Source organism: Phalangium opilio, unplaced genomic scaffold, assembly GCF_054372755.1.
Source record: "Phalangium opilio isolate 3A_F unplaced genomic scaffold, DU_Popi_V2 ptg000040l_1, whole genome shotgun sequence".
NCBI classification, from domain to species: domain Eukaryota; kingdom Metazoa; phylum Arthropoda; class Arachnida; order Opiliones; family Phalangiidae; genus Phalangium; species Phalangium opilio.
In genome coordinates, this window is record NW_028324164.1 from 1,594,518 (window position 1) to 1,738,696 (window position 144,179).

Here is a 144,179-nt window from a genome sequence, read left to right on the forward strand (position 1 = left end):
AATAAAGATATATTTAGAGGTTAGCGAAAAATCGTTAGAACAACTCGGCACCGAACCTGATCTATCGTGGCATTGCTTAATTTGCATCAAAGCATACGCGATACTCACACTGTTAACCACAAATCTCATGTTCTCCTTCATGGCGTGCTCCTAAGTTCGCAGACTGACACAGACGTAGTGAAAACGAAATTGGATTTTGAGTTATTTTGAAGGAAAAAACTTTCAATTTTGCATTAGTGTTTTATACGATTACATTCATATAGGGGTGGGTGTGTCTTTATCTGGGAAGCCCTCAAATAAGCCGTTTCCGTATGAGCGGATCCCATAATAGCGGTACTCATAATCGCGGTCCCCAAATAGCGGTTTTCCGAAAACGGAGTTTACTCGTTACGGCAGTTCCGTAAACAGCGGTTCTCGTAAAAATGGAGTACCGTTACAGCAGTTCCCCAAAGAGCAGTACAATCGAGAAGTGAAAAACGATAGGCGTTTAAGATGGAATTGGTTGCGTTTTGTTATGTTATTTGAACCGCAGTAGTATTACTGTCAATTTAGGTATTGTAATTCCAACCCGAATAGTATTAGGTCAGTTTAGCGTATACGATGATACGACTTGCTCTACTTAATAGGTAATGTAATGTGTAGGTTTAAGAATTGTACAAAACTCCAGCTAAAAGATGATATTTCCCAAAACAGTAGTTTTGAACAACGCCACTACTTTTATGGAAGCGCGGTTGCTATTTCGGGAACTGCTCATACAAGGTACACATACCCATTTCTCTTACTTTATTCCAAAGGCGGAATTGTTTTTCAGCACTCCGTACTCATAATTTACCCCGTCCCTCTCGGAAAGCAACTTAAAAGTACTGTCGTCAGTATGAGGAATCCAACGAGAAAACTGATTAATTTAATACACCGTTCCATTAATGGGGTTAGAAAAACCGTAATAGTCGACAAAGACCAAATAAAAATATTTAAATGGACTAGTCGAGCTTTCACAATTTTGTGGATTTTACATTTAGCTAGTCCGGCAGCCCGATAACGTGCACCACGTTTCGGCTATCGGCTATGCCTTGGCTTCCTCTTCTGAAGCCGGATATCACTCGTAGCTGTGCATTAGCCATAGACCACTCGATAACGCGCATCACGATGCAATCTGCTTGCGCTATAGAAGCCCGGTCAAAGAATTCAGTTTACATGTATAAGCGCGACTTTTGAAAAGTCACCGAAAAATTAACATAAAGTTCTATGTGGCGAGGTAGGGTTTTTCGCCAGATCCTCCGTCCTATTGATCGAAATGACCTTAAATTGTAGTGAAACGTGCGTTTCGAAGTGTTTTATTATTCTAAGAACGATTCAAGCTTCTAGAGAGGATAGTTTTTTCTTATAAAAATTATTTTCAAAATCAAAATGATGGGTTCAGTGCTAAGACTGAATATATTTTCGGATCTACTGGTCCAAATGTCCTGAATATTAATGAGAGGTGTGTTGCAATCTATTATATTATATTAAAAATGATTCAAGCTTTTAGAGCGCATAATTAGTTTAATTAAAATTAATTTCCAATGTCATAATTGTAAGTTAAGTAATTAATGCTTAATATCTTTGTATCTAATGGCCCAAATGCCCTGGAAATTTAATGAGAGGTGTGTTACAATCTATTATATTATACTAAAATGGATTCAAGCATTTAGAGTTGATATATTTTTTAATTAAATTTCCTGTGTCTCAATTGTGAATTCAGTACTTAAAACCGTTTTCCACGATAAAAAAACCCAACCCAATTTTACTTGTTCAAAACTTTCCTTTTAAGGAGTAATAAATTATAAAACCTAGACCTCTTGAACCTAATTTTCTAAGATTTGTAAACGTGCAGAGGAGCAGATGTCGCGAAAAACCTTGGGGTTATGCCCAAAAAATCGATTAAAATATAGTCTATCGTAAATATAAGAAATGGTAGGATCTTCAAGAAAGTTGACAAATGCTAAAACAAAGCTTCGAAACTAAGATCAAGCACCACGCAAGAAAGTCATTGAACAAGAAGAGGATCGCTGTGAGGAAGCTTTTTTCTTCTTCGACCTCCTTGACAATTAATTATTAATAAAAACTCTCATTGTAGACAAAGACCGGAAAGTGTAAAAGATAAGTGTATAAAATTAACTGCCTGAAATACAGATATTCAGATTTTCACTTTTGAAGACATGACTTTTTTTCACCAAAATTACTTCAGTACAATATATTAACACGAAGCATGCGCATCATTTTAAAAAATGTACGCGTTTACATTTTATTTTCTATCAAAAATTTTCAATTAGGTAGAGAATTCGGTGCTATAAAGAGAATAAAATGGACAGAAATTCTTAGAGAGCTGATATAATAAAAACCGTATGAAAACTTAACAAAACGTATTCTTCAATTGTAATGTTTTTGAAGTATTAAATATTAACGTGCTGTATAGCTCTCATAGGTCACGATCAATCTACAGATATTTTCGACACTAATAACTAAATCACAGTGAAAAGGCTTATGTTATTTTCCGCTTCGCGATATTTCCAATTTTAAAATATAAAAATTTAAACTCTTCAAGAGAAATATTTTCAGATATCCAAGTATATGAATATCGTAATAGCAAATGTTAGTCGAAAATAAAACCTAGTATCAAGCTTGTATCCCTTAAATTCTTCTAGGAGAACAAAATATTTGGGTAAGTATTGTTGAAAATATTTTGAGAAAATGAAATTTTGGTGAAAAAAACTAAGATAAGTATTTTTTAAAATAAGTGATGGTTTATAATCATGTCTTCTAAAGTGAAAATTTGAATATCTGTTACTTCAGGCAGTTAATTTTGTTTACTTATCTTTTACAATTTCTGGTCTTTGTCTACAATGACGGTTTTATTAATATCTGTCAGTTCAGTCTTAATATTAATTAAAATTGTTTAGAAAACATAGAAGAGAAAAAGTCTTAGGGCGCTGCGCGTCCATCAGTAATCTGGCTTAACTAACAGCCGTCGGTAATCAAGCTTAATTACCAGCCGTCGGTAATCTAGCTCCATTAGTACTCGTCGGTAATCAAGCTTAATTACCAGTCGTCGGTAATCTGGCTTAACTAACAGCCGTCGTTAATCAAGCTTAATTACCAGCCGTCGGTAATCTAGCTCAATTAGTAGTCGTCGGTAATCTAGCTTAATTACCAGCCGTCGATAATCTAGCTCAATTAGTAGTCGTCGGTAATCAAGCTTAATTACCAGTCGTCGGTAATCTGGCTTAACTAACAGCCGTCGGTAATCAAGCTTAATTACCAGCCGTCGGTAATCTAGCTCCATTAATAGTCGTCGGTAATCTAGATAAATTACCTGTCGTCGGTAATCTAGCTTAATTACCAGTCGTCGTTAATGGAACTTAATTATCAATCGTCGGTAATGGAACTTAATTATCAATCGTCGGTAATCAAACTTAATTACCAGTCGTCGGTAATCTGTCTTAATTTCCAGTCGTCAGTAATCCGGCTTAATTACCAGTCGTCGGTAATCCGGCTTAATTACCAGTCGTCGGTAATCCGGCTTAATTACCAGTCGTCGGTAATCCGGCTTAATTACCAGTCGACGGTAATCAGGCTTAATTACCAGTCGACGGTAATCAGGCTTAATTACCATTCGTCGGTAATCAGGCTTAATTACCAGTCGTCGGTAATCCGGCTTAATTACCAGTCGTCGGTATTCCGGCTTAATGACCAGCCGTCGGAAAACCGGCTCAATTACCAGCCGTCGATAATCTGGCTCAATTTCCGGCCGTCAGAGATCCGGCTAAATTACCAGTTTTCGGTAATCCAGCTAAATTACCAGCCGTCAGTAATCTAGCTTAATTACCAGTCGTCGGTAATCCAGCTAAATTACCAGCCGTCAGTAATCTAGCTTAATTACCAGTCGTCGGTATTCAAGCTTATTTACCAATCGTCGGTAATTTAGCTTAAATACCAGCCGTCGCTTATCCGGCTAAATTACCAGTCGTCGGTATTCAAGCTTAATTACCAATCGTCGGTTATCTATTGCCAGTCGTCGGTTATCTTACTGAATTGAGAGTCGTCGGTAGTCTAGCATAATTACCTTTAATTGATTATCTAGATTATTTATCCTTAATTGGTAATCTAGACTAATTTCCCTTAATTGGTATTCTAGATTTATTACCATTAATTGGTATGCTAGATTAATTACCCTTAATTGGTATTCTAGTAAATTATCTGTAATTGGTAATCTAGTTTAATAACTTATAATTGGTAGTCTAATTTAATTACCTCTAATTGATAATTTATTTTAATTACCTTAAATTCGTAGTCTTGTTTATTTATCTCTAATTGGGAATCTATTCGAAATCTAGTTTATTTTTCTTTAATTGGGAAGCTAGTTTAATTATCTTAAACTTATAATCAAGTTTAATGATCTTTAAAAGGTAATAAAATTTAATCATCCTTAAAAGGTAATCACGAATAAAAAGGAGTTGCAACGATTTCTTGGACTAACCAATTATGTCAGCAAATTCATATCGCACCACTCAGTAAAAGCGGCACCGCTCAGGAACCTACTGAAGACGTCCGAATTTATATGGGACGCTATCGCTCAACGGGCATTTGAGCAACTACAACACGAAATCATGCAAGCTCCAGTCCTCGCCTTCTTCGACCCTGCGAAGCAAACTGTGTTATCTGTCGATGCCAGTCAACATGGTATCGGTGCCGTCCTTCTACAGGAGAATCGACCAGTCCAGTATGCCTCAACCACGCTTACCATCACCCAGCAAAACTACGCTCAAATAGAGAAGGAACTTTTGGCCATCGTCTACGCATTGGAGCATTTCCACTACCACGTGGTGGGCACGGACGTTATAGTACAAACAGATCACAAACCACTTCTGGCCATTGTGAAAAAACCATTGAACATGCTATCGCCACGTCTCCAAAGATTGGTCCTCCGCCTCTCTCGATATAACCCTTCACTAAACTTCGTTCCCGGCGCCCAGCTGTATATAGCTGATACCTTATCACGATCACCAGCAAAAACAACAGATGTTAATACTGAATACTTGGAAGGGCCAACCACCGCTCTCCACGCCATGACAGTAATGTCAGACGACAAGACCATAACTTACCATCAAAGCGTAGCTGAGGATTAAGAGATGCAAGCCCTAATAAACTACTCAACGAAAGGTTGGCCCAGGCGCAGAGAGAAAATCCACCCTAGCCTGCAGCCCTACTGGATAATAAAGGAAGAATTGCACACTGACGAGGGTTTAATCTATCGAGGACAAAGACTAATAATTCCTAAGAAGATGCGTTCCACGATAATAGGCCAACTTCACTCAGCCCACCAAGGTATCAATGAGTGTCTCCGGAAGGCTCGTCTCCATGTTTACTGGCCTGGAATGACAACCGATATCACGAACGCTATACAATCTTGCGACACTTGCCGTAGCCGCGACAAACAGCAAACTCACAGAATATCACAACCTCATGAAGTACCGGCTCTCCCGTGGCATACCATCGGCATAGATCTATTCCATTTTAACAACCTTCCGATGCTAATCTGTGTCGATTACCATTCCAAGTTTGTCGAAGTAGATGAGCTACGGAAATGTGATGCCAAGGCACTTATTAAGGCCATAGCACCACATTTCGCACGCCATGGGGTTCCCCAGAAGATAATTACTGACATTGGGCCTCCTTTCAATTCAATCGAATTCTCCACTTTCCTGAAACAATGGAACGTTCTTCACCACGAAACTTCAAGCCCACGTTTCCCACAGTCAAATGGAATGGTAGAACGTCACATCCAAACGATAAAAAATCTAATGGCGAAAGCAGCAGCAACTGGTCATGACATACACAAAGTACTCTTGGAATACCGAGCGACGCCATTACAAGGTCTAACAGCTCCGACCGAAATGTTTTTGGGGCGATTAATCAGAACCCCCAACACTACTTCAGACATGGCGCTCAGACCACGATTTCCAATAAAAAACACGATCGAAGCGCTTCAAGCCCGACGATCGATCATGATGTCACCTACACCAACATTACCACCAAAGGAATTCAAAATTGGAGAGATGGTCAGACACTACGTAGCCCCGCGCACATGGAAACTCGCCAGAGTCATTGCTCAAGCCAGGCAACCACAATCTTACATCATAGCGACAGAAAATGGCGCGACATATCGACGAAACATTATCCATCTACGATCGGCGCAACCAGTAATACCATCAGGGACATCAACACAATATCCCCCACATCACAAAGACCACCACAAGGAACCGACTTATGGGGTACAGGTACAGGTCCATGGAAGATTGCAGCAGCCAGTTCCCTCAGACAACCGGAGACCGTTGCACCTCCTTCCAGACATGCAGGAAAGGAAGTTCCAGAACCTGAACGGCCGGGTCAATCAAGCCAGGCGGCACCCAGTAACAGAAAACCAGAGTATCCAGAACAACACCGTATTCACTCAGAAATCCTCCAAATGACGAGAAGCGGACGCCTCAGCAAATCCTCACAACGCTTCGATCATTTTCTCAATCAAATGTTTAATTAAAATTGTAAAAAAAAAGAAAACATGTTACATAGTCTAATAGACATAAGACTGATAAGGATTATGTATCTATAGATAAAGAACACATTCCTCTAAAAAACTAAGATAAGCTAAAATACGAGTTGTAAATTGTAACAAACTGATAGTAGATACTCATTATGAATAAAGTTCTCACTAAATAAACTCACGACTTAACAGTTAGCTTCCACCTTTTCCAAAATATTCTCTTATTAATTAGCTACCACCTTTTCCAAAATATTCTCCTATTAATTAGCTGCCACCTTTTCCAAAATATTCTACTATTAATTAGCTACCACCTTTTCCAAACTATTCTCCTACTAATTAGCTGAAACCTTCTCCAAAATAGTCTCCTATTAATTAGCTGCCACCTTTTTCAAAATATTCTCCTATTAATTAGCTGCCACCTTTTAAAAAGTATTCTCCTATTAATTAGCTGCCACCTTTTACAACATATTCTCCTATTAATTAGCTACCGCCTTTTCCAAAATATTCTCCTATTAATTAGCTGCCACCTTTTCTAAAATACTCTCCTATTAATTAGCTGCCACCTTTTAAAACATATTCTCCTATTAATTAGCTGCCCACTTTTGCAAAATATTCTCCTATTAATCAGCTGCCACCTTTTCCAAAATATTCTCCTATACATCCTCATTTGTTATAACACTGAATTTGATACAAACATTTATGCAATTTTCTAATAGTCCCGCAAAGCTGTTTTATATACTTGAAGAGACACTGTGTGGCAATTTGTGTTTTTCTCGCAATTGTAAGATCATTAGAGCGGCGTCTCTCTTCAAATTAGCTAACGTGTATTCGTATTCAACATTTTTGACTTCATAGTTCGTTAGAAACATTTTATTTCTCCCGATACAGATTTCGGAGTCTGAAGCACGCTGTAGAACGCGATATAAAGTATTTTTATGCGAAGAAATATCTACATCAGCGATGAGAAAGTCGTCTGTAGATATATGAACTTGCAGGAACTCATCGACTGGTTATAAACGTCTTAAAGTTTGTTGGCGAACTTCCGAGACAGTAACCAACCCGTTAGGATACCGAAGGTATCTATAACGTCCATAGGGTGTCGCAAATGTACATAACCTCGAACTGGCTTCCGTTAATTCAATGTGCCAAAAAGCACTTTTTAAGTCTAAAACAGTAAAAATTGTTTAACCTTGTAGTGACGCAAACATTTCTTGGGTGGTAGGTACTGGAAATTGTTGACGCTTTATCGAGTTATTTAACTTTTGCGGATCCATATAGATACGGACTGAAAGTGGAGCATCCGGTGGCGCATGAGGAGGTGGTGGCTTCGGTGTTACAACAATAGGGTGTACCCATTCTGAAGTGCCAGTAACTGGGGTGATAATACCAAGCTGAAGCATGCGATCCAATTCTAGTCTAATAGGTTCGCGAAGCGCGTGCGGAATTTGGTGTGCCGCGCTAATGGAGGGTATTGGATGGGTTTCCAATTCTATATGGTGTTGCCCCGGCAATTTACCAATTTTGTCGAAAACACCGTGGAACTGCGCGACGATTTCTTCCGGTGTTTGTGGTATCTGTTTAGTTGTAGGTACTGATGTGATTGTATATAATTCTTTCGTTTGAAGGGGCGGTAGTGGGTAACAGTTATGTTGGATTATTGCCAGTTGAACGGAAGCTGTGGCTCCTATGATAGGGATACGTTTCTAAGTTGTTAAATAGAAAGGGAATGTGCCTCTGGCTGCGTAAGATGAACAGACAACGTCAATAACCCCTGCGATCGGGACTGGATGGCCGGAATAGGCCATTACTTTATACTTAGGAGCTTGCAATTCTGGACGTCAGGGTAGGTTTAGATACATAGTTAACGGGATAATATTGACTTGGCTACCCGTATCTATTTTGAACTGAACCTTTGTATCAAAGAGGTACAGCTGATCAAAAATTTCATCTTCCCTGTATTGGTGTGTTATTGTCTCTTGTGTGGAGGGGTCTGTTTGTAACTAATTTAATTCTTGATAAAGTATTATACTATACGAAGCAAGTGAGTTCATATTGGCCTTCGTATTGGTCTTGTTCTTGGTAATCATAATTGTGTTGGAAATTTGTTACCCCTGATTGAATTTCTATAGCATTGGTTGAGCGGCAAACTGTGGCCCAGTGACCCTTACGCCCACATTTTAAGCAAATGGACATACGGGCAGGACATAAACCTGAGTTGTGGGTTGAGTGACCTCAGTTTAGGCATTTATTAAGGTGCTGAATTGGTAGCGAGCGATGTTGTTGTGATTGCATTGGACGCGGTTGGATTTGTTGATACTGTAGTGTTCTATTGGGACGGTATGATTCGTTGGTCCTTGAGTTATACTTATTTGTATTAGCCTGTGGATGCGAAACTGAAACGGGGTATCGCGATTGTTTAAAATTGGGTCCTTTACGGTTTAAAGCATCAATAGTGATGGCATTATCGTCAGTCTTTGCAGTCCCGTTAGCCATAGCACCTGCATGGAACGTAGAAATCTCTTCTGCCTGGCAGAGTTGGATCGCTTTTTCTAATGTTAAATCGGGGATTGCTAAGAGAGTTTTACGCGTCACGTCATTACGAAGACCACAGACTATTTGGGTTGCAAACTTGAGAGTCCGTCAACGTGAGAAATTCACACACTCGGGCCTTGGTTTTAAGTTCGGTAAGGAACTGGTCAAATGTTAGTTGTAATTGTTTCCTTTGAAAAATGAGTACCGTAGATAGGTTAGATTCTTATACGGTTGATAAAAAGTGTCAAAAGCCGTAAGAATAACCTGAAGGGTACGAGCATCGCCGACCTAATAGATTGGGAGAGTTTTGTATATACGCCGCCCCGCTGGGCCTAAAATATGCAGAAATGTTGCGCGTTGCGTAGGTATAGTTTCAGTACTTAACTTGGCTGCGTCGGCGTAAATTTAAATCCTTCCTTATACTCAGCCCATGTTGAAGCTGAAGGGCTTTTGAATGACGTCATGTCCAAGGCCCGAACGAACGAAGTTGTAAAAACTGTTTTAATCTAGACAGCCGTTGGTTTGATTTAAAAGCGTAAAGTTCGAGAACACCTCTATCACCATGTTGTGTTTATTAAACTGCCATATTAAGAGTACTTAATTTATCCTTTATTAAAAGTGACTACTCATTTCAAGCGCGTTACAACAACTGCCGTTCTCCTGTCAAGCTCACACCACGCTTCAGAACCCCTAGCGGGAGAACATCCTATCAGAACTATCAATACCCCTAGCGGGAGATATTTATAACATGACATAGGTCATGGACCAGCAAAATGTTTTCAACATTTGCTGTCGATTGCGATTCCTTTCCAGTCATACACGTTAGTAAGGCTGATCCTCTTCCCGTAGCGTCTATAGTTACGCCTTGCGCCGTAAATACTTTCTCATTGAAAGTGTCATCCAAGTCAGTGAAAAAGTGTCCAGATCCTATTCGTCGTTTATACTCATCAACTATTTTACCCTTTACTAATTCCAGTGTTAAATCAGTTTTGTCTCTTGACTCCAATGGCATTATCAGGATTTCATAGCTCTCTGGAAGGCTACAAAGCAATAATGCTACAACAAGACCCTCGCAAACGGTCAACAATGTTTAACAATTGATCCAAGTGTTCTTCCGCATAACTGGCTTCTGCATAGCTGTTTCAATAGAAATACCTTGCTGCACAATGTGCTTTTCTGATGATAATCTTTTATAGACTGCCACGCCTCTTTAGCTGTTGTCTTATCTCTGACGAGTAACAGCTGATTATCCTCCATGAGTAATGCCATCGAAGCTCTTGCCTTTCCATCCCCTTTCTTCCACGCCGCTGCCACTGGTTCAGGAGCGGTATTCTAGGAGAGCGGTAGCTCTCTTAGATAAGACTTCATACTGCCTCTAATGTATATGGAAGATTATTTGATTGGCTCTAACTTTTTTTGTGTTGTGTTAACTGTTTTGAAAACATTCCACAGAACTACAATCCGGGTCCTTAATATGTTTTTAGAAGTTCAAAGAGATTCATCTAATAGTTTATTTTATAAAAAATAAAGTTGCTAAGGGTGGTTTTCATTTACATAAAATTAATCAGCCTTTTGGGCAAAAAACTGGAAAATTCCCATAGAAATAACATGGGATTTTTCATAAAAAAGGCTAAATTGTGGAACGTATACAACAAAAACTATACATTTCTTAGGATTGAAAACGCTTTTAAATGAACATATGATCTTTATATTAGGTCCTTTTCTACTTTTTATTCACAAAAATTATAGTTAAGTATGTTTAGTTTAAATTTTTCAAAAATACCTAGATTAGCGATTTTTTCAATGATACACTGTTTTATTAGAAATTGACAACACATTCGAAACTCACCTTTATTAGCGTTTAGTGGTTGAATAACATTTGGTGTGATTCTATTTCAAGTTTAATGGATGAAATGCTCTATTGAAGTTAAAATATTTTGAATAGTTAGCGAGTCCATAAGCTCGGTTCAAACCTAATTTAATTACTTATAGAAGAAACAGCATTGCCCAAGTCTATGACATGTATGAATTCTGTTAGTGCACAAGTTTATGACTAATTAAGCTAGATTAGCGATTGCAGCCAATTAAGCTAGATTAGCGATTGCAGCCAATTAAGCTAGATTAGCGATTGTGGGTACTTGTAGGTACTTGTGGGTACTTGTAGGTACTTGTGGGTTCTTGTGGGTACTTGTGGGCGCTTGTGGGTACTTGTGGGTGCTTGTGAGTACTTGTTAGTGCTTGTGAGTGCTTGTAGGTACTTGTGAGTGCTTGTAGGTACTTGTGAGTACTTGTAGGTGCTTATACTTGTGGGTTTTTGTAGGTACTTGTGGGTGCTTGTATGTACTTGTGGGTGCCTGTTAGTACTTGTGGGTGGTTGTAGATACTTGTGGGTACTTGCCCCGGGTACTTGTGGGTGCTTGTAGGTACTTGCCCCGGGTACTTCTGGGTGCTTGCCCCGGGTACTTGTGGGTGTTTGTAGGTACTTGTAGTTGCTTTTGGGTATTTGCCCCGGGTGCTTCTGGGTGCTTGTGGGTACTTGCCCCGAGTGCTTGTGGGTACTTGCCCCGGAGGCTTGTGGGTACTTGCCCCGGAGGCTTGTGGGTACTTGCCCCGGTTGCTTGTTGGTTCTTGCCCCGGAGGCTTGTGGGTACTTGCCCCGGGGGCTTGTGGGTACTTGCCCCGGTTGCTTGTTGGTACTTGCCCCGGTTGCTTGTTGGTACTTGCCCCGGTTGCTTGTTGGTACTTGCCCCGGTTGCTTGTTGGTACTTGCCCCGGTTGCTTGTTGGTACTTGCCCCGGTTGCTTGTTGGTACTTGCCCCGGGTGCTTGTTGGTACTTGCCCCGTGTGCTTGTTGGTACTTGCCCCGGGTTTTTGTAGGTACTTGCCCCGGATTTTTTAGGTACTTGCTCCGGTTGCTTGTAGGTACTTGGCCCGGGTGCTTGTAGGTACTTGGCCCGGGTGCTTGTAGGTACTTGCCCCGGGTACTTGTAGGTACTTGCCCCGGGTACTTGTAGGTACTTGCCCCGGGTACTTGTAGGTATTTTGCCTCCTCCATAGTATTAACATTACACTAAATTTTGGAAGCTCGTAACTCTGGTTATATTAGAGATAAGGTGATATCCTTTGATTATGTAATAGACCTATTTGCCCCTTCCCTCCTTCGTTAACATTTTCTCCATAGGATACTCCATATACGGGAAAAACCTGGAAAACTCAGGGAGGTATATGGGGAAAAACCCGGAAATCTCAGGGAAATTTGTTTTACGAAAGTTGTATGAACCTTGTTATGGAACATATCTTATAAACTTATAGATTTAGTTATATAAAGTTTTACCAAGAAGCGATATCTAGTTTACGAGGGGGAAGGTATAAGATGCCTAAGGATTCGCGCGCCATAGTCCCAGTTCCACTTTCAAAATAAAAGGGGGGACGGGCTATTTCGCCTCTCCTCAGTCGGAAAATACGTAGTTTTCGTCATTCGCGTCGCGTTAATGTTAGTTTTCTGGTCCGTGACCAAATGAGGATTTTTTAAACTGGACATTAGGCCCGCGACTTCCCTGACTTGAAATAAATAAACTGGTCCGTGACCATTGACCAGAGCACGTCGTCTGCTAAGATAAAGAAGTGGATAATTAAAATATTAGAATTTTAATGTGTGGATTCTGGTTACCCTTGAACTTTCTTAGTAGTCCACTGACTCCCCTCCGATTTAATTTTTGAACTGGACCAGGCAATTTTTAAACTGGTCAGTTGCCCTGTGTCACCGCCTTATTTCCCACGCTGGCGCGAGTTGCTTTGCGTTGTCGAGTGCGTGATGGAGTCGGCTTTGCCTGGAGTCCCAACCTTGAAGGAGAGAGGAATGGAGTGGAAAGCCCCATACCTATAGCGTTGCCTGTGTACCCCCACCTACGGCACCATAGTCCTCCCAGCATCCTCAGCGGTTAGGTAGGGTCGTACTGGACGAAATTGTAAAGGGCGCTCCCTCTATCTTAAAAATAGAAGCTAGTTCTCATACAAATAAAATGGCGCTTCGCGGCAGCACTTAGCAATCGCCTACTGAAGGGTAGGGGCGTGCGCGAGGTACATTGGGAGAGATACGGTGCCTTAGGTCGCCCATCATCATTCCCAATCCATCTCAACTCCCTTATCCCTGTCCCAACCCCCGTGACTTCCAACCACTAGCATAGCCCACTCGATCACGTTCTCTTTTCCCCGGCTACATATTTTGAAGATGGAACTTTTTAGGCGTATTAACAACCTTGGATCATCTTTGTGAACTTTTAGGGTAGCCCTGACTATATTTTGTTTAAGGTTTTAAGCTTAAAATCAAACAGACGTTAGTTTATGCTACAAAAAAGTTTGAAATTGACAATCTCGGATCGTCTGTGTGAAGTATTAAGGATATCCGAATTTCATATTGGCTTATGACAATTTTGAGCTAAATGTAAAACGGACATAAATCAGCATTTTTAAAAATTTTGTAAAATTGTCAATTTGGTCCTATTTCTGGAATTTTTAGGGGGCGCCTCGCGTTTCAATAAATGATTGTAAAAAATTGTATTATGTTAATTACAATAAGAATACAAACTTTTAATGATTTACGTTTTTTTTAAGTATCATTATAAATAAATGTCTGATTGAGCTAAAGTTATGGTTCCCTTTATGTATGTTTCTGCTTAGTGCAGATTTTGAAAATGTAAAACAGTTTCTTAACACTCTTAATTAAAATGAAGACTGAAGGAACAGATATTAATCAAAAATGTCTTGATTAGAATCAAGACCTAAAAAGTATCGATAAGACTGAGGTTATCACTTGTCTGAAGGATCAGATATTAATTTTTCTTTTTAATTGAAACTTAAATGCATGCTTAAGAAAAAACAACGTTCCATTACCGTTTTCCGTTGAAATAAATTATTTTACTGGTAATCAATTTCAAAAATTTACTTATCTCGGCTTTTCGACCACAATTCCATTCTCCGAAAACATTTTATCATTACATTAATTACTTTTGGGAGATACCGTGTCAAACTAACCTATAAAAGAATAAAAAACTGTAATAGCGGTCTGTTTAGCCATGACAACAACCTTTTAAAAGTTACAAGCACTTTATAACCCTTTTGAGACTAACCGGACCTGAGCAAACTATAGCTTAACCTGCTACTAGCACGACCAGGGAGAATAGATGTAAACTGGAGTTGAAATTGCATCATGTGCGACCTGCGGCCCTGAAACTCTCCCATAGTCCCAATGTGTGTAGAACATAATTTTTAAAATTAATGTAACTTGTTACAATCGTCAAAAACTAATGAGACTAAAAACTGGTTGCTTAGCAACGAGAGACTCGGAGTTTCAAAAACAGTCGACAAGTCATCGATCCCGAAATATGTTTCTCCTCCGAAGAAAAACAGAGCCATTATTCCTGCTCTAATTCCTTCGTTGCGTAGGAAAACCACTTAAGGACTTTCATGGTTTCAACGGGGTACAATATTCACTCAAGCGGCAAATTAAAACTAACATACCTAAGCGAAAGCTCGGAAAACGAGTTGAAACGCGCAAAGGATTTTATGAAGATTTCCTTCAAATTATTTTCGTGGTTGCTCACGTTGTACGAGGCGCAATCTTTAAATTCTACACGCAATATGAATACTGTGCGGTTTTGTATGTTAAAATACGGCGCAACTTGAGAAGAAATAAAATTACCTGAATACGTTCATTCTTCTGCAATTGTCCCTGTACGATACTGCGTCGACTACAATGGGAAATTAAAAATTAATAATGATGAACGACGAAACAGCAAATAATATAGAACACACTTTGGTAAAGTATAAGTAAAACATTTCAAAATTCACTGTTGTTCAAAGATATTGTTACTAGTCAAATAGCATGGACTTCTTTGATCTAAGATAATTCACTAGATTAGTTTCAACCTTTGCCTTTCATACACTTCAGCAAAGTACATTAACATTTTCCCAGTTTCCACCATATTTGATTTTAAATGACCATGGAGAGAAATCTGGTTACATGATCAAATTTCTGCATGTTTTGCAAATGTTTCACAATATTAAGTAATTAGTTGTCAGCTTTTATGATAATCATAATAACCAGCATCATGCAAATGTTTTTTAGCGTTACTTTTATCCCGAATGTTGATAAGTTTGCGGAATCGAAAGTTAATAATTCGTGGAACGGGCTACTAGGAATGCTCCAGAGAAATTGTATAATTCCAAATATATTCTGAACATAAAATTCATTGTCAATAATAAGAATATGTTCACAAGGTTTTATCTTCTTTGTAGCGAAATTATAAGGTTATGTGTTAAGGCTGATATAGTGTAAATAGCACATTGTGTCATTTTATGGTTTAGTTGTTGTGAGTAAAATTAAGGCGTGCTGATTAGAAAATAATTTGGCTTTGAGTCTTATACCGAGGTTAAATGCCACATAAATGGAAGGATTCGTTTAGAATCCAAGTCTTGCCATATTTTTATAGTAATACAAGTTCGTTCTTGATCAATTTTATTCAATAATAATTGCGTAAATATTTCCAATAAACTGGAAGGAGATTTTTCACTTATAATGTTGGTTTTAACCACAGATCGTTTCAATTGGGAATCAGTAAAGGTATTATGTCAAGAGGGGGGGTGGTATAAGAGATGCTTTAAAGAAGCAGCGTACATAAGAGATAGGGGTAGCTTAAATTTAGACGAAGGAACAGTAAAAATAAACGCATGGGGGGCGTTTAAATTTAAAAAAATGGGGTAATATTGTTTTTTGTTGTTGATATGGAAATGTAATACATTCATTTTAAGTTTGTACGGCTGAGGAAGAACCACGGTTCGAAAGCTCCCGAAAATAATTTTTAAATTTTAGTTTTAAATAAACTATTTTCCATGAAGTAGCAGCACTTATTTCAAAAATAATTCGTATATCGTTTCAATTCCTATGCTACTTCGCACCCCTTTCTGAGTTCGAGAACCCAAATATTATTCGGAACAAACCAATCAAATGAAAACAATATTTTCTCTGTTGTCAATTACGCGTAACTTTGTTACTTTCTTTCCTAATTTCCATAATAAAATTTTAACCAATTACGTAAAGCTTCACTTTCATGAAGTTTACAAGTTTTTGAGCGTTGATATAAATTCAATTTAGATTAATCAAAAATGTCTTGATTAGAATCAAGACTTAAAAATGTATCGATAAGACTGAGGTTATCACTTGACTTAAGGTTCAGATATTAAGTTTTCTTTTTAATTGAAACTTAATGGCATGCTTAAGAAAAAACGACGTTCCACTACCGTTTTCCGTTGAAATAACTTATTTTACAGGTAATCAATTGCAAAAATTTACTTATCTTGGGTTTTCGGGCACAGTTCCATTCCCCCAAAACATTTTATCATTACATTACGTGTATGACATTGAGTTATAAAAGGTTCCCCCATTTGTGCCGGGCATGCTTCGCAGTGGAACAGTTGAAAACAATGGCGGAAAATTAAGTAGGGACAGTAAGATTTTTATTCGTGGTTATGCAAAATGATGTAATGTCTAGTGTACTTCAGTCAACAGTCGTACTGTTCATTCTCATAGCTCAGGACATGATTAATGCTACTCACCTATTTCTCTCTCTAGTTTCAAACAATGGTTAGAGACTATTCAGTGCCGCTGGTCGCACATGATGATATTTCAAATACAGTTTACATCAATTCTCCGTGAGTAGTAAGGACTATACTAATATGCAAGGATCCAAGATGGCCGCCATGACGTCATCCACCCCAGATATGTTGACACCCTATATAAAATATCTTACCTTATTCTACCTTACAGCATGCAATTAAGGGGGAATGACCCATTTTTTATACCTTCGGACAGTTATCATGCCTGGTATTCCCCTTGTATTAATAATAAGCAAGTCTATATAATAAAAACCTAGGAGCGGGCGCCCACGCCGTTTTCAATCAGCCACGTAGATGTTCCAAGGTCGTCTTTCAGCGTGCTAGCTTCAACCTTGGCGGCTATGACGTAATTTCCCCAGACGTAAACTAAAACTAGGTTATTGGCGCCAAGTTTAAAAACCTACCTCGAGCCCTGACTGGCAGCTGCCCTCTTTGAGTGTACCAATATCGGAGAGTAATCCATTTAATTGGCCCAAACAGGCCCAAACAAGCCCGCGCCAGCCTAGGCTCCCCGTGTTTTCCCCATTGCTAAGATGGGGAAAAAACCTTCTTCGAGATAAGTCAAACCCGCCCTCCAGCAACGTAAGCCAAAGTTAAATAAAAGCATAAATTTAAAACATGTCTTGCAAAGGCTTACCAAGAGTATTTCGCTGTCTTGATGAAAATAAACGGAGTGTTTCTTAAGATTGTCAATGATTCGATGGCTTTGCAAGCATTCGAACTCGTCACCTTTTGGTTACAAGCCCGGACCAGCCTGGGTTCGTTGATGTATAAGGGGTCGTTTACGAACAGCCCTAAACAAGTTGGATACCTGCCTTCCAGCGTGGTATTTTGCCACCTTTCACTATTAATCGGCGTTACCCATTTAAGGGTCGTATAGACCCAAACAAGTTCAATCCCTGCTTTCCAGTGTGCTATTGTCCGCCCTTGACTCTACTCTTAATTGGCGTCACCCATTTAATAGGCCCAAACAAGCCAAAACAAACCCGGGCCAGCCGAGGCGCGCCCGTCTTCAGAATGGTACTGTTTAAATTTTCCCGCCAATTTTTATTGTGCTTCGTATTCGCCGCTAGAAACCAGTGTTCGGAGAAGGTTTCTTTCCCCGTGACGGGGAGAAAACCTTCTTCGAGTTAAGTTAAACCCGCCCTCCTAAAATTTAGAAAGTTAAATAAAAAATAAAAATTCAAAAAAATATATATTTTTAGTCCTAAGGTGTATTTAAGTAACAAATAAATACAAAAAATTTATTACAAAATAATCAATTTCTTGAGGCGTTAATAATAGCCCAGAGGAGGTGGGCTCAAATTCTGCCGAAGCAATTGAAACATCAACAACCCTTTAATGTATAAAATAGCTTTGGGGCTAACAAATACCTAGCCGTATTTTCCAGAGTGCTATTCCCCCTTTGACCGTGCCAATAATGAAAAGTAGTCCATTTAATTGGGCCAAATAGGCCAGGGGCTGCCTAGGCTCGCCCGTCTCTAGAATGTTTCAGTTTTCCCGCTATTTTGGTTGTGCTTCGTATTGGCCGCTAAAAATCAGTGTTCGGAGAAGAAGGTTTCTTTGCCCGTCACTAAGACGGGAAAAAACCTTCTTCGAGATAAGTTAAACCGCCCTGCTAAAGTGTAAGCCAAAAGTTAGCCAAAAAACCGAAAAAGGCGCCCAACTGCAAGGGGACGGAATAATCGTTTTGTCAGCTTTAAAGAGTGAAAAACGAAAAATTTAAATAGAAAATATTAACTGTTTGGGTTGTACAAGTTTGTGTAAACGGAAAACTAGCCCGAGTGTGTCGTCCACGCGGAGAGTGTAATTTTTAATCAGAGATGTAGATGTTCCAAGGCCGTCTTTTTTTAAATACGGGTATATCAACCTTTTCGGGTGTCTTTATTAAAATAAACAGAGGCTCTCTTAAGATTGTCAATGGGTCCTTGGTTAACGGCAGGGTTTTCTTTGCGATAACCGAGGTGTTTTAAGGTTGACCGGACCTACCTTTCAGCGTGCTATTTCCTCCATTTGACTGTATCCTTCGAAGACGGGAATTTTACATTGCGGTTTAGGATTTCTATAAAAATAGTAAGTCTACAACACTAGTTAAAAACCAAGACATTTAATATTTAAAATAAAATAAAAAATGAAATACATGTTTTTAAGCAATTCAAGTAAATATATAGATAGTACCCGAGTTTTATCCTAATGTTACCGCAATCCAAAAAACCACTAAAAAAAGCGCGGTTAGTGTTCGACGTTTTTCTTCGTGGCGGCAAAGAAAGAGAGAAAAGAATTTGACGATGCGCTATAATTTCCGCTGTCTCGTAGCTCCAGATAAAGAGAGAGAAGAATTTAGAGATGCGCTTCCTAGTGGCTGCAAAGAAGAGGAGAAAAGATTTGGCGATGCGGTTAGTTAAATTGCGGGTCTAAACATATAAACTAGCTACATAGTAAAGTAGTTTAAAATTACTTCGATTCGGGAGCCGCTACAGCGGTCGCTTCATTTGGGATACTCCGACTTTCGCGTTATAATTCAGGTATAATAAACGGTTTTATTGCGATTGAACCGGGGGTTCCTGCTCTGCAGGGCTGTCGAGAGACTTTACGGGCCCCGGGAATGGTAATAGGTCGGGCCCCTAGAAAAATATACTGCTGTGGGTCCGCCAAATTAAGAACTCCGTGCACTAGCCAAATCACTTAAAAAAACTTTTCTTAGCAACTTAGAAACTTTTAAGCCCTGGTATCTTCGTTTTTTAAAAGATAAATTCGGTAATTTCGTTAGCTAATAGAACTTACTGGGCCTACCTCTAAAGCTGAATTAACAAGTTTGTAGGTGATATAGTTTACGAAATATTTTAAGACAAATTTTCTTTATTTTCACTGACCGATCATGAAAATCCTAAGGTACCTCTAGAAGTGGTAGAAACCTAAAATTTGAGATTTATTTAGTATTTAATTTGTAAAGTAAGGAAAATTTTTAAAAATACTCCAATTTCTTTAAATATTTTTCTAGTTCCCACTACCTATGAAAAGAAGTCAGATCCTAAGAAAAACACTAACATTCAAAAATATTCAAAGCTTCATTTTGGACCTGCAACACCGTATAAGTGCTGATATCCCATGTACAGACTGTTAAAAAAGTCTTTGGGCGTTGCAGTTTTCGCACGTATTTTACTATATTTCAAAAACTATTCAAGCTAGCGCTCTGGAATAAAGTGCGTTATAAAAGTTTTGCATTCCTCTTTCATATTTTGCCCGTTTCACAGTTGTCCTTTATATACTTTACCGGAAACGGGAAATGTCAAAATTATCAACTTTGAAAATATTGGATTCTCGAGGATATAAATGCGATTTTCGGATTTCTTGTGGTCGATTCATATTTGTAGAGCTTTCACCAGATTCAATTTGGATAAATAGATCACGAGTAATCAGCCTTTATTCAAAATGTGGCAACCTTCGTTAGAGTGGCGATAATTCAACATCGAGTATCGAATCTTTGTCGTAATAATGCTTGGTAGATGTTATGGCAATTCATGAATATGATTGGTCTTGTGGCGCAATCCTTTGAAACAATTCAGACGCTCATAAAATATTTTTCTAGTTCTTACTTAAAAAACTACCTATGAAAAGAAGTGAGATACGAAGAAAAACAGAACTGCACCACCGTATAAGTTCTGATATCCCATGTACAGCCAAGATTCGTATAAATATTTTTTAATTTTAAACACATTATATAAAAGTTATTGTCTCTTAGCTATAGCACAGCAAATATAAGATAATAATACCAATAATACCAATATTATAAACAAGTGAAGATATGCATTATGTAAAGGAACTGTGCAAAATGTTATTTAAAACTTGGTTGAAAATGGGGTCCCAGAACATTTTACGTGTAGCAGGTCCAAAGCGAAGCTTGTCATATTTTTACAAGTTATTAATTTTTACGGATAATTAGTTTAGAAGTTCATATATGATACTCTTTTGGCTTCTTTAATTTGAACTCACAAAATATCAAGTTACAATTAAGCAACCTATTTATGAGTAAACTGCGAGACGCTATCTGTACCATTTGTTTTGTTTTTTAAGTATTAGACTACATTGCCTAAACCCACAACCATCTGATTTGAAGTTAGAAAGAAAGAATTTTTAAGCTTTATAGCATTTTGGCGCATTTGTACATATTGTCAAAGCCATGCGGAGTGATATTCCATATTAAGCTTAGTAGGATAAAATAGGCCAGATAAATATGACTGTAAAAAATGGGATGCGGGAAATGAGTGAAATTTTAAAATGGAAGTGGAAAAATCCAATTTCTAACATTGGCAACACTAATTTGAAAGTTTTGGTCATGGCTAAACAGACCGCTCATTCAGTTTTTTATTTTTTTAAAGCTTATTTTGACACGTTATCTCTCAAAAGTAATTAATGTAATGATAAAATGTTTTGGGGGAATGGAACTGTGCCCGAAAACCCGAGATAAGTAAATTTTTGAAATTGATTACCTGTAAAATAAGTTATTTGAACGGAAGACGGTAATGGAACGTTGTTTTTCTTAAAGTAATGGATCACCCATAAACGTTTTTTGCTGTAATCCCTTTAATTTTACATAAAGTGCATTTTAAATTAAGAACCTTAATCACAAATCATACAAAATATTGTAATTTTCCAGCTCGATGAAGTCTCATAACTCTATATTAAATAGTTGGGGGTTTAACATTACGACCAAGTTGGCAGGTGTATCTTATTATTTCGTGCCAGATCTTTCAGTCTTTACAGAAAATTGATGAGATTAAGATTGCTTTTGCAGAAAAATCATGCTCAAATCCTTTTGTTCAGTTATTCTCACAAAGTCTTTAATCTTTTCAGTGAGGTTAACAGGTGTATTCAATTAGGGGTTAAAAATAAACGTTAGAAGACGAAACGTTGTGTGCCGTTTTTATAATCGAACGATAAGAGTTATTATTTTAAAATAGTCCTGGTCCATATTGAAGTAACGCCGCCGATACGGCCGTCGCTCATTTTCGGCGGCGAAACCTAGCGCCATTTTCGGAGGTGCAATGCTGCCAGACACATTTCCTTAGTATTTTTTGGTCTGTTTGTCGTCGGCTGCTATTCATTCCGTATTTGGACACAGAACATCCCTTAAGGTTAATTTTTGTTTACGGAAACTTTAATTGACCTCATTTCAATACTATATAATTAAAATGGAAACCTCAATTTCTAAACGTGGAACAAAACATAGTAAAAAAGTAAAGAATAAGGCTAGGACGCTGCCATTTTATAATTGTGCCCTACAGACAGTACTCTCAATTATGAAGCAGACGATAATCAGTTACCAAAACCACGGCCCACCCGCTCACGGACGTGATCGAGTTAGGTATTCGAAAAAAATTCCTCTCACCGTAAATGGCGGCCGATCACGTGATTTTGTTTTTCCCGCGTAAAACGCCGCGAGATTCTTGAGAACTATGCGGCGCTCAAATGGACCAATACTTTTCGATGCTTCAGAGTCTTAAGCCCTTTTCAGACAGATCCATATTTTTATTTTTCAGCACTAGAATTCTTTGTCCATATAGGACCAAATTGCTCTAAGTTTAGCTTTCTTTATTTAGAAGCTTTTCACAATCAATTGGGTTCTTTTATAAAGGTATTACAGTTCTATCACTGTACTATCATTGTACTCTGAAATTAACCCAATCAATCTCATTTCGGTATTATACACATTTACGCCTTTTGTTTTATGCAGTATATACACATCGGTGGAGAAAGGATTTAATCTTCTATTCCTGCGAAAGACGCATGTTTGGACTTGTTTTGAGAATTATATTACGTTGACAAACCTTTTCATAACGAATACCAGCTCAGTTGGCACTGTCTCTTTTTCAAAAGTTTAGAAATCTAGCCTCTTAAGGAATTAAGACTTATGTTATATTTAAATGCCTAATTGCTGCCGGGCTGATGAAATATTTTATTTACCGTTAACACGTTCAGGCAATGGCTTTTAGGGGGGGGGGGCTCGAACCATTTGTTATCATTGGAATTTACTATTCGAGTGATTCATTGAAAAAACGTTGTTCTGTGCTGTTTTGATTACAGAATGATAAACGGCATTATAACCCTTGACTATATATGATACGAGTTAATATGCGCTAATATTTTTAAAATTCGATATGATTTTCTATACCTCAAAACTAGCTTTAGTCTTATCGTTACAATACTAGTTTTCATTCCGATTTTCATACAGAATGGATACGAAGTACATTACGAAATGGTGATAGACTAATCTGCTGAACTGCTGAAAATAGTATAATTCCTTCTAAATGATTCTCCCATCCTTCCAAACCTTAAGTGTCTGAGCCTTTTAGACTATTTTGCTGAAATACCGAATTCTGAACAGTGAACATTGAAATTAATGTAAGAGACTTTCTGAACCTTTTGACTATTTTGCTGAAATGCTGAATTCTGAACCGTGAACATTGAAATTAATGTAGGATAGCGACCGTCTGAACTTTTTTGAATATTTTGCTGAATTCTGAACCGTGAACTTTGAAATAGATATAAAATAGAGAGAGCCTGAACTTTCTGACTCTTTTGCTGAAATGCTGAATTCTGAATTGTGAACTTTGAAATTAATATAAAATAGAGACAGTCTGAACTTTTTTGACTATTTTGCTGAAATGCTGAATTTTGAACCGGAATTAATGTAAGTTAGAGACCGTCTGAACTTTTTTCACTCTTTTGCTGAAATGCTGTATTCTGAACCGTAAAAATTGAAATTAATGTAAGAGACTGTCTGAACTTTTTGACTATTTTGCTGAAATGCTGAATTCTCAACCGTGAACATTGAATAGTCAAAAAAGTTCAGACGGTCTCTATCTTACATTAATATCAATGATCACGGTTCAGAATTCAGAATTTCCGCAAAATAGTCAGAAAAGCTCAGATGGTCTCTTTTTTATATTAATTTCAAAATTCACGGTTCAGAATTAGCATTCTAGCAAAATAGTGAAAAAGGTTCAGACGGTCTCTATCTTACATTAATTCCGGTTCAGAATTAAGCATTTCAGCAAAATAGTCAAAAACGTTCAGACGGTCTCTATCTTACATTAATTCCGGTTCAGAATTCAGCATTTCAGCAAAATAGTCAAAAACGTTCAGACGGTCTCTATCTTACATTAATTCCGGTTCAGAATTCATTATTTCAGCAAAATAGTCAAAAACCTTCAGACGGTCTCTATCTTACATTAATTTCAATGTTCACGGTTCAGAATTCAGCATTTCAGCCAAATTGTCAAAAAGTTCAGACGTCTCTATTTTATATTAATTTCAAAGTTCACGGTTCAGAATTCAGCATTTCAGCAAAATAGTCAAAAACGTTCAGACTGTCTCTATCTTTCATTAATTTCAAAGTTCACGGTTCAGAATTCCGAATTTCAGCAAAATAGTCAAAAAAGCTCAGACAGTTTAGGGTTTGGTAGGACGGGAGAATTTTATAGTAGGATTTAAACCATTTTCAGCAGATCAGACGTTCAGACATTCAGCAGATTAGTCGATCCCAGATTAAGACATACGCGGCGATCGGCTAGGGTTACGAGAAACGTCTAGCCTCCCAATGGCGGGGATTCCACCAAAGGTTCACGCAATTGCGTTGTTCCTCCCTATAGCTGCGATTCAAAACCTTCATATACTACCTAGTTCAGTAAGGCGAAGTAACAGGCGTATGCTTCATTCCAAACGTCACTATTAGTCAAGTTTCTCAAGAATGATTAATCGTTCTTTTTCAATGTATCACTGATTAAGGCGAATAACTAACGAATAAAAAGTGTAAAATATTCTTTATATTTACTTTAGTATTTAAGATAATCTTGTTTCTCAACTTAAAAGTAATAAGAAAAGGGTAATAAAGCAGTCTATTAGACCAAGAGCCTGTGACCTGGATCTTACCTCATAAAGTACAAAAGGTCTGACTATTGGAATGTGTTTAGTTTTGATGCTCATTAATAGATCTGGCAGTCTTACGCGTCACAGCTGGGGCATTTGAGGGGGGTGGGGCCATGTTTGACCCAAATGAGGTATGATTTCTTACCTCATGAGGTACATGAATAAGAAAGGAGGCAAATGATAGAGCTGGAAAAGGCGATTCCTAATATATGAAATCTGACGTCATCAAAGGGGCCATCAATATTAGTAGCAAATAGGGGGGCTCGCGCCCTAGCACCGATGCCAAAGGCATATTGTCAGACGGGGGTTAAAATGGTCGAATGAGGTATGATTTCTTACCTCATGAGGTACATGTATGAATCCGGTGTTGTTTGATAGATCTGGTCTTACTAAATAACAGAATATAAAATCTGACTGGAACATACGCCGCTAAGGTTTAATCTGACGGCCTGATTCTTGCGTCAGACTATGACAACTTCGTACCTCATAAAACTAGATTCCCAATCGAACAAAAAAAATCGGCGGAAATCACACAGCTGACGGTAGAAATTTTAACTAACGTCGTTCACACTACGACTGAATTTTGAGTTTGACGGTAGATATTTTTGAGTCACGTGACAGGTTAGATGGTTTCTATAACATTTATTTCGCACTGTGAATTGGTATCTCCGTCCCTTAGTCGCTTAGATCGTACAAGGGATATTATCCAACCTCCTCTATAAAGTCTTCCTTATTAACATCTTACCTCTATTTACTTCTATTAGTTTCATTTTTCTTCCTTCGTGGCATGTTTCCGAAATAAAAAAAAACATGGCGGCTATCAATCTATCTAGCGTATGCGTGCGCTCTTCAAATTTATGACGCAGTCAGTGGGATAATATCATTGCCCGAGACACCGGCGTAACGCCGAACACGATTGAAAAATAGAAAACAACTTACGCCCGGCCGAGCGGAAATTCCGTCGGGCTCGGCCTAAAGAGTTTTCGGTCGAACCCCATTCTGCCTGGTTTCTGTCGTGTTTTCCGTCGAGTGGAAATCTAGCTTTAATGTAGCAGGTGTTATATTGTAAAAGCAGCCCCACTGATGTCAAGTATATTAAACTTAACTTGTTTGAGACTCTGATTCTAACGAGGTAATGTGGTAAAATATTTGGGACTGTGATATAGAGATGAACTTAAATCGGCATCATTTAATAATAGAGCTATTTCAATTCGGGGGGGGGGGGGTAAGGCGAGAGGAAGACTCTATGGAGGAGGTTAGATAATATCCCTTGTACGATCTAAGCGACAATGGGACGGAGATACCAATTCAGAGTGCGAAAAAAATGTTATGGAAACCATTCTAACCTGTCACGTGACCCAGAAATATCTACCGTCAAACTCAAAATTCAGTCGTAGTGTGAACGGTCTACCGCCGGACGCCGGCGTAAGTTAAAATTTCTACCGTCAGCTGTGTGATTTCCGCCGAATATTTCGATCGAGTATTGAGGCACGAAGTTGTCTTAAGCTAGGTTCTCACTCTGCAGAAAAATTACGACAGAACTAGGGAAGCCGGCGGTAGAAATTTTAACTTCCGTCGGTCTCCGACGGCAGACCGTTCACACTCGACGGAAAGTATCTTGTCTCGTTTTCGCGAAATTGGCGACAAGCCGTGAGATAGAGTCAGATACGAGTCTGGCGAGAGAAAACGAATATGGAGGATTTGTCAGTGATGATCTGAGTATTTTAAGCAATTACAATTTCAATTTAGTTTCTTAGATAAACACTTATTAATTTTTTTAATTCTATTAAAGCTTTTCATATTATTTACTTACTCGATATTTTAAAAAGCGAGCCAATAGCGCTCCGTCGCTCCTCTTTTAGAGTTGTATCTTTGTATTCTTTATGGCTTAAATTATGGAGATATGGATATTTTCTAACCTCTTCTATTAACATTTCCTTGTTCACATCCAATTTCTTTTTTCCTTCGCCTGAATCAGAGGGTTTTTAGTTTTTCATGGGTGGCATTATAAGGGCGAAGAAAAACTACGCATTGTTTTATCACTATGAAAGGCTGGGCTTTCAAATATTATGCGTAATAATTTTAGTATAGTCAAAGGTACAAGCCGTATACACCGATTACTCGGATCGAATAGCCCCTCGAATTGATCCAAATAAGTATATACTGTATTGAAATTAGAGAAACAAATTTCATGAAATTTAAATTTTTTTCTATGGTGTTATAGTAATCTCAGCATGTTTTGGAATCAAAAAACCACATAAAAATTAAACGACGCAGAGATTGATCACATACGTTTCTTATGAAATTATAGGGTTATCACGTGAACAAAAGAACGCTTCCACAATTCAGTTACCACCTCCTCCAGAATTTGATCCCACTACTTTAAAAACATGTTCAAAACGATATGTTTCAAATGGAAAACAGAGTTACAAGTCGCAAAATATTCTGCATTTATCCAAGAACGTCAAGAAACCCATAATACAAAATCAAAACATACCCAACTTGAATCGAGAAAATTCTACAGCTATGAACGACACATCCAATTTTACGTCGCAAGAAAATTTCATGGAAAAAATAAACTCATTACCATTAGCACCACCTCAGGTTATCATTGGCAATACCACTTATGGACAGAATAAGACTATAGGTAATGATGTGCCACCTGGAGTGCCCAATCTCATTAAACAGCAAGAACTTGACGGATTTAATGAACTTAAAGAAATTGACGATGACAATGACGTAACTCAAGAAGTTGGCGGTGTCAATGATCATCAAAAATGTCACGGTGCTAGTGAACCTCAAGAATGTCACGGTGCTAAAGAAACTCAAGTAATTGAATGTGTTAATCAGCCTCGAGATACTGAATGTGATAATGAACGACAAGATCTTGAAGGTTTAAACCAAAGAGAATATACCAATATATATTCTCTTTGTTTAAACAAACCCGAAGATATTGAAGGTTTATATGAATTTCAAGATATTGAAGGTTTTTATGAATTTCAAGATATTGAAGGTTTATATGAATTTCAAGATATTGAAGGTTTATATGAATTTCAAGATATTGAAGGTTTATATGAATTTCAAGATATTGAAGGTTTATATGAATTTCAAGATATTGAAGGTTTATATGAATTTCAAGATATTGAAGGTTTAAATGAGCCTCGAAATATTGAAGATTTTAATGGTCCTGAAGATGTGGAAGGATATAATGATCCTGAAGAGGTGGAAGGATATAATGATCCTAAAGAAGATGCAGTTTTAAATGAAGTGATTAAAGAGACCGAACGGCAAAAAATCATAATTGCCAACCAAATACAAGGCGATGTTGAAGAAAGTTCAAACATCGTGTCATTCTCTAGTCTAAGCAACATACAAGGAATGGAACATGAAAAGACAGTTGAAAAAAGTCTAAATTCAACTGTAAAGAAGACATTTACAAAAGCCAGAAATGTTTGTTTGGGAAGTCAAATTAAAAATCCAGGAACAGTTATGATGGACGGTTCACGTAAGAAAGGATCAATCATGAAAGTGATTTTAAAAAATTCCCCAAGAAAATTGAGATTATTTGGAATAAATTGTAAACCTTTTAATGGAAAGTCAACGCTCATACCCACAGATGGTTCATCGGGCCGAAGTGCATTGAGCCGCGAAGATGTTAGCACCGCGAAAGGCCCAAAAAATGGTGATAATAGAAAAAGCCCAAAAAAAGGTGGTATTTTGAAACGCTCCAAAATAGGTAGCGACAGAAGCCAAAAACAAACAAGCACCAGTTCGAGCCGTCCAGTCAGTAACGCTTCAAGCCGTCCCGCTAGTAACCCATCAAGCCGTCCCGTTAGTAACCCTTCAAGCCGTCCCGCTAGTAACCCTTCAAGCCGTCCCGCTAGTAACCCTTCAAGCCGTACCGCTAGTAAACCATTAAGCCGTCCCGCTAGTAAACCATCAAGCCGTCCCGCTAGTAACCCTTCAAGCCGTCCCGCTAGTAACCCTTCAAGCCGTACCGCTAGTAACCCTTCAAGCCGTACCGCTAGTAACCCTTCAAGCCGTACCGCTAGTAACCCTTCAAGCCGTACCGCTAGTAACCCTTCAAGCCGTCCCGCTAGTAACCCTTCAAGCCGTCCCGCTCTTAACCCTTCAAGCCGTCCCGCTCTTAACCCTTCAAGCCGTCCCGCTCTTAACCCTTCAAGCCGTCCCGCTCTTAACCCTTCAAGACGTCCCGCTCTTAACCCTTCAAGCATCCCGCTAGTAACCCTTCAAGCCGTCCCGCTAGTAACCCTTCAAGCCGTTCCGCTAGTAACCCTTCAAGCCGTTCCGCTAGTAAACCATCAAGCCGTCCCGCCAGTAACTCTTCAAGCCGTTCCGCTAGTATCCCTTCAAGCCGTCCCGCTAGTAACCCTTCAAGCCGTCCCGCTAGTAACCCTTCAAGCCGTCCCGCTAGTAACCCTTCAAGCCATCCCGCTAGTAACCCTTCAAGCATCCCGCTAGTAACCCTTCAAGCCGTCCCGCTAGTAACCTTCCAAGCCTTCCCGCTAGTAAACCATCAAGCCGTCCCGCTAGTAACCCTTCAAGCCGTTCCGCTTGTATCCCTTCAAGCCGTCCCGCTAGTAACCCTTCATGCCGTCCCGCTAGTAACCCTTTAAGCCGTCCCGCTAGTAACCCTTTAAGCCGTCCCGCTAGTAACCCTTCAAGCCATCCCGCTAGTAACCCTTCAAGCCATCCCGCTAGTAACCCTTCAAGCCGTCCCGCTAGTAACCCTTCAAGCCGTCCCGCTAGTAACCCTTCAAGCCGTCCCGCTAGTAACCCATCAAGCCGTCCCACTAGTTTCCCATCAAGCCGTCCCGCTAGTGTAACCCTTCAAGCCGTCCCGCTAGTAACCCTTAAAGCCGTCCCGCTAGTAACTCTTCAAGCCGTCCCGCTCTTAACTTTTCAAGCCGTCCCGCTCTTAACTCTTCAAGCCGTCCCGCTAGTAACTCTTCAAGCGGTCCCGCTAGTAACTCTTCAAGCCGTCCAGTCAGCGACGAGTCAGATTGTGTTTCATTAAGAAAAATATGGCAAGTAACTGTTCAGGTATTAGATTTGGAACCACAGTATATCGTCGTAAGGTACAAGAGGGAACACCAATACGTAAGGGAACTGGAAATAATATATGAAGCCACCTGACAATGCCAAACTGCGTTTTCGTTGTCACCGCCAAGATGCGCAACAAGCCACTCAGTGAATTTTGAGGATAAAGACAGTGATGATGACCTAAACGTGTCAACGGGAAATTTAATGTCTCAAGGTGAGGAATTACAATGACTTCATTTTTCTATATTAAAGCTGGCGAGCACCATAGTTATGCACAAAATTCACATAAAAATCTGGTTTTTGGGACAAAACATATTCTTTTGTATCCACCCTTGGAAGGAACCACATTTTACCTAATTTTCAAATCTCTCTTCCTTAAAGACGTGGTGCTATGATTTATTCATTCAATACAATAACGATCAGTTATTCGTAGTGTTTCGTTTGTAGCACTGCACTCAACTGTAAAACTGGTTTCCAAAGGCGCGGGTTGAGGGTCAAAACTGAGCAGGTGCGAGGATAAACGTGAAATTCGAAAACCCACTATTAATTTTTTAATGGCACCCACTCGGTTTTTACCCTAAACATGCGCTTCTGAAAACCAGCCTTAACAGTATGACTGTCGCTTTCATCCCCAAGCGAATAATTGAACATTGTGGTATTAAATTACGTATTGTTTGTCTCGTCAGCAACGTGCTAGAGATCTGAATGAATATCGTTTAAATACTGGGTTCAATTAGGCTGTCTTTCATCAAAAATAAACTATCTTTACACAGAAATGTTCCAAAAAACTGTTATTTTAATGCTAACTGACTTAAATACGAAAACGGAGCAAATATCAAGAGGTCTTTTGGAAAATTTTGGATTTAATTCAGCACACGCGCAAGTAAATAATTTGCGGCTACCAATTCCTGATGAAGAAGCGTTTTATGAAGTAGAAGAACTCCTTCAAAATGAAGAGGAAAGAAGCAAGGCAGTAAGTGCAGGATGATATACTCGGGAATTTTCAGATTCGGAATCTATTAATTCCAGCTAAGAAAACTTTTACGTATAACTAGATTACTTTGGTTAAAACTTGGGGTGGTCGATCTTCCGATGATACTATTAGACGAGCTTTGCGGAAAACATTCGAACACAGTTTAGTTATGAAAATGAACTGGAAGGGTGCTAACGGAAAGATTGCCTTTGCCAAATTAACTTTGAAAAATGTCATCTTTGGTATGTTATCTCTTTAAAGGGATATGTATATAACAAATACCTAAACCAAAAAATCTTATTTTGAATTATAGATGCAGTTATGGCACATCCGAAGTTGAAAAAAGTAACCGAATATGGAGTCGAATCGGTGGTTATAAAATGGCTTAAGCACAAGTGTGATCGCAATGGTGGAAGAATGAAGCGAATGGAAAAAAATAGGAACTTACCTCGTGAAGAGGGTGAAAACGATGATGACGACGAAAACCTTAAAGACATCAGAAACCGTAGGAACTGCGAAAGCAATGAAAACAATATAATTTGCGAAGAATCCGAAGCTGGAGAGCTTTTTGACAGTGATGTCTATGACTAAAGACGTTAATTTTTTCATTTAGCCTAATATCTATTCCGCACCCCTAGCTTAATGTCTGGAAACTACTCCCATAAGGATCATATATCTTAGGAATTAAGATTCGCAGAATCTTCGTCAGATATTTTCGGCCACTGAATAGATATAAAGCTAATTGTAGTACTAAAAGTGTTTTTTTTCTAAATAATTTCATTAAAACATGTATTCGTTTGGAAGTATGCAAACGAAGGGAAAATAAATAAATGGGGTGTAAAACCTAATTTAATTTTAACCGAAACTTCGATTTTTGGTAAACCATTTAAAGACCAGTAAACCAGCCTTTTAAAAATTTCATCTGGGAGCTTTTATCAGTCCTTCAGCCGAGCTAGCGTTTGCTGACCCGTTAGCCGACCACTAACAAGCCTGGTTTGCAAGCCAACCATTAATAATCCATATAGCCGACCCTTAACAATCCTGGTATGCAAGCCAGCTATTAATAGTCGATATACCGGACCATTTACAAATCATGTTTACAAGCCCAACATTTAAAGACCATATAGCCGACCCGTGACAAACCAAGTCTGCAAGCCAACCAATAACAGTCCATAAAGCCGACCATTAACAAATCTGGTCTGCAACCCAGCCTTTATAAGTCCTTTAAGCCGACCATTAACAAATCTGGTCTGCAACCCAGCCTTTATAAGTCCTTTAAGCCAACCATTAACAAATCTGGTCTGCAACCCAGCCTTTATAAGTCCTTTAAGCCGACCATCTGATTTGCAACCCAGCCTTTATAAGTCCTTTAAGCCGACCATTAACAAATCTGGTCTGCAACCCAGCCTTTATAAGTCCTTTAAGCCGACCATCTGATTTGCAACCCAGCCTTTATAAGTCCTTTAAGTCAACCATTAACAAATCTGGTCTGCAGCCCAGCCTTTATAAGTCCTTTAAGCCGACCATTAACAAATTTGATCCGTAACTAAGCCACCCATTATAAATCTGTTAAGACGACCGTAAACCAACAGCAAGCCAACCATAATCTGGTAAGCATGACAACTATAAATTTTCCGTTCATCCGACCATAAACACATCATCAATCCGACCATTAAACAGACAGGTCGAGATAGCCAACCATAAATAGAGTAGTAAGAAGACGGCGAAATATACTCTTACCGACGGAAAAGCCGCATGTAGATGGTCGGATAAGACACGGAAAATAGTCGGCAAAGTAAAAGAAGCCGACTTGTAGATAATATGTTATCCAACGGTGAGCTATCCGCAAAACCGACTAATTGTAGAAAATAATCCCGACCTCATTTTGGAAATCCCGAAATATTTCCGTGCACGTTTGAAAAGCTGGAAAACCGCCGGACCGACCCATTTTCGGGTAGGACATTTCGACTGTCAAAAGGAAAGTCTACCGACCATTTTGCGGCAGTATAGGGCAGAGACCTGCACGGGCCGAGTTTTTCAGGCCCGACCCAAGCCCGGCCCGGTTTTAGAATTTTGAATAAGCCCGAAACCTGGCCCGAGTCAGAGTACATAGTTGGTTTTTCGGCCCGGTCCGGCCTGGCCCGTTACATGCATTAACCAAGCCCGGCCCGGCCCGGCCCGACACATTGAATGAATTGAACAGGCCTGTCCCGGCCCGGCCCGTTACACGTAGTTCAGTTGTAATTTTTATATTTTTTTACATAAAATCAATGATTTGAATTCATATTTGCTTTAGCGTCGTGTATTATTCATTTCTTTTGATAATTGTTCGTTACATTTGTTCTTAGAAGCTAATACTCATTTGAATTATCTTTCATTTTAACTTTGGATTAAATGAGAATCAAGTTCGGCCCGGCCCGTTAACTTCCAAAATTTTAAAAGCCCGACCCGGCCCGGCCCGGCCCGTTAATTTCCAAAATTTTAAAAGCCCGGCCCGATACAATTTTCAAAAGTGGAAAGCCCGGCCCGTGCAGGACTCTGGTATAGGGCAGTGTCGGTTGAATCTCGAGCCGACTACGTTGGCCCAACGTCGATTTTGCTACTGGGGACTTTGGAATGTATCCTTTATTGTAAGGGCCAATAAGTGACAAAATCACTGGTTTAGAATTTGATTTTGACAAGCACTTTAAATATCGTTGAATTCCTTTTCCGGATTAACCAATTTTTTCTTATTTTGCTGCCTGGTTGGCGTTATATCGTCAAACACTAATCGCTCCAAACTTTTTTTACGCTGCTTGTCTGATGAAAGTTAATATCACGCTTGAATGGAACTTGTTTTAAATGAGGCACAAACCATTTGTTTAATTTTTCAGTCAAAGACTGATTTTTCAAAATTGAGGCTCTCGCATCAATTGAATACAATATCGCACCCAGATGAGAACATTACTCTCCGAGCCCGGCCATACAAGAACAGTGGGCTGTTAATATTTCCCCCTCTTCTCTTGCAACTATCCAATAATACAAATGATTCTCAGTCGCTTTTTGAGAATGCTTAACCTTGAAACTAAATGGTAGTAATCAAAATAGGTTCAAGGTTCATGTAAAATGGCATCTAAAATCACCCCTTTATATAATAGCGTTTCGCACTTACCTTTCCCAAAACCAATTTCAATTCTTTGTATAATTTTCTGACTAGAACTGTACCTATATTGCCGTTTGTTAGGAAAGTATAAGATTCTAGGCTTTTGTGATTCTTCATTTCGTCTAGTGTCACAGAGTGTGTCGTATGTAAAAGATACATAGAAATATCTGGGAACTGAACCCTTGGGCCTTGGCCATTCTGATGCTTCACTGGTATAATTATCAAGTTTCTCTTCGTAAGGATCGAAACTAACAAACTTTAGGAACTTTTTTTATTCTGGGAGCGCTCCGCGAGGACCCAAAGGAAAACGCTATTAATGTAAAGCAGCAAAAACAATTTGATTGGTCGGTTACGAAAGTTCAAGAGTCCACCGCTAACCTAGCCGGCGCTAATGACGAATTACTGGCAGCACTGTAAAGCGTCCTTTTTTAAAAATTCACAACCGTCAAAAAACTTGAACGAACCTTAAAGTAAGTTGTATGCAAAAATTATTTCATTTTTTTATACATTTTGAAAGATAGACTTATTTTTAAGAATTTGAATGTTTATTAACATAAGCTAGTTAAAAATGTACTGTGAGCAAAATAATCAATGTTAAAATATAAAATTTGTGAATTTTTTGGTAGAAAATCAAAATGTCAGGTATGACTTTCAATGGTGCGGTGAATGGCTTGACATTAAATGTCAATTACGAAATCGGAGGTCGCCGAGGAAGAGGTGGTCGTAGAGGTAGAGGGGGTCGTCAATTTGACAACAAAAACCCTTATGGGTGTGGTGGCAAGCCGCGCACCTGCTACAAATGCAGAAAACCTGGGCATTTCATACAGAATTGCCCAGAAATGAAAGGTGAAACATTTTTCTTATTATCTGTCCCAGCATCCTTTTTGTAACATCGTGTATTTTTAGATGGAATCGAACAAACAGAAATGGATTTAGCAACTTTGGCCACAGATGTGGAAAATGTTTTAACTGTCAATGGGGCTCCGGCTATGGAAGAAGCGGCTCAGGCAGCAAATGAAACTGTTCCGCCTACAGGTGGAACAGTTTTAGAGGAAAATAAATTACCAAATGAAGGGGAGACAAGCGTTTAAAAATGAAAAAAAAAATATAAAAAAAAACTTTATTTAAAATGTTTTATTCCGGTGCGGGGGGAAAAGTTGAAAAATAAAAGGCAATTAGCTCATTGTAATGAAGAAAGTTCCTGTTTCATATAAAGATTTTTTGTCTTGCTTAAACTTTTAGTATATTGCTAAATTTTTATTTACCTTGAAAAATAATTAAAATTTTAAAAAATAAACAAAAAATATTTAAATTGAAATAAATATATAATAAATATAAAATAAAATATGTAAAATGTAATGCATAAAAAACTAAAATGTAATAAATGAAACTAAAATGTAATAAATGAAACTAAAATGTAACAATAAAAATAAACAAAAAACATTTCGAATGTAATAAAATAAAAAATATGTAATAGAAATAATAAAATAATATGTTGTGAATAGTTTTTCTGTGAACTTCATTTATAACAATTAATCCTTGAAAAATATCAAAAAATTATATTAAAAAAATCAAATTCTATGAAAAATTAAGGAAAATTTCTACAATTTTTTATAGAACTTCTTGAAGAACCTATATTTAAGAATCAATTAATGAACTGGTCCCGAAGATCAGTAACCCCATGTATTTTTTAAATTTAAAAACTACTCCATGCAATTAATAAATAGGTTTTGAACCAGAGGGATTGTGGTATTTTCATATAATTATAATAAAGATATCATTTTGTTTTACCAGTGGTCCCTTTTTGGTTTCTACCTTTAAAATTTAGGTCCCTATTTTACCCTATTTTTATTGTGAAAAGTCCCTTTTTGCCCTATTTATTTTTGAGATTTTGGTGGCATCCCTGTCATCGGGGGAAAGAAAAATCAGGAGATTCGTCACAAAAATCCAAAAATCTGCATAAATACAAGAAAAACAATAGTAACTTGTAGAAATCTGACATCTTTGAGAAAGTACTATACCTGTTTGAGAATCTATATGACCCCTTTATGAAACCCAAAGCACTTGACGTTTAACTTTTATTTTTTATAGTTAATTTTTTTAGCAAATTTTATCACCAAAAACGTTTTCGTGGAATTTTGTTTCTTCAACTTTCATTGTTCCTCCTTTACGATTATCTCTTATGAATTTGTATTTTATTTTGTTTCCTCCAACACCTTTCCATTATAATAATCTACTAACTCTATATGTAATAAAAGGGATTTCTGAAGTACTGGTACTGCTGAAAAAGGCTGACGATTATACATTGCTTTTGTGGGTAACGTTGGTACTAAAACTAAAAATTGTACTGACTGCAGCTTCAACTATCATTAGCCATCATTTGTAAAACATGTTAAAAGTGGGTCATCAATTGTAGTCCTTTGAATTAAATTAAAATAATTGTGGACTATTAATTTAAGAAAAAAAGGTATAGGCCTACTGTTAATACTTTACTTGGCAAATCACCGTTGACGACAGTGTTATTTCTTGCGTTTAATAGCTATCAATTTACACAGAAATGTTACGTTGGGGAGGAATGTGGATATCTGCTGTAGTAAACATGGTCTTTTTTAAAGCATTACCTGATTTAAGATTCTATTCATTTGGATAGAAATGCCAATTTCTAATTAATACAATGGAGATATCAAAATAAAAGTAACAGATAATAGCACATGTGTACTAAAGAACACAACTACATTGTTAACACTATATATATTTAAGTGACTGTGTTATTCTCTATTGCTATTCTCCCTTGATTTGACTATATTAGATACAGTATCTTAAATTACTATTATTTAGCGGTACTGTTACCTTAGTTACCAGCAAACTCGATTTTTAAACTTGGGTCCCAACTCCCTAGTTTTGTTTTGACCAAGGCTTACCGAAATAAACTAATTTACAAATTACCTGATAAATCACACATATAAAGTGTATTATATTTAACTATTATTAAGTTTTTGAAACGAAAGAAAGTGAAATCAAACCTTATTATCCACCTATCTCTACCAAAAGTAAATAAATGAGGTTTTAACCGTCTTATCGACACTCGACAGCGCGTGGATTCATTCAACTTTTCAAGATTAATTCACCTTCAATGGACCATTTCATCCATAATGCTTTAGGAATAAACGCTGGAGTTATAATAAGGCAACTAAACCCTAATAAAGGCTAGTTTTGATCGCGCTGTCATTTTTCAGTAAATCGGTGTATGCCTAGTATAATATCGCAAATCAAGATATGCCGTAAATATTGTCAAAATGAATACTTAGACTTAATTTTTATCCATGAAAATCGCTTAGCGCCTAGTAAAATGTTTTACCTTTCATTTAAAACCGTTTTTAAGTCTAACAAACGTATATTTAATTCTAAAAGTGCCTGGACAAAATCGTTGTTTTCAAAAAAAAATCCCATGTTATTTCTATGGGAAATTTCAAGTTTTTCGTCAAAAGGGCTGATTAATTTTATGCAAATGAAAACCACCCTTAGCAACTTTATTTTTTATAAAATAAACTAATGGATGGATCTTTTTGAAATTTTAACCACATATTGAGGACCCGAATTGTAGTTCTGTGGATTTTTTTCAAAACAGTTAATACAATACAAAAAAAATTACATCCAAACAAATAACTCTCCTTATACATTAAGAGCAGTATGAGGTCTTATCTAAGAGAGCTATCGCTCTCCTAGAATAAATAACGGTAGAACCATAAACTTATGTTCTACCATTAAGTTTCTATGACTAAAGTGAACTAGTCTGTCTGTCACCCTGCAGCTTATAATGCGTGATTCCGTCTCACCCTCAACCTGGTATAAAATATACGAGATATTACTGCGGTGAAAGCCTTCCCTTTAGTGTTCTCTAAGTATGAAACACGAGGGTTGAGTAAAAAACAAGTTGGGAAACCAAAATAAACCTCTCCGTGTCGAGACGCCATTAAGAGGCTTTTCTTAAAAAATTAAATAAATATGATTGATATTAATTATTTTAATCGTCAGTAATTTAAGAAACGTTTTTCCTAAAATAATTCAAAACATAGCTGTTGTTGACGTTTGAATTCAAGCGTATGCCTCTTTAAATATTTTCGGAAATTTAGGGTATATAAGGCGATTGATTCACTATGGCCTAAACGATAAGAAAACCCGCAATTGCGTGAGCTTTCGGTGGAGGCCCTGCCATTGTGAGGCTGGATGCTTCTCGTAAACGTAGCCGATCGTCGCGTACATTTCAACCCTAACGATGATAATGGTGGAGAAGCCAACGTTGCTTTCTGTGAACAGCGAACGCGGTCCGGATATTGCATATATACGTTTGCTCCGATTTGCCAACTGCGAACGCGGTGACAGACACACACAGATACGTCCAGTATAATACCTCGCCGTGACGTCATCGTCACTCGGAGCGGTGAAAAGCTTTCCTTGATTTCTGGCGAGGTTTTCGTTCAGTAATTTTCTCCCCCAAATAGTCTATACAATAGCATATGTTAGCTGAATAAACTATGATAAAAATGTTTTTGTCTCTTGACCTGGTTTTTATTTTTCGAATCTTAAAAACATCAGTAAAATTAAGATGGAATTTGCCTGTGTCCCTGTTAAAAAAAAGAAAAACACGGACGCCCAATCTTTATTAGGAACTGACGTAAAAAGGGGGCATAAGACTAGGATTCGAATTAAAAAAACTGCGGGTTTTATTGGGTTTTATCCACCATTAAAACCCAGTTAATAAAACCCATCACTAAGATCATCAATTTTGATGAATTTGATTGCTAGAATAACTTCATTTTATTGATTTTTGTTAGATATTTGTTGTTTCAACTTTAAATGCACTATTTAATAATATTTATTATTTTTAATGAAACAGTTTAAGACTTTATTTATTAAGCAGTTACTTTTGAATGACAATTTCTACCATGCACGCAACTGCTAAAGATAAAAAACCCAAATACCCAATAAAACCCGGTGGGCTGGGTTTTTTGAACCCTGCAGAAGCCGTTCCACAAAAGACCTAATAATGGACACTTTATGAGAGTGATTCACTTATGGTAGAGCTTATACATTGTCCTCTACTTTCTATTAATCTATACCCTTACAATCTATTCTGTTATGGACTTCAACGTCCCCTTGGTGCCGAAAGACTTATTTATTCTGCAGTTTAATTAACTAATGCGTGCTGTTATCTAGAAACGTGAAACGAGATCATTTCGTTTTTTCCTTTTCAAGGAGTTAAGCTCTGTTTTCATAGAAGCTAAAAATTCAGTTCTACCAAGAGAAAACTACTTGTGTCAAAATTTTACTTTAGCCCCGCTTTCTACCTCGTTTGAGGGTCGTCCAATTTTTTACTCCCTCCCCTCTAAAACTTCAAGCAGCCCATCAAGAGGCTAGAGGTTAGATATTGTGTTTCTGGAAAGTAGCGCTACTCATGGAATTGTGGGAGAGGGAGCCTCTCCTCGTCCGCCGCCGCTAAGCCCGTAGTGTGCTTTGAGAAAACTGTTTTTCTCTCTCTAAAAGCTGTGAGGATACTATCCTGGGAGGGGGGGTCGCGGTAGAATGAAATCTAACCCCTCAAACAAAGAGCATCACGCTGAAGCAGATCTTGGTTGGTTCTAGCAAGGAGAATGTATGATAGGGGAGACTAAGTCAGACAAAACGCACGTAGTCTACCGTTATAGAAATCCTTATATCTTTGGTTGGGATTTCTAGGGTATTCTTTATGTTCTTGGAAGAGGCTTTATTATTTAAAAAAACGTAACGACTGAAAAATACGTTTGTTTTGTTTAGTTATTTTAAAATTTTCTAAGTATTTTTCTCCATTTGGGAGAGGTTGAGAAATACTCGAGAGCGACTATCGTTTTCCGTTGACTCGTGTAAGCATTCTGGTTTATTTTTCAAAAGCATTTAACAATCTCGGTCCTGTGACCGTACAAATGGGTTTTTTATAGCTAGAGAGCGTGGCCCAGGGGTTTAACGAGTGACCACCCATTTTTTTCCATGACCTCAAAGATGTTTATCTCACACGTGCATCACTGGTAAATCCCTGGACCCCAACTCTCTTGCTTCACAAAGGTATATTTAGGTTTACAAAAAATAGTATTAGATACAGTATTGAGGAAAAAAAGAGTTTAGTAGTTTTATTTGTACAGGTGTTTTTCAAGATTTTGAAACAGAGTTTAATAGTTAAGAAAAAAAAATAAAAATAAAAAAATACAAAGAAATATTTGAATATTTCACACTTCCGCGAGTAATACATAGTATTACTAGGATGTTTTTGGCTTATTAATTTTACAATTTTAAACAATTTATTCATTTGATACATTTTCATTTTGATCTAGCTCTAGCGCGTACAATAATTGGATTGGTCGCTTAATTTCACTACCATTTCCCTTTTTAACTAAACAAGATCTTATTTTTGAATCTCTTCCCACCATTACTTCTTTTATTACCTCTAGCTTCCATATGTGTTTAGGTACGTGGTCCTCATGGACAATCATGACGTCTCCCACTTTAACTTGACTATGGGTTTTAGCTAATTTAACGTGGTGGGCACTTCTTAACTCTAAGAGGTACTCTTGACTCCAACGTTTCCAGAGTCTTTTTTGGAGAGCTAACCTATATCTTAGCCTTTTGGCAAATTCGGTTTGGGTGCTAGGGTTTTTTAGAGGTTTTTAATTTTGGGGTGGCAAACATGTTAATCGTTTTCCAATTATCAAATGCGCTGGCGATAATGGTTCGGGTTCGTTAGCGTTGTTGAAAACGTATGTTATCGGTCGCGAGTTCACGACCGCCTCCGTTTCGTGTAGTATTGTCTCGACTTCCTGGTAGGTCAAAAACGCCTTTCCTAAAGTTTTTCTAAGGATAACCTTTGTTGACTTTATTAGCCTTTCATAGTGTCCCCCACCAGGGTGCGCGTTCCACGATAAACTTCCAGTGGATTCCTTTTTTCCAAAGAATTGTTTAACCGTGTCGCTTTTTAAATTTTCCCACATAGATTTTAAATCACTTTCGGCCTTTTTAAATGTTTCGTCGTTGGGATACCGCGACGGGAAATCATTCTTCTCCGAGCCATGAGAAACTCGTAGGTACTTTGTGACGGTACGAGCTCAAGGTGTACCGCGCGCGTTACACTGCACGTAAATAAACAGATGTACGATTTTTCTATTTTTCCCCCGAGTTTAACCATCAACGGACCGCAAAAGTCAATGCCAATTAACGAAAAGGGGGGTGCTTCCTTTATCCTATCCTTAGGTAAAAATCCCATATCCGTGTCGCAAGGCTTAGCGTTGAACTTTTTACATTTGTAACAGCTTGTTACTACATGTTTTAATAATTGCTTTCCAGCAATTATCCAATATTTTTTACGTGATTGCGTCACAGTGGCCTGGATGCCTTCCTGATTTACTTGCTCATGGCTTCGTAACATGAGCAGGTGAGCCAATCTTTCTTTTTTGTGGAGAATAACCGGGTGTTTTATGGCATACCTGAATTCAGCCTCTTCTATTCTCCCGCCGAGACACAATAACCCTTGGTCGTTTAATTTTGGATTAAGTGACAAGATATTTGACGTTTTGGGTAGCAGTTTCTTTTCTTGAAGCGCTTTTATTTCTTCTTCATAAGACGACATTTGGACATCCTTGATTAATTTGATTTCCGCTCTTGAAATTTCATCCGCTGTTATTGGGCCGGCGTTTTTCTTTCCTTATTTGAATCGGTACATATAGGCTATAATTCTGATAATTTTGTCTAAGGAATTATGCCTGTTCAAGTCTATGATTTCCAAAATTCCTGTTTTTTGTCTAACTACGACTGTCATAACGACTTTTCTCCTTTCTTTCTCCACGCCTTCTATTTCCGCGCCTTTCTTGTTTTCTACGGGCCACTTGGACTCGTCTTCCGTAAGCCAAGAGGGTCCGTGCCACCAAAGAGTATTTTCTTTTAAATCCTTTCCTTTGATACCACGAGTTGGCAATTCGCCCGGATTTTGTTTTCCAGGGCAGTGGGACCAATTTTGTGGATCCACTAACCCTTGTATCTCCGCTGCCCTGTTTTGAACGAAAGGTTTCCAGATCTTGGCTGGGCTTCTTATCCAAGCCAAGCATGCTTCTGAATCCGACCACATTTTTATGGGAATTTCCTGGTTTTCAAATATCTTTGCCACGTTTTTGCCTAAACGTGCTCCTAGCAAGCAGCCCATGAGCTCCAATTTTGGTATTTCGAGCCTTTCGTCCTTTAGAGGAGCTACTCTACTCTTTGCCTTGACGAAACTGACGTGAATTTGATTGTCTGACGTCACGAACCGCAGATAAACGATGGCCGCGTATGCCTTTTTGCTGGAGTCCGTAAAACAGTGAATTTCTTGTTTTATGGTTTCATTTTCCGGTTGGAAGTAGCATCGAGGGATCTTGACTTCCATCAAATATTTCATTTCCTTGTGCCAGCTCATGAAATTTTCTCTTAGGTTTTCAGGGAGCTCTTCGTCCCATTTTAATTTTTATTCCCATAGACCTTGAAAGATTATTTTTGCCCGTATGGTATGTGGCGCGAGAATACCGATGGGATCAAAAATCTGAGCGACAGTGCTGAGGAGAGTTCTTTATGTAATTTTGTTTTCCGGCGACATCTTGACTAATTTTTCTAGGTCAACTGATAGCGCATCGGACTTTGGGTCCCAGACGTAGCCCAGTATTTTTTGAACCTTTGATTCCGATTCTCCGCTGAATTCGATTTTCGTGTTTGGATCCTCAGTTTCATTCTTCCATATTTCTCTTAAACTGTCGGAATTCGTTTGCCACTTCCGCAACTCCATTTTTGCGCCCGCCATAATTTTTTACGCAGATTTTGATATTTCATACGTGCTTTGGAAGTCGTCCTCTCCTCCCGCGAGGTCATCGACGTACAAGCTTTCATTCTGAATTTCGAAGGCTTTTGGTTCCGTTTCCTGGTATTTTTTAATGTGGGCTTTCACGGTGGCTGCCAAAAGGTACGGGCTTGACGTGACGCCGAATGGTACCCTTGCCATGCGCATAACTTGAAATTCCTTTAGATTTAATTTTCCATCTTCTCTGATCCACAAGAAACGGACCGAGTCTCTATCATTCGAGTCCAATGAAACTTGTAAGAACGCTGTGGTGATATCGGCAACTATGGCAATTTTCTTCACTCTGAATTTTAAGAGTAACTGCAGCATATCGGGGTTTAAGTTTGGACCGTTGCTGAGACAGTCGTTGAGCGAGGGTGCTCCATGGGCGTGGCTTGATGCGTCGAAAACGACTCTTAATTTTGTAGTCAAACTTTCCAAGCGTACGACCGGCTGGTGGGGTACATAATACGTTCCAGGCTTCTTGTTTCCAGGGTCCAAAACTACTTCCGCGACGCCTCGTTTGATTTGGTCGTCGATTATAGCTATATAATCCGCGTAAAGTTCGGGTTGTTTTTCGAATTTTCGCGCCAATCTCTCCATTCCTTTGGTAGCTATAGCTAAGTTGTCGGGAAGGGCTTCTTTCTTTCTTATTAACGGAAATTTAACCACGTAGCGTCCGTTTTCCTGCTTGATATCTTCCTGGAAGGTTTCTAATATTTCCAAGTTGGTAGGATCACTTGGTTTTTCTGTGATTCCCATTCCTTCGAGATTCCAGAAGGACTCAACGACTTTGGAGATGTGTTTTTCGGTTAAACTGAATTATAGACGCAGACCGCGTAACTTCCGACGGCGATGTTGCCCAACTTTACGGGACCTTGAATAGTCCAACCGAGGGTCGTTTCCAGGGCGACTAATCTTTGGGTAAAACGCTCAATTTTTCCTGTAGCGAATTCCCAATATACGTCTCCGCCGATTAGGATTCCAATTTTTATCATTTCTGGCGTTTGGCCACAAATTTCGTCTGCTAATTGATAACCTTTTTTCTTTACTTGGCATTCTATTTTCTGGACCGTGCCCGAATTTCGTGTGGCTTCACCTTCGCAGATATACGGTACTTCGACAGCTGCGATCTCGATTTTTTCTTCTTCAAGCTTCGCGTTTTTAAGAGTAAGCTTCACAATATTTCTAACCGCTTCCGTTGGATTTTCAATTCCGAAGTTTCTTATTTTAAATTCGCATTTTCCGATGACGGGTAGGTTTAACATTTTTGATATTTCTTCACTGACGAAGCTACCTTGGCTTCCATTGTAGAGAAGACAGCGAACTCGCATTTCCTGGTGGGTTGACGGATTTCCAGCCACCGCTTGGGCTGTTTGAAGTAAAACCGATCTTTCACACGTGACCGAATTGCTGTTCACAACTTGTTTTTCTACGTCTTGCTTGCAATTATTTTTCTTATTCGCGTTGTTTTTCTCGCACAAGGAAGCGTTATGATTCGAATTGTTACAGATTTTGCACGTTTTGTAGGGCGAAGTGCAATCTTTTGTTGGGTGCCCGAATCTAAAAACAAATTTCACATCGCTCGTTATCTTTAATGGGCTTTATTTTTTCCTCCAACCCGAAGTTGGTGCAGTGTGACGTGTGATGCGTTTGCTCTTTGCAAAATATACAATACGGGCCTCTGTTTCTTGAGGCGTTACCTGAGGAATTACTTTTAATTTGTGACGTAAGCACTGACGCGCTAGCCCTATTTGGCTTATTTTCGTATTTTTGTTTTGGTTTTGGATTTTCATGCACAGTTGGCTTCACAGAGTCGCCATACATACTACCCAATAAGCGACATGTTTGCCTAGATTCAACCTCTGACCCCAAAAATTCAAGGATCGCTTCCGCGTCCCATTAGGCCGCGACACCCTTTTCTTTTGTAAATTCGGTTCTGTATTTTTCGACTGAGTCAAATTCACTGGCGAGTTCCGTTTCATCACAACCGTCCGCGAGCGAATAAATTACGGCGTTTAAATGTTCCAGAGCCGATTATTTTAATTCCAGGATAGCTAATTGATCCTCAATATCGTCAGAATTAATTACCGTGGCTTTAATTAATTTTTGAAGCTGATATATAGCCGTTGTTGTGTTAGCGCGAACAGTCTTGCGCGATGCTCTTTGTTTCTTTAATTCCGTCGCGTCAGCTAAGGCTTTCGCGATTTCTTCTGGCGTTTGATTTACCGCCATAATTGTTTATTGTTTAATTTTTAAATTTGTAACTTTACCGTTTTGGGTCCATTTGGGTCCGTAAACGAGTTCACTTGCACTTTTGTTTCACGCGTTTAAATTAATCCTTTTGGGTACGCGCTCGCGTTTCAATCCTTTTGGGCTTGTTAACGCGTTTTTGGATTTTGTCCAATTTTAGTCCTTTGTTTTTTAAAAACCGAGTGTTTTTCCCGGGTTTGCAATGCACCATATAGAACATCCTTATACTTTTGGTTGGGATTTCTAGGGTATTCTTTTTTGCTCTTGGGAGAGACTTAATTATTTAATAAACGTACTGACTGAAAAAATACGTTTAATAATTCTTTGTTTAATTATTTTAATTTTTTTTCTAAGTGTTTTTTCTCCATTTGGGAGAGGGTTGAGAAAACTCGAGAGCGACTATCCTTGTTGACTCGTGTAAGCATTCTGGTTTATTTTTCAAAAGAATTTTACAATCTCTCGGTTCTGGGACCGTACAAAGGGTTTTTTTATATCTAGAGAGCGTGGCCCATGGGTTTACCAAGTGACACCCATTTTATCCATGACGTCAAAGATGTTTATCTCACACGTGCATCACTGGTAAATCCCTGGACCCCAACTCTCTTGCTTCACAAAGGTATTTTAAGGTTTTACAAAAAAATGGGATTAGATACAGTATAAAACAACTTGGGAAAACCAAAATATTACCTCTCCGAGTCAAGAGGTATACTACTACAAACTTATTAACCTAGATATGGAATTATTTCACTTTTTTGAAGTAAAAATGTGCGAAATATTGAAGCAGTATTCCAAACATAGCGAATGTACAGTAAAGCAGACGACATTTTACATCCAATAAGGATAAATCTTGGACACATGGAAATCAGTCAATGCGGAAAAGAACATTAAATGAAGTCTACGTTTCAGCTGTTTACCCTATATTCTGATAGCTACATTCACAACTGGTTTACAGTGTAAACACTATCGTCTTGTCTCACCTCAACAATATTCTTAGTTTGCCAACATGAATGTTAACGTTAACGTTAAATAACACCAGAGCTCAATTGTAGCTAGACGCACTAATAGTCAATGCGCACCATAAAGAGATTAATAAGTCTGTACCTACTACCCGTTTACCATTAGCCTTTTTACTAATTAAATTGCCACCATGATCTTTTCTTCCATTATAAAATCTTAGCATGATTATTTAAGAGTGTATTTAACTTTCGGCTCACTCTGAACCGTTGATGTCTCTTCATTTCAGACACGAAAATCAAAGCCCAAAGTTTACTTCACCTCAGGCCTCAATTATTTACTCTTTGTTTCAATAAGCCTATTGCGGATGATACTTAATATACCCGCCGGAGTCTACGTCTTAGTTTTCTTCATGAAATCACTAAACCAAGGATTATTTTATATACAGATGTAGTATAGCTTAAGTAATATATAAACAGCCATTTCAAATAACAATATTAAAAAAATCTTTGGAATATCAAAATGAAACAGAGCGTTAAAGCTACAAAAATACTAAATGCATCATGATTACGAAAAATACTTCCACATATTCACTTTATATTATAGAAAAAGGGAATATTAAGGTTCTGTATGATTTCTTAACATATCAACACAAGGCTAACTGCTAACGCGACGCACTAGTGTAACAATGGACACAGACAAAAACATAGACTGCTTTTTAACTCTTTCCGTATTAATTTTGAGTTGAGAAACTAGATTATCTTTAATATTTAAATAAATATAATTATTTTTAATTATTTTAATCTTCAATAATTAACATTAATAATTGTTAAATCGTTTAAAATAAAGTTATACCTATTATCATCTCAAACTTTGCTAATATTGACGTTTAAAGTGAAGGGTACCCCTCTTGCCCGCTTTCTTCAAATTTTGGGTATATATACGATTCGTTTCCATTATGATAGTAAGGAAAAAGCGCAATTGCGAAAAACTTTGGTGGCGATCCCACCTTAGGGAGGCTAGACGTTTCTCGTAACCCTAACTGATCGCCGCGTATATCTTAACCTTGACGATGATAATGGAGTAGAAGCCAAAGCTACAGATTGGCATGCGTGTGGAATGCACGAAAGACCAGAAGATGGTGGTGTTTAGAAGCCAGTAAATACAGGCTGGTATGCATGTAGAATGCACGAAAGAGCAGGATGTGGTAGTGTATAGGAGCCAGTAAGTTCAGGCTGGTATGCATGTGGAATGCACGAAAGAACAGAAGGTGGTGGTGTATAGAAGCCAGGAAGAAGAGTGTGGCGTCTATGTGTTATAGATGGAGAACTACTGCGTTGTAGTGGTTTAAGAGCAACAATATTATCAATGTGTGCGGAAATTGCAAACACCTTTGCTCCGATTTACCAACTGCGAACGCGGTGACAGACAGACACACAGACACACGGACACACAGACACGTCCGGTGTAATACCTCTCCGTGACGTCATCGTCACTCGGAGAGGAAAAAATTAAAGTCCGGGCCTGAACTGTTTTCAAAGGGGGATGTAAAATTGGAGGCCCCCCAGTGGCGTCCAATTTTTCAGCCTATGTGTGAAAAAATCCTAGCGACGCCACTGGGTTGACTTTCTTTCAATAAGCCCAGTCGTTCTTCCATTAACTTGAAGTATTTCAAGAACTCTTGGGATGACGCGTAGTCTCGAGTACTTAATGACATTATAAGTTGCTCGTCTCGTAGACCAGTTATCAAGTAGTCTATCATTGCCGAGTCCGAAATTCCAGCCAAACGAGCCTTCGTCATTTTATCGTGGCAATATGCTTCTACCGATTCGTTGCGTTGTTTAACGCGCTTCCATTTCGCGATAAAGTCTCTGAGTTCCTTTTACCATTCCACCAACAACACCTTCCACTCATCCCAAGAATGATTGACGCTTGATAGTCCTTCATACCAGATGCGAGCCGTTCCCTTGAGTTTGGATACTGCGTGGCTAACAATAACTCTGTCTGACCAATTATAGGCCGCCGCGGTCTCATCAACCTTCTTAATCCATAGATCAACTGTCTGGTGTAGAGACGTAGAAGGGTCGAAGCCTGCTATTAACTTTCCTGTATCGCCCCAGTGATGGTGTTCTGTAGGAGTAGCCGCCGGTGGTTGGTTATTCACCTGATTCGCTTGGTTGTTTTGAGCAGTGATAAGCTGTTGTTGAAACTGTACTTGAACTTGTGTCATTGCAGAAAGTGCTTGCTGTACCGCTGTAGCAGGCGCATTCTTAATTGCATCCTCAAGTCCCGTAAGGGGGGCCGCCGCCGCCGTTCCCTGCGTGTTTTGATTCGTATCGGTCATTGTCCGCCACGAATCTTCGTTGGGACCTTTACGATTTACGTCGAAATTATCGTAAGGTGATTCTCTGTAAGTTTCCATAACGTCGAAGCAGTCGCTCCCGTGGTCTCTGACTTGTTCGTTAAACTCTCGTCCCAAGTCCCTTATCCCGATATTATAGTACCTTCCTTCGTGGAGGGCGCCGTCGACAAAATTTGGGTGTAAGTATTCTTCGCGTGAATCGCTCTCGATGAATGTATGACCACTAACTTCGTTATCTTCTAAGTCAACCGACACTCCTTCAATTTCTCGTGATCTTCCGTTGGAAAAAGTCGGCTTTAATCCTTTCCCGAGTAAACGTGTGGTAGTTGGATACTTCGCTGCCGCCTTTGCCCTCGCGATCTTTGATCTTGAATTTGTCGAGTAGGCCTTTCTCTCACCCTTTTCCTTTAGTCGCTTGCCGAACCTTGAGGCAGAATTCGTAGCCTCGTCATGGTCCGTGGTTAACTTTTCCTTCACGAACCGCTTTCAATTACCTCGACTTCGGAACACGTTCTCGTAACTTTCGACAATATCGCGCAAAAAATAAAACATTCCGATTTTTTTTTTTGTCGTTTGAGTGTCTAAGTTCGGTCCATTGGACAACACCCCACTTCTGAATTATGTTAGCTCTATTTTAAAGCTAAGTCAGTAATGCGCCGAGTAACATAATGAAGTTTTTAAAAGTTAAATTAAAATAGTTTATTAACTTGAGTTTACATATCGAGATCACGAACAGGAATGATTTTAATCTTACAATTGTCTCTCGACGTTTTTAAAATCATGACGTCATACTTTAGATAACAAAAAGCGTTTTTATAAATTTATCAGTTGTTATCACTCATGTTTATTATTAGCCTATTATTACGCATGTCTATTATTAGCCTATTCTAACGCTTTCAATACGATTCGTTTCCATTATGATAGTAAGGAAAAAGCGCAATTGCGAAAACCTTTGGTGGCGATCCCACCTTAGGGAGGCTAGACGTTTCTCGTAACCCTAGCTGATCGCCGCGTATATCCTAAAACCAAACGATGATAATGGAGTAGAAGCCAATGATACAGATTGGTGTCTATGTGGAATAGACGGAAGACCAGTGGATTGTGGTGTTAGAAGCCAATGATACAGATTGGTGTCTATGTGGAATAGACGGAAGACCAGTGGATGGTGGTGTTAGAAGCCAATGATACAGATAGGTGTCTAGGTGGAATAGACGAAGGACCAGTGGATAGTGGTGTTAGAAGCCAGTGTAAGTGCAGACTCGTGTCAATGTGGGATTGACAAAGAATAGAAGATGGTGGTGTGAGAACTCAAGTATAGAGTCGGAAACGGAGAGAAATACAATTTTCCAAATTTCTGTGAACTGTCAATGCGGTCCGGAAATTGGGAACACGTTTGCTCCGATACGAAAACTGCGAACGCGGTCACGTGGGTGTAACAACGGACAGACAGACAGACACACAGACACACAAACAGACAGACACGACCGTTACAGAACCTCTCCTGGACTACGTCACACGGAGAGGTAAAAACTCTCCGCGCCTCCAAGGTTTACAGTTTGCCCCAGCCAGAACTGAAGGAAGGGGGATCATGTGGAATGGATGGTGGTGGTGAGGAAATCTAAATATAAACTTTTCCTCTTCTGCTCTTTGGGACTTTGTCTTATACAAAAACTCGCTCACTACGAGAGGTTTAAGTTTGAGGGGAAAATAGGATAGGATTCGCATCTCTTCCTATAGGACCTAAAATCATCTTTCGAAAGAAAAGAAAAATGTCTTCAAAGCTGGCTTTTCTAGCTGGTAATCTTTGAAAACTATATCGTACGGCTTTACGATTTTTGGGGAGTCTCTAGGGTTGGTTTTGTTGGGTGTTTATAGAGGTCGAAACAATACATACGGCTAATTGGAATCATTGTGTAGCCATTTTCTCAACTTATCTAAGCAGATTTTATACGAATAACTATAGGGTCTTTGCGCGTGACGTCAAGTTACCTTCCCCGGTTCCTCTCCCCTTGCCGGCTGCCCGCTCTGGCCACGTTAGGACGCCTTGTTGACATCAGTAGTACATAAATGCCGATCCCAAAAGAGTACACAGGAAGGCAGGGAGGATTGAGGATTGAGGATATGAGGATTAAGGATATGAGGATTGAGGATTGAGGATTGCAAGATCGCGGGTGAGAAAACTTATGCCTTTTTGATTGACTCACCCCTCTCTCAGACCTACAAGTGGGCGTTTTTTTGATTGACTCACCCCTCTCATCCCCGCACCTGCAAGGGGTGTTTTTGATTGACAGGTCAATGAAGCGTGTTCGATTCTCGGATGTAGAAGTACATACATTGGAGTATGAAGATAGGGTGAATTATGATTTAAGAAATAAACAGTATTTTAATATGTTAATTAGATTAAAATTTGAACCATTAATTTCTCCGGTATTAATCAAATGGTTAAGGGGGTATGAATCTCCAGATAACGTTGGGGAAAAATAAAGAATCCCCAAAAACCCAGCTCAACGATTATTCTAGATCATTCCAGAAAATGAAAAATACCCCGTAAAACCCAGGTTAACGTTGTTTAAGGCCATGACGTAAAATGTACAGTCAAAGTTTTAGATTGTCGACAATAATCTTCCCGAAAAAACCCACGGCGTAAACACCATTAATGTACAGTCAAAGCTAGGACGATGATCTTATTGAATAGTTTAAATAACCAGGACCCCAAGTTAAACCATCATCACAATCTCACTTTTTGTTGAACCGTATTAATCGGGAAGTTATAGACTTAAATGGAGTAGGATGTCCCAAAGTTAAGGAAATCGATGATGACGGTCCGATGATTACATGCATGCTTAATCATAAAACTGTACGTAATAATAAGAAGTATTTATGCGCGCTATCTAAATGGATATTATTTTACGAGTGGATTTATAATCACAGGGAAATTGTACAAAGTCATTTAAGAGACGAATAAGTCGAATGAAATAACAACTATAAAATGTCTTTAATTGTACACGTATGCATCCTCTAAATTTCCTGCATCCTCTAAATTTCCTAAAGTTTCTCTTAAAATGAAACGATTTATGTGGTTTAGGACCGTCCGGTCAAATTCCAGCAATTGAGGGACCATCTCGGCATCGCCGGGGTTGATTGTCCGGGCGTCCCTCCTCCTAATGAATATCGCGTAGATCGCAGCCAAGACACTTAAAACAATGAAATAATCGAACAAATTATTAAATGACAATGCATAATTATGTTGAAAACTAATTAATAAAGTACCTAAAGCCGTCGCAGTTAGGGTTTATGTAGGCTCCAGTCGGGGTGTATCTAAAATCATCCTCATTCCTCTCCGGGCTAAATACATATGTAAATAAATATACAATTCCCTATACTATTTATATAATTAAAAACTCATACATGGGGTGCATCTGTTCGGCGGTGATGTCACCAACACCCTCAACAAGTATGCTTGTTAACAATAAATTCCTTATGAAGGCAATTATTCTATAATTGCAATTATATTAGTACTATTTATCACACCAATTATAACACCCTGTTTATTTACTTAAACCCATCACAATTCATAACGCTGGCGTTAAACTGTGGCGTAGAGTTTCCGGTGTAATAGTCTAATGAATTTCTTTAGAATTCAGGTTTAATCACTGGGTGGTCACTCACTAGTTCGGATTATACTGATAACTCAAAAGAAATGGTACATGAAATAGTACATACCCGACCCCTCGTTTGGAACCACCTTGGCGACGAAGCCGCGTACGTCATCGTTCTACTGGACTTCCCACGTCTATTTAACTTCTCGACCGAGAGGTTAAACATCCTTGATCTATGGCACATATCACGCTTGGAAATCAGGTTGTAGCCCGCCGATGGGCAAGGTATTAAGAGAATCATACCTATTACTATGGTTTAAGATGGGGTAGCTTGGGTTTTTTAAAGTAGAGCGTAGTTTTGAGAGAGGGAGTTGACACGTCGAGGAATCATGTTGAGTTTACACTACCTAGAAAGTAATCCGAATTGGGATGAAGTTGTCAACCACCTCAATACAAATACGATGCTCTTTTCGTATTACACCAAGTTTGAACCAAGTGAGATGGATGACGTCAATGTGAATTCCGTAATACTGTGTTATATTGCGAATTTGCAACGTAAAAACTTAAAAACCTAGAAAACACACGTAGAAAGACACTGTTAAGGTTGACAATAATTTTGGCCGATAAGAAAATTAGGAAAGGATGACCAGGCATAAACAACGCTGGGAAAAATTAAAAAACCGTAAAATACGCGAAGAGTTGAAACTATTTTAAAACAAATAAACAGAGTTGCTAAAAGGGTAAAACTTTGTCGAAAGTGTTTTTAAATGACTAAATCTTGGTTAAAAGCGTGGTTAAATGACTACATCTTGGCTGATAGTGTTGTTAAATGACTAAATCTAGGTTGAAAGTGTTGTTAAAGGACTAAATCTTGGTGAAAAGCGTGGTTAAATGACTAATCTTGGCTGAAAGTTTTGTTAAATAACTAAATCTAGGTTGAAAGTGTTCTTAAATGACTAAATCTTGGTTGAAAGTGTTGTCAAAAGAATAACAAGTTGGGAAAACCAAAATATTACCTCTCCGTGTTGAGAAGATTATATAACCTTAAGTATCCAATGAAAACGTCGACCTTTTTGCCCTCATCCTTTCCCTCGCTTTGCGCTTCCGCATTTCATCCTTACTCTTAACATTATCTTCCTCCATTTTACATACAAAAATTAAATACTCACAAAAAGAAGCGGCAAAAACCTGCTGGCTCTTTACAACCACTTAATTTGACTTAATATCCAATTTCCAACATTAATAATATACCGGTAGTTTATTTGACAACCTACTAGCATCGAAATTCTCATTAAGAATGGCTCCCGCATATAAAAAAGGGCAATTTTCAACTAGGTGGGCGTTATCTCATTAGATTTGAAAAATATCATTTGTCTTTTTTACCAATGCCACGAGAAGAACAAATACCAAATTGCCCCGCTTGGACATGCCAAAACTTGGAGGGGACATAACTCAATTCAACTCTTTCTGGAGCAGATTTAAGGCTGCTGTGGATGATGATGAAACCATCCCAAAGGTAGAGAAATTTAATTATTTAGTTTCATAGCTAGAAGGTGAAGAAAAGGGTGCTGTTACAAACAATAACGCTTCAGATGAAGCTTATGATGAAATAGTTAAAGACTTAAAAAACAGATTTGGGAGGTCAGATTTAATAATGCTAACTCATATGAACAATTTGATTAACTTAACACCTGTCAAATCAACTAGAGATATTAAGGCCTTACGCCAACTTTTAGAAATTTGTGAAGTAAATTTAAGGAGTTTAAAAGGGTTGGGTATTGACACGGCCTCCAAAAACACGTGTTTGGCTCCCTCGATTTTGCAAAGCATTCCGGAAGAAACTCGTTTAGAGTACAGTCGTACACGCGTTTCGGACGATGATTGGAACGCGGAAACTCTGGTAGACTTTTTAAGAAAGGATGTAGAAAGCCGAGAAAGGGCTAATATTTTGGGAACCAACCTCTTTGGAGCCTCCTCCTCAGGGAGCCAATGGTCAGAGAGAGATAAATACCCCGTAAAAGCAAAGACTGACTTCCGTCATAAAACACCTAACAAGTATGGCTATACGCGTAACGGACGCGGAGCCGCTGTTTCTTCAGCATCCGTACTATTTACACAAACAAAGAAAGCGGGTTATTGCATCTTTTGCAAAAATGATAAACATCCGTCGGTCAACTGCACTGTCCATTCCCTAAAAGACAAAAGGGATTTGATAAAGGCATCGATGCGATGTTTTGCGAATGGGACATTCTCTATCTGAGTGCAGATCATATTTGCAAGGCTGCATGTTACGAAAATTGGCACGTTTTCCAAAGAATTTTACTTTTCGTTTTCGATTCTCTAAACAATGTTCGTTTTCCGGCAAGACCGGCAAAGTCTTGAAAATTGGCTAAGAAATAATTTCTCACAATTTTGGGATCGAATTGATTGGGTTTCCATGCAAACATATGCAGTCTATAGATTTTTGTCTTTAAAATACGTAAAAAATTCTCCATCAATGCTTTGGCAAGTTTTCCAATTATCAATTTAAAGTAACACATCCAGCAGATCTTTGAAACACGTAATGGAGTTGCTGAATTTTACAGAACTTGACAAGAAAACCTATTGATCGGCAGGAATTATTGTATTGCAAAAAAATGTTTTGTGTAAGATTTTTCGATAATTCAACTACAAATAAACTATTTCCACTTCTTCTAAATCTTAGGCATTTTAAACCATGTACATTGGCTTCAGATTCGTGCAACATTTCCAAGGACCAATCACATGCATCTAAGTTTTCCATCTGATATCCTAAAAATTCTCGGGCTAGTTTTTTCTGAGAATATACTTCCATTTAAGTGTAAGGCATTCTGATTCCGAGGTGCGCTCATTTATCAAAAATGATGCAGTTTCTGTATTTGTGAAATTTGATGGTTGATCTAAAACTGGAGTTGTTCCACTCAGCGGTAATGTAGCAGTTGTAGTCTAAACTGTACTATTTTCAGAAGATTCTTCATTTTCTACCATTGGCTCAGTTATATTTAACGGTGTTCCAATATTCTTCTCAAATAGCAGGCCTAGGCCATAGATTTGGTCACCTGAAGCTGAATTTCAAACACTTGAAAAATTTGAACCCTGTGAAAATATGCACAACCTAGGTTAACTATTTGGGCTTGCTGAGAATTTGAAAAAGAACTGCTTTCCAAAGTAATGTTCGCCTATTCTACAGGGCCGGTAGGCCCTTGTAGATATGACTTGATACCGTTTTGTAACGTTAAAGTAATATTCTCCCGCTTTTGCTAATTTCCTATGGAGATTAACATGGGTTTTTCGTGATTTTTCCCCACCGATAACTTAAAAACTACAGCGAAGATACTTTTCGGAATTATCTTAAATTAACAATTAAGTATTCAGGGTGTGCTATCAGCCAGTTTGATCAAAACAATTAAGTCTAAGTATGTTAATTTTAGTTAATTACAGAAGTACGGCTTTGACCATCGTGATTGGACATAATAATTAGCTAGATCTCTTGGAAAACTCAGTGTTATTACGTATCTGTAGTGTGGTGGTTATCACGTCCGCTTCACACGCGGAAGGTCCCAGGTTCGAGCCCTGGTAGATACATGTTTTGACCATCGTGATTGGACATAATAATTAGTTTGATCTCTTGGAAAACTTAGACTTACCACGTGTCTGTGGTGTAGTGTTTATAATAAATATTTAACAATTATTTCACTTCACTTGGTTTAATAATGTGACATAGGTAGCATACTTTTTCCCTACTTTTAAAACCATTAAACTAAGTAATATTAGAAGTTCAACAGATTGTCAAAAACAAAGATGTGTAAAGCCACTGTAAATGGTGCTTAAATGCCTAATACTTCCAAATAATATTAGTAAATGGCGTGAATTGATCATAGAAATGGGGTTAAAGTACACCCTAAATGATGTCTTTTTTGGCACTGGAAAAAACAGCATATATGGTGTTTGAATGCACCATTATATTTAATGGTGCTTAAATGCCTAATATTTCCTTAATACCTCCAAATAATATAAGTAAATGGCGTGAATTGATCATAGAAATGGGGTTAAAGTACACCCTAAATGATGTCTTTTTTGGCACTGGAAAAAACAGCATATATGGTGTTTGAATGCACCATTATATTTAATGGTGCTTAAATGCCTAATATTTCCTTAATACCTCCAAATAATATCAGTAAATGTCGTGAATTGATCATAGAAATGGGGTTAAAGTACACCCTAAATGATGTCTTTTTTGGCACTGGAAAAAACAGCATATATTGTGTTTGAATGCACCATTATATTTTAGAGTGCAAATGTATGACGGTTAAGCAAACATAATTATTCAAAATTTAATTACATTAAGACTGAAGTGACAGATATTATATAAAAACGTCTTGGTTTGGACCAAGGCCGAAAAAACAAACGATATGTGTGAGGTTTATCAATTGACTGAAGTTTCAGATATTGAAATTCTTTTCTAGTTATTTTTATCCACTCAATCCTTAATCAATATTTAATTCAATCAACTGATTTTACGGTTAATCGATCTAGACCCTCTAATTTAATTTAAAAAGTGACATATCTACGCTTTTTCAAGAACAATTACATTTTCGAAAGTATTTTATCATGAAATTAATATCTGTTACTTCAGGCAATTAATTTATAAACTTATCTCTTTCTTTTTCTAGTCTTTGTCTGCAAAGACAGTTTTTATTAATGTAGAATTAGAACCCTTTTAAGAATGGCGCAAACATGCTCTTCTGTTAGATTTAGTTATTTAATATATTGAAAAACGTAGCGGATTTAATCGAGATGGTGCCTTAAGACTTCATTAATAAAAGGCTGTTTCTATTTAGGCCCAAGTTTTGTACTTCAAAAAGCCAGGAACACTATTTAGGACCATCCTCTCTTAATAAAAATCATGGCGTTGCTTTTGCCTCCTCTTCTTGTTTAAGAAAAGACATAAGAGATTCAGACAAGACAGTCTGATTGGGCAATGGGACATGAGAGCCTGTCATATTTGACACTGTGATTTCAGGACCAGTTAGGGTTAAATTATCCGCCATTAAATCTTCTTCATCCTAATTGGTGGAAATACAGTGTAATTTTACTAATTTCATTGTTAAGCTGCTAAAAAAAACCAACTTACCCAATTGTTCCTTGCATCTTGTTCTTTAATGGGAGTTGACTGACAACTAAAAGAAAAATAAAATAAAATTAACTTATAGATTTAACAGATTTACAAAACAATTAATTAATTTATACAAACTTAGGACTGAAATTTGACAATCTAGATGCGGTATTTGATGCCATGCCTGACTTGGGCTTATAATTTTCTTTCAATAAATCTCCCCATCTTGTTTGAATTTCATTTGATGTTGATTTTGTAGGTGATTTAGTAGAATTTGTGTTTGAAATAATTGGTTCGGGCAACGGTTCGTGTGTAGATCTATCAAAATTATATTAATAATTGAAATTAATTTACTTCTCAGATATTACCCAAAATGCATTTTTTACTAATTACTAGCTTCATAAAGGAAACCGCGGTCCTATACCGACAAGTATGCGGTCGGATTTTTACAAAACTTTAGAAATGAACATTTTTCACTTCATATTTACCAAAAATTAAGGAATTAACCTTTCCAGGAAAATGTCTTTACTTACTCTTCAACTAAGTCCATAAACATAGTTTTCAGTCCTTCTTCTGTTGGGTGTTCACTACTCTTGTAATTGTTTACGAATCTGCGCCGAAACATTCTAGCCGCATTTTCTCTGCTTCTAACACTTACGCCCAATTCAATCGCAATTTGTCGAAAATGAACAAGTTGATGAATCGGATCCAGGGGTACTTGTTGATTTAAGTACCTTTCGTATAAGGACCTTGCTATTACCTTATTGCTAATTTTGTGTTCGGCTTCGAAAACCATTATTAATGTTTTTTATAGTTAAACAACCTTCTCGAAATGACCAAGCAGCTAAAATATTTTGATAACATACGAAACGCCTATAATTTCAGCTCGGTTAAAGGGATAATGAAATGGTCAGACAACCTTTTTTTTATCGCTTTATATGTATAAAGGTTTCACTAAGTTTCGATATGATCTTAACCTTATAAATCGATGAAAAAACTGACCATTTAATTATGCTTTTAAAAAACCCTGATAAAACAGATTTTTTTATCTCACTCTTTACCATTCCGAGTGACGATGACGTCACGGAGAGGTATTACACTGGACGTATCTGTGTGTATATTTGTGTTAGTCACCACGTTGGCAGTTGGCAAATCGGAGCAAACGTATACACTACATCCGACCGCGTTCGCAGTTCACAGAAAGGAATATTGGCTTCAGCTCCATTATCATCATTGGGGTTATCGTCGCGGCGATCGGCTAGGGATGCGAGTAACGTCTAGCCTCCCAATGGCTTTCACCAAAGGTTCACACCATTGGGGTTTTCTTATCATTTATTATAAATCAATATACCCTAAATTTCCAAAACTTCTTAAAGCGGCATATGCTAGAATTCAAACCTCAACAATAGCTGTTTAAGATGGTTTTAGGAATAACTTTCTTAAAACAACTTAACTAGAATAAAGGAAAATTACTGACGATTAAAACCTCGACTCGGAGAGGTTTACATAGGTTTCTCAACTTGTTATATTGTACATGTTAGTATTTCTTAAAAATATATATTTATTATTTGTAAATTTACTTTTTAACATATTGGTGGATATTTTACACAGGATAGAAATTAATGGGATGGTTTTTGAAGTAATAAAAAAAGGCATAAGGTTTCTTATCTTTGTGAAGCTACTAGGAAAGAGAAAATGTTTTGGTAGAAACATAAGCATATGGTATAATCATAAGTCTTTTATGTAAGGCCCCCATAATTCAGAAACAAAGTCAATTTAAGTCAAGAGCAAATGCCCCTAATGAAGGAAGCAGGTCAGGAAATTTCATCGCCCCATGTCGGACTCTGGAGGTACCACAAAGCGGATCTGACGTAATCGAATTTCTTATTGCGCATGTCCTAGTCTTAAAGATCGAATCGTAGGCAGGTTTAAAAATGGCGGCGGCCAGGAATGGAGCTGGGAGGTATTAGCCTAAACTAAAGTAGTATTTAAATGAAGAAGTGCGTTTAATTAACACATAAAGAGGTAGAATGTATTGAAGGTTATTGGAAAACAATTTGCACAAAAAGTATATAGTGTTACTATTAGATTATCTTTTTAACACCGTTAAAGATGTTTAATCTGAAGTTAAGCCTTGCTATTAAAAGTCTTATCAAGAAAATCTGCCCGATCCATTACTTCAGTCAGTTAACTGAAAGTGTAGCTTGTTTTCATCTTGTAACTTAACTTAATCCTCCACCATGGATTTATAATAGAAGCTTACGCTTCCTGGATATTTCACTGCAGCCTTCAGTAAGGCATTTTGATTTTAAACACATTTATGCCTAAAAAATTCGCGCGCGTGGGGACTGGGGGGCTGATGACGTAGAAATTGAGGCAAACTTTTTTCTCTCGGAGCGCGTGTGCGCGCGCTTTTCTAAAAATTATTTCTCGCGCGCTATTAAAAATTAGAACTCGTACGCGTGAAAAGCTTCCACCCCCTCTGAATTTGCCTCAATTTCTACGTCATCAGCCCCCCAGTCCCCACGCGCGCGAATTTTTATGGCATAAATGTTGTGCGCGTTTTAAGGCGAGTGGAATATCCAGGAAGCGTTAGCTTCTATTATAAATCCATGCCTCCACGTAAAGATGACAATGACCGCTTTTATTTGTCTCCGCCATTAAATTCAAAGTATGTGAGATGATTTTACCAAATTAACAACAATGTAAACGGTACCCGCCGCCATTCCCCAATTGGTGAAAAAGTTGAAAGTTCTACCCTAACATCCGGTATAAGCAAACAGCCTAGGAATTATAGATGGCGCTTTTATCGTACCCCCCAAATTTTCAAAATGTTAATACGAGAACAATGCCGGTAGTATAAGACCTAATTGGGGACTCATACTTATGGGGACCTTACATAATAGACTGGTATAATTAACATTGGTAATTACCTCTCCGAGTGACATATGTCACGGAGAGGTTCTGTAACGATCGTATGTGTCTGTCTGTGTGTCTGTTGTTACACCCACGTGACCGCGTTCGCAGTTTCCAAATCGGAGCAAACGTGTTCGCCATTTCCGAACTGCTTTCACAGTCACGGAAATGGCTCCTCTACTTGAGTTCTCACACCACCATCTTCTGGTCTTTTTCCATCCCACACGGACACCAGTCTGTACTTACTGGCTTCTAATCACCACCATCTTTTGGTCTTCGTCCATCCCACACGGACACCAGTCTGTACATACTGGCTTCTAATCACCACCATCTTCTGGTCTTCGTCCATTCCACTTGGACACCAGTCTGTACATACTGGCTTCTATTCACCACCATATTTTGGTCTTCGTCCATCCCACTTGGAAACCAGTCTGTACATACTGGCTTCTATTCACCACCATCTTTTGGTCTTCGTCCATCCCACATGGACACCAGTCTGTATATACTGGCTTCTAATCACCACCATCTTTTGGTCTTCGTCCATCCCACATGGACACCAGTCTGTACAAACTGGCTTCTAATCACCACCATCTTCTGGTCTTCGTCCATTCCACTTGGACATCAGTCTGTACACCTGGCTTCTACTCCATCTTCGGGTTTAAGACATTCGCGGCGATCAGCTAGGGTTACGAGAAACGTCTAGCCTCCCTAAGGTGGGATCGCCTCCAAAGGTTTTCGCAATTGCGGTTGTTCTTGCTTTTAACTGTAGTTCGACACCCTTATATACTACCTATTTGAGTAAGGGGAAGCAACCGGCGTATGCTTCATTTCAAACGCCAATATTAGTGAAGTCTCTCAAGAATGTTTAATTGTTCTTTTTTAAAACGATGTTACGTTCAATAAGTCGAATAACTATCGAAGAAAATATTTAAAATTAATTATATTTATTTTAATATTTAAGATAATCATGTTTCTAAGTTCAAAATTAATACGGAAAGAGTTAAAAAGCAGTCTATGTTTTTGTCTGTGTGTGTCCGTCCGTTGTTACACTAGTGCGCTGCGTTAGAAGTTCGTTTTGTTTTGATGTGTAAAGAAATCCTACAGAACCATAATATTCCCTTTATCCATAATATAAAGTGAATATGTGGAAATATTTTTCGTAATTATGATGCATTTTGTACGTTTGTAGCTTTAAAGCTCTGTTTCATTTTGATATTCCAACGATTCTTTTTTAAATTGTTATTTGAAATGGTTGTTTATATATTACTTAAGCTATACTACATTTGTATATAGAATAATCCTTGGTTTCGTAATTTCATGAAGAAAGCTAAGATCTAGACTCCGGTGGGTATATCTAGTATTACCCGCAATTGGCTTAATGAAATGTCGTCCGCACTCAGCTCGCCTATCTCTCCGGATGAAGTGACCTCAACAATGAAGAGCATGAGAAACCGTAAGGCTCCCGGTCCTGATGGTCTCACCGCGATGTTTTACCGCACGTACTGGTTTGCCCTAAGAAATGTCCTGACTGACGTTTTTAATGAAAGTTTACAGAACGGTTCCTTTACAGACTCTTTCCGGTCGGGCATCGTCAGCCTCTTATGTAAGGACGCTGACAAATGTCGCAAACTTTCTTCTTGGCGACCCTTGACGCTTCTTAATCTGGATCGTAAGATTTTCGCCAAGGCAAGGTTCTGGAAAACCGACTTTCCTCCGTCATGGAGAGTATTATTGGCTGTACTCAGACGGCAGGGGTCAAGCACCGCACACTCTACAGCAGCTTGCTGTATTACGTAATACTTTAGTTCACACGGCTGACCGGGGCGCCTCTGGCTTCCTCCTGTCGCTCGACCTCAATAAAGCGTTTGACCGCATCGATCACGAGTTTCTATTCAAAGCCATGGCCGGATTCGGCTTCCCTGATTCCTGCACTACAATGATCCGATCGCTCTACAAGAACGCCTACAGTAGAGTTTTGGTGAATGGCCACTTCACGGAGAGCGTCCTGATTGAACGAGGTGTCCGGCAAGGGTGTCCTCTCTCCCCGGTTTTTTTCACAATTGCTATCGAAATCCTGCTTCACAACGTCCGCACAAATAAGAACATACTGGGGCTGGTGGGCCCTGGGTCACCATGCACAGACGCTGTTAAATCATTGAGCCATGCGGATGTCGTCAACTTCCTTCTGGAGGACACCGCCTCGGTCATCAACACAGTCAACACGATACGAGATTTCTGCTCCGTTTCTGGCAGCAAAACGAACCTTGAAAAAACAAAGATCCTCGAAATTGGCCGCAGGGGAGTGCTTGAAATCCCTCCCTCACTAAACGTAAAGATAACTGACTCCCTGTTGAAGATTCTGGGCATCCTCTTTTCAAACTCGCGACCCTGCATTTATAACGACCACGTCTTCACTAAACGCTTTACGGACCTTCTCGCGGCTTGGAGTGGGAGAAATTTATCGTTCCTGGGCAAAGCTCATGTTGTCCGGCAGATTGGCGTGCCCATTCTTACGTATGGAACACCCGTGGTCTCCATCAGTCGCGACAGCATTGACAAGATGACCAAAGCGATGTTCCGTTTTCTTTGGTCGGGCAAACCAGAATGGGTGTCACGGGAGACAGTCTTTTTATCTCCCAAGGATGGTGGTCTGGGACTTCCCAACTTGGAAACTGAAATAGCAGTAGCCAGTTTTTTAAGAAACGCTCGAAGCATATCAACCACGAGCCATCCTGTTCACCATTCAATTCGATATTTTATTCGCAAACGCCACTGAATAGGGTGCCACCTTGCGGCATTCTAATGGAACCTGGGAGAGAAGGATACCTAGCAGACGACGTTAGTGGGAATTAATGTGGTTTAGCAAATTGGCTATTTATTTTATAATTATGCCTCAACCAAGCAATGTTTATTGCTCTGTTCCTCAGTGCAATTCATCTAAAAAAGATGTATACCTGGTTTAAGTATGCACGCCTTCCCCTGAGATAAAAAACAGCGGTCTTTGTGGCAAATTAAACTCAAAATAGGTAAAAACATAGCAAATTCGATGCGAGTCTGTAGCCTACATTTCCTACGGTCAGACTACTTCTTCCCAGGTTAGTACTATTTTGGTTGTGGTATTTAATTTTAAATTAATTAATGTTTTTCATAGATTTACCGAGTGAGAAAAAAAGATTAAAGAGAGGAGTTATACCCTCTAGATGCTTGCCAGTTAGTCAGTTGGAAGTTAATGTAATTATTAAACGGAAAATTCCCCGGAAAAGTCCACGCAAAAGCCCCAGAAAGAGCCCCTTTAAGAAGAGAAATGAAAATTTAAATGAAGCTGGGATTGAGGCAAGGGGGGACTATCTCTCAAACTTTGGGCTTTCTTCCGAAATTCGTCGCACTCGAGCCTGCATGGGGTGAGTGACGTAGCTGAATGTCTAGGATTTCCTCCAAAACATGTAAGGCGGGCTCATAGTATGTATGACTTTGTCTGTCTCTATTGAACATGGGACTTAAAAAGGGTGTTTGCTTCAACTGAGATATTAAAAGTGAATTCACTGAATTGATACCTTACTATATTAAATAAAACACAACCATTGATATTTTAAAAATTTATTTGCTTCAACTGAGGTTTGCTATACAGCGCAGTGTAAACTCAGCATTATTTGCCTTAGGAAATTCCCTATCAAATACAAAATATCAACCTGACTAATTGAACCTGTAAGAATTAAGCCTTGGTTAACTACACTTTAGAAATTAGATTACATTGGTTGTCAGTCTAAAATTAACGTGACACGGACAGTGTGAAAACTAAATATTTAAATTCTAAATAATATAATTATTTATTTATTTATTTACCTTGGTTGAACGCTGTGAATCATTATATTTTAATATATATGAAATGCAACGGACATGAACCCGAGCGGAGGCCGAGCCGAAGTCCCCAAGCTGACGGGTACTCTACCATAGATAATATATTATATATTAAGATATTATCTATGACTCTACTCGAGACTCTCGGGTAGAAGATGGGATGGGAGAGGCAAGGAGAGAGGAATGGAAAAAAATCGAGGGCAAAAACGCTACGTCTTGTTTTATTTTTTAAGACATTCAGTGACGTCTCTCCTAGGGAAATCATAGGTGTCGTGCCCCCCCACCATCCGTTCCAAAACTCCGAAAAATTACCCCCCATTATAAGCCAACCTATATAAGCCGATGCGAGTTTAAGAACCTTGGGATTGAGGTAGAAGAAACAAGTCACATCCGAGAATGCACACTACGGGAAGCTGATGTTCAATGTGACAGTTGTGAAATGGCAGATGTTTCTGTGCAAGTTAAAACGCTGACAATAGAGAAATTTAGCCAATAGTCTCATTAAGACTGATAAAGATCTAAATACGATGTGCGGTCTTCCATCTTTTGAGTGTTTTCGAACAATTGTAAACTGCATGGAAGACATTATCACAGTGAAAACCTTACTGCCCGTTGAAGGTCTCGTAACTTTGGTTCTTACAAAAATGAAGCTCAATTTGACATACAGTGTGCTCTCAACTATGTTTAAAATTCCCGAAACTAGTTGTAGACGATATTTTCAAGGAGCAGTGTTAGCGTTAGCGGATGTTTTGAGAGATACAGTAGAATGGCCATCAAAGGATGAAATACAGAAAAATATACCACAATGTTTCGAGAATTTCAAAAACATAGTGGTAGTTTTAGACTGTACTGAAATACCTATTGAGAAGCCAAAGTGTCTGAGGTGTAGTTTGTTGACATACTCATTCTACAAGGGAGTTAACACAGCTAAGTTTTTAGTTGGTATTTCTCCCGCAGGGCACATAACATTTTTCAGTGAGGCTTATGGTGGTAGAGCCTCGGACAAATTTATCACGTCAGACACTAAAATTCTTGACCGATTAATACCTTACGTAGATGGGGTCATGGTAGACAAAGGCTTTTACATAGAGCAAGATTGTTACAACAAACGTTTAAGTTGGTTAAAGCCATCCCAAGTTGAATCTGGCCATAATATTTGTGTTTCTTTTTTAGGGCATAAACCCCATTGGTTTTAGTCAAATACTTAATTTTTTTGTTGTCAAATATTTTATCGAGAGAATCATTTTGGGCTTCGAAGGAGCATTTAACTTTAATTAGGGCTACTGGTATGCCTCCTTCCAAAACTATTCCATCTGGGCTATAGCCTAGCCACGGCAATAAATAATTAATAATAAGGCCTGTAGATACAACAGTTGAGCCCGTTACTTCTTGGTATTTCCTAATTGCGTTTAATTCGTTGGCCTGACCAAATTTTGTATACTTATTTCCCTTGAACTCAATGCTTTTTAAGTGATTTGTTAATTTTTTCACCCAATCCCCATTATACGTAAATAAGGCATAGCTGGTTGATCCTGTAATTCGAACTCTCCTGAGTTGTACCCAAATTTCATTACAGTCGGAGCCATCACCACCCTGCTTTTTAGTCTCGATAGCGATTTTTAAAGCTTCTTCTTCAGTGATAACAATTCTTTCGCGGTAAAAGTTTTGCTGTTCCAGCTTTTCTATTTCCATCTGAGGTGCACTAATGCTGTCTATTACACAATTGTTATCTGAAGCGTGCTTCAACAAAACCCTACATGATTCTTTATTTGTGTCCAAATTGCTATCCAAATTACCTTCATTCTGAAATTGATTAAAATAATTGATAACGCCACACAATGTTTACATTTCTCTAGAGGGCCTGATTTGCAAGAGCAAACAACCGAGAAGTCGCCTTTAACATTTAATGAACAATTTAATTCGTGGGGTTCGCCTTTTAAATCACTCTGTAACGGAAAATTGTTCGTCCCGTTCCGTTGACATGGGCGTTCAGTCAATCCTTATAAAAGGAGGACCATCGTCACAACGCTTAGTGTTAAAATCAAATTACCCAGGTTCTTCTTCGTTGTGCCGCTTTCTGGAGATCCGCGATTGGAGACTAACTCTTAAGTAAATATTGAATCGGGCGCTAAAAGGCGTGAAAAACGGAGGAAAAGTGACCTTTTCTTGAAAAGTCAAAAAGGCGCACTCCATAGGTTTTTGAAACCGAACGTACCAATTCTACCGAAGAATACTGATAATTATGAAAGTGACGTAGAAAGCGTCGAAAGAGAAGCTCCTAAAAATCCAAATGAGCCGTCATTACCAGCTTTAATAGGAAAAAACGACGTCAAAATTGCGGGTATTGAACTTGAAAGCAGTCAAAAGACTCAAAGCACGTCGCCGTCCAGTGTAATAACTGAGAATTTAATAGACTCAAACAATATTAACGCTAGTATTGACACATCACTAGTAAACAATGTTTCGTCATGTTTTGAGACTCGTGAAGACTGTGAATCTCTAAGGAACGATGAAAAAGAACGTAATGATGATCGGGACGAAAGTATCATGGAAAACTATGTGGACATTTATAAGAGTAAGAAAAGCATCTTTGATTTTTCTAAAGATTCTACTTTCGTTCGCAATATAAGCCAAGATAAAGATTGGATACCTGTCCAGCCAAAATTGACATTATACCCAAAAAACGTGCTGGCAATCAATACCGAAGTTTGAGCCACTCTTGTTACGATAATTTTGATATGATATAATATTCGGTGAAATACGACAAAGTTTATTGTTTTTGTTGTCGCCATTTTTTAAACTCCGAGAATTCCTCTTTTGTCACTGGATTTTCTGATTGGAAAAATTTGAAGAGAAGATGTAAAGAACACTTCTGTTCTGAAAAATCTAATCACCAATTATCATACCAAAAATATTTGAACTATTTAAAATGTAAGAAAACTGGTTCTATATCAACTCAAATTAACTCCCAACAGCGGGTCGACGTATTGAGAAACCGCGAAGTTTTATCGGCCCACTTTGAGGTAATTTTACTCTGTGCACAGCAAGACATACCTCTTAGAGGTCATAGAAGCAATAGCGAACTTGAAAATCGAGGTAACTTTATAGAAATATTAGAGCTGCTCAAACGAAAATGTCCGGAATTAAAAACCAAATGCGACAGCATGCCAAACAACTCAAAATACTTGCATAGCACTATACAAAATGAGCTTATCAATATTGGAGGAATTTTAATACGACAGATGATTGTCGGAGAAATAAACGATTCAGGTGGGCTATATTCCTTGATAGCGGATGAGACGAAAGATAATGGGGGAGTCGAACAGTTATGAGTCCTATGAGTTGAGCATGATTCAGTTATATACTTGGTCCGTTGGTCTAGGGGTATGATACTCGCTTCGGGTGTGAGTGGTCCCGGGTTCAAATCCCGGACGGACCCGAGTTTTTGCAGAAGTAATTTAGAGACTATTTAAATGCAACTATTGACAGGGTAGTCCTATGAGTCGAGCATGTTTCAGCTACATACATGGTCCGTTGGTCGAGGGGTATGATACTCGCTTTAAGTGCGAGTGGTCCCGGGTTCAAATCCCGGACGGACTCGATTTTTGCAGAAGGAATTTAGTGACTATTTAATTGCAACTATTGACAGGGTAGTCCTATGAGTTGAGCATGATTCAGTTACATACATGGTCCATTGGTCTAGGGGTATGATACTCGCTTCGGGTGTGAGTGGTCACGGGTTCAAATCCCGGACGGGCCCGAGCTTTTGCAGAAGTAATCGACTATTTAAACACAAATAGTAAAATTGTAGGCCTATGAGTTTAGCATGTTTCAGTGTCATACAGTCCCGTTGGTCTAGGGGTATGATACTCGCTTTGGGTGCGAGTGGTCCTGGGTTCATATCCCGGACGGACCCGAGTTTTGCAGAAGTAATTTAGTGACAATTTAAATGCAACTATTGACAGGGTATTCCTACGAGTTGAGCATGTTTCAGTTATATACATGGTCCGTTGGTCTAGGGGTATGATACTCGCTTCGGGTGTGAGTGGTCCCGGGTTCAAATCCCGGACGGACCCGAGGTTTTGTAGATAGAATTTAGTGACTATTTAATCGCAACTATTGACAGGGTATTCCTATGAGTTGAGCATGTTTCAGTTACATACATGGTCCGTTGGTCTAGGGGTATGATACTCGCTTCGGGTGTGAGTGGTCCCGGGTTCAAATCCCGGACGGACCCGAGTTTTTGCAGAAGTAATTTAGAGACTATTTAAATGCAACTATTGACAGGGTAGTCCTATTAGTCGAGCATGTTTCAGTTACATACATGATCCGTTGGTCAAGGGGTATGATACTCGCTTTGGGTGCGAGTGGTCCCGGGTTCAAATGCCGGACGGACCCGAGTTTTTGCAGAAGTAATTTAGAGACTATTTAAATGCAACTATTGACAGGGTAGTACTATGAGTCGAGCATGTTTCAGCTTCATACATGGTCCGTTGGTCGACGAGTATGATACTCGCTTTAAGTGCGAGTGGTCCCGGGTTCAAATCCCGGACGGACCCGATTTTTGCAGAAGGAATTTAGTGACTATTTAATTGCAACTATTTACAGGGTAGTCCTATGAGTTGAGCATGATCCAGTTACATACATGGTCCGTTGGTCTAGGGGTATGATACTCGCTTCGGGTGTGAGTGGTCACGGGTTCAAATCCCGGACGGACCCGAGTTTATGCAGAAGTAATCGACTATTTAAACACAAATAGTAAAATTGTAGGCCTATGAGTTTAGCATGTTCCAGTGTCATACAGTCCCGTTGGTCTAGGGGTATGATACTCGGTTTGGGTGCGAGTGGTCCTGGGTTCATATCCCGGACGGACCCGAGTTTAGCAGAAGTAATTTAGCGACAATTTAAATACAACAAGTTAAATTATAAGCCTATGAGTTTAGCATGTTTCAGTGGCATACATTCCCGTTGGTCTAAGGGTATGATACTCGCTATGGGCGCGAGTAGTCCTGGGTTCATATCCCGGACGGACCCGAGTTTTGCAGAAGTAATTTAGTGACAATTTAAATGCAACTAGTTAAATTGTAGGCCTACGAGTTGAGCATGTTTCAGTTTCATAATTGGTCCGTTGGTCTAGGGGTATGATACTCGCTTCGGGTGTGAGTGGTCCTGGGTTCAAATCCCGGACGGACCCGAGTTTTTGTAGAAGTAATTTAGTGACTATTTAAATTCAACTAGTTAAATTGAAGGCCTACGAGTTGAGCATGTTTCAGTGTCATACTTGGTCCGTTGGTCTAGGGGTATGATACTCGCTACGGGTGTGAGTGGTCCCGGGTTCAAATCCCGGACGGACCCGATTTTTGCAGAAGGAATTTAGGGACTATTTAATTGCAACTATTGACAGGGTAGTCCTATGAGTTGAGCATGATTCAGTTACATACTTGGTCCGTTGGTCTAGGGGTATGATACTCAATTCGGGTGTGAGTGGTCCCGGGTTCAAGTCCCGGACGGACCCGATTTTGCAGAAGGAATTTAGGGACTATTTAATTGCAACTATTGACAGGGTAGTCCTATGAGTTGAGCATGATTCAGTTACATACTTGGTCCGTTGGTCTAGGGGTATGATACTCGCTTCGGGTGTGAGTGGTCCCGGGTTCAAATCCCGGACGGACCCGAGTTTTTGCAGAAGTAATTTAGAGACTATTTAAATGCAACTATTGACAGGTTAGTCCTATGAGTCGAGCATGTTTCAGCTACATACATGATCCGTTGGTCAAGGGGTATGATACTCGCTTTGGGTGCGAATGGTCCCGGGTTCAAATCCCGGACGGACCCGATTTTTGCAGAAGGAATTTAGTGACTATTTAATTGCAACTATTGACAGGGTAGTCCTATGAGTTGAGCATGATTCAGTTACATACTTGGTCCGTTGGTCTAGGGGTATGATACTCGCTTCGGGTGTGAGTGGTCCCGGGTTCAAATCCCGGACGGACCCGAGTTTTGCACAAGTAATTTAGTGACTATTTAAATGCAACTAGTTAAATTGTAGGCCTAAAAGTTGAGCATGTTTCAGTTTCATAATTGGTCCGTTGGTCTAGGGGTATGATACTCGCTTCGGGTGTGAGTGGTGCTGGGTTCAAATCCCGGACCGATCCGAGTTTTTGTAGAAGTAATTTAGTGACTATTTAAATGCAACTAGTTAAATTGTAGACCTATGAATTTAGCATGTTTCAATGTCATACAGTCCCGTTGGTCTAGGGGGTATGATACTCGCTTTGGTTGCGAGTAGTCCTGGGTTCAAATCCCGGACGGACCCGAGTCTTGCACAAGTAATTTAGTGACTATTTAAATGCAACTAGTTAAATTGTAGGCCTATGAATTTAGCATGTTTCAGTGTCATACACTCCCGTTGGTCTAGGGGTATGATACTCGCTTTGGGTGCGAGTAGTCCTGGGTTCATGTCCCGGACGGACCCGAGTTTTGCAGAAGTAATTTAGTGACTATTTAAATGCAACTAGTTAAATTGTACCCTACGAGTTGAGCATGTTTCAGTGTCATACTTGGTCCGTTGGTCGAGGGGTATGATACTCGCTTCGGGTGTGAGTGGTCCCGGGTTCAAATCCCGGACGGACCCGAGTTTTTGCAGAAGGAATTTAGTGACTATTTAATTGCTACTATTGACAGGGTAGTCCTATGAGTTGAGCATGTTTCAGTTACATACATGGTCCGTTGGTCTAGGGGTATGATACTCGCTTCGGGTGTGAGTGGTCCTGGGTTCAAATCCCGGACGGACCCGAGTTTTTGTAGAAGTTATTTAGTGACTATTTAAATGCAACTAGTTAAATTGTAGGCCTACAGCTGCATTTTCATGGTAGCGCGTAGCGGAAGAAACTCAGCTTTAGCGTAAAAGTAATCTAAAAATCCGTTAACACTAACATATTTGCAAATTTCATGAACGCTTTTAAACATCGCGCGTAGCGTATTTTTACGAAGATTTAGCGGATATTGAGAATACGTTCGTATCAGATCGAGATAGATATTTTCGATTGAGCTAACTTTATCAGCTTGACGTCACAGCCCCGTGATCTTCCTGCAACCAATCAGCAGTAGGGGTTGGAGAGAGATCGAAAAAAAAGAGCCCAGCAGCCTGTCACTGTGGTACGGATTTTTTTTCGGGACCGTCGGTTTTTTTAGGAAAATAAAATTTAGAACTAGACAAGTTGGGAAAACCAAAATATTACCTCTCCGAGTCAAGAGGTCTACTACAACAAACTTATTTACCTAGATATGGAATTATTTCTCTTTTTTGAAGTAAAAATTTATGAAATATTGAAGCAGTATTCCAAGCATAGCGAATAATACAGTATAGCAGACGACATTTTACATCCAATAAGGATAAATCTTGGACACATGGAAATCAGTCAATGGGGAAAAGATCAGGAAATGAAGTCTACGCTTCAGCTGTTTACCGTATATTCTGATAGCTACATTCACAACTGATTTGCAGTGTAAACACTATCGTCTCGTCTCATCCAAAGAAAATATACGCTCCGGGAATGGAAGCTATGTCTCGGGGTTGGGTTGACCAAGGAACTTCCGGTCTATGCAATTTCAATGTAGCCGGAAATACCTCGGTCAACCGAGCCTGCCTTTGGAGCGTACTAGGAGGGGAGAGACAAAAATTTACACTAGAGGAAGCTACACTTTCCATTCCTGGGGCGTGTATCTTCTTTGTCTCACCTCAACAATATTCTTAGTTTGCCAACATGAATGTTAACGTTAAATAACACCAAAGCTAAATTGTAGCTAGACGCACTGATAGTCAATGCGCACCATAAAGAGAATACAAGTTGGGAAAACCAAAATATTACCTCTCCGTGTCGAGAAGATTATATAACCTTAAGTATCCAATGAAAACGTCGACCTTTTTGCCCTCATCCTTTCCCGCGCTTTGCGCTTCCGCATTTCATCCTTACTCTCAACATTATCTTCCTCCATTTTACATACAAAAATCAAATACTCACAAAAAGAAGTGGCAAAAACCTGCTGGCTCTTTACAACCACTTAATTTGACTTAATATCCAATTTCCAACAACAATAATATACCGGTAGTTTAATTGACAACCTACTAGCATCGAAATTCTCATTAAGAATGACTCCCGCGGATAAAAAAGGGCAATTTTCCACTAGGTGGGCGTTATCTCATTAGATTTGAAAATATCATTTGTCTTTTTTAACAATGCCTAACCGTTTGGATTTTTTTAAAGCAATCTTAGCACCAAAAAATATTTTTTGATACAAAATAAATGTTTTATATTCTTATTAAGAATAAAACAAGAGGATAAAAAAGGTCTGTTTTCTCGTAATTTTTTAAGCTTTCATCATGATTACTCTATACAACAGTAACAAGGAGTGTAAACCCATTAGTGGAAGCAGTATTTTTTTCCCAAAACAATCTCGCTTATGTTTATCCTCTCTTGACTTCGCTAAAAACGTATTACTCCTACATAAAATATTAATAGACAGGAAAGGATTCATACCATTAAAGGAGCGCAATATTATCCATATTTTCATTTCATATACAGAGAAAAGAAATTATTATGTTTCTGAGAGGAGCTTCCCATTTTTGTTGTTGTTTTGAAAAAATATATCGCAATGCACGGGCCTTGATAGATATAGGAGGCAATGAATGAAATATATCACAATGCACGTGCCTTGATAGATATAGGAGGCAATGAATGAAATATATCACAATGCACGGGCCTTGATAGATATGAGGCAATGAAGGAAATATATCGCATGCACGGGCCTTGGTAGATATAGGAGGCAATGATAATCTCTCTCTTTGCACGAGAGGTTTATCTTTAATATTTAAATAAATATAATTATTTTTAATTATTTTAATCTTCAATAATTAACATTAATTATAGTTAAATCGTTTAAAATAAAGTTATACCTATTATCTTCTCAAACTTTGCTAATATTTACGTTTAAAGTGAAGGGTACCCCTCTTGGCCGCTTTTTTCAAATTTGGGGTATATATACGATTCGTTTCCATTATAATAGTAAGGAAAAAGCGCAATTGCGAAAACCTTTGGTGGCCGATCCCACCTTAGGGAGGCTAGACGTTTCTCGTAACCCTAGCTGATCGCCGCGTATATCCTAAAACAAAACGATGATAATGGAGTAGAAGCCAATGATACAGATTGGTGTCTATGTGGAATAGACGGAAGACCAGTGGATGGTGGTGTTAGAAGCCAGTGTAAGTGCAGACTGGTGTCAATGTGGGATTGACAAAGAACAGAAGATGGTGGTAATTAGAAGCCAGTAAGAACAGACTGGTGTCCGTGTGGGATGGACAAAGACCAGAAGATGGTGGTGTGAGAACTCAAGTAGAGGAGCCATTTCCGTGACTGTGAAAGCAGTTCGGAAATGGCGAACACGTTTGCTCCGATACGCAAACTGCGAACGCGGTCACGTGGGTGTAACAACGGACAGACAGACACACACACACACAGAGACAGACAGACAGACAGACAGACACGGCCGTTACAGAACCTCTCCTGGACTACGTCACACGGAGAGGTAAAAAGGTCTGTAGCTACTACCCGTTTACCATTAGCCCTTTTACTATTCTAATTGCCACCATGATCTTTTCTTCTATTATAAAATCTTAACCTGATTATTTAATAGTGTATTTAACTTTCGGCTCACTCTGAACCGTTGATGTCTCTTCATTTCAGACACGAAAATCAAAGCCCAAAGTTTACTTCACCTCAGGCCTCAGGCCTCAATTATTTACTCTTTGTTTCACTAAGCCTATTGCGGATGATACTTAATATACCCGCCGGAGTCTAGGTCTTAGTTTTCTTCATGAAATCACTCAACCAAGGATTATTGTATATACAGATGTAGTATAGCTTAAGTAATATATGAACAGCCATTTCAAATAACAATATTAAAAAAATCTTTGGAATATCAAAATGAAACAGAGCTTTAAAGCTACAAAAGTACTAAATGCATCATAATTACGAAAAATACTTCCACATATTCACTTTATATTATGGAAAAAGGGAATATTAAGGTTCTGTATGATTTCTTTACACATCAACACAAGGCTAACTGCTAACGCGACGCACTAGTGTAAAAATGGACGGACACACACAGACAAAAACATAGACTGCTTTTTAACTCTTTCCGTATTAATTTTGAGTTGAGAAACAAGATTATCTTTAATATTTAAATAAATATAATTATTTTTAATTATTTTAATCTTCAATAATTAACATTTATAATAGTTAAATCGTTTAAAATAAAGTTATACCTATTATCATCTCAAACTTTGCTAATATTGACGTTTAAAGTGAAGGGTACCCCTCTTGCCCGCTTTCTTCAAAGGAAAAAGCGCAATTGCGAAAACCTTTGGTGGCGATCCCACCTTAGGGAGGCTAGACGTTTCTCGTAACCATAGCTGATCGCCGCGTATATCCTAAAACCAAACGATGATAATGGAGTAGAAGCCAATGAGACAGATTGGTGTCTATGTGGAATAGACGGAAGACCAGTAGATGGTGGTGTTTAGAAGCCAGAATGTACAGATTGGTGTCCAAGTGAGATGGACAAAGACCAGAAGATGGTGGTGATTAGAAGCCAGTATGTACAGACTGATGTCCATGTGGGATGGACGAAGATCAAAAGATGATGGTGATTAGAAGCCGGTAAGTACAGACTGGTGTCCGTGTGGGATGGACAAAGACCAGAAGATGGTGGTGTGAGAACTCAAGTAGAGGAGCCATTTCCGTGAATGTGAAAGCAGTTCGGAAATGGCGAACACGATTGCTCCGATTTGTAAACTGCGAACGCGGTCACGTGGGGTCTGACAGACAGACAGACAGACAGACAGACACACACACACACAGACACGGTCAGTGCATTACCTCTCCGTGACGTCATCGTCACTCGGAGAGGTAAAAAGTGTCAATAGTTTATTGTAAACTTATATTATGGCTAGTAAAGCCTTGAAGGATGCTAGACTTGAACAACGAAAATTAATAACTGAACAGAAAGAGAAACTTATCGAAAACGAATGTATTTGGAACCGAGGCCTAGATGCACACAAGGAAAAGAATAAAGTTTGACGCAGCGTGGAACGAGGTGGCCTTAATTTGTCAATTAAAAAATAAAAACATAATTAAATATCACATAAAATTGATTGCAAAATATGTAAAATACAAGTTTATATTTACATGACTCAACGTAATTACTTTGCATTAAAATGCGAGGAGTCCGAAGTGCCGAAAAACTCATAGTTTTAAGCCTCGGATTTCGAATGTAAACATAAAACTTCTCAGCAATGCATGTGATGTTGTTGGTTTAAATAACATACGTATTTGAATTATTTTGATATAATATCTGGTTGCCTTTTGAAGTTATGATTACAAGGTTTATAAATATCTATGAAATATTACAGAGGAAGAATGCAAGCGATTGTGGAAAACTTTAGTCGACAATTTCAGGAATATTTTAATAGTGTCACCATTACAAAAAGTGGAGATGGCTATGATGAAGAAAAGGCGTTTTCTTCTGTGAAATGGAGCTTTTTTCAGCAAATGTTGTTTATTCGTGATGTGATAGCAAGAAGGGAGTATGTTTATGCACACATGACTAGAGGTGGAAAAATCCTGGGATATGTTTAAACCCAAAAGTATATTTTTTGGAACATCTTCAAATTACTCAAGTGCATTTAATGAGGAAAGGTTTGATACCGTTGACGCTACGAATGAAGATGCTTGCGTAACATTTAATCTTAATTATATTTCAAAACCAAAGCATGCCAGCAGGAATTTATAAAGTGCTACTTGAAATCTTCAACCTGTCATTTACTCCATACATATATCTTTTTGAAGAGACCTAGAAATGGCCACATTAAAGATTCTAAGAAGAAGTTTATACATTCGTGATGCCAGCTATAGAAATGTTGTTAACGCTATTTTAACACCACAGGACTCATTTATTGCTCCCGATGGCGCAGAATTTGAAATTTTTGACACTGAATCGAAGGATATGAACAGAACTATAAATGGAGAAGTCAAGGACAGTACGTCGAAAGCTGGACAGTCTTCGAACAAATCTGATGGGTAAAAATATGGATAAATTTGAAGGCGTCTTAAGCAAGGCTGAACTTGGTTGTTGTCATTCAAAGTTCTGCTTCAACGAGGGTAACGTCGGATGAGAGCGAAACTACCTTGAGGGGCAGAATGAAAAATTTGGAAGGGAAAATCGATTCAAGAAAGAGGAAAAGACAAGATGGAAGGGAATCTGATGACATAAATGCCCCCATCTTGAAAGCATTGAACGGATTAAATAAGTATAAATTAATATCATAATTAATTAATAGTCTTTAAGAATTAAATTTAAAGCGCTTTCAAATAACCAAAATTCTTGTTTTTACTAGTGATATAGCAATGTTAAATAAAGAGACGCCTGCTGATCATTGCAGTTTATTTGGGGAATATGTTGCCAACCTGTTACGCCAAGTGCCAAGTCATTCAAAGCCAGAAATTGAATGTAAAATAATTCAAACTTTAAATAATTGTAATCAAGATAATACAATAATGTAATTTGTGTATCATTAAAAGTTGCATTATCATTTATTTTTTGGTAATTCTACTTTGACATATTTTATAAATACAATAAATAAATAAATAAATACAATAAATAATAATACTAATAATAAAATTATTTGAATTTGGAATATCAAGTCGGAATGAAAAATTTAACTACGAATTGCAACTTTTCAGGGTCACGATTTCTACAGCATTTAGTTCAATTTTCTGATCTTGGATTAATCACTCCTGGTAATTCCCATTGCCATTCAATTTCACCGTGTTCACTACAAAGGTATTTGGCAAACGTATCTTTGTTATCGTTTGCTTCTTTGGAGAAATTACGCGCTGATGTTGGTGCCATATCAGATAAACCTTACGCTGGGTTTTTTTCAAGCATCTATTTCCATCCTTTTTCGGCGAACCCTTTTAAACAATATGTTTTATAGTCAGGAGTTTTGGCTTCCTCTGTAATTAGGAAATTATGAGGGACAGTTGTAGCCTTCACTACAAAATCAACATTTGTAGGCTTCATTGCGATGGGTCTAGTGTATACTCTCCACCTTGCTGCGAGTATACCGAAAGCACTTTCTACACATCGTCTGGCTCTACTGAGTCTGTAGTTGAACAGTCTCTTTTCACTGTTTAAATCCTTAAACGGGTATGGCCTCATAAAGTTCGGCATAAGCTGAAAAGCTTCATCACCGAGGAGTACGTGTCTCACTTTTATATCCGTTCCTGGAAGAGTGCTTTAAGGCGGAAAGTTAATATTTTGGGAAGTTACATCTTGGCCAAAGTCCGAAGACTTAAAAAACACCTCCGTCTGAGCTTGATCCATATCCGCCAACGTCAACGGTTAAAAATTTATATCGTGCATCAGCAACTGCCATTAGATTAATTGAACTAAACCCTTTGTAATTGTGATATTTCGAACCCGAACTGGCTGGTTTGATAATGTTTACATGCTTGCCGTCAACTGAGCCACAACACATAGGGAAATTTTCATCTGTTGTAGTACAGTTTAGCGGCAGACTTCCATATTTGCTCTGATGGCTTGGGCATGTAGATCGGTTGGAGAACTTCACAAATGGCTCGGCAAGTTTTGTTAATTATGTTGCAAGTGGTTGTTAAGCCGATTCGAAAGGCGTACGACATGCTTAGTCTCTGATCACCTGTAGCCAGAAAACGAAGAGCAAGGGCTAATCGTTCTTCCGAGTTTATTAAGTCGCTTCTTCCAAAACACTGTGGCTAAAATTTGTGTCTCACTAATGAGAGGAGAAAGTCTAATTTCTGAGGTAACATTCTAGTATAGTTTCTAAAATATGCGTGGTCATGTTGTCTCATAGCTTTCAACTGAAAACGACAAATATTGATTGAAATCATTGGCTTATTTGCTCATACTCAAATTTACCAGTGTACGATGTCCTTCCCTATTTCTTTTCCTCCAAATAGGATGAACCCACCATCTTTTCTTGCGGTATTTTTTTTGGTAGGCACCCGATTCAGTACTAGTAAAGCAATCAATAATAATTTCTTGCGCAAAAGAGCGTTTAAAAGATTCTTCCGATTTCTTTGCTTTTGAACCGCCATTTTTAAAAACCTTCAATAATGAACTTTCAACAATAAGCTAGCGCTGGTGTACTCCTCGCGCCAGCTCTCTCAAAAGCATGAAAATAACCACGCGCTCAAAGTTCCTCAGACTTTAGCGGAAACGCAAATTACGCGCGTATTCCGAGCTCCAGCGCAAAACCGGTTTTCGCTCACGCCCACGCTAACAACTCGGTACACGCTACCATGAAAATGCAGCTTCAGTGGATGAATACACTGCCAGGGCCCCTAGAGATCCTATTGCTCTTATAAAATCCTATATTTTTGAAAATGGCCTATTTTATGCTCTTACTTCACAAATCGTCCTAAAAGTCCTATATCTTTGTGATTTCGAAGTATTTATTTATAATACTAGCTGTAGGACGTTTAATCAGGGAGACTAAATTTGAACAGATAATAATATCGCGAAGATCGCTTCGCTCGCTTAGGAATTTTTATCCTCAATTTTAACATAATTGCTACGATTTGTTTTGTTTTTATATGAAAATATAACAATTACTTTGCATTCTGAGCTGCGCTCCAATATAACTCAATATAATTTCGCCTTAGACCTTTCATATAAATATCGAAGCTGACAAATTGAGCTCAATTATACGACTAACCTTTAAAATATTTTTATTTATTAAAAGGAATTATGAAAATCCGTTATCTCTGAAAAACATCTATTTTTACCATACCCTTTTAAATAGCATTCTTTGCTTACTTTATTTGTTTTTTGCTTACAAATTAGCCCCATTTTCTAGTAAATCTAAATGTGTGTCTTCATGTGCCCTATTTTTTATTAAATCAATATGCGAAGTTAAAAGCAAGATAGAAGCTAAATTTTTACCCCCTTTTTTCCCTTTTCGTTCCGTCAAAGAAGCTTATTCTCCTCGAGTTTGAAACCCGCAATTGTTCATTATCGTAAAAAGTATCCACGTTCAAGGCTCGGAAGACAAGTAAACTATAAGCGGTATATTTGATCTTTAAATTTTAGGTTTGTTGTTTTAAAGATATTGTCAATTAATCAAGGTTTAAGGGATTATTTTTAGTTAAATTGAAAATAAATTTAGATCAATGGGGTTTTTTAAGGCAAAAAGGAAAAAATATCCGTTCTACACATTATACCTTGCCAGTATCGAATAGATCCCATAAGCCTTGTATTAAAACGATGACATTTTTCTTATTATTATGTTTCTTGCTTACAAAAAATTACAAAAACGAAATGCCATCTCTTTATATCGTTACAAAAAGGCAATAAAAGCCAAACAAAAAAGCAATATATTTGTCATTTCAAGACAACATCACAAAAAGTGAAGTGTAAAGATGAGCGTACGTTTTTGATTTTTCATTTTTTTAGTCGCAGTTGTTTTGTTGAGGAAATATTCTATGCCTAATTTCCTGTTTCCAATCATGCCTATCATTACCAGGGACTTGACTAAATACATTTGACTCAACATCAGTGTTTTCATAATATTCAGAACCCCAGCGTTACATGGAAACAGAAAAGCGATGCTACATTTTTTCAACTTGTTCCGTTTTTAAGTTCTTTCAACTTGTCTAGAATTTTACGATCTGATTTTGTACCTCTTGGTATGAGAACTGAAGCCGCGTTAATATCTCCTATTACTAGTCCAGCTCCAATATACCTAGATCTCATAGCTAAGCATTCGAAGGCTTAAAAAGAGATGGCATTACCTACGGCACCACCGAATGCTATTTGATAAGACACTTCTGAAAATATGCGGCAATATTGGTAGTTGCGACCAAGAGTGCAAGAAACTTTGTGTTAAAATATTTGTATGCTTTAGCAAGCTTTTGACACTAGCATTCTGAGGTACTCCAGTTAACCCGAAAGAAATATTCCATTACTTATTCCACACTATTTTCATTTTCATACTTGACTATCTCATCCTCTTTTAATACATTTATTGTACATTCTCTATATCGTTTAAGTAGAAATGGGAACTCAAATATATACTATTCACCTCCAAAGATATTTTAAGTAAAACAATAGCCCAGATATGGTGGATTTCTTTTCAATTCCATATTTTGTTCATGTGTGTTCCAACAACACCTAGTGTGAAGGCAAAAACCAAACGGATGATTTTATGGGTAATTTTTTAAGATCCGTATTGCTGCAAACACAAACTTTATTTAAAATCTGGGTTTTTCCAAAGAGGAACTAATTATTTATTAAATTACGATTTTGTTTGATAAAACTCTACAAGCAGGGGTTTTGAGAAATGTTTATTATCTAAGTTGTAAGCTCCCTCCCTACTTGATTTTCAGTTAGGGCAGAATGCGTTCAATCACAATGGTGGTAAGTTCAAAAATGTGAAATGTTAAGAATTTTTTCTCCTTAAGTCCCCTAGGTTTGATAAACTCTGTAAAATAAGTTTCCAAATGATAAGAGGCGAATTACAACAGTTATGGCTGATTACCATAATAATCTTACCCACAAGCTCTTTCCATAAAACAGATTTCAAATTGCAATTTCTTCAAACAAATTGAAAGGAAGAAGTTACATCTAGCATGACTCACATACCACTCCTAACAACCAACGTTGTTTCATTATTAAAAAACATTTATTTGGCAAAATTCTAGGTAACTTTCCTTGTTTCACTGCGTTCTAGAGCAGTTGGTATCTTTATTTGGAAATAAATGAAGACTTCCATCAACATTTCTCTTCGACTAACAAATTATTAAGAAAGCTGCACTTGCGTTCCGAGAGCACAATAAGGCTTGTCAGAGAAATACGCAATTCTCTTGGACCTTAAATTGAATTTAATCAACTAAAGTTAAGTTTCATTAGAATTACGACCTAATTTCAACCCTTAAAAAAACACCCGCCTCGTGGTCTTCGAAGAAATGACTCGAATGAATGTTGCTGTGAAAAATAGCGGAAAATATGTCTTGTTCTTGTATTTATAAACAATTCAGTAGCAAAAAGCATCGATCCAATGTTTCTAGGAAACACACCAACATCAATTTTTACATCGTGAATTCATGGGTAAACTTACATAGAATGATAATTAAATCAAGTGCCTTTTTTTAGATATATATCATTGACTGTTTTCTCACTTTCTCTTCTACAAAATGTTAGATGTTTTAAATTCTAGAAACCCAATGACCAAAGGTTTAAAAGCACCGATTCGTCTTTCAAACCTAGGAAAAAAAAAGATCTCATTAAAACAAATAAAAAGAACCAGTATTTAATTTAACGGATTTAGAAGGAAACTTGATATTTCATAGTGTTAGGAAAACGGCCATCTTGGGCTTTGGTGTGACTATTCAAAGCCTATTGTCAATCGTGGAAAAATATGTAGTACCCTGTAATGCTTCACTGAAGTATAAAGTTATTTTTACTATATTTAAGCTTTTGTAACCACGTTTTGTAAATTATGTTATATTTATTTAAGGCACCTCTTAACTCACAAATTTTCTCAGGACCACCTAGAACTATATTTTAACACCATCCCTCAGAGGGGTGGCTGGAATAATAATCCCACATCTAGGCAATTCACTGCGGCCTAAAAAATACTTTGGTCACAAAAATTTAAACATCCAAAAGCGTAAATGTTATCGGTTTGGACAATACTCACGTCCCATATCTTTGTGAGTTTTTGGTCCCAAAAACTGACAATTAAACTAAGCATTATTCTCAAGAAGAAGGTATTGATAATTTCGTTATGTTTCTCTCCGATGAAACATCAACATGCCCCTTTTTTCGAGTGAATATTGTAAATTATATAAGTGGCTTTTTCCGCAGAAAATTAAAATGGGAATTGAAACAAAACACGTGCTTATACGCTTTGGACGAGAAAAATTCTCCAACTGAAACCACAACTTTGCCAAAGTAGACCAACACAAGCTTCTAATTCTCATAAAGGACAACGGTGGCCTTTTCTATTCATCCCCTTGTGTGGAGAATATTTGCAGTCTAACAGCAAAAGCCATATGGTTTTTAGGGCCTGGCCAAAAAAACTGATAAAAACATAAACTTAAAAATCTAATGCCTTGTAAAGGGACAATTAGTTTCAGAAAACATTTTTCCAACTTTAGCAGAACACATGTTTGATGATGAACTTGACTTGCAACATCATGTCAATGTTTTAATCAAAAAATTGTTAAAATTTACACAAACTTTCGACTTAGGAAAATCAGCAATTATTTAAATAATCAGCTCAAAAAGGAAGCTATCAGGAAAAAATTGACAAAACTTATATTTTTCTAAGGACAATAATAACCCTCGCAGATATAATTACCAATTCATGTTTTATATTATACTTAGGGCCTAAATGGCCTTTGTCCATGCTTTGTACCCTACCAAAAGTTTTTATTCATAATTTGTTTAAACCTCAAATCGTAGCTAGGCATAATATCTTTGAAAAAAAATTATGTTATATTGATTTGCGAAGTTACGACTCTTAATTTAATTTCTTCTCAAAATAAATCGTTTCTTTTCTTTGCCGAAAAGAAAGAGCTTCGTATTTTTAGTTTACCTTCGCCGCCTGTAGGGGGGCACCAGTCTTTCACCCCATCACACATGCAAAGAGGCGAATGCCTTAAACCGTCACAAAGACTGACTCAACTGTTACTCTTGTATGTCTATGGACGTAGATGTAAAAACGTACCCACCAACATTTCATACGAAGAAACCTTACCTATATTCGGATTCACTCCTCAAAATATGTTGGAAACTATTCCAAGCAAATGCAAAAACTTAAGCTATGTCTGCACTATTGCAAAACATTCGCTGATCTCGCTATGCACGCTATGCTCGCCGACAAAATCGCCTGTACATACTCAGAAAAGTTCGCGCCTAGCGAAGACAGCGAGAGAGACAAAAATGTTCATCGAGATGAACTTTTTACGTCGATCTCGCCGACGTAGGCGACGCACGACCAATCAGCGTCCATCTCTTGGTCGCGTGGGATAAGTTCTGTCAATAAATCGGAGAAGAAAAATGGCGGACATTTGCAGTAAATTGAAGCGTTTAGCTCACGCTAATAATTTAATTATATCACTCCCCTGTTAATTCGAAAACAAAACAAAAACTCCCATCGCTGAAATAATACTAGAAACTTGCAACGCTATTTGTAAAGTGTTGTTGCCATTGTACATGCGTCCTTTGACAAAAGACAATATTATTTCAATTGCGGGTGATTTTTATCGACTCTGGAAATTCCCTAATTGCGTTGGAGGCATTGACGGCTAACATGTAAATATAGTGGCGCCAGCAAACAGTGGATTCAAATATTTTAATTAGAAAGGCCACTACAGTTTATTTACTGATGGCAGCTTTTGATGCCAACCTTGTATTCACCTTTGTTGATAATTGGTAACTTCGGAAGAATTAGTGATGAAGGGATTTTTGGTGCATCATATCTTGGTATTGCAATTGAAAATCAGCACTTTTTCCCGGAACCACGAGTTGTTCATAAGAGCCATGTACAATTTCCGTTTGTTTTTGTCGGTGATGAGGCATTTCAGCTGAAGGGAAACCTCATGAGACCATATTCAGTTAAAAACCTACCAGAAAACAAATGCTTAATGACGGGCATTCAAGAGCGAATCCAGGTTCTGCGGAGCACTGTCCCTCTCAGCCCGAAAATGCTGAACCGGTCATAAAAGCCAGTGTGACGCTCCACTATTTCCTGATGATAAAGGATGATAACTTGGGCGAAAGAACATTTTGTCCAAAGGATTTTGGGCATTATGTCAATGCAGAAGGCAAGGTGCTTGAAGGGCGTTGGCGTCATGAGCCTGGAAATGTTTTACCTACAATTAACCATCAAGGATCAAGCACCTACAAAACAAAATGCGTCTGCAATCAGGGATGACTTGGAGTTTTTCATGGGTGAAGGGCAGTCTGAATGGTAAAAGAGATATAACCCATAAAGGAATTGACCGCAATCATCAGTAGACGTTTCAATAGTTTTTGTTTACTTTTTTTAAATCATCTAAAAAGGTTATTAAACTTATTCTGGCACTCCTTTTTTCCTTGGAGACAAAGTTTTAAAATCTTGTAATAAACTCAATAAAATAATTCTTCCGAGTCTCGATTCTTTTTGTTTGAAAGGCAACATTACGTTTGTCCAATAATTTCATTATTATGTTTCATCATTTCAAGAAGCATCGCTTCGGTAGTATCTTACCTGCCTCGTTTTTAAGCTTTTGCGCATAGCAAAAGCTTTATACGGAGACCCCTGGAAGCAGGCTGGCTGGCAAGCAGGGAGGCAGGCAGGCAGGCTGGCTGTTTCGCGTTCGCGTACATTTTCGTAAATTTAAATTACGCGGCAGAGCTCGCCGGAATTTTATTCTCCACCGCACTAGCGACATCTACACTAAATTCGATCATATTATCGACGAGAAAATGCGGTCTTTCGGAGGTAGCGGGTCTCGAACTGACGACGCCGGTGTGGGATGTGGATACTCAACGTCTGCGCCACTACGATTGTTGTTTAGCTATCGATATTTTTCCTATACTTTTCCACGCCTTTGCTTATTGGTAGCGGGAATGGAACTGACGTTGCCGGTGTGAATATCCCTTATTTCGGGTTTTGTTAAAGACAATATCACACTGCAAAAAGCGTTAATATGCCTTGGGGCATATCTTGTTAATTTTTGCGCGTCTGTCATAGAAGGCGCTCAAAATTGATAGATTTATACGGGATCTTTCGTGTTTAGTGTTTACGCGTGCGACGGTGCGAGACAGGCAAGGGGGCTCGCTTCGGGATTTTATCTCTCTCTGCCACAGCTCGCTTGTGCGACGTTCCACTAGACCTCCGCAACTCTGCTTGGTGAACGTTGGCATAGGAATCAGAGCGTGCGCTTTAAAATTTTTTAACTTTAATCTTAATTATTCTTTAAACTGCGGTAAATTAAAGAATTGAAATTTGGGTTTGTTTAATTACTATTTATTGATGTTACTTGAGGAAAATATAAATTTTTTGAACCTAATCTAACCCATATAAACCAAACCTAACCTAACCCAAATAAACCAAACTTAACCTAACCCAAATAAACCAAACCTAATCTCACCCAAGTAAACCAAACCCAGCCGAACCAAACCCAACCCAACCTAACCAAACCAAACCAAGCCCAACCGAACCTTGTTTGGAGGTAAGAAGATTATTTATATAATGAGTATTAAAAGCCCGCCTTTTGCCGCGAACATTTTATAAGCAATAATAGAAATATTTTGGAAAAGGTGGCAGCTAATTAATAGTACAATATTTTGGAAAACGTGGCAGCTAATTAATAGGACAATATTTTGGAAAAGGTGGCAGCTTGTTAATAGGAAAATATTTTGGAAAAGGTGGCAGCTAATTAATAGAACAATTTTTTGGAAATTGTGGCAACGAATTATTGAGACCATTGTTTTGGAAATTGTGGCAACGAATTATTGAGACCATTGTTTTGGAAAAGGTGGCAACTAATTACGTAACTAAATAATCACGAGACCAAACCGTCCCGAGACCAAATAGTACCGAGACCGTAAAATCAAGAGACCAAATAGTACCGAGACCGTAAAATCAAGAGACCAAATAGTACCGAGACCGTAAAATCAAGAGACCAAAAAGTACCGAGACCGTAAAATCAAGAGACCAAATAGTACCGAGACCGTAAAATCAAGAGACCAAATAGTACCGAGATCGTAAAATCAAGAGACCAAATAATACCGAGACCAAAAAATCACGATGTCAGATGGTCCCAAAACGAAATCGATGAGACCAATAAGTCCCGTGACCAAATCAGCGATACCATATATTCCTGTTCCGTGCCGATCTTGTTTAGGCAATTTCAATAACCTCCAATCTAGAAACGATATTGAACCCTTATCTTGCAAATGTGTAAGTTTAGGGGTAGAAGGGTGCCTAAGCTGATAATGTAAAGTAGTTCAAAGTCTCAAGATATTATTCCTTTAATTAAAATTAATTTGAAATTAATTTTAAATTTAAGTGATTACTCACAAATTTCACAATTCGTCTTAAAGATATTCCAAGATCGGAAACGCCCCTAGTTTGGCTATAATGTTCTTCTAAGTCAGACGGGGCGATATTTTTATTGTACCTTCATAAAATTGCTGTTCTCACATCAGTGTGCTAAATCGAATATATGTTGAGCTTAGTGTTTCACATAGTATTTGCAATTTAGATTATTGCTGGATTTCTAGTTGACTCCTGGGATGTTAAAATCGCCGAGAATGACTATATTACTAACATAATCGCGAAGTTCAGTATTGAGATGGTTGGTTAGATTTTTGTAATCAAGGACGGTTAAGCTCGAAGGGAGATAAATACCAAGTAGTATTTTCCTGTTCCGCGTGAAGAATAATTCAATCCATGTAGCCTCAAAATTCTCTTCATATTCTGGTCTACGGATGCTTTTAATACAAGTTTTCGCAACTAATAATGTACCATGCCCATAATTGTCAGGAAAGTAGTCGTTTTAGAAGTGCTCGTGGGATAACCACGTTTCTGTTACGCAGATTATGGGAAAGTCTAAAATTACTAAATTCAGAAGAAATTTTAAAAAAAAGTTCAGCTAGCTAATTGGACCAAGTCATCTTGCGACTTATTGCCACTTATCTAACGCCTTTACAATGCATAGAGGGGTGGTGGCTAGCCCCTATGCCACAGCTAACCGACAGCGCCCTATACTAACTATTACCGTTAACCTCATCTGCTTTTGTACGTAAGCCTCTAGTATTTTGATAGAATATTGGAAATGTGATGTGGCTAGTCATGAATAGTTGTCACAGTGTTGTTGGAATCTTCAGGGATATATTTCAGGGAGTCATATAACCGACCTCTAAATTCGCTCACCAAACAATCTGCTGGGAAGTTACTTGGGTCTTTAAGTGTTTCGAACTCGTCTTCCTCTGAGGAAACGTGAAAAGTCGCGTAATTATTTTTTGTATTCATGCAGGTACAGATATTAGTTTTGAGGTTGGTGTCCGAATTTATGTATCGTTTCAATGGGTCGTTGGTAATATTGGTTGGTAGCCATGATATAAACATGGCTTTCCTTCATTTAGGTCTTTCAATCGCCTTTATCTTATCGCTTTTTTTGCTTCCGGTTAAATATTTTCTATAATTTTTTAATCTGACTTGGGTTTTTTCAGTGGAGGGAAGATTAGCTACTGTGTCCTTCTTGAAGTTTTGTGCTGGAAGAAAGCCGCGCGAGGCTCCTTCCATTAATTTGTTCGCAAAGGAGGGACCCATATATATAATGTGAAGATTGCACTCCTAGTCTGTTCAGTTTTACTTGTTTTATGTACTTTAAGCTACCTGATTTCCGCGTGCAGATTTGCTATTTCTGATTTCATTGCCTCGAATGACACGGTCAAGGTAACTACAGTTTCTAAGACCTTATCTACAATTGAGTTTTTCTCACGAGTAAGACTCTCCAATTTAAAAATTGATTTAAAATTTCTAGATGTTCATCCGCGTTGATTTGTTTATGCCTATTATTATAATCTTGACCTCTACCTTTCAACTCCTCTTCGTCTGAGTCAGCAATGGACTCGTCGTCAATGGTACGTACTAGCGAATTTTCGTTTCTACCTTTTCTGCAGGAATTGCATTTGAATTTGCTGGTAATGCCGTCACATAGGAGGTCGAGGTCGTCCGGATTTGGAGTAACACATGTTGTGTAAAGAAGATTTTGCCCATTTTACACAGTATTGAATCACTTTTGTTGGGGATAGCTTTTACACAAATTCCACACTGATCTTTCGAATTTAGAGTTTTTTTAGGCTTTGAATGTCTACTCGGCGGAATTTTATCGGGATAACTTCCGCACGTGGTTAGTAAAAAAAGCTTATCGCGGAAACAATTGTGACACGACTATGTAAAAAAGACTTATTTATATCTCACGGAGCGAATAAAAATTGCGACCTTCCTAGTCAAAATCTAAATAATAATCAGACTTATTATGTACATGAACTGTTACAAAAATATATTGAAAGATTTTTACAAAATAAGAAAACCCAAGGTTTTCTAAACTCAGTAATGAGTAATGGAAGAAACCACACAGTACAAAATAATGGTCATAGATTAAACCTTTGAGAGGTTTGGCAATTTTGTCAGAAAATCAGTACCCAAGTGGTTTGTTTGGAACCAATGAAGGGTTTTCTTCCTATCCAAGTAACACTAGTGTTCAAACCATTTTAAATCTCTAATTGTTATTAATTTCCACCGTTTTTAAACCCTTACAGGGGGCAAATTCTACCATTAAGTGTCGTTTCAACAACCTTTTCAAATACTGTACTAGTACTAGTAATATTAGCTGGTATATTTCTTTTCCATTAGTGGTTAACTCCCCAACCTTTCTCGAACCATGTACGGCGTTATTTTAAACCATTTTTTGATTTTAGAACAACCTTGTTTAAATCCAAAATGGTGGTATATTCTACCATTAAGTGTTGTTTCAATAACCATTTTGAAACCCAACCCAATACACTGTTGTAATGACGGGTCTTACTTAAAAACTTTTCGAGGCACTTAAAAATTTCCCCATTTGAAAACCCCGCTAAACCTCACGAGTCCTTATTCAAACCCTGCGAGATTTTATTCAAACCCCCGCTAAACCCCACGAGTTCTTATTGAAACCCCACGAGATTTTACTCAAACCCCGCGAGATTTTATTCAAACCCTCGCGAATTCTTATTCAAACGCCCGCGAGTTCTTATTCAAACCCCCGCGAGTTCTTATTCAAACCCCCGCGAGTTCTTATTCAAACCCCCGCGAGTTCTTATTCAAACCCCCGCGAGTTCTTATTCAAACCCACGCGAGTTCTTATTCAAACCCCCGCGAGTTCTTATTCAAACCCCCGCGAGTTCTTATTCAAACCCCCGCGAGTTCTTATTCAAACCCCCGCGAGTTCTTATTCAAACCCCCGCGAGTTCTTATTCAAACCCCCGCGAGTTCTTATTCTAACCCCCGCGAGTTCTTATTCGGATATTGAAATATTAAAAAGTAAAACGTTCGTTAGTCACACCTATCTTCCTTTTACCAGCTTCTTGATTTTCTATCTTGTAACTTTAAGGTCCTTACGAATAATTATATTCTACTCTATTGAATCAGGGGGGTTTTATACAAAATTTCTTACGTAGCTATTGCGAAATATCTATTGTCCTTGACTATTCCATTGTTCGACTGTAAGCGCATTTTATGTCAAAGTTCTGAAACCAGAGATTAAGGAAGTCCAGCATTCCCAAAATCAATAAAATAAATAATACAATAAGTAGTTTTTGGGGATTAATCTCCAAGATCTGACGTATTATGGACATCCTTAGTGTACTTGACTCCATAACAACTTACGAGTAAATAAGTTATACAGTAGTAAACTTGACCTATTTATCTATTAATAGCGACAGCCCTAACCTGTCAATATTTGATTGATTTAAGAAATACTTTCTTAACAATACATTTTTATGTAATGTCGTAAAAACTCCACTAATGGAATGACGCATCATCTCTTTGTTACAATCCTTTTGTTGAAATCTATTGATGACTCATCCTTTTGTTACCATCTGCCACCTCTTAAAATCCTCGGATGTCAATCTTACATCACCTATTGTTGAATGGCAAACAATATTAGACGTGTTTAAACACGTCCGAAGGGTCAATGTACCCATGGCCAATAGAAGATTAGGTAAACCTCCACCCCCTTTACCGCCCTCCCCCCTGCTAATAAGGCTAGAGAAATTTAGTATAAAATAACAAATGAGAACAACAGAATATCGCATTCGAACTTAGATCTCATAACATCAAGATGGATCCTGAATCGCTTCGTTGGAATTTGAATGAACTACCTGTAAATAGGCCTTGGCCACGACCAGTACTATACAAGTTTAATTTTTCCTATGTGCCTATTTACACATCGACCCTGCTAATGTACCCTCAACTTTACCCAGATTTATTATGAATGGAGGTTTAAATATAATTCAGACATTCCTTGATGTCATTGAGTACATGAGAACCGTCCCTAGAACACCGGAAGACCGCCATACAATAGACCTCTAAATATTTCTTACGCCGAACGCGTCGAAAGACGCCGTTATGAATTACTACCACTAACTTGCAAGCTGGTCTCGATACATTTCCGTCCTGGGATACAATCACGTAACTAAACCCGCACGCAATGTGTTGCACAATTTTCTTGGTCGGGGAAAGGTTAGCGTCCGGATCACAGCCCTGTATCTTGCTTAAGATAGACTCGATATCCGCATAGATAACGAATTAAAGCTAAGGGAAATAAAAATAGTAAACATTAGTAATACGTCGTCTGCTTTTTTCTTTTCATGGCACACTTTATCGCGCGCTTCTTGTGTGTTAGTAAAACCAAAAGTGGATGGAAAAACTTACTTTTTGCTCCCAGGCGATGTTTTTGAACTCCAGGATGGGCTCCTTGACAGGAATTTTATTTTCTGGGGACCGTGTAAGCTACACTCTTTGACGTGCTCTTCATGTCTTTGTTCTGACCCGAAGCCGGAGAAACGACTTAGACAATAACGACAGTAGAAGGCTCTACCGTTATGTGCGATGAATGATGATAGAAGTCGACTCAAGCTAAGAATCAAACAAAAATGCTTCCCTGTCCCCTGGGATAGTAGCAACAGATCTATTTGACGCGCATCGTCGACCCTGTTCGAGCTCACATAAAGGAGGAAAACCTCATCCTTATAACCATAAATGTTAACTGATAAGTTATAAACCTGTTCAAACCTTTCAGCTACATTAACTTGTACAGGGAATGTGATTCCTGTCAAGTCTAACTCGTTTTGAAAAAGGAGATAATTTTCTACGCAATTCGGGTTATTTCTAAAATTTACAGGATGTAAATGAGCTAAAATTGACCATAGAAAACACTTATTATCATGGCTGTTAACATTAAAAATAGCTTTCTTAGACACGAGTTTTTTGGGGGTTTCGAAGTACGTACCCCCATGTTAAGGCATATACGCAACTATGTTAATTTGTAGAAACGTAATTCTATCTAATGACCAACCACTACCTTGCGCTTCAAACTCTTCCATTAACCGTTTTAATGTTACTATCCCCTGATATATTTGTCCCGGAATAAGGTCGGGGGTTAAAATAATAAGACCGGTGTGTGGTAACCATGGGTTTAGGTTCGTCATTGGCTCGCTTGGTCTCCTCCCTGTCCATCAGGGCCTGTAAGGCCTGGTTTTCGTCACTGATTAGATCGTCCAGTTTGTCTGGATCGTGAAATTCCTCGTGGTCCATCAGGGCCTGTTAGTCCTGATTTTCCTGACTGGTTAGATAGTCCAGTTCGTCAGGATCATGAACTTTCCCTTGATCCATCAGCATGCGTCGAGCCCCCATTTCCTGCCTTGTCAGGTCGTCTAGAGTGAGAGCTGGCGACACTCTTTTCGGCGTCGATCATAGGAGCGGGGTAGGTAACTGAGAGGTTGTTATTGGTCGAGGGACCGGGAACTGATACAGAATGTCTAGTTTTCTGCTTTTTAGGCTTAGGCTCATTATGGGCGTTTAAATGCTTTGCTAATTTATTACGTCTTGTGAATGTAGACGGACAAATAGTACAAGGAAATTTTACCCCAAAATGCTTTTCCCACTTATGTCTTGAAAGTTCCTTATTCTGTGCGTACTTGCACCCGCAAATATTTTATTCTTATTTTATAAATATTGATTAGTATTCAAAACATTTGAAGAAAGCATTTGCCTACAAAATGTAGGACTTAAAAATGTTTTATTATTAAATGAGTTAACAATTTAACTCTAAATTTAATTTGGACACGGCATTACAATTATGCATGTCCACTCGGTCCTTCCATTCCTCCATGATGCAGTCATGTTCCAGTTGCGAGGGGTGGTCGATAAGACATCCATTACAGCTGCCAGCGATGAGGTCGGTCAGCTGCTTGGTGACTGTTTCCCTGATGAGTGCATCCACCGTTTTTGCCACGGCGATGAACGTTATTATTTGGACGTGTACTCCCAACAATTTTCCCCATAAATATGGGCCCATGGCGAATACTATCTTGGTCGGGTAGAGGTTAGCGTAGTCCGAGCCCTTACACCGTACCATCTGTCTGATGTTCAGCAGTTTCCTCTCCTGATAGGTAACGAGTTGAATGCGTCTCTCCTCCGATCCCTCGAAGAAGTGGGTGCTGGGTTCGTCATCCTCCCACTCGAAGAAATCGTTGATGACATCACGCATATTGTAAAGTTGAAGGTATTCGGCTTCACTGAGCGAAATCCCAGTTGACTCGTCGGTCATTCGGAGTCTAACCTTGCAGTCTGGTGTAATGCTGCATGATTTGGTGTGGGAAAGCTCGAACATGTGGGTGTTATCCCTGAAGAGATACATTGAATATGTTAAGAGGGTAAAGGGTTTAACTATAAAACTAAGATTTAAAGTAAAAATAAATTGTACTTACATTTTTCAAATGTCCTGGAAAGTCGCAAAGTTGTCAATATACGTCGTCTTGGAGAAAAGCTTGGAGAGTTGTAAATTATATTTAAACCTACCCCGTATTTTATACCATCCTATCACGCGTCCTATCATCTATATTTCCTCACCGACCACAACGCCAAAAGATAACATCACGCCTGCATTTCGTAATTCTAATTTCCCAAGCCACGCCATGGTATTTACCCTATACATTTCCACGTCATTCACAAAGTCAACACGGTGTCAAGGGGTGTCGGGTTTTTTCCTGCCGAAAAATTTGGCGTGAGGACGCCATGTTGGTGTAAGGCGCCAATTCGGTGTCAGGCGTCAACTGGGTGTCAGACGTCAATGGGGTTATCTTTTCTCGGGACTTGGCCTGATATGGGTGCGGCACTGGCGGCACAATTATGTTGCTATCTCAAAAAAATACTACTGATACTAAGTTTAACATTGAAGCGTGTTGGACCGCAAGAACGACTGATCCGCGATGTGTTTAGCGACCTCTGATTGGCCGCTGGAAATTCAAGGAGTTTTTATATTCATAATTTGCTGCAAAATCAAATTAGATTTAACGATCTTAAATCCAACTGTGAATTAGAAATTGTCGCAAAGTGAAAAACATGGAAAAAAATTAGGCCTGATATTTTTAGATGGGTGAAAAACTTTGATTTATTTCGACATTTTTTACAGCTATTTGATTTGTGATAAGGTCTGAAGAAGTTGTTTTTTATATTTTTTTTACTCTTCTGGCGGGCGGTGGTTCTTCGCAAGTCTCGTTCAAAAGTTGACCTTAACAAATATTTTCTAAGTTACATAAAATAACGATTCAGTTGCATTAAATTAGGAAACTTACTTATCTCACAAGGATTTGTGTTTTCGGTGGAATATCCCAAAAATATTTATATGTACGCTTTTATATTTTATCAAATTGTGATAAAGCACTCGCCAATTACTTCATTCATAGCAACATTCAAAATATTTAAACTTGTACCCACAACATTGGCGTTGACATTTGCAACAAAAGCAGTTTCATTTGAGATTTCTAGTTATTAGTATAAATATATTCTATTATATATTGCCATTAAAATCCATTAGAAGAAAGAGTTGAGATTAATGTTAAAATCAGGCACACTTACGGTTATATACTACTCAAATATCATTTTCCAGATTGATATCATTAAAGGCTGTAATAAACAAAGTTGCGATATCAGTTTTCAGAAAGTTATTTTTCTCTGACATTTTCAAATTTCGTTGCTGCATAGACTTAATATTGAAACTTTGAAAACGAATTCAAAATTATCGAAAAAACACATTATTATAACCCTTGATGGATTAACAAAACACTTGCTACTTTTAAAAAAGTCGGCCCCTTTTTTCCACCGTTAGAAATAAAATTTATACTAACCATCATTGATATTCACATTTTGGTCTTGAGCAGGGTTTATTTCTAAAGTAAATTTTATATAAAATGAAACAAACTTTGGTAATAAAGTTTTTGCGTTTAATAAGACCCTTCCAAACGGGTCAATAAGTGCTAATTTAGCATTTGAACTTACCATCTTCGATGTTTTCTGACTTCTCTGCGCTTGTATTTTCCCCTTCGGAATTTGCTAAGGAATACATATTATTTAGTAAAACAGAAAGGTGTTGAAATTTGAAAACATAAAAACTACCGAAAAAATGGGTCAAGAGACGCTTATTAATATTTATACTTACAATACTCGTTATTTTCAAAACTGTCCATAGAACATTGTTCATCTGTATATTGTAAATATAATAAAAATATATTCAAATATTTCCCTAGTCGTAACATTTAAGTACGCCCTAGGAAATAGGTCAAGAAATAATAAATTTCACTTTGTAATTACCATCCGTGAGCTTTTTGGACGTTTCAACATTTTTTGGAATTTCTCCATTTGAACTTCCTGGCAATAAATTGAAAAATTAACGAAAAAGAACGATATAGTTGAAATCAAGTGTTACCATTAATTAGCTAAATTCACCATTGTACTTACCATCCGTTAAATCTTTCAAGTTTTCATCATTATTTGAAAATGGTGTATTAGAACATTCTGTAGAAAAATTTCGAAACAGAACGATATAGCCACATGCAATTGAAAAATAATATAAATTTTACGGTTTTAATATAATCGCCCTATCTAATTAGATTTAAAAAGGGTACACTAATATTTACATTATACCTTTAAATTATACTCTAAATATAGAGTAATGAAATGCAAAAAAGTCTGCATACTTACCACCGACCTTATGCTCAACCGCTAAACCTACTGGGAACTATAAAGGAAAATTAATTTAAATTTGCAAACTGAAATACAATATGTCATAAAGATTACCTCTTTGGCTCATTTGCATCACAAATTTTAAAGCGTGTTCGTACGTGCCGACTTTCAGTTGTTCTTGTAGAGTATCTAAAAATGGCACCACGTTGCACAACTGGTCAATTTTTTCAGAAAAATGTTTCGGAATTTTTTTCCGTAGTTTCTCGGCGGCGTTTTCGTTAGCAATTTTTATCTTAATGTTTTTCTTGAGATCTTTTATTGAATTTTTGGTTTTTAAAATTTCGTCTTCGGTGATCTCTAAATCTTTTTTTAAAGAGTCTCGTCTCGTTGCAAACGGAGTTTCTTGATACAAAAAAAATCAACTTCGGGATTCAATTATAATTAAATAAATCAAATTAGTAAGAATATTTTAGAAGAATTTAAATGGACTAGAATTTAACTAAAATTTCGAAAATAATTTACTGCATACATAATATGACCGCCCATTAGGTCACTCAAACTGCAACTTTCCACATCATCTTCACATGCATTAAATTACATACCTTTAATTTTTTTCTTTTAAAGCAAATTGTTCCTCCAATGAGGAAAGAGCCTCTACTACGACATTTTGTGACAAAGTTCTAGTCGTTTGAGGGGCTTGGAAAACTTCTCCTTCCTCGTCTGTGTTTCCTAAGGTGGAACCAAAATAAGAAAATTTAATTTAACAAGTTTGGAAATATAAATAAACCTCTCCAAGCCGTGACTATGAACATCCACCTACGTCATTTTCTAAATATGCAACTAGCTCTATATTTCTATAAGCTTAAAATTATAAATATTGTAATACTCGAATGTAATTACGAATTCCATTGAGAAATTCATTGGCCAGTAAACAACAACCTCTAGTTACACCAAAACAATATCCTCACTTAAATATTCTTCATAATAAAAATAAGTTATTTAAAGGAAATTCAAAAGGTAACATGCAGCAAAAAATGCAAGCTTCGCCGTTATGACCCACAACCGTGGCTTCTATCATACAGCACAGAAATCTTTGGAAATAAAATAATAAATATAATAAGAAAGTTACCAGCAACAGCGAATCTTGGGTCTAAATTGCTTTCATCTCCAGCGTGTACAAAAACACTCAACAGGTCTGACGGAATGATTGATTCGTAAGCTTCGAGTATCTCCTTCCTCAAAGCTTTCTTTGTATTCGAATTCCGCCCATTCTTGGCGTCTGTTTCACGAAGAAATCAAATTAACCAAACCTAACATAAAAGTAATATTCCATATTACACGTACACACTAGCTTGACTATGTTAACATACCAGCCAGGGGAATTGGTTCTTTTTGGTCTATTCTTCTTCCCATAAATCGAGCAAAACTTTTCGCACTTTGATTGATGGCTGTGCTACTGTTGCTGTTTATAAAATTTAACCAAAATCAAAAATTTAATAAATAAGAAATCTTTTAATAAAAATTTATAGTTACTTTGCGTCTTGAAAAACTCTTTATGTAACACGATACCACGTGTTTCTTTAGCTCATTTTCACGACTTCATGAGAAGCCAAGAAGAGCTTGTTTATATCCTAGGCGGAAAAATTTCCGCAGTGGTGAATAACTTGCTTGATCAAATCTTGAAAGTCATATTTTTTGGATTTAGGAACATTTTTATCTGTAGTTTGCAGTTCCAATAATTTATTTTGAACGTAGCATAAGGTCAGATATCTCGATTCTGCTAATAAAATAAAATAAAATGGCAATAGCGTGATAAAATTCTAAAAAATATTAATAACAGAGATATAATAGAATAATAAATATATATTACCCATCTAGACAGTTGTTGTTTGGTCCAGTGTTGAATGACTTATAAACTTCAATCCTCTAAATTCTATAAATAAAGAATCGTTAATTTTGTCGTATGTTTCATAAGAAGCGCTTTTAACCGCAACACAAAACTACTCGGAAATTAAACTATACTCATCGACAGGCATGCATGAAAGCAGCAGTTAACTTAAATTCATCTCAAACACTTTTACTTAAGTAGTACGCTACCCTCAAAATTCAGGCGCGAAAGGCGAGACTTCACTAGGTTTTGCGAAACTAACGCTAAATGCAAAAACTACCACCAACAAACGGCCGTGAATAGGCGTTATTATAAAGTATCTTTGGTCTTGATCAACTTGTTAATATGGGATGAAAACCACGTGACATTAAGCTGTACGGTAAAGCAAATTTCAGATTCGTAGGGGCCTAGGCCGTCTGCTATTTCTGGGTCAGGTTGTTTTTACTTTTTACCCATTGAAGTAAGAAATTAATTTCAATATAAATTAATTAAATATCGGTTTTAATTAACTTTTGATCATAAATAGCCCTATATTTTTAAGCAATGGAAGTGGAACTGGAACATAAGATAAAAAAGTAAGAATGGAAATCGAAAAAAATTAGGCTATTGTAAGCCTTGTTTTTCTTAGAGTTTAAAAATGTATAAAATTAAAATATAATTAAATCAATTATTATATTAGGACTCATTCAAAGATAAAACCGAAGGCTGTGAATAAAAAGTTCAATATGCCAAAGGGAAATTGGACTAAGCAGTTAAAAGTAGTGCCTTCTTCTTTCAATGAAAGTAGTATTACCGAACATCACCATAACTCGCTAGCCAAAAACCATTTAGCTCTAGGGTATCGCATGTTTAAAGCAAGTAAAGTCTGTCAAGTATTTTTAAATAACGGTTCTGTATCGGTGGAAACTAGTTCAATATCGCAAGTTGTGCCACAAGGATATACTTTTATCAAAAGTATAGTTGAAGCTTCATTTACTATATCGGCAAAATACGAAGTTGCTATTAAAATGAGGAAAATTGATGGAAAAATCGAAGAAGCTTGGTGCGCGTGTAAAGCTGGAAGTTGTGGCGTTTGTAAACATGTAGGATCTGTGCTTTGGTACATTTTGGATTGAGTTAGAGATGGTAGAACTTTCGTACCTGATGACTTGGCTTGCACGGAAAAAGCTAGAACGTGGAGTGTCCCTAATGAAAATAGGAAACTTAATAAGAAGACTTTTGTTGATTTGGATTTTGTTAAGCACGCCCCTGGCAAGTGTAGTGAGGGTCTAAAACTGAGACAACAAAATCAACAAAACTATTCTGCCTTGGATGATGTTGGTACTAACGAAGATGAAGACAATATGCAAAATAGGATCCAACTTTTAACACAAAGAATGAATGCTGGGAAGCGCCGTAATTTTTTTTGTGTTCTTCAAGAAGAAAATAATTTTCATCCAGTTAAATAGGCTAGCCCTTATCTAGTCTTGAAAATGCTAGTGTGAAATATTCTAGTCAAAGCCTGGCAATGGATGTAAATTTGTCTCACAGGATATCTCTTCCGGTAGCCGCGCTAGAATTAAAAGATGAACTCAAATCATTTTTGGCTAAAATAATTTCCCAAACACCTTATATGCTGAAATTAACGTTAGACGCATCTATTAATCTTGAAGTTGAAACTAGGGAGCAATCAAACTGCCTTCTTTGGAGGAGTGAAAGAAAATCAAGAATAACTGCGTCTAAGTTTGGAGCTATATGCAAGCGCCAGAAAGAGGTAAATGAAACCTTCTTAAAATCGATTTTCAATGGACTGATATATCCCGCAACAAGTACGTCCAAGAGGGTTTGAAGAATGAAGAGATTGCTACTAGGAAATACCAAAATATACAGCAAGGGATTAAAACATTCTCTTTTGGCCAGTGTGTCAACCCTACGTTACCCATGCTTGGTGATTCCCCTGACAGATTGGTTTACCAGGAAAATATTGGTCATGGCCTTTTGGAAATAAAAACGCTCGCAAAATGCAAAGAAAAAGAGATAAGCATTAATGATGCTATTGAAAACAAAGAATCAACTAGTAGATTCTTGCAGAAAGATGAAAATGGGGCTATTTATTTGGACCAAAAGCATGCATTTTACTACCAAGTTCAAGGTCAACTGGGTTTAACGTGCCTTTAATGGTGCCATTTTCTAGTCGATGTTGGCGATGAAAATCCGTTCTGTCAATGTATTAAATTTGATGAAAAATTCTTTATGGAAAAAATGGTTCCTAGTTTGTTAACGTTCTATGTAAATCACGGTCTTTCATACCTTGCAAAGCAAACGTGATATTTTGAAGTTAAAATTTATGATATGCAATAATAAAATGTAAATTGAAAACCAATTTTTATAATATAGTTTAAAAAAATTTGTTCCTTTTACACAGCCTTTTTCCTATCTAACAAAGGTTCTTTGCAAAAGTTAACTAAATAGCTACGTATTTTCCATATTTTGTTGATTTGGTTGTGCATGGTGTTTGGAAAAACTTGATTTAATATATTATACTCCTTCACGCCTCTGATTACTCGTTCAACATGGATTCGCAAGCTTGCAATCTCCCTAGTGTACATTTCATCGTATGAAGAAAGTTGCGCTTTTCCATTTAAAAAAGGGGGCAAATTTAATAGAACCACTTTTTCTTCCAATAAATCCCTAAGCCCCTATCTGCCATTACAGAGTCACCTGGTTCCAGGAGTTTAATTAAGCCCGATTCTTGAGTTAATTCTACATCTGACATTTTTCCTGGGACTAAGTTAGAGACAAAACTAATAAAACCATTTGGTGTTATACCAATGAGTCCCTTCGCAGTATTATGGGTCTTGTAAGATGACCATGTATCGCTTTGTGTTTTAAAGTCATTAGGTTTTTGTATGAAAAACTCAGTTGCATCTATTATGACTCTAGTTTTGGAAAATTTTGCTTTAAATTCCTCTGGCATAAAGGTATTAACTATTTCCCGTGAAGGCCAAATATGTGACTGAGTTAAACTCTTTTCTAATAAATCAATCCAAGTAGTACAGATATTAGAAACTGTACTCTGGGATATACAAAATCTAAAGGCTAAATCATCCTCCAAAAGTCCTACTCTTAACCTGCACAACACCATGAATAATTGATTTTTAAAGGACAACACCATTGGGCGACCCAATGGTTTAACCTTCTCTCTGCTATATTTTCTATTATAACCTCTGGAGTTATTATACAATTTTACATCTTTTAAATCTGGCTCAATCAAAGAAAACAAATCATCAAAAACTTCCATACACTCTCAAAACCTGTATAAAAGTTTAGCATTCTAGAGGAATGCGAAACAGTTTTCAAAGAAAATCGGGTAGATTCTTCCATTTCTCTTTTCAAATCAGTAATGTCATTAGTACACTTGTTATTAATGTTAATAAGGGCTTTGATCTGTTCCGTTTAAGCTGCATTAGAATTTTCTAACTCTTGAAAGTCTTTTACTGTAGATAAAAGAATTTTCATTTTATCATTTTCACTTTTTAAGGTCTTATTAGTCGTTTCTAAATGTTCATTTTCATAGTCGTTTCTAAATGTTCATTTTCATCTTTTAAGTGTTCTATAGAATTGCTGTTTTGTTGACACTCTAACTGAAGATTTGATATTGTTTTTTAATGATGCATAGTCTTTATAAAGGCAGTAATTATGATCTGAAGATAAAAAAATCGGTTTAGTTTACAGGAATTTTGAGTAAATTAGAGTATAACCAACCATCTGCATAGCTGTTGCTGTTTTTATTAAAATCTTAGTTATTTGGCAAAGTAATTTCATTTTCATGATCAGGGGCAGATGAAATTATAATTTCAGTGATATCGAATGCACTGGATAAATCTGGGCCATCATTTTCCTCAGCTAATTTCCCAAAATACAGTGGTATCTTATCTTCAAACTTTCGTCGCCCTGAGGTATTTAAATGAAGCCCACAAACATTTTGATGCTTTTACCAAGAACTCTTCTAGTCAAAGTACTCCTTCAACAGTACTTCCTTTCAACAGTTTTATGACAATCTAAAGCTCGTGTTTCAATAATTCGTATCCATTCTTTGCAAAGATCTTCATTTTTCGTGAATGGACTAAATGTTATGTATGGATTTCTAAGTGGTGTAGATTTACACCCAGGTACCCAGCATTGGCGAACCATAATTAATGACAAAACGTAAAACTCTGAAAGATCAAGATGAAAATGTGACCAAGGAATATGAATTTTTATCAAAAAATATACAGAAGTCAATATTTAGGATCAAAATAGTATTATCAGACGTTACATTGTAAACAATATGTTATACCTAAATTACTTTATTGTATAATTAAGTCGTACTTACTGTTAATAACTCTCTTAATACTGTTTAAACTGGAACTTCGGCCAAAGTTCGTAAAATCGCAAACTTAGGCCACCATTTTAAGAATAGCTGTAATCACGTGGGAATTTAATTTTATTTTCTTACGCTAGATGGTACTCTAGTTTCTCTAGGTCACGTGAGCACCATCTTTTCGGTCCTCTCCGAATTTATAGTTTCGCCTATTCTGCTTAATAATTTCAAGGGATTTAAAACAATTTGGCTTTATTTGTGCATTAATGTATACAATTCGTCAACAATTTTGGGGCAATAGTTAAATTTTAACAAATACATTTTTTAATTTTTTTTATATTTCAGGAGATTACTTCTTCTTGTTTGTAAAGCTCCAAGAAGTTAGACTTTTCCTTAACTTTTGAAATCCGGACTTGGGTCGCTTTTTAGTATTTTCGCTATATTCAAAGCTCATTTCCCAACCCAAAGGTCCAGCAGGAAGATTTTTGGCCTCAAAGATTTCCCTTTGTCTACGATTGGTTCGTTCTTCCACGAGTTTCTTGAGTACGATGTTAAATAAGTCTCTGTACTGACAGGAATGACAAGCTGGATGTTCTGGAGAAGTTACGTCGTCCTTAGAGGAACCAAGGCCTAAGTAATAACCCCCCAAAATTTAGTTCAAAGTTTGATTTTAGTAAACTATAGCTCCTTCAAAGTTACTTACGTTTTGGTTGAGTTTCTTGACAACAACTGGTAATTGTAGTTTCTTTATTATTATTATTGTTAGTACTTGGTTCGGTAGTACTAACAGGAACTGCTTCGTTTTTAGCTAAGCTTTGATTTAGTATTTCGCCGAAGCTCTTAATTTTAATTGGTGTTTGAGTACGTTTTGGTACACACGGGGCATTTGTACTTCGTTGGATTACTTCTTGAAGCATGGTAGCTTTGTCAGTCAGAGATTTAACTTCCATGATAAACGAAATAGTACAGCGCGACTGGTCTACGAAGCTACGTGTTTGAAATTAGGCTTAACTGTGTTCGTTTTTAAAAGTGGAATTTGGCGCGTGATCTATCGAGAAGTCGTTTTTTTATCCACGCGCTGCTAAACTAAAATCCGGCATCTAGTGGCCAAAAGTGACGTCAAAAATCATTAGTTTCATGGTTTTACTTTTCAAAAATAATTAAACCAGTTTAATTATGCAAGTTTATTGTTAATTTTGAGTGCATTATTTTGTGAAACAAATTAATCTAAAATGTTTTTGGATTAGTATCATTAGACGACGCTAGATAGCAGTAGTAGAAGAGTTTTAAATTTGAATTTCTATTTTACAAGGCCGGTAGACCCTAGTAGATATGACTTGATACCCTTTCGTAATGTTAAAGAAAAAGTCACACCTTTTAGGGTTAGCGTCCCATAGAAAAAGCATTAAATATTTTTCAGTTTTTTAACGAAATTGTGACAAGCCACACTGAAAAACTACAGCGAAGTTAGTTTTTCTGAATTCTTCTAAATTAACAAGCATATATTAAATGAAAAACTTACCTGTTTCGATTTTTAATTAATGAAGTCGCAGCCTTAATAAGAAATACGTCGTTATCAGGTCGAATTATCGTCTAGAAAAGTAATTCAGGTAAATAATTAAAGTTAATAGAGGTTTTTATATCATTTAAAGTAAGCTTTTCGACGTTCTTTACGGCCAAGGCTTAAGTTGTATTTTAGTTTGTCAATGTAATATAGTGACTGTTTATAGTGTCTTTCCTTTTAAAGATTATAAAAAAGTTAATTTCCAGCAATGTTTTGGATTGGAATTACAAAAATTCGCAGTCTGCTTTGATTCATGCTACAAATCCTAACCCTAGGGCCTAGGTTTTACGCTACTTAATACTGTATTCATCATGACTGTTTGTTGGCGCTTCTAGTTTTAAGTAAAAAATTATTATGGTTTAGAAATCAACGGTAGTGTTTTCACCCTGTGAAGAATTCAACTTCAGAATATTACAGGAAAGATCACAAAATGTTCAATGTGTTTTCCCTACGGTAGTTAAAAGAGTGGTGTTTACGTTAGCGCAGTTAATTCAACATTCTCATTTGAGGACAGGTATACACGGTTTCATTATTTGTTAATCTCACTATAATGCTACTAATGGTGAAGGTGTGTGATATAATTCCTTAAAACTAAACCAATGTAGAGGACCAGTTTATTAATTAAAACTATTTTGATCCTATTGAATCAGTCATACTGTGATGTTACGTTATCATTTTATAAACTATTTGTTACCAACAGTGGATTGTTTAATTCATAAGTAACAGTGGTGCTGGTTAATCCAAGGATGACAGTGTCGTTATTTAATTTAATTAGTCAAATAATTTTCAGGTTTACATCACAGATTCTCTCAACGTAACCACGTTAGAAACGGAGGGTTACGTTGTTTGCTATTTCCACAGTCCAGTTGTTTATTGGTTTAAATTGCTATGAATTGTATAGGTATTTGATTTAATTACTGGTATTCAAGCTAAACTGTAGAATAACATCATTCATTAACATATTGTATAGATAATCTTTAACTCAAACCTTGCACAGGATATGATAAAAATTGAACGCAATGTGTTGAAAATAATCAAAAACTCCTCTAAACATTAGAATTAATGTGAATTAATTGTTGAATGTCATTTTATAAGCTTAATGGGCACTGACGACGAGTTAATTTCAACGTAATTAAGTATGATTAACGTGAAATTAAACCCCAAATATACATTTTTTGGATAAAAACTCAGATAACTCTTAAATAATGTTCTTGATAAAGATTGTATCTACCCAAGCCGTTGGTAAAGCCCCATGTTTTCTATTTCACACTTGAGTTAATTTAAACTATCTTTAAAGTACATTAATTGCCGCGAAATATAAAAGTTTAGGGTACCATAATGATGAATATATGGTAAAAATATTAAACTGCACTAAACATTGTAATTAGGGTAAAAAATTCAAATAAATTTTAAGCTTAATCCACTCTCGCGAGACACGCTCAAATTAAAACATCATAAGTTTTTCGTACAGCCACAGTGTAACGCTAAATTATACAAATTGCAATTCAAACTCTCATTTAAATATAATATTCTTCCTCTTCTCAAAAACCCACTTCACGCTATTCAATGCTGGTCATTGTTCAGGCGTGTTAGCTGCTGTCAACCCTGGTGGTCCGAGAGATCTAGGAAAGTTACTGGCCAGGGCTTCCCTAACTCCCGTTCTAATCCCTTTTTCAAAAATCACTGTCCCCCTGTATGGAAAGTTACCATTTCAACTAAAATCAATGTATAGAAAATACAAAAACCCCCGACGTCATCGTTGGTGTCAACGACTTTCCCAAAAACCGAATGGGTAAAAAGAAAAAGGGACAGGACTCACTCTCTCGCTCCTGACCCATCGGCCGAGATGGTTCGCAACATAAAACGTTAGAGCCTTAAACGAAAAAGTCAAAACTTACTTAAGGAACGCGAGTTTGAAAAGACTTAGATGGATGTAAATTTCAAGAATGATAATCGCCTTTTACGCGAACACAACAAAACCCCGCAATGCGAAAAGTGCCGAACGCGCCCGAACTGATTAAGTTCACGAAATTACCTTTCGTGCATTACGTGTGTGCGCGTGCTGCCGTGCTTACGGACCCATCATTCGGGAACAACCCATGACGAGGACATCAAAAGACGTCATTTCACGTAAAGTACAATTTAAGTTTTCGCGTGAATTATCTATTGAATTTGGCTTGAGAAGCCAGAGATATGTTTATTAGTTAAATGTAGTATCTTAAGTAATATCCTTAAGATCACTCTAATAACAATGAGGCCTCAAACACTGCAAACAAAGAGTGCCCCTTTCTTAAACTAAGAAGCGCTTCAAATTTCGTTTTATTTTATTTTGTTAAGTGTAATATTTTTGTTTTATTATTTTTAACAATTCATTTATATTAAATGTGAATTGACATGGTAACTTCCCCATATTGACTTTTTATTCAAGATCCCATTATTAATTAAATGAAACCAAAGACACCCTGAATTCACTGGTCCAGTTTCTTCGTTAGCACCACCTCCCAATAGTGAACAGATAGGTCACCCGGATCAGAAGGTTTCACAACTAGGGTAACGAATGGGAATGAACAGAAAAGATAATTTCCACGTTACAACAGCAGTTTCCTATTTCACTTTCAAATTAATTTAAATGATCATTAAAATATATCAAAAGCGCACACATTAAAATTTTAGGGTAATTGCAATTAAAGTTAATATTTTATTAAACTTGTATTATAAGCTAAATCCACACTAGATAAACAAGATAAGCCGTTAAATTAAACTCAATCAAGTATAATTGTGAAAGATTCGTGTTTTGGGTAAATTCATGGATATCTTATAATTAAACTAACAAATTAAAATTAAAACTACACTTATCTTTTACCAGCCTCCACTTTCCTGTTTAATTCTTACGATTAATTAAATTGTCATTTAAAAGCATTTTTCCCATTTTTAAAAGAGAGCCATTGAAAAGGCGCGATATTTAGAAGTTTTGGGTTAAAATAGTGATTGTTCCGCAAGAGTCAAACAGTCACGCCTCTAAAGTTTGCAATTAGGGAGAATTTCTTGTTCAAACTCGTTTAATAAACTGAAATAAGACTAGTAAAAGAAGATAAGCCGTTAATTTAAACTTAATAACCATATTTAACGTGAAATTAATCGAAAACAATAGGTTTTTTGGGTAACTATAGATAACCCTGAACTGAAATTTTAAAATAAGATCAAACTACGCGAGTTGTTCTTTCAGCCTAAATGTTTTCCTATTAAACACTAAAACTAATTACATTATCACTATAATTCATTAATAGGCTCCAAATACAAAACTTTAGGGTAAGGAATGTGTCAAAATGAAACTTTTCCATTTAAATTTAAATATATCATTAACATAGTTCGCAAAATCACCAGCAACAATTTAATCTGGCAACATTCAATGTAATAATCTTGCCAATAAAACAAGGGCGTCTAGCCCATAACTAAGCCACATTGCTAGCCATCTCTCGCTATCCCTAATTCAGTAAATTTTCTTCTGAAATATCACCTAGCATACCAGTCAAGTGGGAGGAGCAACAGAAAATTTTAAAGCACAGTCTTGCGATTAGTCTTGGAATTTGGGCCTCAAATTACAACTTCTAATCTGTTTGGTACACATCAACGTCAAAGTAAATGTTCAATATGATTACCATTGTGGTGCAGGCACTCTTCATCTGCACATGTCTTGTAATAACTTTTCAAGCAACGAACTCATGACGCAGGAAGTCCAATTAAATGCCTTCAGAGATTTTCTTATCAAGAAAAAGGGTCCGATAATTAGGTTTCCAAGAATGCCCTCCCAAAAATGCACGTTATGAAGGTTTAAGGTACCAACCCTAAATAGCCTCGTCAGAGAACAGTACCTTTCTAAAAAATAATGGATCGGCTTCAATTAGTTCACGCAAAGGTTTTGCCGTCTTAGGTAATCCTCGTAAACATCATGCTCAATTTGCCCTGGTTTGAATACACTGGCATTTTGTTAAGAGACGAGACTAACTAATTAAATTCAATCCTAACTGCTACGTAACGACCATTACTTTTCACTACGGCCTTTTTTCTCGGTTCCACAGACAACTCGGACCTTCATCAAAGTTATTCCCAAAGAAACCTTTATGTTTTTGTAAAATAATGAGACATTTTAGGGGCGACCTAGAAGTTAGTTAATTTGTATAAAGTTTTTTGAGAATAATTTTGAGAAAATTTAAGTGTTTTGATTTAGGAATATTTTGTTGTAAATTTGCTTGTAATCAACGCTTTAACTTGTAAATATTAAGTTGGTTAAGAGCTATGTTCATTGTTGATATTTTTTTAAAATTTTCCACGGTGCTATTCTTGTACATTTCCTTTCAAGTCATTTTCGTCATTACCTTTGTAAAACATGTTTTTCTCTATTCAAATCGGTGAATAACCGTAAAAAAAGAAGGGAAGAAAAAAAAACCTTCAACGTAGGTAAAAAGTAAAAAAAACCCCTACGTCAGTGCTAGTGCGGGTATGTTTGCCCAAAACAGGTGTTTTTTAAAAGATTTTGAGCCCATAAGGTCAAAGCCCTTTGTAGAAAGGAATTGTGGGTCCAAAAATTCACTTATGTTATTAAGACGTTTCGCGGTCAATAACTACAGGACTAACTTCAGTTAAAGATATAAAATTTATTACTGCAACAGCTAAAATCCAGAATGCAACCGTTAGGGTCAAAACATTTGAAAAACTAAAGTCCACGTTCTTTATATTCACGAGAGATACCATCGCGCGCATATAAAACTAACGGTTCAATTCTGCGCGTGATAGTAGCCAACACTCGGCCATCCTACAATTTTAACCTCCTGGTTAGTTTACAGTGTTCGAAAAGTTGTTAACAAATTAAATTCTCTTAATACACTAAATAAAATTTAAAAGTAAAATTTGCAAGCGGTCTGGCATCTTTTTTTGTCGATGCGATCGTCGTAGAATAGGCTTTTCCTTATCCGATTCGGTGGTCGTGATGGATGTAGATGGTTCGTCATTCATTGTATTAACGGGCGAAGTACAGTAATCATCTTCATTCGCAGATGAATCTCCCTCTCTGTCTTCCGGTATAATGTACCGTTTTAATTTATCGACTGAAGTTACATTTCTATAAGCTTTTTGTGTTCGTTGAATTTCTGGTAAATCTTCAATAAGGTAACGATCGTAGTTCAATTTTTTTGTCACGACGTAAGGTCCTCTATACTTTGGACACTTTTTTCGGGGGTCTCCAGTTGACGTTGGATCCTTTTTCACCAAAACCATATCCCCAGGTTCAAAGTTGGGAGCCTCTGCTCGTTTAACATTGTAGCGCAGTCTTTGTCTTTGTTGATCTTCTCTAATTTTTCTTTGGCTTCGGTGCGTTTCGTCATAATTTCGGTGTTGAATGTTTCTCGTACGGCTGATGTAACAATGTCGCCTGCAGCGCTGTTCGATTGATAATTGAAGAGAAGCGAAAATGGTGTTGATTCGGTCGCTTTATGAACAGTATTGTTAATGCCCCATTGAACGTAGATCAGTTGTTGATCCCAGTCTTTTTCGTCATTTCGCTGGCAAAGACTAGCGATAGCTGGTGTGATGGTTCTGTTGAAGCGCTCAACTTGACCATTACCTCTTGGGGTAGCTGTACCGTTCTTAATGTGAATGATGTTAGCCGATTTACATACGTTTTCGAAGGTTCGGCCGGTGTATGATGTTCCCTGATCGGTGATAACACGCGTCGGAGCTCCAAAAATTCCAATTATTTCTTCCAAAAATTTGGATGCGGGGGTCATTCCAGTGTCACGTACAGCACGAAGTAGCGTAAACTTTGTAAAACCGTCTACCACAACAATGAGATACGAGTTTCCTCTTACGCTTTTAATGAAAGGGCCAAAATGTTCCATGTGTATTGTGTGGAACGGTATACCGACTTTATCAATAGAATGAAGCAGTCCTGGTGTTTTCCCACCGGGCTGTTTCCTATACAGACATTCTAGACACGACGAGATGTATCTTCGAATGTATCGTCTCATTCTTGGAAACCAGTAATCTTCGGCTACCTTAGCACAAGTTTTGTCTACGGCGAAATGTCCCATGTTATCATGACATTTTCTGACAATTTGCCAACGTACTCGAGCAGGTACGACCCACGTCAATTTTGTTTCTTTTGTTTTCGGATTGACTATTCGTTTAAATATTCGACCTTTGTTGTAAATTAGAGATAATACCGGTTGTTTTTTATCTATATCCAGATTCTATTTTCTATACTTGTGTTTTTTATGCATCGCGGTCATTCTTGTAATCTTTATTTTTTATCGCGATGCCTTAACTATATAACCGGATAACATTCCGATAACGTTCGTCAGTTCCCAGTTATCTGTTCTCAGATATCAGTTGTCAGTAGCGTTCCCGGAAATTAACTTAAATTTTTCAATTAAATTAATAAAGAGTTTATAACCAGTTAAACCCAGAGTCGTTCTTGCGTCAAAAAACAACAGGTTATGGGCTCAGCACGCTTCCACTGCGCAGAGGTTTAGAAGTCATACGAAGTTCAACGGCGGGAAGATTATCCTTTAAGGTGCGGAATCAGACGGAGAATGGCCGGAAATCACCTGGGACGAATCGAGACGTTAACTAAAGATAATTATGATACCTGGAAAATGCAAGTGGAAGCCCTGCTTCAAAAGAACGACCTCTGGGAGTACGTAGATGGAACTTCAACGAGGCCAACTCCGGTGCGGGGAACGGAAGGAAACGCCCAGGCGGTCGCTACCTGGGACAGTAATGATCGGAAGGCAAGAGCGGACCTAATCTTGTCGATCAGTCCGTCGGAGTTGAAGCAAGTAAAGAATTGCACGACCTCACGGGAACTATGGCAGAAGCTCGAATCCATCTACCAGTCTAGTGGACCTGCCCGGAAAGCCACGCTGCTGAAGAAACTGACCCTCAAGGAAATGAAGGAGGGAGAAGATGTCCGGGACCACGTCCGAGAATTCTTCGACGCAGTAGACAAGTTGGCTGACATGGGAGTAGCTGTAAACGACGACCTACTGGCCATTATGTTGTTATACAGTCTACCAGAATCGTACGAGAACTTCCGGTGCGCAATAGAGTCCAGGGATACGTTACCTGATCCGGAAGCCTTGAAAATAAAGATCCTGGAGGAATCGGACGCCAAGCAATCTAGGGAAGACGAACCCGTGCAGAATGCGATGATGGGCAGTAGGGGTAGGGGAAGAGGTCCACGTAGACGAGGAAGCACGACCTTTAAGTACAAGTGTCATGGATGCAGGAAACCCGGCCAAAAGGTATGTAACCATCTTAACTCAGAAATCAAATTAAATTTTCGATTAATCTTTAAATTAATAATGAAATACCTTAAATTAACATTATAAAGATATTACTAGCCCTTTAAACTTAAACCTATCTCTTTAAAATACTGAAAAGAAATTCTTTCGTACAAAAGAAAAGGAACTAGCCCCTCAATGTTGACACAGAACGTTCTAGAACTATTCTATACCCCTATATCCATAGTGCAAAACGAAATACCTAGCAACGAAAACTTTTTCCAAGAACCCAGAGAAATATCACGCTGATTTAGACCCCAAGCAACAAGACCTTGAGTCACTATCCTGGTACCTGGCCCGAGAAACTTCTAGAACATTTTTTTAACCCTTAAACTGACCAATCCGTATTGTGTCCCAGATTTAAAAGTTTTGCCTATTCGTTGATAACATGAATCCGCCCGGCTACGTCATAAATATGGTCCACTATTCGCCAAACCAAAGTCAATCAACTAACGTCATTGTCTAAGAAATCCTTGCGAGAAACTAGAAGTTATATATACGAAGTCCTTCCTGTCCTACCCTCAGTCGATTCCTGAACTGCTTAAACGAAACCCTGTCGGCTCATCCTCAAGCAACCCTTAGAAATCCGGAGTATTATTTTATATCGGAGATATTTTTTATTCATTTTGATACCTTTATTTTTCATCAATTTGAATCCCCAAGTTTTCGGAAGAGAATCGGAGAGATTTTTTTTCAATTTGATACCTTTATTTTTCGTCAATTTGAATCCTTGATTTTTTGGAGAAACTCGGAAACATTTTTTTAAAGTTGAAGAAAAGAAGGAGCGCGAGTGCGCGAGATATTAAAAGAAAAAAGAAAATAATTAACCCTTATATCGCGAGAAAAGAAAAAAATCCTGAATTAAAACCCTTAAATCGAGAAGAAGAAAAAATATCCTGAACCCTTGAGAAGAATATGCAAGAGGAGCAACTTGTCGTAAGAAATTAAATAAAACTTGAAACTATTTTGATAAACTGACTTGAAACTATGGTTAAAGAACTTAGATTATGGTTAACGGATTGATTCATTTTTTTTAAAATCCTAACTTTCTATTTTTGAACATTATTGTTTTAGTGCATAACTGCACGATTTTAACCCTAACACCCCTAAAATTTAAATTTGAAACTTAAAGGAGACATTCCATAGAGTATATTACTTTTGATTTTTGTTTAATTTTTTTTATTTTGACCCCTATAAAAGTGTGTGGAAATTTATGAACAAGATTGAATATTATGTTGAATATTAAAATTTGGATTAGAATCTATTTTGACTCTCAATTGACACTTACCATCAAACGCGGTCACTTTTGATTCAGAAATTTTATAAGCCCCTCGTTCCCGTTAAAAGGCCTTAACTCTCCACAACTAACTGCATTCTAACATCTTGTCTAGCGTTAGCGAGGTTGAATCATAAGTGAAAAGAGGTAGGTGTTTGTCTTGCATCTTCCTAACCCCTCTAGTAAGACGTAGAACACCCCACCTTACCCCCCTAAAATCTTAAAGAGCATAAAGAAAAGGCTTATAGGTAGCCAATTGCCCCGACAGAGACAATGGTTCAGGCATAAGAACCAGAAAGAAAGAATACGCCCATCATGTACTGGCAGAAAATTTGGCCGAGGAAGAATTCGCATTGCACCTGAAGGCTGATCAAGATTCCTGGTGCCTGGACAGCGGAGCCACCTCACATATGACATCTAACAGAGATTGCTTCAATCATTACGAAGAGACCACGAAATCTTTAACCCTGGCCACTACAGAGTCAACGAAGATACGAGGTGTTGGCGAAGTAAAAGTACCCGCAACGAATGGCAGCGACAATCGAATTCTTCGCCTGGAACGAGCCCTTCATGTCCCGGATTTAAGAACAAATCTCCTATCCATTGCCAAGATGACAGACAAAGAACATGAGGTCACATTCAAGAAGTCGCAGGCCTCGATTAAAACGGCAACCGGAGAAGTGATTGCAGTCGCTGACAGAATTAGAGACATTTATTTCCTGAGAAAGTCTGAAGAATCGGTCCATGCAGTGCAAGCGGAAATAAAGCCTAGAAGCAACCTGGAGAACTGGCATTTCCTACTAGGTCACTTGAACGAGACAAGTTTAAAGGAAATGGCCCGGAAGAATTTGGCTACGGGACTCAACATTGAAAAAGATGGGAGCCTGGGAATCTGCCAAATCTGTATCAAAGGAAAGCAATCGAAGGAGCCGTTCCCGAAAACCGAAGATAGCCGAACCTCGCATGTCCTGGAAATTGTACACTCTGACGTCTGCGGGCCGATGAGAGTAACATCGATGAGCGGAGCCGAGTACATTGTCGTTTTCACTGATGATTATTCCCGGTGGAGTGAAGTCAGCTTTTTAAAACACAAGAGCGAAGTGTTGAAAGCCTTCAAAGAATTCAAGCATCGAGCTGAAGTGGAAACCGGGAGAAAAATCAAGACCTTGCAGTCCGACAACGGAACCGAATACTGCAACAATGAATTCGACAGATTCCTGAAAGACTCTGGGATAAAAAGAAGACTCACCGTTCCATACACCCCGGAACAGAATGGCATTGCTGAAAGAAAGAACAGAACACTCCTGGATATGGCCCGATATATGATGATACAAGCGCAACTTCCACCATCATTCTGGGCAGAAGCGATGGCCACGGCCAATTACATTCGAAACCGTTGTCCTTCCGGAGCATAAATGGAGAAGTACCATTTACCAGATGGACCGGAAAGAAGCCATCCCTGCAACATTTGAAGATTTTCGGCGAGAAGCAAATTTACCGAAGTCGAAATGTCAAGTTCCTGGGAGAATTTAATAAACAAGGCGGATATGATGATTTCGTCACTCCAGAAGTCAACCTGAAATACGGAAGCAAAGCTAAAGGCGAAATCGAAGTCCCGGCCACTACACACGCTGCAAAACCGTCAGGCAGAGAAGAATTCAAAGAAGTCAAAAAGGAGTTAAAAGATGAAACCCCGGAAGAATCTATGACCAGGAAAACGAGGACGTCTTCGAAGAACCCTCAGAAACCCTCGTTCTGAAGAAAGGTCCTGGAAGACCAAAGAAAATAAGAACTGGAGTACCCGGACGACCGAAGAAAAAGTTCAACATGATTCCGAGCGTCTCAGAAGAGTCTACTGAAGAGGCTACTGATGAACAAGAAACCCTGTCCGATGAGTCAGCAAACCTAGCCATCTTATCAGAACCTTTGACCATGAAGCAAGCCCTGGCTTCTCCGTACGCAAACGATTGGAGGAAAGCAGTAACGGTAGAGTTCGTTTCGCTTATCAAGTGCGAAACCTGGGACATCGTTGAATGTCCGGAAAACCAGAAGGTCCTTGGAAATCGCTTAGTCTTCCGAACGAAGTACTTACCCAGCGGAGAAGTAGAGAAAAGGAAAGCCAGGCTCGTAGCAAAAGGTTTTGCCCAGAGACCAAGGATCGACTACCAGGAGACATTTGCACCCGTCATTAGATCCAGCTCAATAAGACTGCTTATGGCCCTTGCTGTGGAAATCGGTTTGGAAGTCCACCAAATGGATGTCGTCACGGCCTATCTTAATGGCGAACTCGAGGAGGAAATATATATGGTCGTCCCGGAAGGATTAACAGAATCCCTCAAAGAAATCGTCAAGTCAAGCCGGTTCGACAAGTCAATCTTTTCCAGAGCAAAGGAATGGACCAGCGACCTGGAAGAAGAGGGACATAAAGTCTGTCGTATCAAGGAATCCCTCTACGGCCTAAAACAATCGGGCCGCCAATGGTAGAACAAGTTACATCAAAGACTTTCGGAGATTGGAATGACACCATTGAAGAGCGACCCCTGCTTATACGTTTTAAGAGTCACGGAAGATGTTATGATCATTGGAGTCTACGTCGATGATCTGATCCTTGCAAGCAACAACCCGGATTGGATGACTGATGTAAAGCTTGAACTTGGGAGAAAAGTCGATATGAAGGATTTGGGGCCAATCCATCACTGCCTCGGAATGGAATTTCACCAAGATCTAAAACAAAATACCATCCGGATTTCCCAAGCGAAATATCCAGAAACGGTCCTGAAACGTTTCAACATGCAAGACTTCAAAGCAATAACGACTCCAAAGCAATATCGACTCCAATGGATGCCAACAGCAAGTTGCAAAATCCGGAACACCCAGTAGCAGAAGACATCAGTCGTATTCCATATCAATCTCTGGTCGGCTCTCTCATGTACCTGGTAGTGTCATCACGACCGGATATGGCGTATTCAGTCAGCGCATTGAGCCGGTTCAACACAAGTTATGACGAAACTCATTGGATTGCCGGGAAAAGAGTTCTGAGATACCTGAAGGGAACTCTTCATCATGGGTTGCTTTATCGGAAGACCGGATTGCCAATCCAGGGTGTCGTTGATGCAGACTATGGAGGCTGTCCGAAAGATAGGAAGTCATATACTGGACATGTCTTCAAACTAGCCGGCGCTGCAGTATCCTGGGAAGCCCGGAAACAGCGAACTGTTGCCTTGTCCAGTACAGAAGCAGAATATATGGCAATGTCCGACGCAACCAAAGCAGCCATATATCTCAAGGGACTTCTCAACGAACTTGGAGTATCAGTTCAGGCGATCGAGCTGTACAACGACAACCAGGGTGCCCAGAAACTCGTTCAGAATCCTGTTTTCCATGCCAGAACCAAGCACATTGATATCCGGCACCACTTCATTCGAGACACCTACGACCAGGGGCATATAGCCTTGCGGTATCTACCAACAGAGGAAATGCCAGCTGACATCTGTACGAAGAGCCAGTTCCGTCCAAAGCACCTCTTCTGCGTCAAAGCCCTGGGACTGGAAACAATTAAATAACCACCTGGATAGAAGATTGAAACCACCGATCTTAAGAGGGACTGTTGGAAATTAGAGATAATAACGGTTGTTTTTTATCTATATCCAGATTTTTTATATACCTGTGTTTTTTATGCATCGCGGTCATTCTTGTAACCTTTTTTATCGCGATGCCTTTAACTATATAACCGGATAACATTCCGATAACGTTGTTCAGTTGTTCAGATAGCAGTGTTCAGTCAGTTGTGTTCCCGGAAATTAATATTAATATTTGTAAGTAAATTAATAAAGAGTTCGTAACCAGTTAGTCCCAGAGTCGTTCTTGCGTCAAACAACAACACAGTTTCTAGCTTTAACGTGTTTCGAAGTGAACCATATATTAAGCTGAAGATCGAACTGAAAATGCAAAGGTTCTCGGAAATGTTTCACTGTTACAAACTCTCTACGAGTGCTAAACTGAAAATTAGCGAGTTGCAAAAAATTGTGTTGATCGAAAAATAAGAACTGATTTTTCATTTATTTGTATAACAGGCCAAAACTTTCTTTGCCATAATTGCCACGCGGTTTTTTCCTCTATATTTATACAGAGAATGTAACCCAATTCATGATTATGGCAGAATTTTGGACGTTATATTTTCATTTCAAATCCAAATTTTTTTATTTTTAAAATTTAGTTCGTTATTTCCCCATAAAGTGGAAAAAACCGTGGCAAAAAGGTTTTTGCCGCGCGGTTTTTACCTGGAAAAAACCACGTGGAAAAAACCGCTGCAAAAACTAGTATTTGCCGCCCGGTTTTTTCAACCACTGGCAAAAACGTGTCAACCCTGGAAGAATTTCATGACGGACTGTATAAAATGCCTTCATGACGTTGGATTTAACGTTGTGTCGATAGTAAGTGATATGGGCCCTAAAAATATGGCTATGTATCCTGACCTAGGAATTACGGTGTCATGTTATGAAAAGAGACACCACTTTACACACCCGTGAAATCCAAAGAACAAGATTTTTGTAATACCAGGTCCACCTCATGTTTTGAAAAGTGTCCGAAATTCTATTCCGGTGGTTGTCTTGGAGCTGCCAGAGCAATGTGTTGCGAAATATAATCTTCCTTGCAAGAATGTTGACATTAAGTACTTGATGCACCTCATAAACCTTCGGGCAACTTCAGATCTGAAACTAGCGCCTAAACTTACCCCATCACATGTTAATCCAACACATTATCAGAAGATGAGAGTGCCTCTTGTGCAACAACTATTAAGTGTCGATACAGCTGCTGCGGCGGAAGCCTCTGTTCACTGGTTTGGTCTCAATATATCATTGAATGTGTCCGTTTCTATTACGGGGCCAATTTCGTCAATTAGTCTTTAATTTGGAGGCTCATCTCTGCAGCAAAAACTCTCTTCTACTGTTGGCATCACTTGAAAAAAACTACAGTTGCACCTAAGAAAAGAGAACTGTATCAAAACTGTCTGACTGTTCAACATGTCGAATAACAACAACATAAACTTAGCAATATTGAATCTTATTGATCAGTTTACTAAAAATGTAAATTGAAATTAATTTCCAGTCATTGTTATGAAGTCCGGGGTGATCAACTTCCATCACAGGCAAGTTTTCCCCTTCCTCAGCAGGCTCTTCGGGAAGCAAGGGCTCAAATTGGTAAGGATGATTACCAAATTCTACCTGACCATCATTATCCGAATTTGAATTTTCCTCACTTGATTCACGAGTTTCGAAAGATTCAACTGAGACTAAACTATCTGATTCTACTACAGAGTCAGGCCCGTCTGAAATTTTGGATTCCGAGCTATCACTCGACGTCGACGATGACATTTTCTACTTGGCTTCTGTTGCAGACGACGGGGAAAAATCCTACTATCCGCAAATTGAGTTCCCCTATTTACACCTATGAGTTTAGATTTCGTGACGCGTGGTCGCATGTTTTTTCGCTCGCGCCCGCTTTTTAAATTATACTTTTCAAATACTGTTTTCGATTTTTATGTTAGGCTTAGCGCAAAATTTTTCAATTTACTTAATTTTCGACAGTTTTTTCTACAAAATTATCCGAGTGGTCTGGATTGTGGAAATGCGGCCCCTATTTTGGCCTGGGGCTTAGAGGCGCCATATTCCAGTACTAGGTTTAGTTTTTTAGAGCATTTATTATTTATTACGACTTTTCACGTTTCTCTTCGTTCTCCACGTTGTTTTGATTTGGCCTTATCTAGACTGCCCGATGGTTGGAAGCTGGTCAATGTTGTTCCAGTTGTTAAGGGAACTGGCAGTAGAACCAATGTGAAAAATTATAGACCAATTTCACTCACCAGTGTTGTCGGGAAATTGACGGAACGGATATTATCCGAAAAACTTAGTCAGTTCTGCGAAGACAATTTCCCCCCGTCTCAATTTGGGTTTAGACCCCAACGATCTTGCACTACCCAGTTGTTGCAATCGTATCATGAGTGGGCTTCACTTTTGGATGAACGATCACAACCAGACGTCCATGTTGTCTCATTCGACTGGTCTAAAGCCTTCGACAGTGTTTGCCACAAACGCCTGGTTATTAAATTGGCAATTTCCGGTATCTCAAGTTCTTTACAACTGTGGCTTGAAGACTTTCTGACGAAACGATATCAGCGTGTCGTGTACCGAGGGGAGTTTTCTACGTACCGTCTGGTGCGTTCTGGGGTGCCCCAAGGTTCCATACACGGCCCCCTGCTCTTCAACATCTTCGTCGCCGATCTTCCATCTTCCCTAAGTGGCAACTCTTGGATATATCGATACGCTGTTCTAGTGATGATGTCATCACACTCCAGAAGGACATTGACTCCCTTTTCCAGTGGGGTATCGAAAATAACATTCATCTGAAAGTTACGAAGTGTAACTACATCATTTTGAGTCGTAGGTTTAGTCTTCCTCACGCTAGTTATACCTAGTGCTGCGCGAGTACTCGATCGAGAATCGAGCCGAGTACTCGACTCGATACTCGATAAGAGATTTTCTGAGACTCGAAAAAGTTTCGAGTATCAATAAAGGCTCGATAAATACTCGAACCTGCTTTTGGAAGGCCTTTAACTCTGAAAATGGGATGTAGTAGCTATAAAAATCTACAAGAAAGTCACACTTATTGGTTAACAGACGCAAGTTTAGTGCTTATTGGGTAGTTTAGATCATAATAGCAGTGTAATGTAGTAGGGTTGTTGCTCATAGCTGGTTCAATAGTGGAAGTAAAAGTAAGAAAATACAGTTAATAATAGCGTTGACTATTATAATTATATTTTATTAATTTATTATTATTTTTTTTTAAGTTCAGCTTAGTAATTTTCGTTTGGGACTTTGCGCGAAGTATAACAATGACTAGTGACTAAGGTGAGGAATGAGATTAAGAAGAAGATATTTATGAGGAATTAGTTTGTTAAATTTAAAGGGAAGAAGACTAAAACTGTCTGGGAATTTTTTTAAGTAGCTGTCGATGATCAAAATTACACTAAATGTCTATTATTAGAGCGATAAATTAACAGAAAGTGCTGAAATACTGCAAAACCAATTCCCAATTACTCGATAAATACTCGAAACAAATTTTCCAACTACTCGATACTCGATTCGAGTACTCGAGACTCGGCTCGATACTCGATAAGGGAAAATTTCAACACTCGAGGCTTGACTCGAAACCAAAAATTCAAGGCTCGCACAGCCCTAGTTATACCATCAACGGCATCCCGATAAATAGAGTTTCTTCCCTACGGCTTCTAGGTGTAATAATATCCCCTGATTTGAAATGGTCTAACCATGTGACCAACGTTTCCAATCGCGCCAGACGCCTTTCCGGTTTTATTAGACGCAACACTGGTCATACTGAGGCTTCTACAACTCTATTCCGAACCTATTGTTTGCCAATCTTGGAATATGCCTCCCCCGTCTGGAATCCCTTTCTAGCTAAGGATGTTCGGGCTTTTGAATCAGTACAGCGGGGGTTCACGCGTTTCTCTCTAATGTGCCCTAGGGCCAATAGAGCTGGCCATGTTCCCTACTCTGAGCGATTGAAAACGATTGGTCTTAGTCCCCTTGAGGTGTGTCGTGCAGTTTCCGATGTAGTTACGCTTTGGCGTCTCCGCGGTTTTTTGGATTTTAAACTTGAATATTTTGTCCGGATAAAAGAATTAAAAACTTTTGTTTACGGAGATATCCAACGTGATTTTATTAAAACATTAAAATTTCTTTGAGACGTTTCGGACCGCGGCTCGTCATTCAGTCTGTTGAACTCAAGTGGGTGTATGTTAATATACTACTCTAGGTTATATTTTAGAAATTTTGGGGAAGTATAACACTTGGTCGCTAGAGGGAATACCCTAAGGGTGCCGCGTGTTTTTTTTAATATATATAATCATATTATTGTATTAGGGTATTCCCTCTAGCGACCAAATGTTATACTTCCCCAAAATTTCGAAAAAATAACCTAGAGTAGTATATTAACATGAACCCACTTGAGTTCAACAGACTGAATGACGAGCCGCGGCCCGAAACGTCTCAAAGAAATTTTAATGTTTTAATAAAATCACGTTGGATATCTACGTAAACTAAAGTTTTTAATTCTTTTATAAATAAAGTATTATTATTATTTCCCAGACAATAGATATATTTTCCGTACCGATTAAAAATATACGCTAGTACAAAGTTTATCTCAATCCCATGTATATATGTAAAAAGAGTATTTTCTGTAATTATTGTATTGCTATCTTATTATGTCTGTCTATATTCTCGTGAACTACTTGTATAGTTTTTTATATAGACATTAAAAATCTATTTCATTTCATTTCATTATTATTAGTGAGTTTTAGCCTACTAATATCAATGCACCGTTACCATTAAAACTGAAACACTTCATTTCTTAACATGGTTTTAATTTTACTTTCTTGTTTTTAAGTACTAGGTATTTTATTTTAATATTAAATTACAAAAAGTTCTTCCACACGTCTATCTTAGTGAAGTTTACATGTTATCTCCATAGAAGCGTAAAATTCATGCCGCCAAACATTGTAACTGCTCATGCGTTGTCATAAGTGTGAATAGGTCTATTTGGCATCCAGGGAAAAATTGAATCTCTAAATGATATTTTTTTAAATTTTGTGACTTTCAAATGAGAAATACGGAAAATCAACTTATGTGATGCATAGTTAAAATTTATAACTCCCTCGGCTTGATAATTAGTAAAACTACTAGATCTGGTGCCTTCGATTTTATTTCTGTAGAAATAAACAACGAATTTGAAGTAAAATTCAAGGCAAGAGGTGCTCATATTGGTGAACATTGTATTATTTGGCATTTGGGACAATTTCAGAAAACCATTAACAATTTTCATGAAGTAATGAGTTTTTATTTTACCTTCATTCGTGTTATTTAAGTCAAGGCATTTAAAATGCGTAGGTATCGGAGCTCACTAATCTGAAAGGTTCATCTAAAAATCAGTACACAAATTCACTTCATTCAACAGAATGTTTTCACATATATGTTGCCAAATTTAATACTATATCAAGAATATGTAGTAATTTTTGTCGACTCAAAAGGAATTTGGCCAAGAGATTGAAAAGACGAAAAGCATCTTCAGACCTTAATCAGAAAACTCAATTACGAAATATGACTGAAGTTAAAACAAAACAGCTAATAAAGGAAAATTTTAAAGAAATTAAGAAACTGAAAAAGAAAAACTAGGTTTTGCAGCGAAGTCTAGAAAGGCTTTTAAACAAAATTAAAAAACTCCCCGAATCAGAAGGAATTATTTTCAGTCAAGTAATTGACGATAATCCGTTTATTAGAAAAGAAAACTTCCAACTTTTTATGATGAGGCAACAAATGAAAATGATTTGGAAACAACCATTTCAAAGTTTTGACAGTTACTTGCGATAAATCGGCCATTAATCAGAAGTTGATTTGAATGAGCACGAACTTAGACCCTGACAAGGGTGTTGCCTACAAAGTACGAAATATTTATGCGCCGATGGAAGAGCCAAGAGATATTTTTTTATATATCAGAAGCCCCTATCTAGTTAAAACCGTTCGGAACTGTTTTGCCAATAGTGGAGAAAAGAAATCCCGTTTACTTAAAAAAAGTGGAAAAAAATATTCTTTGGGCTCATGTGTAAGAAATGTACAACAACGATTGTCAATCACATTTGAGACTTTGCCTTTAACTGACTAACAATCATATAATGTTGGGACCTTTCCACGCAATGAAAGTGAAATTGATGACTCAGGTTTTGAGTCGAAGTGTGGCATTGGGAATCTAAGAACAGGTAGGGGAACAAGAATCTGAAACTGTTCAATTTTATAACTATGTTTAACCGCTTTTCGACATGTTAAATACCTAAAATCTTGGAGAAGGGAGGAGGAAAAGGAATGTTGATTTAAAACCTTATCTCCCAATAACTGATTGGAGATTTAAGGTGCAATATTGCGAAGCTTAGTCCTAAAATGATGAATGAATTGATTTTCTCAATATTTTTAGTGGCTAGAAGATTAATTTCACCACTACCTTAATGAGTGAAAGAAGAAGCCAACGCATATCCTGATGCCTCTTCTGAAGGTAAAAAATAGATGCAATTTATCAGGGAATCTTTGGATGGCATATTTATAACAGGTATACGGGATTTACGAGGTCACCGCCCCTTTTAGCTGTGACGTCAAAGATGTTTATTCCGCGCCATTGCTAGCCAGTACAGTTGCAGACGAATTTGAATTTCTCACTACATTCACTCATCTTCCAAAAATTGAGTTTTAAATAGATTCCAAATCTTTAATAAAACGAAGAGTGTTCTACGAGGAGTAATTGTGATGGAAAAAGAAATTATATCATGTGGTAAGAAAAAGTTTTCTTTCAAATGTATCAGGAATATTATTATTTAACTATTTTCATAAGCCTTGTTCAAGGCTTAGTAATCTGATTTAGCTTTGCTCAATACACATTGCCCCAGCACTCAAGTAAGGATTTGAATAAACGGTATCTATTTATTTACAGGTATATGGGCGTTCAGAAATCCTAATTTTCTGTCAGAAAAGGATTGTAACGATAACACAAAAAATTGGCCTAAATTAACGAAAGAAAAAATCAAAGACTACTTGATAAAGTCTGTTGCCTGTGATAATCAAGCTGCTAATGCTAGGAAAAGTATGGAAGCTGGGAATTACATTGAAAGTGGATGGGTTGGAACCATATACAGCGCAAAACTGAGTACCGACTTGGTGGTATGTCGTGGAGAAGTGACACGGTCGCAGACTCTGTCAGAAAGGGACCACCAAGCACTGTTTGTTAGTACACTTGATGGACATATTATGTTTGGTCATTGTTCTTGTACCGCTGGATGGCTAAGGTATGCAGCCACGTTGGGGCCCTATTATTCAATATAGAGTTTTGGAAAACGGAAGAAATGAGGGGTCCGGCATGCACTAGCCTCGCAAAGAAATGGAACAATACGACAAAGCGTAAAATTGAACCAGTATTTTTTGGTGAAATTAATTTTTTTAAAGATGAAAATTTCATTAAGGATGTAACTCCACCCATGAAAAAACCAGAGTATTATGAAATGCATAAAAGCTTTCAAGAAAAATTTAAAACTTCAATATTAGAGCCTCTACTTTTTTCACCAGGTTCAGTAATTAGTGATACGTTACACGCAACAATATTGCCTCGATTTCCCCCAGGCCGCCCAGAATTAAGGCGCTAAGTGAAAATAGGAATTTTTCAAATATATGGAGTCAAGATATTATCCACGGAAATCACACCGTTGACTGTGATAACCCGTTAAACTCCACTAGTCTAGGATGTGAACCTTGTAAAGTATATTTTAAAATATACGTTGAAATGGATAAAGAAAAGATTAATTTATTAGAAAAAGAAACGCTGGCACCAGCGGATAGATTTCTCCGGGAAGACTGTCGAGTAATACGTTTTACCGCATCTACAGCCAAAAATGTTCCGAAGCGCAACACCACCTCACCTGAAAACTTTATGAAAAATCACGTATTTTAAAAATTCCAAGGAAACAAAGCTACGAAGCACAGTACTGCACTGGAACCTGCAGCTAGAAATATTTACGAAGACATTTATGGAGTGAAGAAGAAAATCTACGCGAATTCCTTTCCCAATTTGAAAATGCAGAGATGTTCAATCTAGTCCACGAATTCCAGAATAAAACGTACACAGCCATTGTAACAATGACTTTTTCTAGGGAAGATAAATTTGAAAACTGTTTTAGCGCTTTGGATGGGGTTGAGGCGTCTCAACACTATGATTGTGATAAAGAGGACTTTAAAATCGAAGTTGTTCTCAATGAGAATTAATTCTTTTATCCAAGAATTCGGTTTAAGTTATTACTACCTGGTGCCAACATTGTCGTTGCACGAATTAAATATGTTCAGTTCAAATAAAAAAATCTATCTATACAAATAACGAGCAAATTCCCTTTTGGAAGTTTTGGAAGACACAAAGGGGTTTTTGCTGTATTGATTGTTATTTTCATGTTACAATTAATAATATTATGATATTAACTGCAAAAGTCTGAAGTTTATATAGAATGAATGTAAAAATTGAAATAAAACTCTGCAAATTAACCAGCAAATTCCCCTTTAAAGGACATAGAGGGGTTTTCTCTCGTTACTTTGCTCTTTTCATGTTGAAAAACTTGAAATCGAAAGGCAAGTTTTAAATAATTCGACAGTTTTTCACCTAACACAGCGCCCATTAATTCGAGTCGGGGTAAACTCATCTGATTCCATCAGAACGACCTCTAGTTGAAGCCACAAAAAAGGATAAATAGACTCCACCCCCCTCCGAAGCACGCGATGGTGCCTTCGTTTAACGATGGTGCTGTGGTTAGGGATGGTTGCGCGCGGTGGTTTAGGCATGGTGCTAGAGGATAACTTTCCTTTTTCTAAAGACTTAAGCTGTCTGCTGCGAGTTCTACTGTTAAGTTATATTAATTAGTCTCGCTCAGAACTGGGGCTATGGCGTCTAGTAAAAAACATTTTTCTCATGCTCACTTTTAACCCCTATTGTTTTACTTTTTTATTTTGCACACGACATCTAGATGGAGTTGCAAAAATGTTACTCTATATGAAAACTTTGACGAGGCGATAGCCACTCTGTAATAAAGTCATTCTGAGGGTACACGGTGGGAAGCGTATTACGCCGTATAACGCGAAAATACACTCGGGATTACTTTTTACAATTTTAATTTCAATATTGGAACGGATTGTAGGCATATCGCCCGAATTTACGGCATTAAAACCTCCAAAGAGGTAATACCGAAGGAATACGCCAGTACCTAATCCCTCGAATGACGTTCGGTGCTCGTTGACGAGGGGAAAGCCACTTTTTAATAAAGTCTTTCTGAGGGTGTACGATGGGAAGCGTATTACGCTAGTGCCTGATCCCTCGAATGACGTTCGTTGCTCGCGTCGCGCGGTTTTGCCTAGGCGCCTCGCTGTCACGAAGAATCGATATTATGTACTTTGGGACCCTCGTATTTTCAGCTTGAGAGGTTACTGAGAATCAACGAAGAAGATAACGCCGCTCTAAAGACCGCGTGCTATCAGGGGTATCGTATATTATGTATACAGTGAACCTCGTATTTTCAGCTTAAGATGATACTGAGAATAAACGAAAGTGAGATCTCTGTTCTAAAGGCTCGTTTACATGTGAGCGAGAAAAAGCTTAAAGCGGAGAGTAGAAGTTGAAAGTCGAATCTTTTTCTCGCGCCTAAAAAAAATCGCGTCTGCCAAAAGCGTTTGTTCCCGCTGCTCCACCCGCTCCTTCGTTTACATACGAGCTGGGCGGTAGCATGAGCCTAGATTGCAGAGTTGTCTTTCAGTCAAAAGTAAACAACTAAAATGGCGTCGACTGTCGTTAGTTTACCTCTGCTTAAAAAAAACTATTGCTTTTGAAAAACATTCGACATTTATAACAAAAAACAACAGAAAATCAGAACGGAACGTCGTTGTTGGGTACATCCTATATGGAGAAATAGAAACAAAGATGGCTATTTTCGCCTTTTGGAACGTTACTTGATATAATTTGTCAAGGTGCGTATATTTTCTCTACTTGAGCTTGAGAATAATTTGGATTTAATTGTCGAGCTTGAAAGGATGAGGCAATGTGATTACACGTATTTCAAAAAATTTTTCTTGTTCTTTTAAGGACATTCTCAATGGTGGTGCCTAGGCCTATTTCGCGAGATAAACAAACGCAAAAATATCAAACGATATTCGGTCCTTGGAAATTATTGGCTTGGAAAATCACGTGACTCTTTGCGACAAGCAAACACGAGCTGAAGATTCTACTGCGGCAGATCGGAGCTTATTCGGAACACCCGCTTCATCTATGAGCAACAAGCGCGACTTGAAAAGTTCTCGCTTGTTTGTAAACGGTACGCCTAGGGAACGTAAACCCCAATACGCCTCATCTCTCAGCTTTACGCTTCGACTTTTTCCATTTCTCGCGCACATGTAAACGAGCCTTTATCCTTGAAATAGGTCTATCAATAAAGTGAAATTGGTTTAAGTTGAAATAATTTCTAAACTTTTAGGAGTTATTAAATACATATTTAATACTATATTAGAAGTATTAAGTTGAAGTATATTGACCCGAATTTCTTGAAATATGATGGTGGTGCCGTTTTCTTAAATAGTATCCCAACACCTGCTTCAAATCCCATATCATTAACGTAGGTCGAAACAGAGGTGTCAGTTATCTAAATATTGGCATATTTCAAATTTTAGGTGTTATTATATGCAAATTTAATACTATATTAGAAGTATTAAGTTGAAGTATATTGGCTCGAATTTCTTGAATATGACAGCGGTACCGCTATCTTAAATAGTTTCCCGACACCCGCTTCAAATCCCGTATCATTAACGTAAGCCGAAACAGAGGCGTAGGTTATCTAAATATAGGCATATTTCAAATTTTAGGAGTTATTTATATTCAAATTTTATACTATCCCACTAAATATAGACATATTCCAACTAAATATTTTCATTTAATATTTCTAATTAGATTTCAAACTTTATAAATTATTTCAACTTAAACCAATTTCCCTTTATTGATAGACCTATTTCAAGGATAAGAAATGTAAATAAAGAGGTCGGTGAACGGGAATAGAGAAACTCGGATGGTAAATAAACGGTCCAAGTAAATAATTCAAAATCGCGATACACACTTGTAGAAAGCGGTTAGTGTCGACATAGGATGATAGTTGAGGTTGCAATATTTGTTTTTGTTAGGAAACTTGCAAGTAAACGAACTAGATTGAACTTGACGCGAATTTCGAAACATGATGAGGATTTCAACGTGAGGTCAATGTAAAACCTGTATGATGGTTGAAACAAGGATTTAACGGACGACGCCAAGAGTATAAAAGCCTGGCGCGTGCTCAAACTCAATCACTTTTTGTTCCTGACTTCAGACGAGTTCCAGCCTGCCTCTTAGTTGCTTTATAGTATTTTTCAATACTTGGTAACATTTGCTGTTGGAAGTTATTTTGCAGAGGGTAAGAGAAAATTTACGGGCTAGTACCGAAATTACTAAATTTTCCGAGTTTAAGTTACTTGCGATTTTTTTTCCGAGATTAAGATTGTCTTTACCCCATTCATTCTTTGAGGATGTTTAAGTGTAATATGTGTGAGTGCGCGTATCTCAGGAAGAAGGAACTTTATAGGCACAAGAGGGAGAAACATGAGGGTGTTTCCTTCCCGTGTACGGAGTGTTCAGCTAGTTATACCCGGTTTGCGAATTTAAAGATACATATGTATACCAAACACTCTAAAGCTTCCCCTAAGGTTCCACACCCCCCCGCATGGACAATACAGACCCATCTACCTCTATCTTTATCTCATTCCCGGGTCCATCAACTTCTACCTTTGTCCCAGTCTCGGGACCCTCAACTTCCACCTTTGCTTCGCATGCTGTCCTAACTTCGGACCCCTCCTCCTCCCCTCCCCCTGTTACCCCAACTTCGGTTTCAGCATCCCCCACCTCTGTTCCACATGTTGTCCCAACTTCGGGTCCCTCGCTCCTTCCCTTTATCCCTCCGGTTGTCCCAACTTCGAGTTCTTCAATCTCTATTCCCTTTGTCCCCCCAACCCAACACTTTACCGAGTACGATAGTAGACTATCCCTTAATTTCTCTGAGGGTTCTATTAGTGTAGAAAAGTTAAATAGTACGGAGAGTCAAATTATAAACGACCTCATATGCAGAGGAAATCGTTTGACCTCGCCTACTCCATCTCCTTCCCCTCCCGAGGTGAAGGATCCGAAACGACCCCCGTCAGACCCTATTTCCCCATCCCATCCTGTGACGCAGAGGCCGAATCGGTCCACGTCCAACCCATCCCCTCCCCCTGTTACCCCAAATTCGGACTCATCAACCTCTTCTTTTTTTTCGCATGTTGTTACAACTTCAGGTTCCTCACCCCCTCCCCTTATCCCTCCGGTTGTCCCGACTTTGAGCCCTTCAATCTATATTCCTCTTGTTTCCCCAACCCGACACTTTACCGAGTACGATAGTAGACTATCCCTTAATTTCTCAGAGGGTTCTATTAGTGTAGAAAAGTTGAATAGTACGGAGAGCCAAATTATAAACGACCTCATATGCAGAGGAAATCGTTTGACCCCGCCTACTCCATCTCCCTCCCCTCCCGAGATGAATGATCCGAAACGGTCCACGTCAGAACCTATTTCCCCATCCCTTCCTGGGACGAAGAGGCCGTACCGGTCCACGTCCGACCCATCCCCTCCTGAGACGAAGAGGTCGAAACTTCACCACTCTACACCCAACCCTATTCTCCCCACCCCTCCCTCTGTTTTTGGCTCTCTTTCCGCCTTCACCCGTAGGGTGTCGTCGGACCTTTCTTCCTTTCATCTAGGTGAACTGTCTGACGATGGGAATCGTGCCCTGAACGAATTCATGGACCTTGAAGAAGAAGAAGGGGACAGACCTGTCGTCATCACGTTGGATGGTTCTTCACTGGATGGACCTACACCACCGCCTCCGAGGGTTGCATGCAGTATTTGCGACAAATGGTTCGACGGTCCGGATGAATCGAGTCTCCACATGCGGGAACATTTCCCGGTCGTTGAATAAGACGAGATGGATACCCTGACCAGCCAGGAGGAACGTAATCTTCAACGTTTTATGGACCAGGAGGATGAAAACTTTCCGGACCTTTCCAGCCAGGAGAACCACGATATTCACCGTCTTATGGACCAGCAGGAAGTCGGTGGACAATAGTTAGATTAGCCCGAACCTATCGCCGATCCATCGGAAACCCCTCTCCCCACCACAAAAGTTTAATAGTTAGTTAAAATTTCAAAGTTAGTTAGTATTTCCCATATATAATGTTTAAATCATTTAATGTATAGTTTCAAGTTATGTTTTTCTCGAATGAGTTTTTCTCCGTGACACTACGGTTTCTCATTCAAAATAAAATTCCGTTAAATATTAGTTAGCATTCCCCACGTATAATTTTTAAATCATTTAATGTATAGTTTTAAGTAAAGTTTTTCTCGAATGAGTTTTACCCCGTGACACTACGGTTTCTCATTCAAAATAAAATTCCGTTAAATACTAATTTTCTTTCACTCTTACTTCATACAACTTAGACATTTTAAAATATTTTAGAAATATATTCAAAATCCTATAGGCATATTTCAAATTTCAGGTATTATTTTCACCTAATATTCAAATTCATCAATCTCTCTTTATTGATATTTAATTCGCCGTTTCAGGTGTTGGAGATGTGAAAACGCGGTCAGTGTACTAGAATTTCGTATGCAAATGGTTTCTCTAAGTGTATGCAACTCTAAAAATTCGCGTAAATAATACGTTGAATATAAATAATGAATATTCAAAATAAATACTTTTTCATTTATCAAAATGTAGGCATATTCGAAATTTTAGGTGTTATTTCTACTTAATATACAAATTTAGTACTATTTCACTAAATATATGCATATCCCAAATTTTAGGAGTTCAACTTATTATTAAAATTTAATTCTTCCAATTATACGCATGTTTCAAACTTTAGAACGTGAATAGAGAAACTCTGATGGAAAATAAACGACCTAAGTCAATAATTCGAAATCATGATAGGTGTTTGCAGGAAACTTCGACGCTGAGTGCTGACATGGGATGATAGTTGGAGTTACAATGTTTGTTTATGTTGGGAAACTTGTAAGTAAAACCCATATACCCTCCCTACCGGTCGAGGACAAGTATGGATGAACTCAACCTCACCAAAAAATAGTAACCCTGTCATTGGTAGAGGGCTGGAACCCCTCACATGAAAATCCTATAAATACCTACATCTATAAAGAGATTTTTTTTAATAAAGTTTCTTTAATTGAATTGTATGCTTTCCTTTAAATCGCGCGCGAACTTATTCCTGAACGCGCGCGCGCGGGAAATTTAAACACGCGCACGCGGCTGGTCCTCCGCGCTACACCTTAACCTGGAAAAAAAAATAAATGTTTGCCTAAGTTGTATGAAATAAGAGGGAGGAAATTTGTATTTAAAAAATTTTATTTTGAATGAGAAACCGTGTCACGGAGTAAAACTCATTCGAGAAAAAACAACTTAAAACTATACAATTAAATATTGAAAATATATACATTAAATTATTTAAACTTATAAACTATACATTAAACTATGAAATTTTAAAGGAAAAGGGTTGGGCGTGGACCGTTTCGGCCACTTCGCATCAGGAGGGTATGGGAGGGGGAAATTGGGCGTGGACCGATTCGGCCACTTCGCACCAAAAGGGTATGGGAGGAGGGCGTGGACCGGTTCGGCCATTTCGCCCCCAGGAGGGGATAGGGTTACAGAAAATAATTATACATTTGAAATTTTATTCCTTAATTTTAAAATGACCATGCGCGTATGTAGACACCCCATCGATGATGAATCTCTTATCATCGCAAGGGTTAAGAGCGAGTTTCTTCTGGGTGATGGAAAATAGCTCGTGTTTAACACTGACTATCCTCTTCATCTCCTCAGTGGTGAGTTTACGTTGAAGTAGGCATTCCTTGTATTGAGCGTGACGTATCTTCTTTTTGACTACGCGACGACAGATTCCCTTCGCCATCTTCTTTTCACCTTTTGCCGACAGGATGCTGTACATTTTCGCTCGCAAGCCGCAGAACTCTTGAATCTGGACGCTGTTGAGTTCGTCCTTGAACTTTCCGAGGGCCTTCTTGTTCTCCTCGCTGAAGAGCGGATGTTCCTTAGGGTAGGCGGAAAAGTCGAACATCTCCTTGATCTGGGAAAAGTCCCGGGGCAAATCGTCGGTGAAAATCTGATAGGTCAGGCTGTCTGCAATTATACGTAAAAACATTTAATTAGTTAAAATTGAAAGTAGAAAAAAGGATTTAAATCTAGTAAACGTTTTTAAAAAATCATACCTGTGTCGGTAAAAAGAAGTTTGAGATCGTCGCCATATTTTGCCTTCATAGTGTTGTAATGGAAGTCGTACATGACCAACTTTGAGAGGTCCAAGATGGCGAAACCGGTGTAAATGGGTCGGTCCAACTTGAGGGATTTCTTCAAACGATGGATCCCCACCAGCTCGTTCTTAAAGATTGTGAACCTCTGGAATGTCGGCGAACTGGCCTTCTTGATTGCCATCTCCCGGGTCTGGACAAGATCAAAGTTGATCCTGTTGCGGAGGTTTTCCATCGTCTTACCGAAAACACTGTTAAGAGATAAAAATTTTGATTAATTTACGTGTGAAATAATAACTTAAGCGTAGCGTAGATGCGTACCTAATTGTTGGCCAACTTGAAAAAATCCTTCTCAAAGTCGTTCACCGCCTGCTTCCTTTTCTCCGTGTTGAACTCGATAAATGGTTTTAACCACGCACCCTGCTCGAATGTGAGTATTCGATGGATTTTCCCCAATTTCATCCCCTTAGCGATGTAAAACTTGAGGTTCCGGTAGTGGAGAACATATTTCTCCCTATTGTAGAGCGTGGGAACTAACTTTGGAAGGCGTTATTTTCAAGTTGTTCAACTGTTCAATCGAATACGGTGAAAGCTCCTCCGCGTTAATAACTCTATGTTCGGGTGCTAAGGGTAGACAGTTATGTTCTTCGTGCAAACTTTCCGGGTACTCAAGATCAACCTCCAGGATAAAACCCTGGGGATCATCGTCTGGGTGATTCAAGATAATTTCACGAGTGAAATCTTGACATGGTTGAATCCATCGAAATCCTCTCATCGGCAGGTGGTGACACATGACGGTGCCGTAAAGGTTATTACAGTCTAGGTAGGTAATGTAAGAGCTACGTTCTGCTGGGTTGAATGTTTCGGGGAGATCCTTATTATTGGCTATGGCTAGTCTATGCGTAATTAAAGAAACACCCCCTCTTATACCCTTCTCAATAAAGAGATGCATATCAGGATCCTGGAGTAGTTCCAATTTCACTTGGGTCATGTGAAGTGCGCTTTGCCAAGCGAAACCAGGACCTGTATATGCATGCGCGCAATCTAACTTGTAATATTCTAGACACATAGCCCTGAAACTTTCAAAAACATCCGCTAGGAGCAGAACGTCGGTCTTAACGTATAAATCATGGTACTCACCGAGGTTAGTGAGTTGGAATTTTTCCCAAACCTTTTGAGCTTGAGAATAATCTTCCTCACTAACCTCTTCGTCAGTTAAGGAATTGAAGAAGGCATCCTTGGGTGGCAACTCGGCCTCGTCGAATTTAGTCTCGCAGTCGAAGTAGTCATAGGGGTAAACCTGCTTCCTCAGCAGATACGGTACTTCGTCAGCGCTGAAGGCAGAGTTTAAACACTTGAACTTATCGGCTCCTCCTCGAGCCAAATTCGATACGAGTGTCTCTAGCGATGCCGGCATGAATCTAATTGAGTCTAAGAATCGTAAATTACCCAGAGAAAACGAAATGTACGTTTCGGAATTCGTGGGGATACACGTAATCTTGTGATCTTTGACCAATCCAATTTTGTCCATAATAAGATGAGCATCGTAACGGGATAAGTTATGCATGAAGACCGGAACGAAATTCCTGGTCTTCAGTTTCAGGTTACACGAATTATGAGCAGCTCCCCTGTAGGTTCCGTTTGTGTGGTCGTGGTCACGAACTTTACAGTCATTTACAGTGAAAGGCTTGTTACATAAGTAACAGGATTGGGCCGAGGCGAATTGCGCCTTTTCTAAGTCTGATAGATTCATGGGTGCGTTATCTTTAATCTTACGCTGAATAATTGCGTCTTCACGCAAAAGGTTTTCTAAAAACTTTTCCGTGGCATCTACCCCCCGATAAGTAACTGGTTTAGAGACTGTACCGTCGTGACTAACGATGACATAACTAAACCCACAGGAGATATGCTGCGAAGTTTTCGTGGTTGAAGAAAGGTCGACATCGGGATCGCATCGGTGAACTTTGCGGAGAATAGACTCGAAATCGGCATAGATGACGTATTTAACATGTGAGAAATAGAAATAAAACTATATTAAATAATATGTAAACAAAACATTCTCCCTCTCTCTCCCATGCATCTTATCGTCTGCTTTATTTATCTTGATATAGGCGCCGTCTAACGTTAGCCTCAGTAAACTATTTTTGGCCCGCTATTCAAAATACCCTGATAAATAACAAAAGTTTTAGTTTACCTTCTGCTGCCATGCGACGTTTTTGAATTCCAGAATAGGTTCCTTTACCGGCATCTCGATCTTTTGGGGTCCGTGTATACTACACTCCTTGATGTGGCCCTTGTAGTTTTCCTCCGTGTTTACACCGGAGAATCGATGGAGGCAATAACGACAGTAATAGTTCGTGTGTCCGTTTGCGGTGAACACCGTCGCTAGAAGTCGACTCATGCTCCGGATTAAGCAGAAATGCTTCTTCTCACCCTCGGTTAATAGCAATAAATCTACTTGACGTGGTTCCTCAACTCTGTTGGAACTCACGTAAAGGGGGAAGACCTCTTTCTCGTATCCGAATACATTAATCGAAAGGTTATTCACCCGTTCGAAATTCTCTAATTTACCGATATTTACTTCCACGGGGAACGTAATACCGGCCATGTCCAATTCGTTACTATACTCTAGGTACTTTTCTACACGATTGGGGTTGTTCCCATGGTTAACAGGGTGTAAATGTGCCAAAATTGACCATAAGAAACACTTATTGTCTGTATTTCGCACATTTAATAGGGCCCTCTTAGCTAGGAGATTTTTAGGGGTTTCGAAGTACGTACCCCCGTGAAGCGGAAGGTACGCTATGATATTAATTTGCAGGAAGAGAATTTTATCTAGAACCCACCCGCTTCCTTGCGCTTCGTACTCCTCCATTAAACGTTTCAGAGTCGTAATACTAAAATCTATCTGTCCGGGGATAACGTCGGGGTTCAAAATAACAAGGTTTCGGGTTCTATGATAAATTAAATTTTCTACTTCCTCGTCAGTGTCGGCTAACTGACGGGTGTAGCGAGCCCTGACAGTTTAATACCACTTAATCCCTCTATCCCTAGCCAGTTTATTACGCAAGTAATTCTCAATCGCTACCCTATGTCTACCCACGTACAGCTCTAAGTCTGTCTCGGTCGCTACGGGTGTGAAACGTGCACAAAAAATAGCCCTACCGAGTACTTCCAGTTCCTCTAGCTCATCGTGAAGAGGAACTTCCGGTGACGCAACGATGGGTTCGTCCTCGTGCTCTTGGCCACCGCCACCCTCCTGCTGATCCATAAAAAGATGGATGTCGCGATTCTCCTGGCTGGAAAGGGCTGGGAAGTCATCCTCCTGGTCCATGAACTCATTCAGGGCACGATTTCCATCGTCGGACAGTTCATCCAGATTTTCGCAAACGGTAGGTGGAGGAGTTCCCAGTAGAGATCCATTGATGAGACCCTCCTCTCGGTTCATGAACGCGTCCAGGGCACGATTCTCATCGTCGGACAGTTCATCTAGGGAAGGAATAGGGATGGACGTGGACCGTTTCGGCCGCTTCGTCTCAGTTGTGGATGGGTCGGACGTGGACCGTTTCGGCCTCTGCGTCCCAGGAGGGATAAAGGTAGACAGGGGCGGACTGGCCACGGGGGCTGGTGGGCAATATCCCACGGGGCCGGAGGCAAAATAAGGGTTTGGGGGCCGGTCGGTCGGCCACGCCGACTGGCCGTGGCGTTGATTTAAATGTCTTAGAACTAATTGTTTGGTAATTTTTATTTTGAATCAATTCAAAAACAGTTTGAATAAAAAAAGGTAGGAAATTCGGGGAAGAAGCCTCAAGAAGAAGGTTATGAGCTTGCAAGGCAATGCAAGCCATTGGACTTTTCTATCTGATATTAGCAGCCTAGGCGAAAGATAAGCTTTACGACCGCTCTTTTCAAATTTACAATCGTAAAAAATTGGTTCCCACCGTCCCACGGCCCATGCCAATATAGCCACAGAGAGAAAAATCTCAAAACATTATGAAAGGCTTTATGGGGAAGGGGGTTTCATATTCGGTAAAGAAAGTAAACGTTCTTTGTTTGACTCGAAGCGGTTTTCTTTGGATTTAACGCGAAATAATTATACTGAGTTGATTTTGCGCTCTTCATTTTTTAATTGAACTTAAAGATACAAGTTAAATACCCTTATCGTTATTGCAGTAAACTATGGATACCGACATAAGATTAACCGAAGAAAGGCCTGCCTCACCCGCCTGACCGACTCACGAGTCTCCTATACAATTTCCGGTTTCGTAAGCGTTTTCTCCCGTATTACTTTCGCCATCTCACTGCCTATTCGTTTGATGTTTCAGCTAGCGACCAATAAGGCCTTAGCCACACAAACAACACAGCATACAAAGGTTTTAAGAGCATTTGTTAATCTATAGTTTCTTTTGTCATCCCGTGACAAGCTCTCATTGAAATATTTGTATGGAATTTGCCGAAGTGACATACTTATCGGAGATAAGTTATAAGCTTATGACTAACCTATATCTGGCTTACGAATATCTATTAACATTGTCATTTAGCCAAGTTAGCTGCGAAAGAGCATTTTCAAAATTGAAAATTATAAAAACAGACTGAGATCGTCCCTTGGACAAGAAAATCTTGAAGCTTTGATGTTGATTTCGGTTGAAAGAGAACTACTTAACAACGTACCATTTAGCGATATACATCAATATGTAGTAAATTCTTCCCAACTAATGAGATGTATTTTAACATAAAATGCTTTTAATCAAAACAGTGTGAAAATAAAAAAGTGCTACTACTGAAATAATTTTTAATTACTTACTGTCAATTTGAATTGTTAATTACTGTCAATTTAAATTGCTAATTAGTCACATTTAAATGTTTTTTGTCACATTTAAATTGATAGCTAGTCACATTTAAATTGATAACTAGTCACATTTAAATTGATAACTAGTCACATTTAAATTGATAACTAGTCACATTTAAATTGATAACTAGTCACATTTAAATTGATAACTAGTCACATTTAAATTGATAACTAGTCACATTTAAATTGATAACTAGTCACATTTAAATTGTTAGTTAGTCTTAAATGTTTTAGCCGTTTTACAGGATTTTATGGGTAATTCACCTCATAATGTAAAAGTAAAACGTGGCTGGAGAACGGTTTTGGTCCTTTTGGGAAATTGGGGGCCGCTAAGATATGAAATTTTAGGGGCCGCGACCCTTCAATGCCCACCTCACGAAAACGCCGCCAGTCCGCCCCTGAAGGTAGAGGTTGATGGACCCGAGAATGGGATAACAGGAGGAACAAAGGTAGAGGTTGATGGTCCCGAGAATGGGACAAAGGTAGAAGTTGATGGGCCCGCATTGTTCATGAGGGGGAGTGGAACCTTAAAGGTAGAGTGTCGGGCAGCCAAATGCAACGTTAAATTCGCAAGTCTGGTATAAACGGCCGGACATTGCGAGCATGGGTATTTAACATCCCCGTGTTTCTCCCTTTGATGTCTCAAAAGCTCCCTGTTCCCTTGGTAGGAACGCTCACAAATATTACACTTAAACATTCTCAAAGAATGAATGAGATAAAGACAATCTCAGAAAAATCGCAAGTACTTGTAAAAAATACGCTAGTACTTGTAAAAAATCGCAAGTACTTGTAAAAATCTCAAGTAATTTCGGTACTAGCCCGTAAACGCTATTCTTACCCTCTGCAAAATAACTTGCAACAGCAAATGTTACCAAGTATTGAAAAATACTATTAAGCAACTAAGGAGCAGGCTGTAACTCGTCTGAAGTCAGGAACAAAAGTGACTGAGTTTGGACACGTGCCGGGCTTTTGTACTCTTGACGTCGTCCATTTAATCTTTGCCCGAACTATCATATGGGTTTTTCCATTGACGCCAGCTCGAAAATTCGCGCCATGTTTCGAAATTCGCGCCAAGTTTCAATCTAGTTTGTTTATTTATACGTTTCGTAGCATAAACAAACATTGCAATCCGTACTATCATCCCATGTCGACACTAACCGCTTTCATACAAGCGCTTATCATGATTTCTAATTATTGACATAGGCCGTTTATTTACCATCCGAGTTTCTCTATTCACGGTCACCGACCTCTTTATTTACATTTCCTATCCTTGAAATAGGTCTATCAATAAAGAGAAATTGGTTTAAGTTGAAATAATTTCTAAAGTTTATATTTAGAAGTATTAAGTTGAAATAGTATTAAATTTGAATTTAAATAGTATTAAATTTGAAATATGGTTATATTAAGGTTAATGGAAAAGTATTAAATTGAAATATTTATTATTTAAATTCAATGTATTACACGAATTTTTTAGAGTTGTGTACACTTGAACTTAAATACAGTGTTAGTTACGACATCGGTTCTACCGTCATATACGTTTGAACCAATATATCCGAAAGGTGATATGACACATGAGCCTAACAATGACACCTTGATTGATTGATTCACTGACGCCGTAGGAAGACACGTCATTGACGTCACAGCAGGATTGTGAGAAAAATGTTTGATTCACTGGCGCCATAAGAAGAAAAAGTGTTGTGGGCGTCCATTGACGCCATATTTACTGGTGCCAGATCATGTGCCAGATTTGGCACATGACGCCATGACCCCAATTCGGTACTTCTCTACTACTGATATTGTTTGGCATCAGAATAAAATATGCGCAACGATCTGTGGTTTACAAAAAATAAATACATGGTAATTTCGAACAAGATGTTACGAATTACCTGAGTGTAAGATCTTTAATAAAATGCGAAGTTTCTGAATGGTACCATTGCAATTGTTTCCAAAACATTCCAGCCAATGTTGTGTTGGTAACATCGTCTGGGCACTTACTTTCATATTCTTCAGAACTCCCACATTTTCTGTAATTTAATATCATATCACCAAATTCAGTAATTAAAACTGCTTGAAAAGCGTTTACCTTGGAATATCCTTAATATTTTTTTGAATGTGTTTTAAAAATCTGGTTTTTAGACTCAGGACTGAACGATGCTTTAAACCTATTTCATCTTGAAATAGTTGTCGTATTATGCGCCATATTAAATTGCCTGTCAGGCCTCGGCCGAACGGACTTCCATTCACAGCAATTACGGCTTCTAAAATTGTGTCCTCACTCTCTGAATATTTTTTTCTGGAATCTCTGTGAAAACATAATGGTTTAATATTAGTATTTGGATTCCTCTTTTGGTACAATCTGGATACTAAAATTTACCCTTTATTCTCTTTCCATGTGGTTTTGCTTTTTTTTATCATTTTTCATTTTTGCGCCACGGTCTGTGCTTGAAGCAGTTTTCGTCTCCTTACCAAGATCTTTTATGACTTTTTCGATATCCACTTCCCCGTGTATCCTTTTCTCCTCGTGGTCTTTAGCTTTTACTTTGGTACATTCTTCCGTATCATTGCTCTTAGATTCGTCAGGAACACCTCCTGTTTTGTTGTTTGGATTCATACTCTCATTTTCGGTTGATTCTTCGATTTCATTTTTCGTACCACTTTCCTCTATTTTTGTAAAAATAAACGGGATTCAGTTTTCTGAACGACATGCTCTTTCGCTACCAAGAATGAGTATGAGACTGTTTAGTCAAGTTTTGGTTCTTTTAAAGGAATATTTGGTGGAGCTAAGTGAGGGATCTCGGGAAACGTTGTTTTTCACCCACAGCTTTCCTCAAGATATTATTTAAATATGGTGTTTTACATACCTCTATCCTCTATCATGTTTTTGATACAGCTTTGGGTTTTTATGTATATTCTAGCTTATGAAATCGAGCTAGCTTATCATTGAAATAAGGGTTAAAGGAACAGTAATACCATTTTAATATTTTATCAACTATTTTTTAATCATATCATATAAAGGCTCGTACAAAATCTTAGAAAATAAAGCAGTATTTACATATAAGGATGTTTTTTATTTCTCTTAAATTTTTTTTTAAAAATATTGAAGTTTGTAAGAAATGAAATAAATAGAAAATACATTTTAAAATTAGGAATATTCTTCATCGTCAGATTCTGTCTTCTTTCCTGAACATAAATTTGAAAATGTAAATGGCGTGCTAAGTGTCTCAAATGTACTCTTACTTAAACTTCAAAGACTTTCGCTCGTGTTCCGAGTCAACAAGGTCAGACGTACTATCTGAGCTCTCTTCCGATTCAGGCATATCTTCGGAATCTTCTTGATCCATTCTCGTGGTGCCTTCTTCGATGATTTTGCAATTGTCCCTCAGCTCGTCTAGCGTTTCACCATGGTGAGTCTCCAACTCTTCACTATCCGAGTTCTCTTCAACGGATACCTGAGATGCATTGATTTCCATCATATTTTCAACTCCTTATCCACCAATTTCCAACGGCCCTTCCTCGTTTATATTTTCGCCCCCTTCTCCACCAATTTCCAACGGCCCTTCCTCGTTAATATTATGCCCTGGGGTACTGGGTACTTGAAATTCATCATTCTCAGATTCCTCTTCCGCATCAGAGTTTTCTCTGTCATCCTCGACCACCATCGTTCTTCCGATAATTTTCATAGTTTCCAGATAGCCTTGGCCTGTTTTTTTTCAATTTCGACAGCAAATTCATTATTTCTTTAAATTCAGAGTGTTTCATTTTTTTCCTTTAATGTGTTTCCCAGTGAACGATTTTTCTTCTCTTCTTTTTTAAACTTTTTCAATAAGACTATTTGTGCTTTATTCTCCTCAATTTCCTTGTCAAGTTTTCGAATTTCGGTGAAAAATTGTTCCCTTGTTTCAAGGAGTGTTTTATTGCTTGCTTCGAAAATTTCAATGGTTTGAGGTATGGTTGAGTAATTTGTCGGGTCGGTTGCCGGTTGCATTTTTTTTAAAATATCAGGGCCGCTTTTTGAAGCCGTTGCTGTATGGAAACGAAACTATTTTAATAAATGATTATAAAAAGAAAATTTATATTAAACGTACACATTCCGGGAATGCTCAAAGAGACATCTATTATATCCGAGCATCCGCAATGGGGGAAAAATGCCAAATATTTTCGTGGCATACACAGTTTTCTTCCAAATGTCATCTCTTTCACTTTCCTTTCGAAAGCATTCTACAACATTTTGCGGAACATATTTCTCCAAATCCACGATATCTCCTTTCGCTTCCTCTGTATTAAAAATATCACTCAATATTAATTAATAGACTTCGCAATTATATTCGACAACTTATCTACACTATTTCAAACTTACAGATTAATCTTACAACGAAACACTTTAATATTAACGAGAATCTGTTTTCTTCGTTTATAAAAAAGGTGCAGTATTTTTTGGAAAAATCGCTAACATGTTTTTGAAAAACATTTCTAAAATTAAGCACAAAAATTAAAAATTTCATAATTAAAGAAAAAAAAACTTGAACCTATACTTTTCACATTGATGGCTTAATATCAGAGACATTATATCGTTCCACCCTACTTCTTTTCTAGAGTTTCTGGGTTCGAAAAGTCCATGTAGTTTTTCTTCATGTTTAAGTCGAGTTCCAAGCTCAACCACGAGGGCCTTACCCAGGTTTTCGCTCGACAAATACTTTGAACGCTGGAGTGGCCTCCCCTTTGTGTCCTCTAGCCTCTCAATCACAAGGTTCAAGTCAGAATTTGGCCATTTTCCTACGCATAACATGAAATGCTTATTACGTTACTTTTTCTGATGAAAAACCCGACGAAGCTTACAAATTTATTTACATTGTAATAACGTTATGTTTTGCTTTCGAAAAACCCTTACAGCACGAGACACAAACTAATTCACGTTTTTCATTCGAAAATCTCGACGTAGTTTGAGTTTGGCCTTCCGTATTACAACTTACAAACCTAATAACATTGTAATAACGTTACGTTTTACTTACGAAAATCCCTACCAGCACGACACACACAAACTACGTTACGTTTTACTTACGAAAAATCTCGAGATAGTTTGAGTGAGGCCGTCCGTATTACAACTTACGAATTTAATTACATTGTAATAACGTTACGGTTTGCTTACGAAAATCTCGACGTAGTTTGAGTTTGGCCTTCCGTATTACAACATACAAACTTAATAACATTGTAATAATGTCACGTTTTACTTACGAAAATCCCTAACAGCACGACACACACAAACTACGTTACGTTTTACTTACGAAAATCCCTAACAGCACGACACACACAAACTACGTTACGTTTTACTTACGAAAACCTCGACATAGTTTGAGTGAGGCCTTCCGTATTACAACTTACAGATATAATTACATTGTAATAACGTTACTGTTTGCTTACGAAAATCTCGACGTAGTTTGAGTGAGGCCGTCCGTATTACAACGCCAAACTACGTTACGTTTTACCTACCAATTCGAGGTATTCCCCATTTAGTACAGGAAAAATAGGTTTTAACCCGCAACAAATTGAAACAAAGCTAAAAATTTCAGATCTTATAGATTTTTGGGCGCTCTTTAACGTGGTGTGGTCTCCCACACTCTCCCATTGGAGGAATTTCCGCCATATTGGAAAACGGAGGACAAAATCGAGAAATTGTTTAATAACTCCGGTTCTACTTAACCGATCAACACGTAGTTAGGCTTCAATTGTAGATCACCTTCGAACACATAATTCATCGCTTTAGATATGTTTCCCTACAACTAACTGGAAGGTCACAATCTGACCCTGAAGATTAGCCTCATATAAAAAATGGGGATTTAAAGCATTTAAGGTTTCTATTTTCAGAATTCGTTTCCAAAATTAAACATATAGTTCCTATTACTGACAAATTTTGTTTCTTTTCTGTCAAGAACTATAATGTATAGTATGGGAGAGGGTAAAACAGCCTTTATACCATCATAAAACGGCTAAAGTTGAGTTAAAGCGTGTGAAACAAAGTTGACAAAACCAAGTGTACAGGGTGTTACAAAACGATGTGTCACAAATTCAGGGGTGCATTCTACGGGTCAAAACAAGACTAAGTCACCAAAGAACTATGGTCCAAAACTGAGCACCAGCGGAGATACGGGCCATCAAAGTATCACGTAAAATGCGATGAATTTTCCCTTCAAGTGACGACGAATATAGCTTGACCATATTGTTTTCAATTAATTGGTCATAATTGAAAAAGATTCGATATTTAAGAAACGATCGATTATGGGGGCACAGCTAAAAGCATTTTAGACCAAAAAATTAAACATTTAAGGTGTTTTAATTTGGAATAAAGTTACAACGGCGTTTTCAGATCGCTGTAGTTGCTGAGTGGCTTGGTTTTTCATTCATTAAAACGATGGCCTATTCAACTTCTTTGTCAAGCCAACGAGTAAAGCGCTTTTACGTGTAAGCAAGAGCGCCTAGTTATTGGAAAGATGTCGTGACAACGGCATGAACCTAGTAAAACCGGCGTTTTTTAACCAGACCGTGGTATTATTACCCAATCTGGCATGTCTGTTATCGAACCCCTGTGGAAGTTACGTTTGCCATCGAACATTCGTGGATATTTGTGTCGTGGGACATTCTTCTAAGACAGATTCACTATCGGCCACGTATGCAAGAAATGACGCATACGGCGACAAACGACCAATGCTATTTCTCACGTGATTTTATGACGCGAAATCCTTCGAAAAGTAGTCGCTTAAGTACATTGCTGCTAGTAATGATTGATAACTACACCTGCTAGATCAAATGTCAACTAATAATTTCAATGTTTTTAAAGGGTCTTAAAGTAGACCAATGCCATAAGAAGGGTCTTTGCTAGTTTCAATCACTTCAGAAAAAACTTAAGAGTCCTAAAAGTTATGGAAAATTATTCAAACCAGGAGCTAGCCGATATGCACCTTATGTATCATCGAGCATTCGAGAATGCTCTGGAAGCCAGGCGCCTTTACCAAGAGATGTTTCCTCAACGACGATTGCCGTGTCGTCAAACTTTCGAGGCGGTAGATCGACGTTTGCGACAGACAGGGCAACTACGGCGAAGGGGTGGAGCTGGAAGACCGCAAGATATACCCGAAAACTTAGAAAACCAAGTCCTGCAAATCTTACAAAATGATCCCGGAACCAGTACCCGCAAGCTGGCGAATAAACTTGATGTAAATCATGTAAAGGTTTGGAGAATCCTAAACACTCACGGATTTCACCCGTACCACTACCAGAAGGTTCAGGCTTTAAATCCAGTTGACTATCCAAGGAGGCTACAGTTTTCAAACTGGTTTATCCACCGATGTGTTGCGAGCCCCCAATTTCCAGGCATGGTCTTAGTGACCGACGAGGCCACGTTTGCCCAGAACGGAATCATCAACTATCACAACATGCATCAATGGCGCCAAGAGAATCCGCACGCCATCGTGGTAGCAAGTCATCAAGTCAAATTTAGTTTAAATGTTTGGTGCGGTATTGTTGGAAATCTTTTAATCGGACCGCACTTCCTCCCACAAAGACTTAATGGTCAACATTATCTCCAATTTCTAACTGAAACGCTACCGGAACTCTTAGAAGATGTGCCCTTGGCTCAGTGGCACGACATGTGGTTTATGCACGATGGAACTCTCGCTCATTTCCGGCGCGACGTTCGGGCACATTTGGACGCCACCTATCCTGGAAGGTGGATTGGTCGTGGAGGACCTGTTGCTTGGCCAGCTCGTTCGCCCGACCTCAACCCTTTGGATTTCTTTCTTTGGGGTCATTTGAAGGGCATGGTTTACCAAACCGAAATTCCTAACATCGAAGAGTTACGTCGCGGATCATTGAGGCATGCGAAACCATCAGAAATACACCAGGAATCTTTGAACGAGTTCGTGAGTCTTCCGTTAAGAGGGCCGAAGCTTGCGTAAGAGCTCAAAGACAACATTTTGAATAAATTTTGTAAAATTTAATTAATAAAATACTATCTCGATGCCCATTGCACCCTTTAAAAAACATTGTAATGTACTAGTTGACATTTGATTTAGCAGGTGTAGATATCAATCATTACTAGCGGCAATGTACTTAAGCGACTACTTTTCGAAGGATTACGCGTCATACAGTATGAAGGATTACGCGTCATACATTATTACAATCACGTGAGAAATAGCATTGGTCGTTTGTCGCCGTATGCGTCATTTATTGCATACGTGAAATCTGTCTTAGAAGAATGTCCCACGACACAGATATCCACGAATGTTCGATGGCAAACGTAACTTCCACAGGGGTTCGATAACAGACATGCGAGATTGGGTAATAATACCACGGTCTGGTTAAAAACGCCGGTTTTACTAGGTTCATGCCTTTGTCACGACATCTTTCCAATAACTAGGCGCTCTTGCTTACACGTAAAAGCGCTTTACTCGTTGGCTTGACAAAGAAGTTGAATGGGCCATCGTTTTAATGAATGAAAAACCAAGCCACTCAGCAACTACAGCGATCTGAAAATGCCGTTGTAAATTTAGGCCACATTAAAACACTTTACCAATATAAATGTTTTTTGGTCTAAAATGCTTTTTGCTCTGCCCCCAGAATCATTCGTTTCTTAAATATCGAATCTTTTTCAATTATGACCAATTAATTGAAAACAATATGGTCAAGCCATATTCGTTGCTTCACTTGAAGGGAAAATTCATCGCATTTTATGTGATATTTTGATGGACCGTATCTCCGCAGTTGTTCAGTTTTGGACCATAGTTCTTTGGTGACCTTGGGTGCGATTCACCTGCACAGTGATAAATTTTTTATATCACGCGTTATGATTTTTCAGCGTTACGCTCGTAACGCAAACCTCATAACGCAAATTTTAAATATCACTCTGAAATGCGATCCAACGACATTTGCGCTATCTAGCGGGGATAACTTAAAAAAAGAATTTTTGGCGCCAAAAATTTTAATTTTATCGTCTGCTTGTGAAAATTTCAACAATATTCAGGGAATAACAACATATAAAAATTACAACTATGCCTAGAAAACGTGGGAAAATGGTTTATGAAGAGCAACTGAATATGTTGCTAAGTTTTAGGGAAGAAAATAAAGACGTAGTAATAAGAACTTTTAAATTCTCGAAAATTAATTA

General features: G+C 38.2%; 3 protein-coding genes and 11 non-coding genes across 14 annotated transcripts; 11 read left to right on the forward strand and 3 right to left on the reverse strand.

Annotated features, from left to right (window-relative positions):
- Nucleotides 1-40,592: 40,592 nt before the first annotated feature.
- Nucleotides 40,593-41,548, reverse strand: LOC149680042 (uncharacterized). Its single transcript, XM_089834736.1, has 2 exons — nucleotides 41,105-41,548; nucleotides 40,593-41,009 (listed from the first exon to the last, which is right to left on the reverse strand). Exons 1-2 carry the CDS (start codon nucleotides 41,546-41,548, stop codon nucleotides 40,593-40,595), a joined length of 861 nt encoding a protein of 286 aa, XP_089690862.1.
- A 1,203-nt stretch (nucleotides 41,549-42,751) lies between these two features.
- Nucleotides 42,752-43,543, reverse strand: LOC149680043 (uncharacterized). The gene has a single exon (XM_089834737.1). It carries the CDS (start codon nucleotides 43,541-43,543, stop codon nucleotides 42,752-42,754), a length of 792 nt encoding a protein of 263 aa, XP_089690863.1.
- Nucleotides 43,544-55,479: 11,936 nt separating this feature from the next.
- On the forward strand, nucleotides 55,480-55,552 carry TRNAV-CAC (transfer RNA valine (anticodon CAC)). Its single transcript has one exon. It is a non-coding gene; the product is annotated as a tRNA-Val (tRNA).
- An 11,672-nt stretch (nucleotides 55,553-67,224) lies between these two features.
- Nucleotides 67,225-67,296, forward strand: TRNAP-CGG (transfer RNA proline (anticodon CGG)). Its single transcript has one exon. It is a non-coding gene; the product is annotated as a tRNA-Pro (tRNA).
- Nucleotides 67,297-67,861: 565 nt separating this feature from the next.
- Nucleotides 67,862-67,933, forward strand: TRNAP-CGG (transfer RNA proline (anticodon CGG)). The gene has a single exon. It is a non-coding gene; the product is annotated as a tRNA-Pro (tRNA).
- An 89-nt stretch (nucleotides 67,934-68,022) lies between these two features.
- On the forward strand, nucleotides 68,023-68,094 carry TRNAP-CGG (transfer RNA proline (anticodon CGG)). The gene has a single exon. It is a non-coding gene; the product is annotated as a tRNA-Pro (tRNA).
- Nucleotides 68,095-68,504: 410 nt separating this feature from the next.
- TRNAP-CGG (transfer RNA proline (anticodon CGG)) lies at nucleotides 68,505-68,576 on the forward strand. Its single transcript has one exon. It is a non-coding gene; the product is annotated as a tRNA-Pro (tRNA).
- A 403-nt stretch (nucleotides 68,577-68,979) lies between these two features.
- Nucleotides 68,980-69,051, forward strand: TRNAP-CGG (transfer RNA proline (anticodon CGG)). The gene has a single exon. It is a non-coding gene; the product is annotated as a tRNA-Pro (tRNA).
- Nucleotides 69,052-69,140: 89 nt separating this feature from the next.
- TRNAP-CGG (transfer RNA proline (anticodon CGG)) lies at nucleotides 69,141-69,212 on the forward strand. Its single transcript has one exon. It is a non-coding gene; the product is annotated as a tRNA-Pro (tRNA).
- Nucleotides 69,213-69,459: 247 nt separating this feature from the next.
- Nucleotides 69,460-69,531, forward strand: TRNAP-CGG (transfer RNA proline (anticodon CGG)). Its single transcript has one exon. It is a non-coding gene; the product is annotated as a tRNA-Pro (tRNA).
- Nucleotides 69,532-69,780: 249 nt separating this feature from the next.
- On the forward strand, nucleotides 69,781-69,852 carry TRNAP-CGG (transfer RNA proline (anticodon CGG)). Its single transcript has one exon. It is a non-coding gene; the product is annotated as a tRNA-Pro (tRNA).
- Nucleotides 69,853-70,419: 567 nt separating this feature from the next.
- TRNAP-CGG (transfer RNA proline (anticodon CGG)) lies at nucleotides 70,420-70,491 on the forward strand. The gene has a single exon. It is a non-coding gene; the product is annotated as a tRNA-Pro (tRNA).
- An 89-nt stretch (nucleotides 70,492-70,580) lies between these two features.
- TRNAP-CGG (transfer RNA proline (anticodon CGG)) lies at nucleotides 70,581-70,652 on the forward strand. Its single transcript has one exon. It is a non-coding gene; the product is annotated as a tRNA-Pro (tRNA).
- Nucleotides 70,653-129,581: 58,929 nt separating this feature from the next.
- LOC149680055 (uncharacterized) lies at nucleotides 129,582-134,710 on the reverse strand. Its single transcript, XM_089834739.1, has 8 exons — nucleotides 134,674-134,710; nucleotides 133,281-133,797; nucleotides 132,368-133,190; nucleotides 132,266-132,325; nucleotides 130,712-132,202; nucleotides 130,511-130,593; nucleotides 130,135-130,424; nucleotides 129,582-130,045 (listed from the first exon to the last, which is right to left on the reverse strand). Exons 1-8 carry the CDS (start codon nucleotides 134,708-134,710, stop codon nucleotides 129,582-129,584), a joined length of 3,765 nt encoding a protein of 1,254 aa, XP_089690865.1.
- Nucleotides 134,711-144,179: the final 9,469 nt, after the last annotated feature.

Coding starts and splice junctions, on each gene's coding strand:
- LOC149680055 (XM_089834739.1), bottom strand. CDS start 134,710: ATGACAATGTTAATAGATATTCGTAAGCCAGATATAG. Junction 130,594..130,711: donor TGAAAATAACGCCTTCCAAA/GTTAGTTCCCAC, acceptor ACATTCGAGCAG/GGTGCGTGGTTAAAACCATT. Junction 130,046..130,134: donor ACTTCTTTTTACCGACACAG/GTATGATTTTTT, acceptor GTATAATTGCAG/ACAGCCTGACCTATCAGATT.
- LOC149680043 (XM_089834737.1), bottom strand. CDS start 43,543: ATGGGAATCACAGAAAAACCAAGTGATCCTACCAACTTGGAAATATTA.
- LOC149680042 (XM_089834736.1), bottom strand. CDS start 41,548: ATGTCGTCTTATGAAGAAGAAATAAAAGCGCTTCAAGAAAAGAAACTG. Junction 41,010..41,104: donor ACTTTTGCGGTCCGTTGATG/GTTAAACTCGGG, acceptor ACCGTCACAAAG/TACCTACGAGTTTCTCATGG.